At 36.3% G+C, this 137,423-nt stretch overlaps 22 protein-coding genes across 42 annotated transcripts; 12 read left to right on the forward strand and 10 right to left on the reverse strand.

Annotated features, from left to right (window-relative positions):
- Positions 1,606-4,234, forward strand: LOC18590632 (transcriptional regulator TAC1). Its single transcript, XM_018127126.1, has 3 exons — positions 1,606-1,859; positions 1,923-2,232; positions 3,918-4,234. The coding sequence occupies exons 1-2, from the start codon at positions 1,621-1,623 to the stop codon at positions 2,212-2,214; spliced, it is 531 nt and encodes a 176-aa protein (XP_017982615.1). The 5' UTR covers positions 1,606-1,620; the 3' UTR covers positions 2,215-2,232; positions 3,918-4,234.
- On the reverse strand, positions 4,976-7,865 carry LOC18590633 (protein plastid transcriptionally active 16, chloroplastic). The gene is made up of 5 exons (XM_007016269.2): positions 7,318-7,865; positions 6,329-6,781; positions 6,145-6,213; positions 5,796-5,854; positions 4,976-5,688 (listed from the first exon to the last, which is right to left on the reverse strand). The coding sequence occupies exons 1-5, from the start codon at positions 7,741-7,743 to the stop codon at positions 5,151-5,153; spliced, it is 1,545 nt and encodes a 514-aa protein (XP_007016331.2). The 5' UTR covers positions 7,744-7,865; the 3' UTR covers positions 4,976-5,150.
- On the reverse strand, positions 9,169-15,095 carry LOC18590634 (serine/arginine repetitive matrix protein 1). 2 transcript variants are annotated; one of them, XM_007016271.2, is made up of 15 exons: positions 14,800-15,095; positions 14,620-14,709; positions 14,379-14,501; positions 13,920-14,087; positions 13,745-13,831; positions 13,472-13,605; positions 12,879-12,923; positions 12,734-12,790; positions 11,714-12,562; positions 11,445-11,621; positions 11,188-11,337; positions 10,959-11,099; positions 9,999-10,873; positions 9,661-9,733; positions 9,169-9,533 (listed from the first exon to the last, which is right to left on the reverse strand). In XM_007016271.2, the coding sequence occupies exons 1-13, from the start codon at positions 14,818-14,820 to the stop codon at positions 10,225-10,227; spliced, it is 2,691 nt and encodes an 896-aa protein (XP_007016333.2). In that variant the 5' UTR covers positions 14,821-15,095; the 3' UTR covers positions 9,169-9,533; positions 9,661-9,733; positions 9,999-10,224. The 2 variants fall into 2 exon arrangements, with proteins under 2 accessions (XP_007016333.2, XP_017982807.1); XM_018127318.1 differs by having other exon boundaries at positions 9,843-10,873.
- LOC18590635 (transcription initiation factor IIA large subunit) lies at positions 17,779-22,944 on the forward strand. Of its 2 annotated transcripts, XM_007016272.2 has the most exons (11): positions 17,779-18,353; positions 18,566-18,739; positions 18,840-18,992; positions 19,146-19,203; positions 19,279-19,337; positions 19,555-19,683; positions 21,108-21,260; positions 21,908-21,971; positions 22,100-22,260; positions 22,398-22,481; positions 22,580-22,944. In XM_007016272.2, exons 1-11 carry the CDS (start codon positions 18,231-18,233, stop codon positions 22,601-22,603), a joined length of 1,182 nt encoding a protein of 393 aa, XP_007016334.2. In that variant the 5' UTR covers positions 17,779-18,230; the 3' UTR covers positions 22,604-22,944. The 2 variants fall into 2 exon arrangements, with proteins under 2 accessions (XP_007016334.2, XP_017983002.1); XM_018127513.1 differs by having other exon boundaries at positions 19,146-19,337.
- Positions 24,885-28,850, forward strand: LOC18590637 (D-xylose-proton symporter-like 3, chloroplastic). Of its 2 annotated transcripts, none has more exons than XR_001929479.1 (14): positions 24,885-25,309; positions 25,389-25,489; positions 25,743-25,821; positions 25,953-26,012; positions 26,136-26,202; positions 26,289-26,413; positions 26,504-26,605; positions 26,687-27,064; positions 27,209-27,256; positions 27,359-27,421; positions 27,526-27,653; positions 27,720-27,818; positions 28,104-28,241; positions 28,352-28,850. XR_001929479.1 is itself a non-coding variant. In XM_007016274.2 (14 exons), exons 1-14 carry the CDS (start codon positions 25,100-25,102, stop codon positions 28,484-28,486), a joined length of 1,686 nt encoding a protein of 561 aa, XP_007016336.2. In that variant the 5' UTR covers positions 24,980-25,099; the 3' UTR covers positions 28,487-28,850. The 2 variants fall into 2 exon arrangements, 1 of the variants encoding a protein (XP_007016336.2); XM_007016274.2 differs by having other exon boundaries at positions 24,980-25,309; positions 27,526-27,606.
- Positions 31,148-33,565, reverse strand: LOC18590638 (L-type lectin-domain containing receptor kinase I.8). Its single transcript, XM_018126670.1, has one exon. The coding sequence runs from the start codon at positions 33,407-33,409 to the stop codon at positions 31,382-31,384; it is 2,028 nt and encodes a 675-aa protein (XP_017982159.1). The 5' UTR covers positions 33,410-33,565; the 3' UTR covers positions 31,148-31,381.
- LOC18590639 (L-type lectin-domain containing receptor kinase I.8) lies at positions 35,091-37,157 on the reverse strand. Its single transcript, XM_018127110.1, has one exon. It carries the CDS (start codon positions 37,155-37,157, stop codon positions 35,091-35,093), a length of 2,067 nt encoding a protein of 688 aa, XP_017982599.1.
- On the reverse strand, positions 41,577-43,994 carry LOC18590640 (L-type lectin-domain containing receptor kinase I.8). Its single transcript, XM_007016280.2, has one exon. The coding sequence runs from the start codon at positions 43,940-43,942 to the stop codon at positions 42,029-42,031; it is 1,914 nt and encodes a 637-aa protein (XP_007016342.2). The 5' UTR covers positions 43,943-43,994; the 3' UTR covers positions 41,577-42,028.
- LOC18590641 (pentatricopeptide repeat-containing protein At3g24000, mitochondrial) lies at positions 48,615-54,190 on the reverse strand. Of its 7 annotated transcripts, none has more exons than XM_007016282.2 (5): positions 51,664-51,905; positions 50,551-51,033; positions 50,042-50,314; positions 49,181-49,836; positions 48,615-48,817 (listed from the first exon to the last, which is right to left on the reverse strand). In XM_007016282.2, the coding sequence occupies exons 2-5, from the start codon at positions 50,630-50,632 to the stop codon at positions 48,812-48,814; spliced, it is 1,017 nt and encodes a 338-aa protein (XP_007016344.2). In that variant the 5' UTR covers positions 50,633-51,033; positions 51,664-51,905; the 3' UTR covers positions 48,615-48,811. The 7 variants fall into 7 exon arrangements, 6 of the variants coding, with proteins under 6 accessions (XP_007016344.2, XP_007016343.2, XP_017982684.1 ...); XM_007016281.2 differs by having other exon boundaries at positions 49,177-49,836; XR_001929419.1 differs by lacking the exons at positions 48,615-48,817; positions 49,181-49,836; positions 50,042-50,314 and having other exon boundaries at positions 50,637-50,825; positions 50,930-51,033; positions 51,664-53,967.
- LOC18590643 (protein TOC75-3, chloroplastic) lies at positions 54,311-58,661 on the forward strand. Its single transcript, XM_007016284.2, has 7 exons — positions 54,311-55,585; positions 56,156-56,377; positions 56,502-56,609; positions 56,731-56,922; positions 57,011-57,259; positions 57,698-57,952; positions 58,177-58,661. Exons 1-7 carry the CDS (start codon positions 54,410-54,412, stop codon positions 58,414-58,416), a joined length of 2,442 nt encoding a protein of 813 aa, XP_007016346.2. The 5' UTR covers positions 54,311-54,409; the 3' UTR covers positions 58,417-58,661.
- Positions 58,804-62,067, reverse strand: LOC18590644 (chaperone protein DnaJ). 2 transcript variants are annotated; one of them, XM_007016285.2, is made up of 5 exons: positions 61,595-62,067; positions 60,378-60,543; positions 59,842-59,874; positions 59,598-59,692; positions 58,804-59,442 (listed from the first exon to the last, which is right to left on the reverse strand). In XM_007016285.2, the coding sequence occupies exons 1-5, from the start codon at positions 61,946-61,948 to the stop codon at positions 59,233-59,235; spliced, it is 858 nt and encodes a 285-aa protein (XP_007016347.2). In that variant the 5' UTR covers positions 61,949-62,067; the 3' UTR covers positions 58,804-59,232. The 2 variants fall into 2 exon arrangements, with proteins under 2 accessions (XP_007016347.2, XP_007016348.2); XM_007016286.2 differs by lacking the exon at positions 59,842-59,874 and having other exon boundaries at positions 61,595-62,066.
- LOC18590645 (pentatricopeptide repeat-containing protein At2g03880, mitochondrial) lies at positions 62,174-64,502 on the forward strand. The gene has a single exon (XM_018127193.1). The coding sequence runs from the start codon at positions 62,238-62,240 to the stop codon at positions 64,491-64,493; it is 2,256 nt and encodes a 751-aa protein (XP_017982682.1). The 5' UTR covers positions 62,174-62,237; the 3' UTR covers positions 64,494-64,502.
- LOC18590646 (pentatricopeptide repeat-containing protein At5g59600) lies at positions 64,828-67,823 on the forward strand. Its single transcript, XM_018127198.1, has one exon. It carries the CDS (start codon positions 64,850-64,852, stop codon positions 66,431-66,433), a length of 1,584 nt encoding a protein of 527 aa, XP_017982687.1. The 5' UTR covers positions 64,828-64,849; the 3' UTR covers positions 66,434-67,823.
- Positions 67,826-71,279, reverse strand: LOC18590647 (transcription factor LUX). 3 transcript variants are annotated; one of them, XM_007016290.2, is made up of 2 exons: positions 69,339-71,279; positions 67,826-68,255 (listed from the first exon to the last, which is right to left on the reverse strand). In XM_007016290.2, the coding sequence occupies exon 1, from the start codon at positions 70,449-70,451 to the stop codon at positions 69,357-69,359; it is 1,095 nt and encodes a 364-aa protein (XP_007016352.2). In that variant the 5' UTR covers positions 70,452-71,279; the 3' UTR covers positions 67,826-68,255; positions 69,339-69,356. The 3 variants fall into 3 exon arrangements, with proteins under 3 accessions (XP_007016352.2, XP_017982689.1, XP_017982688.1); XM_018127200.1 differs by having other exon boundaries at positions 67,826-68,332; XM_018127199.1 differs by having other exon boundaries at positions 67,826-68,259; positions 69,339-71,276.
- On the forward strand, positions 72,455-73,544 carry LOC18590648. Its single transcript, XM_007016291.2, has 2 exons — positions 72,455-72,982; positions 73,107-73,544. Exons 1-2 carry the CDS (start codon positions 72,632-72,634, stop codon positions 73,272-73,274), a joined length of 519 nt encoding a protein of 172 aa, XP_007016353.2. The 5' UTR covers positions 72,455-72,631; the 3' UTR covers positions 73,275-73,544.
- LOC18590649 (pumilio homolog 2) lies at positions 74,363-81,906 on the reverse strand. The gene is made up of 9 exons (XM_007016292.2): positions 80,613-81,906; positions 77,902-79,457; positions 77,692-77,833; positions 77,493-77,600; positions 76,823-77,035; positions 76,611-76,721; positions 76,159-76,353; positions 75,503-75,677; positions 74,363-74,887 (listed from the first exon to the last, which is right to left on the reverse strand). The coding sequence occupies exons 1-9, from the start codon at positions 81,276-81,278 to the stop codon at positions 74,850-74,852; spliced, it is 3,204 nt and encodes a 1,067-aa protein (XP_007016354.2). The 5' UTR covers positions 81,279-81,906; the 3' UTR covers positions 74,363-74,849.
- Positions 85,802-91,709, forward strand: LOC18590651 (E3 ubiquitin-protein ligase RDUF2). Its single transcript, XM_018126940.1, has 2 exons — positions 85,802-85,811; positions 90,241-91,709. Exons 1-2 carry the CDS (start codon positions 85,802-85,804, stop codon positions 91,410-91,412), a joined length of 1,182 nt encoding a protein of 393 aa, XP_017982429.1. The 3' UTR covers positions 91,413-91,709.
- Positions 92,721-97,214, forward strand: LOC18590652 (E3 ubiquitin-protein ligase SDIR1). Of its 7 annotated transcripts, none has more exons than XM_018127232.1 (11): positions 92,721-92,923; positions 93,821-93,918; positions 94,061-94,150; positions 94,253-94,400; positions 94,501-94,555; positions 94,673-94,728; positions 94,812-95,040; positions 95,178-95,292; positions 95,440-95,488; positions 95,820-95,945; positions 96,772-97,214. In XM_018127232.1, the coding sequence occupies exons 4-11, from the start codon at positions 94,323-94,325 to the stop codon at positions 96,895-96,897; spliced, it is 834 nt and encodes a 277-aa protein (XP_017982721.1). In that variant the 5' UTR covers positions 92,721-92,923; positions 93,821-93,918; positions 94,061-94,150; positions 94,253-94,322; the 3' UTR covers positions 96,898-97,214. The 7 variants fall into 7 exon arrangements, with proteins under 7 accessions (XP_017982721.1, XP_017982718.1, XP_017982719.1 ...); XM_018127233.1 differs by having other exon boundaries at positions 92,724-92,923; positions 94,676-94,728; XM_018127229.1 differs by lacking the exon at positions 94,061-94,150 and having other exon boundaries at positions 92,722-92,923; positions 93,774-93,918.
- LOC18590653 (zinc transporter 2) lies at positions 97,967-99,343 on the forward strand. 3 transcript variants are annotated; one of them, XM_018127227.1, is made up of 3 exons: positions 97,967-98,374; positions 98,459-98,662; positions 98,852-99,343. In XM_018127227.1, exons 1-3 carry the CDS (start codon positions 98,050-98,052, stop codon positions 99,241-99,243), a joined length of 921 nt encoding a protein of 306 aa, XP_017982716.1. In that variant the 5' UTR covers positions 97,967-98,049; the 3' UTR covers positions 99,244-99,343. The 3 variants fall into 3 exon arrangements, with proteins under 3 accessions (XP_017982716.1, XP_017982717.1, XP_017982715.1); XM_018127228.1 differs by having other exon boundaries at positions 97,967-98,314; XM_018127226.1 differs by having other exon boundaries at positions 98,050-98,662.
- Positions 101,003-103,681, forward strand: LOC18590654 (laccase-2). Its single transcript, XM_018127224.1, has 6 exons — positions 101,003-101,210; positions 101,322-101,473; positions 101,580-101,824; positions 101,920-102,048; positions 102,162-103,130; positions 103,226-103,681. The coding sequence occupies exons 1-6, from the start codon at positions 101,079-101,081 to the stop codon at positions 103,354-103,356; spliced, it is 1,758 nt and encodes a 585-aa protein (XP_017982713.1). The 5' UTR covers positions 101,003-101,078; the 3' UTR covers positions 103,357-103,681.
- On the reverse strand, positions 106,578-107,436 carry LOC18590655 (uncharacterized serine-rich protein C1E8.05). Its single transcript, XM_007016303.2, has one exon. It carries the CDS (start codon positions 107,304-107,306, stop codon positions 106,980-106,982), a length of 327 nt encoding a protein of 108 aa, XP_007016365.2. The 5' UTR covers positions 107,307-107,436; the 3' UTR covers positions 106,578-106,979.
- LOC18590658 (abscisic acid 8'-hydroxylase 2) lies at positions 129,351-134,337 on the forward strand. The gene is made up of 8 exons (XM_007016306.2): positions 129,351-129,861; positions 130,141-130,459; positions 130,568-130,717; positions 130,835-131,083; positions 131,235-131,324; positions 131,480-131,665; positions 132,292-132,410; positions 133,901-134,337. Exons 1-8 carry the CDS (start codon positions 129,584-129,586, stop codon positions 134,004-134,006), a joined length of 1,497 nt encoding a protein of 498 aa, XP_007016368.2. The 5' UTR covers positions 129,351-129,583; the 3' UTR covers positions 134,007-134,337.

Raw genomic sequence — 137,423 nt, forward strand, 5'->3', positions numbered from 1 at the left:
TGTACCACAGGATTGACTAATGATTCGGACAATCCTGACAGGTTCGACATGCCTTTAGTTTTCACTTGTAGAACACAAAACTCTGATATGACTCTTTTAAGAGAAATGATTATTCGAATATACAAAACGTGGAAAATTTTATATACATTATCATTACTTTCGTCTCTCTTTTATTTATTTACTAATATCTTACAAATTTAGCAGTCGGAAATTGGATATATGTATAGGTAATCTCTGAGTATTCCACATGGCAAGCGAGAATGGATGGTTTAAGTTTATACAGGAGGTGGCAGCTGGCACATGTCATCTTAAAGCTCTAGAGCCAGCTTCCATCTATGTTGAACTATCCCACAAGGGTAAGCACATACGTATGGACTGGCGGCCAAATTTATGCAGCGAAAAAATGTTTGAATTGTTCAAATATCAGGTAGCCCCAACGATGTTTTGGTGCCGAGATGAAGGCATTTTTTTTTATGGAAAATAGCTTTATAATTGGGCATTAATGCATTGTCAATGCCAATTGGTCTAAAATAAATTGGAAATTTCAAAATAATTACATTGGATTGAGAATTTGATAATGATCATTGTCACTTTTACTGAGAACTTACAAAATATGGTATTCATCATCGTGAATATCTTAGTTCGATTTAATAATAACAATCATAGTTTCTATAAGAGGTTTAAAAACAAATCATCTGTTTAATTATAGTACTTTTGTTTTTTTTACTTTCCTATCCATAGATTTATCCGTTTAGCAAATACTTAATTAATAGTACAACATTTGTCTGCAAACATACTATGTGTGAGACGTTGGAGAATTAATAATTCGTTAATTATAAGAAGCTTTGATTGGGGTTGATGAGCTCTTGCCATGGAGTTTCTATTTCTAGGTTATGTCTTTCACTTGGTAGGTAGATTAACCTTAAATTTGAAGAACAAATTCCATCTTAAAACAAAGAAAACAAATATTTATCAAGTTATCATGGCATCAGATTACGGTAATCAAAATTATAGATGGTGAGTTACATCATCTTTTTTTAAAAGCTAGAACTTCATCGAAAAATATATTTAGCAAAAATTGTAACACAATCATAGTTTCACTCGTTATCATGTCGCAACGAAATCGAAAGAAAACAAGCACATATCACTACAACATATATAGCATTGGTTTTTAAGTCTAACTTTGATACCATTTATAATAAAGAAGTAACATATATAGATTCTTTACCATAAACACTAGTCAACTATTGGTTTTTTAAATTTATTGGACGAAACTTATGTGTAGAGGATTTCTCCGGCTTATCGACCAATAAATCATAGAAGTTCAAGATATATAACTTGAAAATAATCTGACAAAGGAAATAGAATTTCTAAACAAGTTTATTGTATTAAAGAAAAATAAACACCGCCCAATCTTTCCTTCCATGACCAAATATATAAAATTTTGGATTTGTCCTTTGGTGGAATTGGAAATTGTCCAAATCTAGGAAGTTACAGATCATTTCATGTTGTAGTCTAGAAGATAGCAGGCCCCTGAATATGAAAACACCTTCACTATCTTCCAGTTGACCACGTCTCTCTCTCTCTCTCTCCTCTCTCTCTCTCTCTCTCAGTGCTTGAATGGAGACTGATCAGTCTGCACCAGAAAACCCAGACCAGGGATCCTCGGATGAACAGCGAACAAGCCCTGCAAGGTCCTACGAGTGCACTTTTTGCAAGAGAGGTTTCTCCAATGCGCAGGCCCTGGGTGGCCACATGAATATTCACCGTAGAGACAAAGCCAAGCTCAAGCAAGCTTCTTCACCAGGTGAAACTACTCAACAATCTCTGGACATCGTCCCAAAGATCATCCCATCCTCGTATTCTCCGAACCATCCGAGCTGCACAACAGTACTACTGCCTATAGCGGATGCCAAGTCTAGTCAAGAAATTAGAAGCAGCCCTGGAAAGTGGCCTTGGGTTATTCCAGAGGAGGATGATGCTAACAAAAGAGACAAAACCCATGTTGGGGAAATCAGACAACTGCCTTTGTTTGATGAAAAACCATCAACAACAGATCAAAATTATCCAAGCAGTCAAGCTCAAGGGGGCATTGGAAAGGGTATGTCATCAAGCCAGGGGTCATCAGGGTTGGATCAGTTGGACCTTGAACTTAGACTGGGGCCTGAGCCTCCAGATTCGTCGCCAACAATGACTACCAAAAAGTTCTTTTAAATTCGAAACAATATCATGGTACGTATATTTGTTCCCCCTCTCCCTTTGTTATTTTTTCAATTGTTGGATGATTAATATTATGTTTACCTCTATGTAGCCACAAACCTTTTTTGAGGGGGCTATAATATTTGGCTATAAACATTTCATGATTGCGTATTTGTCGTTTTGCCAATTTCTTCATGTATTTAGTATTGAACCTGTTCAGACTTAACATATCAAGTTTTATTGATATGTTTATGATTATGTTCTTTGCAATGCCGTCTTCTACTTCTCATGTTTTATGCCCAATAACATGAATTTACGTGCAACAAATAGCATCGGAGATAAAGGTGAATGGTTTTTCATTTTTAAGATAAGAGAATTCCAGGTTTTCCCTGTCCAGCATTCAATCTGCTTCAAAACTCAATTCAAAGGCGAGGGAGGGAGATATAAATATTGCAATAGTATTAACTTGTACAGGTGTCTGCAAATGCTTCACAAGATAGAGTACCAGTACCTACAGTTTGTCTATCCTGTATGGCCATATAGTAACAAAGGATTCATGGTTAATTTCTTTCGAACTGCCCTTTTTTTTTTGCTTGATAATTAATGAACAAGAATAGTAGTACAGAGAGAAGTGTAAAGAAACAGATATAATGTGACGTTCTAGGGGATTAGATGTATGTTAATCTCAGTACTGTCCGGTGACATTTGCAAATATGCATTCATGGTTCTGTTCTAGGGTTGGTTCTTTGGAGTAAGAAATTGAAATGAGTAAAGGAACCATTGTTTCCGACATTAATCCAAACAGAAGATCATAAACAAGTGATCCTTGTCAAAAGCTGACAGCCCAAACGACAGGTTTTGTCCACTAAACTACTCATTTCTGGTTTCTCATACCTTCTCTCACCGACAGAAAGTTTACTAAAGAAGTACTTGAAAACTTCGAACCAATCGTTTTATGGCTTAAAATTTGTCATCTTTTATACAGTCAGCTTCTGAAGTTAAAACTTGAAAGTAACTATAAGTTCAGGGAGCCATGGCTTTTACTGGGTGTTCGAACTCAGTAGATTTTAAATCTACAAGCATTTAATTCCAAGTACAGCATGTAAATGCACGTTATCATAAAGATTGTGGCTGACATCTCCTTAAAAGAATTCAACTATTTTTATGTTTCACTAATTACCTGGAAATTAGAACATGTCAGTACACACTCGTTTAATTTTGTTCTGTCAATTTTAACGGTTCATTAATGTATTGACAATGATTCATACGTTTCTATAACTATACAACTACTGGAAAAAATACATTTATTGAAATTCTATTTAATTAGATGATATTTTTATTATGTCAAATTCTTCAATCCCAGACCATTTGTCTTGTCTCTTTTAATTATTTGTATTAAACACGTTTGTAAATATCTTTTACTTGCTTTCGCAGAACCCTTACTGAGGGAACTAATCAGTGGTGCCTTGCATTATGAAACAAAGACAAGAACAATTTAGATTTGTAATTTTTCAATTCCAGGGTGAGCATAAAAAGCATGGAGTGCATAGTATTATCCCAATCCCCATCTGCATGTCTTCATTTCTTCCCAAACCTGAAGAGTACGACTTGCCTAGACTTTAGTAATGTAACTGACAAAAAGCATATTATTGCATAGTACTACTTTAGCTCAGATTCAGAATAAATGTATATGCATCTAACAGGACTATTGATCATAGCTGAGTGATGATGACTGCTGAAATCGTGAAGAAATCCAGTTTCTCCAGTCTCTTTCACAGATGCAGAACACATCCCGAGGCCATTTAATATATAGTATGTAGTGCTTGCTGCTTCTATTTGTTATCAGATGCTGGCCCTTACAACTGTAAACGGTTGGGAAGCCTCCAGGTACTTCCATCGTGAAACTAGAAACTAGCTGCACTATACTTACCATATCTGCTGGGTAACTAGACCAAACTTCAGGACTTATGTTCAATGATCAATCCTGTATAAATGAGCTGTCAGGTAGCTTGTTGTAAATTTATTCTTTCAGTATTGAGATTATAACCACTGTAATATTTTGTCTCACATGTAAAAAATTACAAACTTATCACGTGATATGAATCAACGAACAAAAAATTCATAAAAGAGTTAACGAATTCGAACACCTGTTTTTTTAAATCATATTAAATTTTTTTAAATGAATATCCTAATTAAAATCAATTGATAATAGGTAAAAAAATCTTATTATATTTATATGTGAAGGATATTCTGAATTTAACAATGTAAGACTATCATCACTTTAGTAATTTCAAATTGATTTTTCAATTTTATTTTTTATTTTTTGATATTAAAAACCATGATCCATCAATATTATAAAAAGTTTTGCATCTGCTTTGACTGGTTGGTTGTAAGAGGATTAATTTACCATATAAACTACTGACTAATCAGAGTTAATCCTTGCAAATAACTATTGACTCATTGCCAGTTAATCCTTGCAAATACTTTCCCGACATGACATAAATAGTTTGTCATAATTGTCGTCGTTGTTGTCAACATCTTTCACTGTCCAGTATGGCAATGCCAATGCATGACACATTCATCGTCTGATCAAAACAATTTTCGTTAGGGAAAATGCTGCCCTCCCTTTTAAACAATGACAAGAAAAGGAAATAATGCAACAAAATTTACCTTCAATAGATTGAAATATGGAACATCAAGGTCGAGTTTCAAGCCACTGGAGACCCCGACGGGTAATCAGGCAATCATTTGGTTAGGTATTACTTAGTCTTTACTGTAACTATGAAAATTGCTTCACATTTCGACAGAATAAATAACATAGCCTTAAGCCAGTGCATGTTTCTTAGACTCATAACGCCTCCAACAATAATTACACACGATGTTATTGAACCACATTTGCACAAAAATCATCTGACAGACTGGGGAAAGATATTGGCTACAAATCTTTCGTCTCAGTCATCATCAACATATATGGTTTCTTGCTGAAACAGGCCACCGAAGACCTTCCTCACTTCAGTCTTCTCTGTCTCTTTAGCCTTTGTCTTCGGTGTCTCCTTCGGCTTTGGGAAAAAAGATTTAGGAGCAGGTTGCTTGACAACAGCTTTCTTGGAAGGTAACGTTCTAGCCTTAGCTTGTCCCCTGACAGTGGCAATCTGCACTTTAGGCTTCTCCTCATCAGAAGGTTTTTGAACTGCAGTTGCCATCTGGGAACTGAATTTTTCCCAAGAGAGTCCCGAGCTGAAGCCCCTAGCTTTACTCAAGAGGCCTTCTACCGACGCCCCCGCAGCCTCTGCTTTCTCTTGGGCTTCTTCAGCTAGGCTAGTAGCCCTGGCTTCTTGCTTCGAAAGCTTTTTCACTTCCTCTTCCAGCTTCTTTGTTGCTTCAGCCGCTTCACGAGCTTTCTCAGCAGCTACTGTTGCCTCTTCTTCAGCTTTAGCCTTTGCAAGAGCTTCTGCATAGGCCTTCCTTCTTCCATCCTCCGGAATAGCACTGAAAAAGCAAGTATCAAAAGCACAAATTAGGACATATTTCTTTCCCAAGCAATCTATAATCTCTTATAACTATATAATCGATAAGCTAACATCCAAGCAGTTTACCTGAAAAGCTCATTTACACCCTTCAATGGAGCTGATGGGCTTGTAAAAACTTCAACAACCTGTCTCACTTAGCAACCGTTAAGATATAGGAGTAACAGAAGCAAAACAGAAAGATAAAAATTACTATCCAACTTTAAGCAAACTTCAAATATTGCATTATGCAAGACACAAGTGTTTACATATAAATGATCACTTGTACATGGAATCAAATCCATGGTCACATTTGGATTTATATCTCATCCTAAATTGATCCTCTTACCACCTAAATAAACCTATACAGCTTAGTTATACCCAATAATGAACCCTTGAAAATGAAGGTTTTAGAAGCACAAGGGAAAACAAAGTTTACCTTGTTTTCTGCCACAGCTGTGTTGGAGAAAACATCTGCAACCAGAGATGCTATCTGAGATTTTGCAACCTAACAACAATTTCCAAAAATATTGAGCAATAAGACAAACAAAAATTATGATCCAGAAAGAAAATTTTTACAGTGAAACAGATAAAACTGCATACATTACATTATTTTACATTACTTTGTAGGCGTTTGCACCAATGCTGCCTTCAGCTGACACCACAATATTGTAAGGGCTCTCTGCTGAATAATCTTCTATGAGGGTTGTCTTTAATAACGTGTAGCTAACGTCAGTTTGGATTAGTTTTTGCAAGAATTCGGGTAGACTCAACGGTTGAGATTGAGAGAAGAGGTTGCTAAAGAAAGATGTGATACCATCAAGCACATTATAAGTTGAAGCACCCGCTTGGTTCCCATCATAGACAATTGCCACATGGCCTACGCCAGCCAGTTGAGCAGCTTCAATAACTTGTAAGGCATCTGCTGTGGAGACCTCGGAAGTGGGACCATTTTCACCACGGCCAATTGTGACTACCACTTTGCTGGCATTGCCAATTGCTTTGGCTATTGATTCTGCATCTTCGAAGGTAGATTCTACTGCATTGAGGCGCTTTGATTCTTCATTGGATATGATCTATGGTGAGAAAGGATTAGTGTTGAGCAACACAAAGAATTAGCAGAATTGACTTTCCTATGTATACATTGCATAAAATATGAGACTTATTTACACAGAATCGAGACATCTGATCTTATGGTGCAATACAGTTCCAAACTTGTCCCCAGTTGATCCTCAAGACTTCTGATTTGGTTAATAACAGTATCATTTTTCTTCTAATTTGGCAGATTGAGATAGACAATATCAAGATGAATTGGATATGTCATCTTGTCTAAGTGACATTTGATCTTCAAAAGATGAATCACTAAGTTATTCTGACTCCGGGAAAAACGAAATGCAACCTATTTAATATCACAGGCCCTGGTTTACTGGAAGATGTTGTTTGACTCTCTCATGCATTCAAAGTTCATTACTCTTTCAACAATTCAATCCATGGAAACTATTTCCCGGTTTTAAGTATTCAAGCTATTTCATTCTCTTATCAAAGATCTTTCAGATTACCAAACTAAGCTTATGATCCACGATTATTGTGGCTTTGGTTTAAGATCGCTAACCTTGTATTGGGCAGCAAGACGAGCCAGTTCCTGGGCAGCAGCAAGCTCTGGCACACCAGCCCGAACAGTGAAACCCTGACGCAGCAATGTCTGTGCAATGCGAATGCCAGCCTGTCCGGTTGCACCCGCAACAAATACAGTGGCTGGATCTTTTCTCCTTGCGTTCCCAAACGATATACCCGTAGAAGGTTTACTCACGAGCGGGACCAAAGTTTTCACGTCAGGTACCTTGCCGAAATTGAAACGGAAAGAAGTAGAATTGCCTGAATCTTCAGTTTGGCCTTCTTCAGGACTGTCTTTAGCTTTTCCAAGCTGGAACGGACCGGCCCTTTTGGCAAACACTGTGAACCTTGGGTTCGTTAGGGTTTGCCTTGACCGGGGCGTGGTGGTTAAGAGAAATGAATTGGAGGTGAGAGTTGGAGCCATGGATATGTAATGAAAAGGATAAAAAAGAGGATGTCAAATGGTGACCCTCTCCTTCAATTCAACCAGTCTTCTCCGTATGTTACTATTATTTAGGCCCATTTAGTTCTTAGTACTCGGATGCCTGTGGCTGTGGCAATTGAGCTGCGTTTTATCCAGATGAGAGGAGTGATGGGCAACTACCAAATAGAAATGAGCCACGTAGTCACAATTTTATCCACTAAAGGAAATCGGTCACCAGTCGTTGAGAAGCACGTCACATTGTGCATATGTTTGAACCACCAGAAAATGACGGATGCATCCGCGTTTTATTTGTTGCAAGCTTAATCCACTGACTTACAAAGTCGGATAAGCATGGTCCACACAACGCAGAGCACTGGCTTTATGCGAACAGAAAATCTTGAGCAATTAATTTAAAGACTAGATCACAGATAATTCGGGTTTAAGTCAGGTCGGTATTGAGACTTCAACACAAGGGATATTGTATTCCCATCGAGGAGATCAGAAGCAGCAGCAGCTGAAGCTTTTGACCATCACTGAGTTAACTACAGCCCCAAGTGTAGTGATAATCGACTGACAACAATTGGCAAAGCAGCAAAATAGAACCTACTAACATTATAAACGAAACCGCTTGTAGTAGAGCAAATAATTACAACTTCAGCCGGGGATATAACACTATGCGATATCGAAAACCATACTAAAAACATTTGCTCATCCATTGAAGGTCCTAGATGGCTTCCTAGAACGAGATGGTTGGTCATAATTTACGGGCTGGTCCTCTTCCACCTTTCTCTAGAAATGAAAATGAAGAACTTGGCGAAATAGAGAAGAGAAGAAGGCTTTTTATAAGTGGTAAATATTCAGACACTAGAGTAACATGGAAAAATGCCATCATCAACCTATGATCAGAATACTGAAAAACCTACTTCGCATCAGAAACTAGACAATCAAATCCATTTCACCATCTCATGCTCTTTGTAGCTTCATAAAAGTGAAAAAAGATTTCCTCCTCCTCAACGATTTAAAAATGATCTACAATCCCAGAAAAATAGGTCATACTCAAAATTTAAAGGGTAGGAGAAGCCTACTCTATTCTCAACTACCAAGCCATACATCTCATGAGATTTGATAAATCAACTCCGATAAATTAAGCTTTCAAGGAGCTACATCCTGCTCAAGCTCAACTTGCACCATTTCCAACTTTATGTACAGCTTATTCCTTTGTCCCAAAGCCACCAATACGGATACAGGACATGTGAAAATGTTTAGAACTCGCACGATTGGGACATTATCAAGAGGATAAATGGCAAATAAACCCTCACAAACGCTATTTATTTTAGAGAGAAACTAGACACCTAACAGGTATGGGAAACGTGCACTTGCAAAAGACTCAACCAATGAAGAACAAGGAGAAAAAGCACCATCACATGGGAGACAGAAGGATTGCCTAATTCATCTTACATAAGCAATGTTTTTATCCTTGCCATACTTCAAATATACACTACATTGCCATCCATCCTAACATCCTAGAGCCCACAGGCTCAGATTTGGTTATAATGACATTTCCCAAACCAATAGCTGATTAGGAATTGCAATAGATCAGTGCATAATCAGTGCAAATATACCTTTAGGACTTTTAAGAAATATTCTCATACAGATTTAATCAGTGCAAATACATACATGACGATGTCATCTGCAGAAACTTTTCAGTGCATAATCAGGCCAGGATAAGTCCGATAACCGTAGCACCAGCAATAATTTTAGAAAACAAAGTCCCCGGAACAACTATCAAGCTGCCAACCATAGAGGTTAAACCAAAACAAAGTGAGAAAGTAGGTAGTATAAATATACAAAGAGGATTAACCTCCAAACACTGATTTCTTCTCCTACAGAGCCCATAAAAGAATGAAAACTCCGCACCTGAATTGAGGTTCAAATTGGAGATCTGCACATGGCCTGCTCAACCAAGTCATCTAGTTGAAAATAAATTTATCTACCAATTGACCACAAAGGTGATTTAGAAATCTCATATTAATGCATCAGAAAAGACTTTTATGTAATGTTTTATCTAAATAAACAACAAAGAATTTGATACCACAAACCTGGTTAATTCCATCCCTCAGGCATACATCAAACTCACATTTCACATCGAGTGCATCAAATTAAGTCAACCACAAAAATCAACCAAGGCAACAGCATGCCTTCACACCCATGTGACTAAAAAAACAAATTCCCAACTGAGGGAAGACAGTTATTACCAGAAATCTAGCAGCAAGGTCTGCATAAAGTTGCACTCAAGAGAAAAGCTCAGGAAATCCTCATTTATCCATTCCAGCTGCCAGCAGTAAACACAAACTACATTAAGCAAGTAACCAATATATAAAGACACTCCAATTCGAAACATAAAAACTCCTATCAAACTTTAAATATATCTGCTCAACAAAAAGAAAATAACATATTAATGTTCAAAAGACACAAAAAGATTCAGCGACTAATGCCCTTCTTCGCTTTGAGTGATTCAATCGCCTTCTTCCTTAACTCAATTTCAAGCTTCTTCTGCTCAGTCTCTGCATCTTCATCATCACTTGGTTGAGATTTCCTCTTAGCCACATGTTCACCATCTGAACTAGAGCCATCATCTTGACCTTTCATTTTCAGCTTCTCCGCACGACGTTCTTCCCTTCTGCGACGCCTCTCCTCACGACGTCTCCGCTTCTCCTCCTTTCGCAATCTCTTTTCTTCCTTCCTCCTCCTCTTAGCCTCTTTTCTGCCCTCTATTTCAGAATCATAACTAGAGTCATCATCTGAAGTAACTTCACGCCTCTCAGACCTTTTATGCTTTCTCTTTTCCTTATGCTTAGTTCTGTGCTTATCACTTCCTTCAGAACCTGAATCCAAACCATGATTATACTGATCAAGTTTTTCAAGCAACATTGGTGAAGTTTCTGCTTTGTGGCGTTGATCACTGTCCTTTATATCATTTTGACGGGAACGGCCCCTCTCACTAGATCTTTTTCCTTCTCTCAGGTGCAATGAACTTTGCTTCTCACCTTGAAATGTGTCCTCGGATATTGCAGGCGATCTCTGTCGATCAGGAGTTCCCAAATCAACCCCTTTTCCAGAACACTTCTCACTGTGAGGAATAAGATACAATAGTCAGACCTCTATACCGGTGATCAAACAAGAAAAATAATATTATGGTTGAGACGGAATAATACCTCTTGATTTCAAGGTCTTTCTTTCTCGATTCCATGTTATCAAGCCGACTCAAAGATTCTGTAGACCGACCACCTGCTAATTGATCAGAAGTATGAACCTTCCTAGGAGAAACCCTCTGCTTACTGACTAGCGGTGAATGCCTAAAGGAAAAAATAGTTGAACATTCATAATGTCAAAGCCAACATAAGCACTAAAATAGTATGAAAAATGATAAATTTGAAACCTAACCTGCTTCTGCTGGCTTCATTTTTTCTGCCAGTCCCTTTACTGTCCCGTTGACCTTTCAATTCTCTTGGTTTCCGCTCAGGACTAGAGCCGTCATGACTAGCAATTCGCTCCCGCCTTTGCCTCATAGGACTCTCATACGGACTTGATGACCTTCAAAATCAACAATATGAAAATAAATAAGTTGCAAAGCATGGATAACAAAATATAATGGATTATGATACAAGTTAGATATCTCAAAGAAAAGTTTAATAATTTACCTTCTATCTTCACTGGCAGATCGATTCCTCACATGAGATGGAGATTTGGATACAGAAAACTTATTTGGGGACAGTGACAAAGCTGGCACTTTATAACCTGCATCCCTCTGATCCATACGATCTCTATCTGGGGAACTAGAGAGCCTACGTCCCACAGGAGACAACTTTCCACGCACTCTGCACCATAAAATTTTCTGATATACTTAAAACTGCTCCATGTATTCCACCTAAAAATTTTCAAATATAGTTGGAACAGGATTTCAACATACCCTTGTCTTTCTCCAGGAGAAAGCAAAGGTGATCTTTGTTTCTCTGGAGACCTCATAACTGGTGAAGAAGATCTACGTTGCACAGGAGACAAAGAACTTGATTGATACGGTGAACGAGACCTACCATGGGAAGGAGTTATTGACCTATGGCTGGAAGCTGGTGATCTATGTCCTACAAGAGATGATGACCTGTATCGTGGTGGTGTCGATGAAGATCTACGACGCTCTTGTCGCATAGGAGAAGGTGATTTACGTTGCATAGGGGGCGGTGATCTACGTCGCAAGGGTGATGGAGATTTACGGCGCACAGGAAACAGAGATCTACGACGTATAGGTGATGGAGATCTACGGCGCCCAGGCGAAGGAGATCTACGATGCACAGGTGATGGAGATCTTCGACGCACAAGTGATGGAGATCTACGACGTCGAACAAGGGATGGTGATCTGTGACGTCGATTTGATAATGGTGATCTATGACGTCGGATTGGTGATGGTGATCTATGACGTCGGATTGGTGATGGTGATCTATGACGTCGGATAGGTGATGGTGATCTATGACGCCGGATGGGTGACCGTGATCTACGACGCACGGGTGTAGGTGATCTGCGCCGATATGGGGAACGTAATCTACGTCTTATAGGAGATCGTGATCTGCGAGGTGAGCGAGATCGAGATCTTCGCCTAGAATAAGACAATCTTCGTCTTGCAGGGGAACGTGGTGACCGAGGTGAATGTCTAGATCGAGGAGTTAGAGATCGCCTTCTTGGCGAATGATACATCCTATCAGAAGAAATGGAACGCTGTCGTTGTTGAGGTGATCTGGATACACTCCTAGACTTCTGTTTGTCACTGCACGCAAATTGAGATGCTAAAATCTCAAAAAACTTACACTAATGGAACGTTTATGAAACAAACAGAAACTTCTAAATGTCAAGTAAGAATGGTTAACACCAAAACTTTCTCCCAGCCCGGTGATCACAATGTATTTATGCTATTTAATTGTACAGTGAGAAAACATACTCTGAATAGCTTCTTGAATTAGAAAGTGATCTGCTGATTGATTGAGAACGCGGTCCCCTGCATATGAAACCCAAGATATTTAATAAACATGTTTCTTATATGCAATCCTAGCAATACAATCAAACTTTAGCAGTGATTGAATTACCGAGGGGATGCAGAACGGTCAGTTGAACATGGAGATCTAGAAACTCTGCAGAAGATTAATACATAATTAAGTGTCCTAAAATATAAAAATTCTCGTTTTAAAGATATTGCAATCATTTACTTCAATACATACACCATTTTATATTCAAAAACAACTTTCCACTAATCCCCCAACTTACTGAACTTACCCATTTGGAAAGAAAAAGGCTACTAATTCAAACCAATTTAATGCACAATCTCAAACTTCAACAAATACTAAAGTCCTCAAGAGGACACCCTTATGGTTTACGAATTAGGACTTCCAACTTGGGCTTGGGTACAAGTCTTAGAAATGGGGGAGCAGGCCTATAGGATGAAAGAAGACTACCACAAGTTGCATAGCCCAAAACTCAATGGGCTTCTACAACAACTATAAAAGAAAACAAAAATTAAATTCTTAATCCACCCACCCCTGGAAAATATTGAGCATAAGCCCCAAACCAACAACAGCAGCAAATTTTCAGGTGATATTTGTACTATATGATAAGTTCAAAACTTATTATAACCTATAGACAGAAAAAAAGAAAGCTGATATGAAGGCAATTAAAACCTCACCTCTTCCTTCCAACACCATTCCTTTGGTCGGCATCTCTTTCACCCTCAGGACGTGCACTTGAACTCTTTGGCAGCTTATTCTTTGAGGATGGCTCCAACTCCAGGTCGCCAGCCTTCCTTTCATCCCCATTGTCCTACAGTAGTTTGAGGTAAAGGACATGAACCCAAATAATTGCAGAAGCTAGCTGATTGCCATAAGAAACACAAAGTAAAGTTAAAACCAAAAACCCAACTCTTTGCATTGCAACTCCAGCATGAAAAAGTTAGTATTACCATCTTCCTCAATCTCTCCTGTTCAAGTTCTCCACTCTCCTTATCTTTCTTCTTCTGAATCTCATTTGCTATCCGATCTGACTCCGCCTGCAACCACCCATAATAACATGGTTTAAAAGAGAAACAACAAGAGTACTACAAGAAATGTAAACCACAATCCTAGAAATATTTAAACCTTTTTCTTCCTAGTTTCTTCTTCTTTAGCATCCAAAAACTGTTGAGGAACACCACTTGCATTTCTCTGCGCGCTAAGCAGAAGGATCCAGAGCTCTTTCATAAACTTTCCAGTATTCTTCTCCATGAATCCAGTGAGGGATATCTGAACTTGCTTGCCATTGACTTCCTGCATCAGAGCCGACAACAAGATGAACTATAAACAACATTGCACCATTATCTAAATCCCATATCAACAAACATTTAGCAGGAAGCCACAAGAATAAAGAGACAGCCCCACAGCTCAAGAAAAGATTTAATGAGACAGCATCCTGCTCGGTTCAATCATCTAGCTAACAAGAAGTATGTCTTGAAGTTTTGATCCCCAAGCTGGCAATACACTTTTGAGCCACGTCAAATTATTACAATACACACTCATTACCGGAGAAACAAAAGAGATAGGGGGAAAAAATACTATTACCTTCCCATCCAGAAGACCATAGATGAAGTTAATAAGAACTTCATCTTCAAAACCGAGAAGCTCAGTTACCCGAGTAGCAATCCAAGGTCTAATAACATCCATCTCAACCTTCGTCATATCAACCTAAAAGAAAAACACAACAATTTTTTTCTTTTGATTTAATAAAATTAAATAACAGTGAACATTAAAGCCATTAATTGCATCAAAATTCGAACAAAAAATAATGTATTTAAAAACCAACCAGATGGTCCAATTCAGGAGCAAATTTCTGCGATTTCAGTAGCTTCGCTTGCTTATTGGAGAACCGAGTGTCTTGATCAGCCGAAGTACCCTAAATTTAAAAAAAATAAAAGAAAATTAATCGACAAATTGCTAAGATCTGAACAATACACAAGACTGAAAATAAATTTTAAAAAATTACCCGGAAAAATCCGCCCGACATTTTCTAGGGTTTGAAGAGCGATCCTTTTGCTTTGAGATGGTGTGTGAGTGAGAGAAATGCTTGTTAGAGAGAGCGAGAGATTCGAACTTATAATTTACGCCATGAAATTCTAGGGTTTGGGGCTTAATCGAAGGGGAAGCTTAAGAAACTCTCAGGCGACGCGAGAGAGAGAAATAGAAAATATCTTGTACCGTTTAGGCTTGGGCTTTAGGGAATAGGTACCCTAAATCGGTGAAATCGATAGTTATTTGATTCCGAATTCAGGCCTCGGTTTCAGTGGAATTACTACTTTGCCTTGTTTCTGTTAAGCGTTGGGTCAAATGGTGCTTTGAATGTTGGTTGGGTCGGGTTGAAATGGCCAGACTTGGATTTACTATTGGCCCAAAAAATGCACAACGCTTTAAATCTAGTAAAATCTCCATAAATTAAGATCTTAAAATTATACATTTTTATTAATTAATTAAAATATTATTTAATTAATAAATTAATAAATTATTAATTTATACATTAATTAATACAAATTTAATTTATCAATATATTTTATATTTTTATTCAAAAAATTAAACTTAATACATGTATTGTGTATTGTAATTATACGAATATTACCTAATTATTGAATTACAAATTAACATTTATTTAGTCAAAATAAATTCACAAATGTAATTAATCTTTTTAAATAGAGATCATGAATCTATCCATTTTTACAACAAATTAAAATTACATTTACTGTATACTTAATTAATATACTTCATGAACATTGAGTCAAGTAAAAACATCTATAAAAAGGATATATAATATCACAAACGATAAAACTAAACATAGTAACTTCTCATCTTAAAAGTATAAAAAAACAATAATGACGGATAAAATGCATAAAGCATTATGTGAATACAATATACAAAATCCAAATTGCACCCAAAAGCAATGGCAACATTGAATATAAAAAAAGTTTAACTTACAAATGAGACAAGAAATAATATCAAATACGATAAGTAAGTAAAGTATTTATCAGTCAATATCAATTTTCTCTTACAATACAAGAACAATACATCAGAAATTTTTAATGCACTGAGAAAAGTTAGAGATAAAGTATAAGGAAATATCAATTTCAAGAAAAAACAAGTTTCATTTGAGTTATATTTTACAAAATCCTCTTAATTAAGTCATGTATATATATATAATTTTAATGTATAAAGAGATTATTAATTTATACATCAATAGAGACTACTATGTTTTTTTATAAATGTATTATCTTATAAATTTAACAAATTACTAATTTACCATATTGATCTCAAGTCTGGATCGATTAAAAATATTATTTAATCAATGTTATTAATTTATCGAGATTTTATTGTAATAAAAAATATGCACCAATCATTTAGTCACATGTCCGAATACAAACACACTATATTTAAAACTTAGCTAATAAAAATTTAGTGGTCCGATAAACCAAATTAGTGAAGAAATAAGAGTGATTATTTGACTTTCTTTTTGGTCTTTTTCACTTAAAAAAAAAAAAAAGGCAAACATTCAACATCAATTACATAATCACCGATCAGCATTAGTGCATTAAAAGTGGTTGCCATTTGCTCACCTATAAAATAATAAACCATATTACAAGGTTTATATGTCATTGGATCGAAAATTTTTCATCTAAGTCTAAATCCCATTCCCACAAATGATAATTCTCACCTACAACAAATATTTTGTCACTAGTGACAATAAGTGTTGCTTAATTGTCATTACTTGTCACTCGTATGTAATGATGGTTCAACAAATATTGTAAGAAATGAATAAGGACTGAATTCAATTATATTTGCTTCTTTGACAAACCTTTCTATTTTGGGCATTAAATAATAGAAGTAGTACATCTTTGTCTATGTCTTTTTTTGATTGTGTGAAAATTTATTTATTAAATGGGGAAGTAAACCTTTGGCTCAAGACTAATGACAAGTTTAGACTTAATTTGCTCCTATGTAGTGTCGATTAGCATTTCGATTTTGGAAAATTACTTAGTTGAAGATTTCCGATGACAAATATTTTAAGTAATTTTGAACTATTTAATACACAATAAATTTTTTATAAATTAATACTCGATAAATTAATAATTTCGATTAAATAATATTTTCTATCAATCCTGATTTGAGATCAACATGGTAAATTAATAATTAGTTAAATTTATAAAATAATACGTTTAAAAAAATACGTAAGTCTACTTAATATATAAATTAATGATCTCTTTATACGTTAAAATTATATATATATATATATATATATGACTCATTTAGGAGGTATATGTAAAATATAATTCTAATATTACTTGTTTTTCTTGAAATTAATATCTATTCTCAATGCATTAAAAAGCTTTAGAGTATTGTTCTCGAGTTGTAAGAGAAAATTATGGAATGTAATTGTTTCTTTTAATGCATCAATAAATTATAATATAAAACTATCGTTTTTAATTTCATCTTTTTTGTTATTTTTATGATGTTATCAATAATTTGCTTGTAACAAATAATGATAATTCGTAATTCGATAATTAAGTAATATTTGTATAATCATAATACACACTATATATACTAAATTGAATTTTTGAGAAAAAATAAAATTTTTTGATAAATTAATTTTTTATTAATTAATGCATAAATTAATAAACTATTAATTTATCAATTAAATAATATCTTCATTAATTAATAAAATTTTTTATCAAAAAATATTAATTTATGAAAATTTTACTCTATTAAGTCAATTTTATTTTAAAAAATTATTATATATAGTCATTCTCCCTAAAATTTGAAGAAAAGATGACGGCAGATTCCAATTTGGGAGGATCTGTACCGTTTATTTTAAATGGGACCCACAATCAAGCACACGCTGACGTGGACATGATCAAACTCGACTGTCCTCTCCTCCCCCCTCTGTATATATACGACCAAAACAAAATTTAGTGACAAAAAAAAAAAAAAAGGAGTTGTACAGAGCATTTAGCTCATCACTTCTCTCTCTTTCTCTGCCTACAGGCTACAGCCTTTCCTAGGAAGAAACTGATACAAGAAAAAAGAAAAAAAAAATCTGAAAGAGCTCTTCAGATTATGCCACGTGGCCCCACTCCTTATAATCGGATGCAAACCTATTTATATTCCACTCTTTATTCTCGATTTCTCGTCCGCCCTCTCTGTCTATCTTCTCTCTCTCTCTCTCCAGCTCCGATTCGCCAAACCCTAGTCTCCTTTCTCTAATTGTACCCGATCGATCGGTTTTTCAAAGTTCGCTTCCCATGCTCCGCTACTTTTTCTCCTAAAATTTCACCGAGAGGAAAAAGAATCCGAGAATTCTTTCTTGTCTGTAAAAAGAAAATAAAGAAGAATCGAAGGAGGAGGAGCTAGATAGAAGATTCGAGGAAAAACGAAATGGCCTCGTCGACAACGAGCGCGGTGTACATCCACGTCATCGAAGACGTCATCAACAAGGTTCGCGATGAGTTCATCAACAACGGTGGACCCGGGGAAACTGTCCTCAACGAACTTCAAGGAGTAAAAAAAAATCCTTCTCTCATTTCCTTTTTATTCGGTTCTTTTTAATTTTAGGGTTCGATTTTTTTAATTATTTTTAGAAAATGATTTGTGGTTTTGGGGATTATCGGTGTGTCTCGATTTGATCTGATTGGAACGCTAGGGTTTTTGATTAATTTTATCGAAATGAAACTGATCTAGTGAATTGATTGTGCGAAATATTGGATTTTTAGATTTGGGAAATGAAGATGATGCAAGCGGGAGTAGTCTGTGGTCCAATTGAGAGGTCTTCGGGTCAGAAACAGCCCACACCTGGTGGCCCAATTACTCCGGTGCACGATCTTAATGTTCCCTACGAAGGGCCCGAGGAGTATGAAACTCCTACAGCTGATATGCTTTTCCCTCCGGTTATGGCCCAATTACTCTGCTTTGAGTGCCTTTATTTGCTTAAATTGTGGTGGATATTTTTGTTTTGTGATTTTTTGATTAATGGTTTTAATTATGTAGACTCCATTGCAAACACCTGTTCCTACACCGTTGCCTGGAAGTGCAGATGGTTCTATGTATAACATCCCTACTGGAAGTAGTGACTATCCTACTCCTGTGAATGATGGTGGCGGCAATACTGATGCGAAAGGTGCAAGGCCGAGCCCGTATATGGTAAGCATGCTCTGTTAGTGCCATTTTCATTTGGGAAACATTGTGTAACAGTAGTTGTACTTTTGCACTTGCCAAAGAAAGGAAAAAGAAGTGGCTTTGTTGGCTCATTGAAGCTTTATTGGTGATCTATACTTTTTATTTTTTTTTCCACAGCAATCTCCTTCTCCTTGGCCGAATCAAAGGACCCCACTCAGTGTTGATGTTAATGTCGGTGAGTATGTCATTAAAAGAGCAATTAGTTCTAACCCACTACGGTTTGTTAATAATAAGTGCTATTTTCTTGTAGCTTATGTGGAAGGGCGGGATGAGGTGGATAGAGGACCTTCTCATCAACCCCTGACACAGGTAACTCCTGTTACGAGTAAAATTACAACTGCATAATGATGTCTGGGTTTTTCTGGTTTGAGGAGCACTCATGGGTCATGCAAAAGGGTTTCACATCCCAAAGGGTTTGAATTGACTCTTTTTGGAAATATTTCGTTCAATAATCCTTGTTCCTATGTCAAGACGAACTATTATTACTTAAGTTGGTGATTAATTTTAATATTGGAGAAAATTCCAGGACTTCTTTATGATGTCTTCTGGAAAGCGAAAACGTGAGGATTTTACCACTCAATATCACAATGGTGGTGGATATATACCCCAACAAGATGGAGCTGGAGATGCCATATATGAAGTTGCAAAGGCAGAGGTTAGTTATCCTCTTATTTAGTGACAGTCTGTCATGTGCGTGTTCATTTGAAATTTTTGTTCAATCGCAAATCATGGTTTGATATCTTCTGTGGATGTGTGTGGCTCTGGTAGACATCTACTTTATCTCCTTCTGTATGTAAATCATGGATTTGCCTTTCTTCTCCAGAAAGTTGTAGAATCTTTTTTTTTTTTAATCTTCTTTGGGGAAAACAGGATTCTTAAATCTGTGTTGTTGCAGCCTAATATGAGAATATCACAGTGATTCAAGCCATTGATTTGATATGGCAAACTAGCAATTACTGTAATTACACGCATTATAAGACCCAACATCCATTGGCTATTCTTCTTTTCCAAGGGTCTTATGCTGGTGAAGATCTTTCCTGCTTATCAAAATAACATCACTGATAAACTGCTTAAAAAGTAATATTGAAATGAGTAATGTTTCTTGTGGTCAAATACTGATTAGTCGGTATTTGGTAGGAGCAGGACTAGTTTATTCTATGTAAATGGAGAATAAAGGAGTGATAAGTTGATTAGTGTCCATTCTGGTAGTGCTTGACATGGATCAAGGTCTTCCTGGAAGTTCTGTTTCTGTACTGTTGTAGAGTTATTGTGGTCTCCTCTGAAGTTACAGGTTTTAGGTTAGTAGTCATTAAGTGTTTTGTGAATTAGGAAAGAATATTCTTAAAAGTTACAAGTATGTGTTGATGAGTGTATTTTGAGCTGACAGAGAATGTTCTCAAAGGGTAAAGCAGTTGGCAGACAGTATATGACAGTTCTTTTAGATCAGTGTGATAAGAAGAGGTTTCTTAAGTCCCCTTACTAGTGAAATTGCTGGTGCAATTTAGTGAATTGTTGCGTGTCTGCTTATTCATTTCTCTGTCAACTTCATTGACTGAATTATTCATTATTGAAGTCTTGCAAGTTGTCCATTTTGGGGTACTCTTTCTTTTAGAGAGGGACTGCCAGTATGAACATTTGTAAATTTGTTATATGAAGGAAAACGGCAGACATACCTGTTAGCCTAAGTTCTTTTATTCATTATTGTTGGATCTGCTTCAGACAAGATGTTTTTTTGTACCCACATTCTTTTCTCTTTTATTTACTTTTTATCTTAATAATAACGCAAAAGCAAACATAGTTGAAGCTCTGAGCTATAATGTGATGATTGTTTGTGAGGAAAGTTATTTAGTCTAGTTGAAGCCAGAGGGGTGCTTGTAAACCAGAAATATTGTTGGAATGTTTGAGTTTGTAGTTATTTCAACTATGAGCTATAATGTGATGAATATTTTTGAGGAAACTTATTTATGCTAGTTGAAACCAGAAGGGTGCTTGTAAACCAGAAATATTGTTGGAATATTTGAGTTTGTAGTTGTCATGTGTTTTACACCCTTCTTTAATGTATTATATCTAAACTTTCAGGGAAGTAAGGGTAGTGATTTCCTTGATAGACGTGATTCTACAACCACTGCAAAAAGCGAGATCTTAGCACACTTGGCTAGGTCATCTTCAAAGATCCCTCAACTGGATGGACCAATTCCTGATCCATATGATGATATGCTTTCAACTCCTAATGTAAGTATCATATTGTGATATTCCAATGACATTCATCTGTTCTATTTTCTCTGATGTGAGATGCATTGTGCAATTATCTATGTTGATGTTGGCATGCAACCTATCTTTTAATATGACTGCGTTGTTTAATTGCAGTTCAATTTCGATGTTGCATTATATATAGTGTATAACTACTGTACAATGCTTAGCCAACTTGGTATCTGCAGTTGCACTTGGCTGACCCCAAAAACCGGTGATAGTAATCTTTTGAGGGTAAAGTTGAATTGGCATATGGGAAATGCCACAATAAATCTAGATTTTGGCTGCATTGCTTATATTGTAAGTGGGGGGAATAGAAAATTTTCAAATTTAGAAACCAGTGACCAGTTCAATGGTAGTTTTGCTCCTTAACTGAGTGATAGAATGGTTCTTGATTTTTCTTTGGTCAATTCCTAACCTTATTTTGTGACATTCTTCAACATAGTGATAGAATGGTTCTTGGTTTTTCTTTGGTCGGTTCCTAATCTTATTTTGTGACATTTTGCAACAGTGTTACTTTGTGCATGTGGTTTAGAATGGGCCTTTTCTCTTTGTTGCTCATGTATATCATTGGAGATTTCACTAACTTACAGGCTGTTGCTTTTTGATTTTCTTCTCTTACCTTGAAGATATACAATTATCAAGGAGTTGTCAATGAAGACTACAATGTAGTGAACACACCGGCTCCTAATGGTAACTTTAGCAATGATTGAATTGAGGATTGCATCTTATTGTACTTTGATTATATGCCTGTTCCTCCCTCTCTCTCCCTTATTTGTTGGTTTTTTTTGGTTTACCTGCTTTTCTTGTTTACCTCCCAGACCTTCAAGCTGCAACTCCTGCTCCTGTTGCCCAAAATGATACTGGAGATGACGACGACGATGAGCCATTGAATGAAGATGATGATGATGATGAATTGGATGATGTGGACCAGGGAGAGGAGCTGAACACACAGCATTTAGTTTTGGCTCAATTTGACAAGGTGATTTTGCTATTTCTGCAGCATGCGTCATTGCTGCCCATGACGTACTTCATAATTTGTATTTATATAAGTTTTGGTAGTCTCATTACTCTTCTATGTAGACAATAACTGATGATATTGTATGTTTGTGTTTGTAGGTGACTCGTACCAAGAGCAGATGGAAATGCACACTGAAGGATGGCATCATGCATATAAACAACAAGGACATTCTCTTTAATAAGGTGTGCTTGTCACTGGGTAATATATGGCATTTATTTTTACTCGTCTGTCACTGTTATTGAATCGAAGTTTTTGGCTGAATGAGTATAATCTTTTGCAGGCAACAGGTGAATTTGACTTCTGATTTTGTTAGAGAAATGTCTATTCACCATCAAATTGCAAATTGCTTTAAAAGATCAAGTGAAGGGTCTTATTGGGTGTTTGGTAGTTTTTCTTCGATTAATATTAGAGTGAAATCTTGAAGGAAGGGCATGACATGTTTTATTTTAATACCTTCCGTGAGACTTGGGTTGGATGGTTGTCCTATTGTACATAAAGGAAGAGCTTTTTCGGCCTTAGAATGGATGGCTACTTGAGATGCTTCATGAAGTTTTAACATTTCTGCGATGGAATATGTAATTTTATTTTTACTACATACTTAAGACGTTTTGGTTCATTGACGGGTCTCAATTGTTTGTTTACTTATATTTGTTGCACTTTGGTTTCAAAATCAAACCTCGCTTTCATTCCTGCTTTTAGCTGAAACATCATTCTTCCTTGTAGTGAAAGACATGAAACAATACACTGATTTGCCTGTGGTGGTAGCATTTAGCAACAGCTAAAATGCAAGGCACAATTAAGTTAAAAATAGCCTGTATTTGAGTGTTCTGCTTTACATCTTGAAATTTCCAAAGGCAACGATTTGTTATTGTAAAGCAACAACAAAGAGGAATAGACAGAATCCCATATTCAAAACATGCTCCTCTTCCAAACGGGGAATCAACAACGGTAACTCTGGGAGACAAATCGCGTTATCATCTTTCTTGCAAGCAAAATGATAGGCAACGTCAAATCACCCAAGAAGCTTCCCATCATGGGAAATGCATTATACAACAAGATGAAAGACACCGGTATCGACTATGGAGAAAGATCCCCATCGATCAAGACACCATCAATTTTATATGAACTAACTACACTGGCAAATCTACCTTATGGTCGAAAAACACAAAGTGAACCAACCACATTTGATGTACAGATGCAGAACAAAAGCATCACTGTGCATCATTGACAAGAAGGCATTTGGTTTGAAACAAAGTGAACATAGTTGAAGCCTCCACATATGCTGGAACAGCTGGATGTTTCCAACCAATTGGTGTTGGCATTGCAGCTTTCTTGTCACCAGTGCCTTGGTTACCGTTTTTCCATGTTGGCATCACGAATTCTTCAATCTCTGAAAATGAATTCTGTGATGGAATGAGCGGCGATAGTAAGGGAATTGCAGCTGGAGAAGTCCCACTAGAGGACCCAAAAGGGCTGGTACCGGCAGCGGCAGCATTCATCTGATCAAGCTTAAGAGATGCTGGGGCACGCTTTTGTAGCCTGGTGGGTGGTTTCCCTGCTATGGCTTTGGTCACGCCGATATGTTGTTGCTCAAATAAGTTCCCACCGTCCTCCATTCTTGAAATGAAACGCCGCGTGTTGTCATCAGTGCCTTGGTCACCATTTTTCCATGTTGGAACCACGAATTCTTCTGTATCTGGAAATGGATACGGTGATAAAGTGACAGGCGACAGTAAGGGAATTGCAGCCGGAGAAGTCCCACCAGAGGTCCCAAAAAGGCAGGTCCCGGCAGCGGCAGTGTTTATCCGATCAAGCTTAAGAGACGCCGGAGCATGCTTTTGTAGCCTGGTGGGTGGCTTCCCTACTTTGGTTTTGGTCATGCCAATAAATTGCTTCTCGAATATGTTCCCACCGTCCTCCATTCTTGATATGAAACCCCCTGGAAACTTCCAACAGAAACGACTCTCCCTTTCTCTTTTCTATCTCTCTCAACACCCCAAACCATCAATGGTTTAAACATGAGCATGGCAACTCAAGGACAGATATAAAAAGGTCAAATATAGAGAATAGAGGAAGGGAAAATGTGAAGTGGGAATGGGGGGGGGGAGGGGGAATGGTCAATCAAGACCTTGTCTTGGGAACCGGGAAATATGGGGTCAGTTAACAGGGGTGATGAAAGGAGAGTGCTGGAAAGGCATTGTCGAAAGACAGTTATAAAGGTGTGGGCAACGATCATTTCCTGAATCACTCAGGGGCATTATTTATTTTGAGTGGCTAATATTTTTTTCCCACGAGACTTTCTCAATCCCCCAAGTCAAACCCATCATTATTCTACCATTTTTGGGAGGCTGACAAGATGTTTTTCTCTGAACAGCATCTGATATCTTCGCTGCAAAACCACGGTTTCATTTGATTTTGTAATGTTGGAAGTCCAATAAGTTGCAGTTTCCATATGCCTTCGACTGTCTTGAATTATGGGTCAAAACCCAAAACGAAAGACAAGTTACAGTTAGAACCCAAAAACCGTTTTTCTTATTTTGTTTTTAAGTTTTTTTTTTTTTAACTTTTTTAGCTGATGTTGAACAAAACAAAGTTGAATTATTGCATATAGCTGACATGAAAATACCCGAATAAATCCAAAGCCTCACCATCAAGAATAGAATCCATCACATGTGTCGTATGGTAACAAATAAAATAAAAGGACAGAAACAAGATAAAAGCGGGAAAATCACCTACCAACCGACAGATTTTTGTGTGTTTTTTTCTTTATTTTTTGTGTGTTCTCTGATCATTTCTTTCAATGGCTTGCAGTGCCACTACTAAGCCTCTACTGAACCTCGAAATCTCACACTCACACCGGCCAAAGAAACCACTCCCTCTCTTTTTCTGTTCCTTCACTAATAGGCCAAGACTTTCTCCAAAGACTTTGTGCTCTCAAGCAAAAGATTACAGCAAGATTGACATCTTTTCAAGTCCATCACTGTTTTGTAGTCGGAAACCCAGATTCCAGGTAAAGTATCAATGACTATGATTTCTTTTTGAACTTTGGGTTGTTTAAATCATGGGATTTTTTTGTTTGCTTTTTGTAGGTTGCTGCACAGAGGGATTATTCTTCAGGGGAAGAAGCAGAGTCACTTGGACCTGACTCAGCTTACCAAGAGCGTTTTTCTTGGTCTTCAGTGATTTTGCCGTACGTTTTTATCTTTTTTTTTTTTTAATTTTATGTTTTCCTTCACTGGGTAGTTTTGGTTTTTTCTTCCTTTTTTTTTTTGTCCAATTATCTTCTTGGTAGGGAGAAGGGTTAGCTTCTTAGTATAGTTGGTGATAATGGAAATTTGAAGAAAGGAATAATTAGGGATAGATTGTAGATCATTTTAATGAACAGTCTCCTCTAACCTTCTGTCAATTTAGTGACTTGACTTAATTTTGATTCTTGCGATCAGATTTTTGTTCCCAGCTCTGGGAGGGTTGTTATTTGGGTATGACATTGGTGCCACCTCTGGTGCTACCATCTCTTTGCAGGTACTTCAACAGCCTACTGTTTTTCTCATAATTTTATCCAATTAATTTACCATTTCTTGTTTAGTTCAGCAGCATTAACTACATTAAAAGATCATATTTTTTCATCTAATATATTATGTTGATAATGTCAGTCACCTGAGCTTAGTGGCATTACTTGGTTCAACCTTTCAGCTGTTCAGCTTGGTCTAGTGGTATGATTCCTTGCTTTTACCTACACAACTGGTGCATCTTTTGTGGACATTTGCGATCTTTTTCTGTCAATAATTAATGACAATGTATTCTTTTTCTTTCTAACTATATTGGCTTGAGTGCAGGTCAGTGGCTCCCTTTATGGGGCGCTTCTTGGTTCCCTCCTTGTCTATCCAATTGCAGATTTCCTTGGTAGTCCTTTGTTCAACTTCTTCGTCATAGTTGGAGCTTATATGTATCGATTTCTCTTAACCAATATTTTTGATTTGTGCATGAAGGAAGGAGGAGGGAACTCATCATTGCTGCTCTATTATATGTGCTTGGTGGTTCGTTGACTGCTTATGCTCCAGACCTTAGTGTTCTCTTAGTAGGACGGCTACTTTATGGCCTGGGTATTGGACTGGTGAGCTTCACAAAACTAAATGCTGGTATTTCTGGTAGATTTATTATGATGTGCTTACTTATAACATCCTGCAACAATGCCATTGCACAGGCCATGCATGGGGCTCCCCTCTACATAGCAGAAACTTGCCCATCTCAGATACGTGGTACACTAATATCTCTAAAGGAACTATTCATAGTTCTGGGAATTTTGGTAAGTTCTTAAACATGTTGTTTGACTACCTACTTTATTTCTTTGTAAGCAAGCTGAGCTCAAGTATGGATTCCTCTGTAGTTGGGATATTTTGTGGGAAGCTTCCAAATTAATGCTGTTGGGGGGTGGCGATTCATGTATGGGTGTAGTGCTCCAATTGCAGTACTTATGGGAATAGGCATGTGGAGTCTCCCACCATCACCACGCTGGTTACTTCTCAGAGCGGTTCAAGGTAAAGGATATTTACAAGAATACAAAGAGAAGGCCATCCTTGCCCTAAGCAAACTACGGGGTCGGGCTCCAGGTGATGAAGCATCTGAGAAGCAAATAGAAGATAGCCTATTGTCAGTGAAGTCTACATATGTGGAACAGGAATCTGAAGGAAATATCTTGGAGGCATTTCAGGGGCCAAGTTTGAAAGCCTTCATAATCGCTGGAGGTTTAGTCCTTTTTCAACAGGTACTACTCCTCCTTGCTCATCCGTTCTATTATTTATTTATAAATTATATTCCTATGTTTTTTGCTAATAAACATATGAGGAGGGAACACTAAGAATTCAGAATTTTATGTTAAAGAGCTTATTTAGTACCTTTATTATGACAGATAACTGGCCAACCGAGTGTTCTGTATTATGCTGGTCCAATTCTACAGGTACTGATAATTGAATCGTTTCTCTATTATCCCAGTGTTTTTAAAATGGAAATGTCAATTATCCAAACTCATATAATAGTTTTTGTAATTTTGTTTCTGAAGAGTGCTGGATTTTCTGCGGCTGCTGATGCTACCCGCCTTTCCGTTCTAGTAGGTTTGTTCAAGGTAACTCTTAATAGATCTTGTTATTTAACTTTTGAATCAGGGTTTATCATGTCACCTTCTTTCCTATGCTGATTAATTACTGTTTTAAATATACCTTCCTGTAGTTACTAATGACTTGGATAGCTGTTGTAAAAGTTGATGATCTTGGCAGAAGACCTTTGCTGATTGGAGGTGTTGGTGGGATTGTATGTAAACTATTCCCCTCATTTCTGTTGAACTGTCATGCCCTTAGGTATGTTAGTTTGCAAAGATGATTATGGAAGTTTTTATTTGTCTTTCTGAACTCATTGCACTGCAGGCTCTTTCCTTGTTTCTTCTTTCTGCTTATTACAAATTTCTTGGAGGTTTCCCTTTCGTTGCTGTAGCTGCTCTACTTCTCTATGTCGGTTGCTATCAGGCCAGTATTTTCTCTTTTTGGCACTGGGACACCTTCTAGGATCAGAAATTTTATTTTATTTCTTTTCCCTCCTAGAGTTTTACATATGAAAAGAACTAATAAAGCTTCAACATGGTTGGAAAAAGGAAAGCTGTTCCAAATGGAAAAAAAAAAAAGCTGGAAATCAAAGAAAGAGAATTATGTGGAAAAAGTAGAAAAAAAGAAAAGGCTGTTCACGTGCTTTCCTTGTCCATGAGACCAAGGTGTACTCTAATCTGACACTTTCCCTTGTAAATGATGTTTCAGATATCATTTGGGCCTATCAGTTGGCTAATGGTGTCTGAAATTTTCCCACTACGCACAAGAGGGAAAGGGATTAGTCTTGCAGTTCTCACTAACTTTGGTTCAAATGCTATTGTTACCTTTGCATTCTCACCATTGAAGGTATTGATTCAATTCTGAACAGAGTACTTCTTTTAAAGTTGCTTTCTTGTAGTTTTTAGTGCTTTGAATTTGACTGTTGCGATCAGAATTAATATCTGCTGATTCTGCAGGAGTTGCTAGGAGCAGAAAATCTTTTCCTTGTTTTTGGTGCTATTGCTCTGTCATCACTTTTGTTTGTTGTACTCTACGTCCCTGAGACTAAAGGTTTGAGCTTAGAAGAAATAGAATCCAAGATCCTGAAGTGAAAGCTCAGCAATTCCCGCTATCATCATGATTTCAGGGCAAAGATATTTCTCAGGATTGCACTGGATTGTTTTCTATTTATAATCTCATGGGATTTGTTGGACTACTATTTTAGCTGAACGTTTCTTATGACATGTAAATGGAGTTGTATGAATGATAATCAATGCCCTTCTTAAACGAATGCCATGATGGAGATTTTTGTGTATTCAATTGAAAAGCTCGCGAAGAAGGGTTATGACATGCTCCTGAAAGAATTCTATGTGTATCCCAATATCCCAAAAACACCCAGCAAAAACTATTTCCTGTTATTTGACTTATTTCTTGCATTAAATACAATCATTTGAGTGCTTTTGATTGCTGATTGAATTTCAAGTGCTTGTATTGTTGCCAAGAAGCTTGCTGCACAGGAGAAAGATCTCCAGGTTGGTGAATGTGGGCATTTTGAAATGTTTTCATATTTTGGTTAACCATAAGATCCTGAATCTACTTTCACAGTTTTACAGCCATTGACAGATCTATGTAAGATAGTTTTATTTCTTCATATTTCTTCTCCTGAAAAAGTAAGCAATTCCAGGGATTGTTATCAGCACAACAACAGCTGTTATGAATATAATAAAGATAATCAATCGACCTGGCTTTCTCCTTCCTCAATTATCAGTGACAGTTGTGGAAGCTTTGAAATTTCAAGGCTTTGTGCTTGTCCACTTCTGCTGAAATCCAATAATATAGTGTTCACTTTGCAAGTGCTCCAATTGATGATAAGATTTTTCTAAAAGAACATACAGATAGTGGTCACTTGCGGATGCTTACTTTGAATTAGACTTGGGGGTGGAAAACGTTTAAATTGGTCATTTTGTTATATGTTATCAAAGTCCATGTTTTTGTACTTACTATGGAATTCTTAGTTTGGTGTGTCTGGTGTTATTGTAAGAAGAAAGATCAATTGATGTGCCTTCTCGTTGGCATATCAGAAACCATCTGATATCTTGCCAGTCCTTACACTAACGATTCTTTTTGTTTTTTGTAAGCCACAGCGGCTAAACTTCTGTCTCCCAAGTGAGACTATTAATAATATCATCACTTTTCCAAAAAAAAAAAAACTTGCAAGTCCATTGATCTTTCTGAAAATTTCCTGGAAAATATATGTTTGTTTTCCTTCTACATAGGAAAAATAAGCAGCTTGGGCAGATACATTAGATTTCAGGCTGTTCACATCTATTTCTAGTGTCAAACTCAACTGCACCAAGATGAAATTTGTAGAAATGCTATTGTTTGAAGAATTGAAAACTTCTTAAAATTGGCTTGTTGCAGCTGCTTATTGGCTGAAGTCCATCTGGATATCGTTCCTAAACACCTGACAGTTTTCCCACTTGGGACACGGTAATCAGTTCATTTTTTTAGTTATGTATCGTTGTCTCGTGACTCTCATCGCCGGTACCTTGCAAATAGGGAAACCACCTTACCTGAAAGAATCAACTAAAACAAGCAGTATTAACTTCGCAATTCAATGTTCACATCTGACTCGTTTATGTCATTTTCCAGGAAACGTGGAAGCTGACATTGACCAAAAACGTATGCAACATGACTAATTAATGTTGATTAGCTTGCGTGGAAATACGACCCGCCGCTACATCTTTCCTTGCAAACGAGACGAGGAAAGATTTATCTATTGGAAAATATTTGTGACCATGTAAATTATCAGCTCAAATGCAAAGGAGTTTCATGCAGTGTCTATTGCTTTCTTCCTTCTACGGACGATACAAACAAAAAAGGATATATTATTGATATGTTGGTATGAATCACGCTTCTGCTATTCATTTTATGGCCCTTTGCCAATAACCCTTTATTTGTCAAGTAGCTTTAGTCAACCAGTTTTATGGCTTAAGCACTGTGCCAAAGTCTTGATTCCATAGACATTGCTAGTTATCAGCCATCGAATTCAAAGATGAAGTCATTGGATATTCTTCCTCATAATTGATGAAAAAAGAAAAACTATTGGTCGGTTCTAAAAATTTCAACTCTTTCATATGACACAATCAACCCGTGTGCTCAAAGTTTCAAAGAAGAATGTTTTGTCAAAGTTTCAAACAAGAATATTTTGTCATGTACAAAATATCATGTCACCTCCCATTGCTTTGAATGCCCCTTAATGACTAAAGGGTGACGTTAAATCAAATACTAAATGGGAGATTATTGATCTTGTTTGGTTTCTGATTCTTTTGCCTACTTTGTTTAAGTTGAGGTAGTCTGATTATTAAAGCTGGATGATCCTAACATTTGTTCTGTTCCAACATGATCCTAGCCTCTAGGCTTTCAAGCAGAAGAATCTGTACTAAGTCTGCATTTTTCCTGTTGTTTTCATACAATAATTACTATATATTATGACTGTTTGGACGTTGGGGTTATGGACCTTGTTGCCTATGGCAGATTAAGGTTTCTCCTATGTTTCCTGAAAAATGGAAACCTGGAAATGAAATCTGGAAGTGGATTTTTCATTTTCATAATCTGTGAGCTGAACTGATCATAGGTGAGGCAACCATAAAATTATTGGTAGATAGATTTTACAGATTAGCTGCAGTACGCAGTTTAACTAAATTAATAACATGGTAATGTTAACACAAGAATGCTCATAAGCTGTAGCAAAATGGATGTAACTCCTGGACTTCAAATTTCTCAACCTCCTCTCACCATAACTGCTCCTTCATTTATCTATTTTTTGGTACAATAAGAGAGCTTTACGATTGGAACGTGAGATATCTTTCTACACCACCCCGATTACATCAGCTAAGCCAAATAGGCCTCTCCGTTACTACTCTCTGCTTGACGTTTGTTGCAGTTAAACAGACATAAGCTTGCTGTATTTTCACCATACTGAGCCTTGAAAAATACTAACAAATTCAGCGACCACAGCTGAGAATGGAATCAGTTGTACTAGACAAGGAATTGGCAGAAAAGTTGTCACATGATGCAGGAAATGACATATCATTGACAGATGTTTGATGAGGAACTGTAATCACACAATCACTGGCACCATCAAGTAGCAACTCTGGCAAGGAGGCACTCCCATTTAAGTATTGTACCACTGTGCTCATGCTAGGCCTACTTGCTGGTGCAGGATGTGCACACAGCAAACCCAGCTTCAGTACCAATTCCATTTCTGTCACCACATAGTTACCTTCCAATCTTGGGTCATTTGTCTGAAGAATCAGATCAGTTTTCCAGAATTGAAGAACCCAATCAACCAAAATTATCTCTTCTGGCGGTCTTTCTGGTTCTAAAGTTCTCCTTCCACAAGCTATTTCCAGCATTAAGTTCCCAAAAGCAAACACATCAGAGCTGGTTGTGGCCTGACCAGTTCTAGCGAGCTCTGGTGCAATGTATCCCACAGTACCGACCACATGAGTGGTTTGAGGAGTGGCCCCATGCTCATGGAATTTAGCTAGCCCAAAATCTCCTAGTCTTCCATTAAGAAGGGCATCTAGTAGAATATTGCTAGCTTTTATATCTCTGTGAATCACAACTTGATCCCATTGTTCGTGAAGGTAAAGAAGTGCTGATGCTACTCCTTTAAGGATTTGAAATCTTTGAACCCAATTTAGGTTCGGTTTTACATTGCTAAATAAGAACTTGTCAAGACTTCCATTGGGCATGAAATCATAGACCAAGAGAAGCTCTCCCTTTCTCCTGCAATAGCCTAGGAGCTGCACCAAGTTCCTATGCCTTAGCCTTCCCATGCTAGCAATTTCAGCTACGAATTCCTTCATCCCTTGTTTTGAATTGTGGGAGACCCTTTTGATTGCAACTTGTTCATGGGAAGAAGGTAAAGCTCCCTTGTAAACCTCTCCGAAACCACCAACTCCTAGGAGTTCTCTTTCTTTGAAACCATTTGTTGCTTTGTAAAGATCCCTGTAACAGAATCTCTGAGGACCATATTCCTGTTCCCAGTCTTCTCTTATTTCTTCATATTTCTTCCTCCATGTCTTGTAAGCAGCTCCAATGAAAAATATAACCAGAAGACTCATAATTAGCAATGGAACCATGATCCTGAAATCTACTTTCTTCGCGGGATATCTACGATGGGGTGGAGAAGGAAGCTTGGAGTAGTCAAGGCTTTGTGCTTGCCCACTTTTATTGAAGCTCCATCCAAGAATGTACTGATTACTTGACATTGCCCCGGTCGATGCAGAGAAACCAACATACATGTATTTCAAGAATACTTGAGAAAGATCAAGCTTTGCTGACAAAAGAGGGCGCCTTGGCTTCTTGGTTCTAAGAGGAGCTAGTGTTACTTGAAGTAGCATCTCTCTTTCATCATAATCTATCCACACCTGAATTGGCTTTCCACTTATGAGCTCCAGGGTCTTATTTTTCCCTTCCGTCTCTGAATAATAAGTTGCTGGAGCTGATGCGTTGGACAGCAAGTTGTTGACATCAATTCCTACATGGTTGGCATCGATATCTTCAAACTCAGGGCTTTTGATAGTATCCAGCTCTATTGCAAACACATGGTTGGTTGAGCGGCCATTGGTTCTAGTGTTGAAAAGTCCAAAATACTGGCTAGCTACAGCTCCCGTGAGCTCCATAGATGGTGAGATAGTGAAGGCAAGGCCATGGCCGCCGAGTTTGGGAAACTCAGGGACCATGGCAAAGACAAAGATGGAAGAGAATGACAGAGAACCAGAGTTATTGGACGATGATGTATTAAACTTGATAGGCAAAGGAAAGAAAGCACGACCAATCTGTTGATATGAACTGTTTGTTAACTCCAATAGGCCATTTGGGTGGATTTTGGCAATTCCATTAAGATGAAGATTGGCTTCATGAAAGCCTTCGTGGATAAACTGGTTTTGGTCCTTAGCTAAGGCAATGGAACAAACTGTAGCCAGAGTAACTAGAATATGGAGAAATCTACAAATTCCAGCCATTGAAAACAAATCAGGGAGAGGAAGATGGCAATTTTGGATTATCCAGTTCTTGGGCTGAAAATATCAGTTAAAACCTGTTACTCCTAGAGTCATCGGGACGAAGAAGTAAGGAAGGTTTCAAAGATGGAAGTTCACAGAGTCTAGAATTCTGACAATGTTTACCAGGTCTTAATATCATTTTCAGACCGTGACCATAAATATCATATCAGAAATTAAGAAAGAACATGCAAATGACTCACAACATGACAAAAAGAAGTATGTACTTTTTGGCTTCTTGCTCCAACCCTGGAAAACCTTCTTAGCTGTCAGTAATTGATAGAGTTGCCGTATGCAACACCTAACTCTCCAAACTTCAAATATAACAGCCGCTAAAATTGTTTACCATAAATGCTTTTATTATCGAGATCATGATGATTACAACGAATGGGGATGCTTTAGAATTTATGTGGCAGGATTTTGTTCAAGAAGACATTCATTAAGATAATTATATAAAATATTTAATTTTTTTTAATATGATATCAAAATTTTAAATCTGATAAATTAAAATTTTCTTTTTTCGTAATACGATACTGTTAAGTTGGATAGATCAAATTCTAACAACCTTCGTCGAACTTCATAGATCCTGACCACCTAATCAATGAAACCTGAAAGTATTGATAGTATACAAGATCATAACGGGACAGCAACTCTTTAAAGAATAAGCTTTTACAGTTAATATAATACCATAACTTTTTCCAACCCAACTAACTCAGATCAGATTGGTAGCAATTTAATTATTAAATCTTGATCAAGGAATCTCCTTAGTTTAGCCAATAGTAACTAAGCTAGTCAACTACATAAGACCTAAAAGTCATTACATGCAGTAAATTAACTTAGAAAAGTATATACACCTGTCCTATCACGGTATCATTAACTTACTGAAATAAATTATTTTAAAGTAAAAGTAATTGTCCTAGGGTAATATTCCTTTTCAATTAAAAAAAATATGCTTATAAAGGTTTCTTTGATAAATAAAACAAGAAATGATGATGAGAGCATTAGGTTGGAATTTTTTTCTGTTAAATTTCAAGATAAAATCTTTAAAGTTAAGTCAATCATTAAAAGTAAAGTCATATTTTATAAATAAATAAATAAAGGATTAATAAATTCTTTTATTCTAAAATATATAATTTTACTTATTGGAGTAAGTATAGTATTTTGAGAGACACGCCATTAGTGTAGTAATGGAGGAAGTTGGGAAGTCCAAGGTCTGTAATATTGTTTACCAGGTGTGGAATGCGGTGCTGTACAATGAAACCTTCCTATCAATTTAACTGAAGGGGTTTGGATACAAAGCATCAAACTCTTGGATTACAAACAATTAAAGGGCAATTATTCTCCCATCTTCTGTTCATTTGCACTGCTTCAAGGCATGAAAGTAGGAGTTCCAGCAAGGTAATAACATACGTGGGGAGCTTCTAATTGATAAAAAGTCGGTGTAAGTTCTAAATGTAGCAACAAAATTAACGTTATGTGTATTAAACCAGAAAGATCAGATTGACTTGCAGAGTTACAGAATGCTTGAAAAAAAAGGAAAGGTAAAAATCCAAAATGCAGGAACAAGTTCTATCTATGTACAACATTTGCAATTCTTCATTCAGCTCTCCACCCCTGTTTAAAGCTTGACAAGAAAAGGGCTGCTTCAGCGACCTACACGGAGAACTGTGTCCGTACTCGAGAAGGAATTCAGAGAACCCCTCCCAAGTGATGAGGAAAACGAAATTATACAATCAGATGCCAGGTTGTTTGCCACGGATAGGTTAGTTTCAGTACTGTCAAGTGGGAGAGTTTCAAGAATAGAAGATGGTTTATTTTCGGCACGGTCCAGTGGTATATCAGGCAAACTGGCATTGCCATCAAGATACTGCACCACTTCCTTGATGGTAGGTCTTCTATCGGGCCTGGGGTCCGAACAAAGCAAGCCTAGTTTCAAAACTTTCACCATCTCCTCCACCACATAATTACCTTGTAATCTAGGATCACTAGCATCAAGAATAATACCTCTTTTCCAGCACCTATTGACCAACTCAACTAGAAAAATCTCTTCAGGGGGTAGGTGAGGATCTATAGGTTTCCTCCCGCAAGCCACCTCAAGCAGAAAAGCCCCGAAAGCAAACACATCAGAACTTTTAGTAGCCTTCCCTGTTCTGGTAATTTCGGGATCCAGATATCCTAAAGTCCCTACAAGGCAGGTGGTTTGTGGACCAGCATCATGATCATAAAATCTGGCAAGGCCAAAATCTCCTAGCCGTCCATTTAGATTGGAATCTAAAAGAACATTGCCAGCTTTGATATCTCTGTGCAGAACAACTTGTTCCCATTCTTCATGGAGATAACGAAGAGCAGATGCCACCCCTCTGATGATTTGAAATCTTTGAGGCCAATTAAGGTTTGGATGGTCATCGTCGAAGAGGAATTGGTCAAGGCTTCCATTTGGCATATAATCATAGACCAAAAGGAGTTCTTTCTTTCGCCTGCAATAGCCAAGAAGCGGCACCAAGTTCTTATGCTTTAGCCTTCCCATGCTAACAATCTCAGAGACAAATTCCTTCATCCCTTGATTTGATTCATGGGATACTTTCTTGACCGCAATTTGTTCATTGGAAGAAGGAAGTGTACCTTTATATACCTTCCCGAAACCTCCGGCTCCAACAAGCTGTTTGTCTCTAAAACCTTGGGTTGCTTTGTAGAGAGTCTTGTAGGAGAACCTTTGAGGTCCATACTCCTGTTCCCAGTCTTCATATACTTCTTCATATTTCTTCCTCCTGTAAAAATATGTTGCTCCAGTGATTATTACCAGCAAAAGCCCTGCTGCTATGATCAAAATCAATCGATCCGGTTTTATTCTTCTGCCAACTTTGGGAAGTTTTGGAAGCTCTGATATCTCAAGGCTTCGTGCTTGTCCACTTCTGTTGAAGCTCCATCCCAGAATATAATGGTTACTTGCAATTGAACCTGTTGCTGCAGAGAAACCAACATACATAGTGTCTAGTAGAATATCAGAGAGATCGACTGATGTTGACAGCAGAGGCTGGTCTGGTTTTGGGCTTCTCATTGGTGCCAATGTGACATTGAGTAGTTTTTCTCCATCATTGTAGTCCACCCAAACCTGTATTGGATGTCCACTGATGAGCTTCAAGCTTCTATTCTTCCTTTCTTCATTGGAAAAATATGCTGCTGGCTCGGATTGGATGGACTTCAAGCCATTAACATCAATTCCTACATGATTATCATTTCTATCCTCAAATTCAGGACTGAGGATAGTATCAAACTCAACTGCAAAGATGTGATTTGAAGAATTGCCGTTGTTTGTAGTATTAAAGAGTCCTAGATATTGGCTTTCAACAGCATGGCTGAAATCCATAGATGGGGAGATGACAAAGACAATGCCATGGCCACTAGTATCTTTCCATTCAGGAACCATGGCAATGACAAAATTCGTGGAGAAGGAAAGAGATCGAACTGTACTTGGGGAAGAAGTGTTGAATTTTATTGGAGATGGGTAGAAAGCATGGGCAGCAAGTTGTTTTGAAGTATTGGTGAGCTGCAGTATACCATTGTGGCGGATTTTGGCATTCCCATCAAGGTGCAAATTAGCACCAACGAAGCCATTGTAGATGAACTGGTCAGTATCTTCAGCCCTGGCCAGCGAAATCAGAGCCAGGCAGGAACACAACAAAAAATAAAATGATGTAAAAGCAACAGCCATTGTGAAAAGAACGAACGGTCTTGGTGCCAAGAGAACCTACTTTAAGTTTATCTCTCCGGGCAACACCTTGTAGCAATATATTATATGACCTCCTGCAGAAATGGTCAAGTTCTAGGACGAGGAGAATAATCATTCAATGATTTTAATTTCAACAGTCAATAAATGGAATTACTGAAATAACGTGGAAACTGATAATTGACCTCTACTTTGGTTGTTAGGCCGCATGATAATAGGATGAGGCAGCGAGGCACCATCTTCCCTTTATCCCTCTCATTCCTTTGCCATTGGGATATGACCTTGGGGGAAGGTTATACTCAGCCAAACCCAAGGTCAATAATGATGAACTGGTTTTAATCATGCCTATGGTTAAATTCCTGGTTAAAAAGTAAACGGTTTATGTGATTTTAAAATTATTTTTTGAATTTTATTGTGCAGCAAGTCAACTTGTTTATGCAATGATATGCTTACTTGGGCTCAAAGTTTCATATTAGGACAACTAGCATAAAGTTTTTGTCAGTTGCATCCCTGAGGATCAAGGTGACATAAACATAGAGCTTATTCAAGATTATCATTTCTTTAATATCGGTAACAAAATTTCAATGATCTACCAAAACAAATGGCATATCCTCAACGTTTGCTATATTCCAGGAGAAAAAGTCCAACAAATTGGCAAGTAACATACATGCAATTTCCTCCAGTGTGACTGTTATATTATTCTTCTGGAGACTACAACAGGTTGCTACTTTTACAAGCACGGAATGGACTTGGCCTGGTATTGACTCTCAGAAGTCTTCTCATCTGCGCATGGGGACTTCTTTACTTAAAAATTTACATTTTTGGGCTTAGAAAAGAAAACTTCACAGGAAAAATTTTTGAGACTAAAACTTATGTGGGAATTTGGTTCTTCAAAGGAGCAGACTAACACCTTTTTACTTCTTTGATCCACTAGAGATAAATCCCAATTTCCTTCATTTCTTGGTGCTTGAGCTCACCTGGATCATCCATGCTTCATCAGTTTACTACCAGCATACGGAATCCTATGCTAGAAAAAGTCTATACAACATGAATGCTTCTCCATAACGTTTTGATTTAGAGATATTAATTTGTCTGTTTAAGGAAGTCGACTTGGATGATCTAGCTACCCTTTTTCATTATGTAGAAGATGATAATCCTTTTGCAGCTGTTTACTATGGTTTCTTAGTCAAAGCACGAAGCATGAAATAATTTTTTTTTACCAAGTCAGAACTTGTTTTACACGAAATACTACGAGTTCTAAATTCTAATTAATTTGATAACATTTCAAATACAATGCAATTGAGAATAAGCATATCTTCCCAATGCAGCCAAAAGAACACACACTACATGATCTACATTATTATAGAAAGCTGATATCATCACATGGTCTATTCTTATTCAAAGATAATCAACATTTATTAAATATAATCTATTAAATCATTGAAAAAGTTTGTCAAAAACAGAAGGGTATAGTCAGAGAGTAATGCCCTATGCATATATTGAAGAGCTAATATTGCATATAGGGGCGGCTTGTCTTCACTTCGTTTGTTTTTCTGCTTTCTTTTCTAAATAAAGCTTGGTGTATATTAATATCAAGCATTAGCCAGTAACTAATACATGCCAGCAAATTATGTGCCTCAACATAACTTTTAAAAAAAAATGCCTCACTCTTTGTCTTAAATCTACATTGCTTTTCACATGCATGGTTTGATAAAGGAAAGGGAGCTTTAACTTATGCCATATGGAATTGTCCAGGAACCGGGGAAAGAAATTTCATGGCCAGGAGTACATGTTCTTTGAATCAAAGGACTTTTTATTATTGTAATTAATTAAGTAATAGATTGAGAACCAAAACTTTGACTTATCAGTTAGGGGGAAGAAATAGAGCAGTAGGCTGGTTTTCTGGCATTGACAAAATTTAGCCACTGTTTACATACCTTTTCTTATATATCACAAAACACTCTCAAAATATTACTTTAAGTAGGTACTTTGCAACCTTGATTGGTAGAAGGTTGCATAGGCAGAATTGTTTTGTTGAATTTGGATTTAACCTTCCAAAATTCCAATGCACATGCATAACTTGCAGAGGCATGCATAACAGCTGCTTTGACATGTTGGAAATGGATGGTAACCCTCAGGGTGCATCCTCATCATTTCTGAAAGAACAATAAAACAGAGAAAATTGACTTCTCGTGGTGGACTTAACCTAACAAGCCTCTAAACCTTATCCAATACTTAAAACAATGCAACAAAAAAAAAAAACTGAGGTACACTGTGAAATAAAATAAGATTGTAGGAATATTGGGTTCCCGTTGCCACACAATTTCCATAATTAGTTTGCAAGAAATCATTCAAAATTTAGATAGAAATTGTCTATCTTGGACTTGGATACCATGCAACAATAAACAACACCATTTTTTTTCCATCCTTAGTATCAAACGAGGTTATAATCAGTTGTAGCTTAGCCAAATAGATTATATAAAATTTCGACCGACCAAAACCAGGGTATGTTACTCGATTGGCTGGAGATAATCTTCAATAAGATATGTGGAAACAGGAAGGATTTAGCAGTAACTGTTCATTGCAAGTCAATCTGTTTATGCTTTCATACTTTTCATATTTTTTCAGATATCTTCTTCTGTAGAACTCATTACAACATCTCACTTTTGCATCAGTAATTAGACTCAGCGTGTTGTTGATAAATTGAATTCCAACAACAAAGTCCAATTAGAAGAAAAATATACATGCATTGTCCTCGTGCAGTGTATGTCACTCCTGTTGGTAATAAATAATAATGCCTTGTCATCCTTAGATCATGATCATGGACTTTGTCTCCATTGACTCTCATTTAAAACAGAAAAGCCATCATTTATTCTTTCATTAAGTACAGCATGCGTACAGGGAAAGGAGCAACATGTTTAGTTCTACCTGAAAGCTTTGGAGGCACCTTCAAACTGGGCTGAAACCTCTTCGGAGCTTATTGTAGACCTTAAAGTGTGAACTTAGGAGGAAGAAATGCATTGTGCAAGTGGAAAGCCTAGTGACCTGTGAGACATGGCCAAAAGAGAATTGTACATAAATCCAAAAAGATGGTATGTTTTAGGTGGGGAAAGAAGAAAGCATGTGCAGAAAATCTTGCACTAATAAAGTACTGTGATATAAGACAACAAAATACATGACTCACGTGGAAGTGGAAGACTTCTTGGGATCAAAATGGAAACAGAGGAAAAAGGGCAATGAGGAAAACGAGGGAGGTTCCCTTAAGCATGAATAAAAACATGGTTATCTTTACTTTATTTGGATAGAAAGGAACATCAGTATGTACAACAAGAAAACCAGTTCTCTTCTTGCTATTCTTAGTCGCATAAAAGAGGAGGTTTGATGAGCATATTGCAGTGGATAACTTCTTATTAAAGTGTGATATCCAACATCCTATATCTGATTTGATGTAAATGTGATTGTTAAGACCTATATAATAATCCAAGTCCACCACTTGATTTAGACCCAAAAAGCTGCTGAGCCAATAGTTGGGTTTGAGTTGTTACAAATGGTATCAGAGCCAATACCAGTCCGATACGAGCTTTCACATTGCCCTGGTGAGATCTTAGTCCTGTGGATGTGATGTGTGGCCTTGATGAGGATATCAAGGATTTGAGTGGGTGGGATTGTGATACCCAACATTCCACATCTGATCTGATGTGAATGTGATTGTTAAGATTTATATAACAATCCAAGTCCACCACTACTAGCAACTTGAGCTTAAGCTTTTGAGAGTCACGTGATTTAGACCCAAAAAGCTACTGAGCCAGTGGTTGGACTTGGGTCGTTATATAAAGAACATTACGACAAACCGGGGCTAAGATGATATACTTGATTAATTTATGCTGTTGTTTTTGGTGCTCTTCATCGATGTAACAACTGGTGTTGCCTCTGTAGCACTGTGTTCCTTCTGTACTTAGCAGGTTTTCCTGCTTCTTTGGATGAATAAAATCTCAGTTATCCCCAAAAAGAAAAAAAAAAAAAAAGAAGACTAAGTGTGAAGAAAATTTAGTAGGCTAAGAGATGGTTGAATGAAGGTGTTGGTGGAATGAAAACCAGGATGTCGACAAGAGGGGAACTTTCCATCCTTAGCAGTACTGCAGGTCCTTAAGGCAGTTGTATATGTTCTTCGAACTAGTGCAGCTTACGCACGGTTATGATTGACTGGCGGATGCAGATAAGTCTGCCCCTCATGCGAAAAATTTGACCCAAAAGCTAGGAAAGAATGATGGCTGTCAATATTGAATCTCTTCTGTTTCATAACCTTCTAGTATAGTAACTACCAAAGAACATTTGGAGAAGGGTGGAATTAATGATACTGAGGTGCAAATCAGATTTTCCTATATGTTTTCACAATGACAGTAATCTGTAAACTTCTCCGTATTCTATTGGCTTGTTTCCATATACTAGCATTTAATTACAATATGCAAACTACTCAAGCTCAATCAAAGGTTTAAGTTACACGATTAGCTATTGCATTGCGTTAATAATTAACTTGACTTGGAGCAAATTATTTTTTATGTGCAGCCAAAGAGTGTAAGATGTAGTACATGGATAGGTTGGCATTGAGCTCACATATTTTTACCAGAACTAGAAGATACAGCATAATATTTGGCGGAAAGAAGCTTATAGCCCGTGGCAAATTCTACGCATCAATCTCAAACTTATTCCGCATCCTTTGTCCATTGCTGATGTTCAGCTTGCTTTCTCACATTTAAGGGTTCTGATGAGAGATATTTTCTGATTCAACGACCAGTGCTGAGGATAGACGAGGAAAAGGAGTTGGCAGAAACAGAATTATTAAAATTATGTTCAATTCACATCATTTCAATTCTAGCACCATCCAAAGGTATCTCAGGCAAGGTAACATTCCCATCCAAATATTGCACCAGCTGCCTCATGCTAGGCCTGTTTGATGCCCTGGGGTTTGTACAAAGAAGACCTAGTCTCAAAACCAACTCCATTTCCTCTGCCACATATTCGCCTTCCAATCTATGGTCGCTTGCATCAAGAATAGCTCCTGCTTTCCATAATTGAAGAACCCAATCAGCCAAAATCGTCCCTTCAGGATCTAGTTGTAGCTCTAGAGGCTTCCTTCCACATGCTATTTCAAGCATGAAAGTTCCAAAGGCAAAAACATCGGTGCTGGTAGTGGCCTTCCCGGTTCTAGCCAGCTCTGGTGCCATGTATCCCAGAGTCCCAACCACGCAAGTAGTTTGGGGATTTGTGCCATGATCATATAATTTGGCAAGACCAAAGTCTCCTAACCTTCCATTAAAGTTAGCATCTAACAGAATATTGCTAGCTTTTACATCTCTGTGAAGCACAAGTTGCTCCCACTCTTCATGAAGGTAAAGCAGTGCAGATGCTATGTCTTTAAGAATTCGAAATCGTTGAACCCAACTAAGGTTTGGCTTTGAATTGCTAAATAGGAACTTGTCTAGACTTCCATTGGGCATACAGTCATAGACCAATAGAAGTTCTCCTTTACGCCGGCAGTAGCCTAGGAGCTGCACCAAGTTCCTGTGCCTTAGCCTTCCCATGCTAATAATTTCACTAACAAACTGCTTCATCCCTTGTTTTGAATCATGGGAGATCTTCTTGACGGCTATATGCTCATTTGAAGAAGGTAATACTCCTCTGTAAACACTTCCAAAACCCCCACGACCAAGTAGTTCTCTTTCTTTAAAGCCTTTTGTTGCTTTATAGAGATCCTTATAAGAAAACCTTTGAGGACCATATTCTTTTTCCCAATCTTCACGTATTTCTTCATATTTTTTCCTTCGTATAACATATGCACCACCAGAGATTGCTACAAGCATAGCAATCACCGCTAATGAAGGAAGAATAATTATCAAATCTGCTTTTGACTTTGGTTTTCTCCGTGGAGGAAGTGAAGGAAGCTTTGAGTAGTCAAGGCTTTGTGCTTTCCCAAACTTTCTGAAGCTCCAGCCGAGAATATAGTGATCACTAGCCAATTCACCAGTTGATGAAGAGAAACCAACATACATGGAATCCAAAAGAACAGTAGAAAGATCAATGCTTGTTGATAAAAGAGGTTGGCTAGGCTTATTGCTTCCCACAGGAGCTAATGTTACATTGAGCAGCTTCTCTACTTCATCATAATCTATCCACAGCTGCATTGGACTTCCACTCAAGAAATCCAAGCTTTTAGTTATCCCTTCTGTAAAGTATGTTGCTGGAGCTGATTTCAAGGATCTCAAGTTGTTTACATCGATTCCAACATGGCTGCCTTCCATATCTCCAAATTCAGGGCTTTGAATTGTGTCTAGCTCTATAGCAAACACATGGTTTGCAGAAAGGCCAGTGCTTGAAGAATTAAACAGCCCAAAATACTGGCTTGCTACAGCCCCTGCCAGCTCCATTGTAGGTGAGATAGTGAATGCAATACCATGGCCACCAGGATTGGCCAATTCTGGGACCATGGCAAACACAAAGTTGGTTGAAAATGATAGCGAATCAGAGCTGTTAGATGAAGATTTGTTGAACTTGAGAGGAAAGGGGAAGAAAGCACGGCCGACTTGTATATTTGAAGTGTTGGTTAGCTCCAATAGACCATTGGGTAGGATCTTAGCAATCCCATTTAGATGCAGATTGGCTCCCTTAAAGCCATTGAAGATGAACTGGTTTTGTTCTTGGGGTAAGGCAAACCGGTTTAAAAACATAAAGAATGTTACCAGAATAAGGAGTGATTTAAGATCTGCAGCCATTGAGAGAAGAAAGAAAACAGAGAAATGGTGACTGCTTGTTTATCTATATCAAACCATGGCCGTGAGTTCCCTTTTTCCTCAATTATCTATCTTTAAAAGAGAAAATTATAGAAAATGACATTTTTTGATAAAAATATTTTAAAAGTAATTATTAAAATAAATTTAATTATTTTTAATCATATTTAATCATGACTTGACAAAAATTCTCTTGAAACTATTTTAAATAAATTAAACTATTCATTACAATTTCTTTTCATTTCTCTCCATTTGTGCTTCGGATTTCTTTCTCACCATCCTAGTCTCTCAAATTTTATCGATTTATCTGTTCGACATTTGTCTGCTATGATTTCGATTTATCTCTCTCATGTTTTCAGATTTTTCTTTCTTACGCTTTCAAGACATCAAGCAATGGTTTTGATGTGTTTAGGTGGGTAGCTGTTTGGAAAATTCAATTTTTAGGTATTTTGAATAAAACTAAAACGGTAAAAATAATTACAAATGCATGAAATAGCTTTTAATTGAATCAATTCGAAACCTAAATATCAATAAACTCAAAATTTTGAAATTTATAAATTTAGGTTTTCAAAGAATTTTTTATTTATTTTTAGTCAAAGTAAGTGTTTTAGATAAAAAAAATTGTATTTTGATTTATGAAAACATATTAGAAACACTTTAATCTGTGCCAAATTGTCAAAAAAAATAAAAAAAAAGAAAAAAATTGATAAGATTTGAAGTTTCACAGGTTTTTGTATATGGCGTGTCACAAGTTGTTGTACATGACGTGTAACACCCTAACCATAACTTGTCACAGGCTTTTGTACAAAGCGTGTCACATGCTAATCATGGCTTATCATAAGCTTTTGTACATGACGTGTCACATGCTAATCATGGCTTGTCACAGGTTTTTGTACATGACGTGTCACATGTTTTTATATATGGCGTGTAACACGCTAACCATGACTTGTCACAGGTTTTTGTACATGGCGTGTCACACGCTAACCATGGCTTGTCACAGGTTTTTGTACATGACGTGTCACAGATTTTTGTACATGGCGTGTAACATCATAGTGTGTAACTTCGTTAAGGGTAATTTTGTCCAACTTGACTAAAAATGGTTAAAACTATAAAGAAGATTATTTTTAAAAAAATCTTATCTTTAAGGACTATTTTTTAAAATGCCTCTATTTAAAAAGGGGATACAACTAGTCAATCACTCTGCCTTAGTGTCTAATTGGATAGATTTATTTTTAACTTATTTATTTTTTTATAAAAAAGTTTGAGCAAAACAATATTTTATAAGAAACTCCTAAAAAAATAAAAATTAAAAAGAAAAATTTTAAAAAAACTTTAAATAAAAATTTTCTTTTATTTTTTTTAAAAGCACGTCTAACTTCTTAAGAGAGTTTTTTTTTTCAAAAAGATCTTCTCTTAAAAAATACCCCTCCGTCTCTACCTATCGATCTCCCTCTCCTCTCTCGTTTATTGCAAATTATTTTTCTAAGATTTTTCTGTTCTTACAAAAATTAAAAAAAAATCCAAAATTTAAAATTGTATTTAGGTATTATTTCTTTTTTTTCTTTTTATTTTGTTTTGTTTTTCATTTTATTTTCTATCTTTTTTTTTTTTGCTTTGAAAACTCTCTTTGTTGTTTGATATGGTAATTATGTAATGTTTATTTGTTCTTAACTTCTTTCTTTTTTTTTTTTTTATAATTAAGGGAGGGGAGATTCGAACCCTATTTTTTAGACAGAGAGATTCGAACCCTATTCTTTAGGTAGGGAAATTATGCACTAGCCAATGAGACAAATTCTCGGGTGCAATTTCTTTATGATATATATAACATTTGTTGATTATAATTGAAAAATTAGTCAAATAAGTCAATCATAGTTTAGATAAATTAGATGAAAATTGAAAATCAATATTTGTATTCGTTTGTAGTAACTCAGATTTAAAATTTTTTTTCTTTTAGATATAATAATAAGCTACACTACAAGAAAATTTAAATAGACTTATAGCAATTACAGAATCCCTGAACTTCTCATCAATGAATTTCACATTTAAGTTAATAGTGCCCATTAGATGATTGACACTTCTCGACAAAATAAATAACCCATTAAAAAATAAAAATAAAAACCAAAACATTTTTGTTCATGGATGGGAACTTTATTGATGAGGACATTAAGACCTTGATAGATTTATATGGAATTAGTGTTTATGATTTCAATAGGAAAATGAATTACCAAATCAGTGGCTAAACGTGATTTTTCTAACTCAGTTAGATTTATTATTAATACTATTTTGGGTTCTCATTTTTGCATGTAACATTAGTTTCGTTCAATTTCAAATGTCATAAATTTCAAGTCATTATTTAAAAAATAACAACAAATATTTTTTTTATATTCTTCTTTTATCTTTCAACAATTCACAATATTATAGGAGAAATTATATTTTTTTCACACTCATCTTTTTTAATTTGATTCAATTTTTTCTCTTGATTTGTTAAATACCATTTCTAGTAATTTTAATCAAAATTAAAGTTTATATAAGTTGTTTTATCAAATAGCGTATCTAAAAAAAAGAGCTTATAAAAAGTAAATTTATCAAACAACTTTAGCTTAATTTTTAAAATTATTATTTATTAAAAAATGACCCTAAAAGATAAAAATATTTTCAAAAATAATTTTTTTTATAATTTTAACTATTTTTAGTCAAATTGGACAAAATTACCCTTAATGAAACCTCTTTATATCAAATACACATAATTTTATATGACATATACATGATGTTATACGTCATATACAAAAATATATTATACGCTATGTATTAAACCTCCTTATATCAAGTACATATGATGTTACACGCCATACACATGATGCTATACGTCATGTTGAAAAATTTTATTGTTACACGATATGTACAAAAACATATTACACGACATGATTAAAAAAGATTGTTACATGCCTTGTTAAAAAAATATATTATTGTTACACACCATATACAAAAACATGTTTTACGTCATGTTGAAAAAAATATTATTGTTATATGCCATATTGAAAAAAATATTATTATTACACGTCATATTGAAAAAATATTATTGTTACACTTTGATGTCTGAAATATTGTTGTTACTTGCGAACTAAAATTTCAAATCCTTTCAGCTCTCTTAATTTTTTTTTATTTTTTACGATTTGGCACTAATTAAAATATTTTTAACATATTTTCATAAATCAAAACATAATTTTGAATTTTCCTTATCTAAAACACCTATTTCAACTAAAAATCGAAATTTTTTTTTTTTAAAACCCTAGGTTTATAAATTTCAAATTCTTGAGTTTATTTGTATCTAGGCTTCGAATCGATTCAATTAAAAACTATTTCAAACATCTATAATCATTTTTACTATTTTAGTTTCATCCAAAATATCTAAAAATCAAATTCTCTAAATAATCACCCACCCTAAGCACATCAAAATCATTTATCGGTGTCCTAAAAGCTCGAGAGAGAGAAATCGAGAGCACAGCAAACAGATGTTGAAGAGAGAAATCGATAAAATTAAAGAAAGATAAATGGTGTGAGAGAGAAATCGGGAGTAGAGATGAAAATATGGAGAAATTGTGATGGATAATTTAATTTATTTGAAATAATTTAAAAGTTATTTTTATCAAGTTATGATTAAATATAGTTAAAAATAATTAACTTTATTTTTATGGTTACTTTTGAAACTAAATTATGAAAGATGATTGTTTTTCACAAATTTTTTTATAAAATTTTATAATAATTATTAAATTAAAAAAAAATCAAGTCAAATATGCTCGTAGTCTCTCGGAAGGTTCCTTACGTGGTCCAGATTTTGCCGTCAAATGGAAATATTATATACGTGGGAGAGTAAGTGGGGCTCAGCGACCTACATGATCATATCACTGCTTTGAAAAGTCGAAATTGTGGAATCAAAGCAGGAAAGGGAATCCCAGAAAAGGATCATCATGGATAGAAAGAACAATATCCTTTTGTTTCGTTGTTTTTCTAAATAACTCTTGAACAATACCTTAAAATGAATGTAAACAGAGAATTTTTTTTACTTGTGTTGTTCATTTCTGAACCATGTGATTCAGTTACTTGTATCAACTTATCGAATTAGTCCACATTTAACGCTACAGGAGAAGTTGGGATACTGTAACCCACATAGAAAGTGCTGCTCTCCATGGACGGTGGACAGTTTCCTCTGCTTTGCAAATACTGATGGAAACAAATGACAATTTTTATCTCGATAGGTGACCAGAGAACAAGACTTTGGATAAGTAGAATATGGTGCCAAACTTTCCAATTTCTTTTGCCTTTATTATGAACGAAGTTTCAGCAAAGGAGGCCTCATTTATGTAAGCATGAAATGGACTGGCTTTGATGTGGAATCTATTCAGATTCAGGACCCCAACGAAAGTTCAGAGCATTTTGTGAAGGAATAACAGCTAAACATTGGGCTAGATTTTGTCGTGGTGGTTGATGTTCAATTCAGTTTATAGTTGGTAGACTGGTAGTATTTTCTTCAGACAGGCTGCCTGGAATTTTTTTTTTCTTTCTATTTCAGGACCTAATTAATAATATTTTTCAACACATTATTATGTCATATGCTCCTTAACACGGTTACACCACGTACCAAAAGTTAGACCAGTAGTTCTGAAGGTGAGAATTCTTGGATACAAACTTTGAACAGTTGTAAGGTGGATTACAGTTAATGATGATGATGCTTCATATTGAATACAAAACATAAAATTAGATTTCTTGAAACTATTTATTAGAAAAGGCTGTCCAGAAAACCATGTCGCAATCAGGGTAAAATTTATCTTTCAGTTGGCTTGGAGTACTCTTCCTTCATAACTGCAAAAAGGCAAAAAGAAAAATGAGAGGAGTCATTGGTATCCTGAACAAGGATCAGTTTGAGTTACCAGGTGACAATGATGAAGACTACTGAACCTCCATAGTAGGACTGAACAGAAAGAGTTATAACTGATGTACATTTGACTCTGTGACTTACCATGATATCAACTGATCATTTTTGAAATAGTATCCAGACTCTAGAAAGAAATTTTGGCAATAGATATGATATAATTTGGATTTTAGAATCCTCACGCAGTCACGATTCAGCATCCATTTGTTAAATAATTTAATCCTCTAATACTAAAATCAAGTATGCAAGTGGATGCCAAATTTGCAATTACGAGGAAAAAGGAAGGTACCAACTTGAGCATTGTTAGAAATGGGAATGTGTGGAGATGAGTTTCTAGCTGAATGATCGATTGTAGATTGGGGTGGCTCCTCTCTCCACAGCAAAGAGTTTACAGCCCCTTTCACTTTTTCGATCACACCCACATCACCAGGAGTTCTACTTGGACTCATTGCATCAGATATTGCCTGAGAAAGTGCTTTCTCATCTTCCCCTGGCTCAAATTTGTTCTTTATATACTCCTTCACTGAAACACCTTTATCCCAATTGTTCTCTCTGGGGCTGATTGGGTTATCAGCTTTTACGGCATGCTTGTCAGTTTCTTGAGTAGCATACTTGTCAGCTTCATGAGTACCATCCTTGCTGGTTTTTTGAGCAGCATGCTCATTATTTTCATAAGTAGCATGCTTCTCAGTTTTGGAAGCTGTTGGCGCTGAAACAGAGAGGCCTTGAATCTTTGAAGCAATCTTCTGGGTTGCATCTGTTCCTGTGGCATTAGCTGGTGCCTGCTTCTTGGCCTTGGCTTCCGCCAACGTGTGCTCTTTTTTTCCTTGTTCAGCAACAGGTTTGACACTGCTTGGCAAAACATGCTTCTCTGAGATTACAGGAACTGCCCTTGGATGCTGCCTTGCATTCTCCTTGTACCCTTCAGGTGCCAGCTCCGATTCATACACTGTGAATAATATGTCACAAGCAAGAGAATTTCACTAAATATAAGACGAAAGCAGCTAGAAAGGGCATCAACAAAATTGAGTCAAAGTTTTTGAGGCTGAAAATTTTAGCACTGATGAGATTCATACATATGAGCCTAAAAATAGTGGTTTGATGTGATTACAGAATGCTCATTGTTAAGCTTGTAAGAAGATTTATGATATTACTTGGAGCACCAAGATACTCAGGATCTCCTACATCTTCATCTCCGTCGTCCTCATCTTCCAACCTAACACCCCAAGAGGGCGTGGTGTTATCTCCTTCACTATGCTTCCTTTTGATGAAACTCTGTCTCCATCTTCGAGCTTTCTCCTTGACTTTTGCAAGAACGGTTAACTTTTTGGGATGGTAATGGACGTCTTCAGGATCATTGACCTCCTGGCTCCTTGCAGATGTGGGTGAAGAGTGTGACTGTGGCGACCAGGTTTGAGGATCCTCAGCTATACAAGAAAGTTATTTAAGACAAAAACTATGAAAGATAACAAAATCTTTACTTGCTTTGAGCCAAAAAAACACATTTTTTTTTCCTTTAGAAATGATTCATGACTCCAATTTTGGCTCTAAGCAAAATGCTAAAGAAATCAGTTGTTGAACAGAAATAGTATCCTGAAGATCTCTGGCCCTTGAATATACCTGATTAACCTGTTGTGTTCTTAGTATGGAATTCTGGGATTACCTCGAAGAAGTTGTTCAATAGTTGGAGTGGTAGGATTTCGATGATTATCGGGATATCGATGCAAGGGATCAAGTTGAGCCATGTTTTCTCCAATTGCTGACTGATTGAATTTCGTGTTCTTTCCCGTCTTGAAAGTCTTCCACAATCAGTTTTGCGTTCTAGATGTCAACCCAAAGAGAGACATATAAGAGACAACATTACTGGAGCATGACTCTCCGGTGTTTTTGCATGGACGGTAAACAATTGCCACATAATTCGATGAAGTACTGAGATGCCTGTGGGCACAAGTTTTACACATGGTAACAAAATAAGGATAACATGGAATTGTTTTCCTTTTCCTTAAAATAGCAATTTGACTAGGTCTGGATCAACTTTCAACCTCTTCTTTGGCCTCTTGTCCAATGGGGCAGGAATTTGACAATAACCTTTGCAAACATATGGTGCTTCCACTAGCTGAAATGATGATGCAGTTCCATGCACATTCTGATAAATACAGGAAACACGACCTTTCAGATTAGACAGAGTACCATTCTTTCCAAGTGCATGTATTTTGTGCTAATGAATTGTAATTGTTTAGAGAAGATCCTTATTTAGAATCAAATCAATACAAATCCTTACAAAACATTAAATTAATAAAACCACCTTTCACATGTCCTTACAATCCTTTAGCTAGAACAAAACATTGAAATTAAGAAAATGAAAATGTTGTTCCAATTTGTTCCAAAGGTTCTGAATAGCAAACTGACAATACATAAAATTTAATTATTCCATTGATTCATCAGCAAAATGCTTCCTCTTTCTTGTCGATCACATGGCATCTGAGGACCATAATTCCATGCCCTCAAGCAAACAGATTCACATGTAAGTCTTAAAATTTTCTATTACACATGGCAATGAAGCTCTTTTATTAAGGAGCACACCAACCCTTTGCATTGAACATCAATTATACCACGGCAAAGGATAGATTTCCAGAATTGAGTCAGCAAACGTTATTACTCAGAACAAGGCATGTTTATTTACTTAACATGTGATGGAAGGATATACAGAAAACTAAATGTCCCAGATAATTCTTCACAAAATTTAAGAAGATTACTTCCTCTAAACAGGCTTTACCTCAGCATAATACAACTAAGCTGGCTGCAAAATTTAGGTCTTGTTATCCTTTCATAAATATATGGCTATGCATCACCAAAAACAGTTACAAGTGATTTGAAAATCCAGACTTGGGAAAAGAGTGTCTTCAATGAAAGGATAGTCTAAATTCTCTCTTCCATCCTTTTGAGAGAACACCAAGATAAAGCTGATTTTCTTCTATCTCGATGATGGTTGACAGTTTCACATTGCAATAGAGACTGAGTCATTCGATAACTCAAATCCAACTACAGCCTGGATTCTTCCTCACTCCTCTATCCGACATTAGCTTACACACACCTGCTGCATCATCCCAGTCATTCCCCATTTTCAGTACTTTTGATAGCAGCACATATGTTGCAGGATCATTAGGCCACAGCTCTAGAAGCCTATTTGCTGAACGTGTAGCAATTTCTATATTTCCATAAACCTCACAAGCACTTAGAAGAGCTTTGTAAACAGATGGTCCTGGCTCGATTGGCATGCTATTAATAAAGGCTTCTGCTTCATTCAGATACGCTGCCCTACCAAAAAGATTAATAACAGCAGCATAGTGCTCCACTCCAGGCAGTTCAAGCAAGGCATCATTTTTCATCAACTCAAAGTATTCAAGTCCTTTGTCAAGAAATCCAACATGGCTGCAAGCAGATAGTACTGCAAGGAACGTGGTGCTATCGGGTGTAATCTCTGTCTTTCTCATCTGTTCAAACAACTCCAGAGCCTCTCTACCATATCCGTGATGAGCGCATCCTGATAGCAGCGAGTTCCATGAGATCACGTCATGTTCTTCCATCAATGAGAACACCATTTTTGAATCATTGATCACACCACATCTAGCATACATAGAAACAAGCCCATTTTGCACATAGGGATTCAAAGCATTCCCAGTTTTCAAAATAAGAGCATGCATTTGCTTTCCCCCTTCAAGGGCTGAACTATTCCCTATTGCTCCTAACATGCTTGTAAATGTAAAAAAGTCTATATTAATCCCTGCCTGCCTCATTTCCACAAAACATTTCATAGCTTTGTCATCATAACTTAAGTTACAGAAACCAGCAATGACTGCATTCCATGAGACTTGATCCCACCAAGATACACCTTCACACAACTTTTGAAAATCCTCCAAACTACAACTACATTTCGAATACACAGTCAAAAGGGTAACTGCAATATACACATTACTTTCCAAACCATCCTGAATTATCCGACAATGAACTTGTCTACAACAATCCAAATAATCTGGACTCAAAAACGAACTCAATAAGCTATTATACGTCACATGGTTCAACCTGAGCCCCAAACCCAACATCTCCTTTACTAAAGCCATTGCCTCATTAGGCAATCCATTCTGTGCGCACCCTGATACCATAGCTGTCCAAGTAATTACATTTTTGTCAATCATTTTATCAAAAACCCGCCTCGAATTCTCAATATTCCAACACTTCGAGTACATATCAAGCAACCCTGTTCCTATAACAACATTATAAAAAAACCCAACTTTCAGACAGAAGCAATGAACTTGAGCCCCAAGCTCTTCTTTTTCCAACAGCGAGCAACCAACTAAAACATCTGAAATAGTAAAAGGGGTAACCTTTATTCCAGTTCTTAACATTTTTATAAAATGTTTAACAGCAATTTCCGGGGAATTAACATGAATATAACCAGAAATTAAAGAGTTCCAACAAACCGCATTTCTTTCAGGCAATTCATCAAACAGGTTTTGAGCACTAAAAATTTCACCATTTTTACCATACATGAAAATAAGCCCGCTGCAAATATAGAGATTTGAAGTGAAACCCATTTTGATAACCGTTGAATGAAGTTGAATGCCGGTACTAAGAGAAGCTGATTTGGCACAAACAGATATGATTTTGTTGAAAGTGAAAGGGCTTGAGAAAGACCCATCTTGTTGAAACTGAGAAAAGAACTCCAAATGAAGTGAATTTGATTGGTTTTCTTTGTAATTGAAGATTTGGGTCTGGCAAGAGAGTGGATTGTTTCGTGGGTTATGAGCATTTTGGGTAGTTAGCGAGCGGGAAAGGTGATGGATGGTTGGTTTTGAGAATTTAAGAAAGGAGCAGAGCTGGCGAGAAGAGGAAGTTAACTTCATCGTGACACTGAGACACCATCTCCGGCTTTATAAGAATTGTTCGTGTTCCGTACATGTTACTTATCCGAGGTAAATTTGCAGTAAATCTATGAAAGGTTTTGGTCTAATAACATTGAGATTCCCATTTTGTGTTTTTCTAATGGGGAAATCCCCATATTTTTGTCCTTGATAATACTTTTTTCATTACAATTTTCTCATAAATAAAAAATTCAAGAACCCTTCAAATTTAATTTAATAATTAATACTACTATTAGAGTCAATATACAGGAATTTACCATTGAGCTCACCTCTTTCATGGGTAACTTGCTGCGTGGTAACTTGCTCCATGCAGCAAATGACCAAGTAAAATTAATAGGGGGAAAACAAAATTCCCTGGCATGTTCCTGACAACTGGAAACATTGAAGATCTCGCCAAATCTCAATGACCGAAGGGCTCAACTATGGCTCATAATGGCTACACCACGCTTGGGCACGCTCTAGCCACTTAGGTCCACTGTGATAAACCCTCTTCAGCCCGTCCACAAAACCCAGCAGTCCCTATTTCTCAAAACATATAGTCAAAACTACACTGTCTTCTTATCCCCTCCTCAAACCCACCAAAGACCTGAAACACAAACAATGCCTTCTTTCGCTGCCCCATCCCACCTCCTCTCCCCATCTGCCAACCTCTCCTCTTCCACTCGCCGGCAACTGCCCCCTACTTCCTCCTCTTCCTCACGCGCTTCCCCGCGGTCCTCCTCCATCAAATGCCACCTCCCTTTTCAAAACCCTAAACCCCAGAAGCGAACCTCCCTCCTCCGCTCCCTCTCCAAACCCCTCACGCTAGCCTCCGCTTCTGCTGCCACTCTCCTCATCCGCATCACTCCCATTCCTACCCTTCTCGCTGGAGGCGGCGGAGAAAACTTTGGCGGCAGTGGAGGCTTATCTGGTGGCGGCGGCGGAGGCGGTGGTTCTGGTGGCGGTGATGGAAGCAGTGGCAACTTCTGGGAAAAGCTCTTTTCGCCTTCGCCGGCAATTGCGGACGATAACAATCAGACCCAAGAATGGGATTCTCATGGATTACCTGCCAACATAGTAGTTCAACTCAACAAGCTAAGTGGGTTCAAAAAATACAAGCTTTCAGACATTTTATTCTTCGACCGACGGCGATGGACTACGGTAGGAACTGAAGATTCATTCTTTGAAATGGTTTCGTTAAGACCCGGAGGGATCTACACTAAAACGCAGTTACAAAAAGAGCTCGAAACTTTAGCCACTTGTGGAATGTTTGAGAAGGTTGACATGGAAGGCAAAACTAACCCAGATGGAACTTTGGGATTGACCATCTCTTTTACAGAAAGTACTTGGCAATCAGCTGATAGGTTTAGGTGTATAAATGTGGGGCTAATGGCTCAATCCAAGCCCATCGAAATGGACTCTGATATGACAGATAAGGAGAAATTGGAGTATTATAAAAATCAAGAGAAGGATTATAAGAGGAGGATTGAGAGAGCCAGGCCATGCTTGTTGCCAGTGCAAGTGCATAGGGAAGTGTTGCAAATGTTGAGGGATCAAGGGAAAGTGAGTGCTAGGTTGTTGCAGAAGATAAGGGATAGAGTTCAGAAATGGTACCATGATGAAGGGTATGCTTGTGCTCAGGTTGTGAATTTTGGGAACTTGAATACTAAGGAAGTGGTTTGTGAGGTTGTGGAAGGGGATATTACACAGCTTGTGATTCAATTCCAGGATAAGCTTGGGAATGTTGTTGAAGGGAATACCCAGCTTCCTGTTGTCAGGAGAGAGTTGCCCAAACAGGTAGACTAATTACGGCTGTTTCTTGGTTTTAATTTTTTATTTTTCTTGAGCTACTGAGAAACTAACCAAGAATCACATTGTGGATAGTGATATGTTATAAGTTATTTACTTTAAATGCTAGTTAGGTAATATTTGATCGATTGTTCACTTTTAAGTCTTGAAATGCATTTGATCATTTTCTACATTCAGAAATAGCTGTAAACAATTGAAGTAGTTAACTTGATAGTTAGCAGGACAAGTAAATCAGTTGAGGTCTAGAAGAGAGAAAAAACTATTGTGACGATTTCAAGTAAGGCACTGACTTTGGGTGTTTTCTAATAAGCTCTTATAAACTATAGATTTGCAGATAAAATATGTCTTCATTTCAACCAGTGATGAGTAATTTTTTGTTGATTCGAATGTTTGGCTTCTCACTGTAATGGTGACTGATTGTTAGTTCATACCTTTAGTTATAGAGTTGCTAATTATGCCTATGCCTATATACCGTGTTTTTTATTTCTGATTTAAGTAACTAGTTGCAGTTGTGATGGTGTTTAATTGTTGATTAATGTCTCTGCTTTTGATTTACAGCTTCGACAAGGCAATGTTTTTAACATTGAGGCTGGGAAACAAGCCCTGAGAAACATAAACTCATTGGCTTTGTTTTCAAATATCGAAGTGAACCCACGTCCTGATGAGAAAAATGAGGGAGGCATCATTGTTGAGATAAAGCTTAAAGAGCTGGATCAAAAATCAGCTGAAGTCAGTACGGAGTGGAGCATTGTCCCTGGACGTGGGGGGCGTCCCGCATTGGTATGTAAATCTTGTTATATATTTGTACTCTGCAATTTGCATGTAGATGATTAGAGATTATGGTTTACACTTAGAAATTCTGATTGAATTTTGTTTGCGTATTGCACATATATTTTCTGTTCAGGCTTCATTTCAACCTGGTGGAACTGTCTCTTTTGAGCACCGAAATCTCAAAGGGCTTAACAGATCAATTCTTGGTTCATTGACCACCAGTAACTTTTTTAATCCTCAGGTAAGTTATCCTGAATATGCATGTTGCTCTCTCTCTCTCTCTCTCTCTCTCAATGACTATTTACACCAGTGATTAGTGTAAATTTTTCATCCTAAGATGTTCCTGTCATTCTTTTCTTCAGGATGATCTTGCTTTCAAATTAGAATATGTGCACCCATATTTAGATGGTGTTTATAATCCACGCAACCGTACTTTTCGAGCAAGCTGCTTTAACAGCCGGAAACTAAGTCCAGTTTTCACTGGTGGGCCAGGAGTTGATGAAGTCCCCCCAATATGGGTTGATCGAGCTGGTGTCAAAGCTAACATTACAGAGGTAATCTGCTATGTCTAAAAAAGTCCTTAAAGTGATTGTTGGATTTTATGTATACTGGAATCAATTGTGATCAATATGCTTCTGGCAGAATTTCACCCGTCAAAGTAAATTCACTTACGGACTTGTGATGGAAGAGATAACAACACGTGATGAAAGCAGTCATATCTCTCCCAATGGTCAAAGAGTGCTGCCAAGTGGAGGCATCAGCGCAGATGGACCTCCAACCACTCTAAGTGGTACTGGTGTTGATCGAATGGCATTTCTACAGGCAAATATCACACGTGATAATACCAAGTTTGTAAATGGAGCTATAGTTGGTGAGAGGAATGTATTCCAGGTTAGTTCATCACATTGTGAATACTATGACTGGACCAGGATAATCTTTCTTTGCTGATACTGTTCCATATCTGGCATGAGTTCAAAGCATTAATAGCATACAATTGCTTGATACATGCTTGTAAATGAACCGTTATGTGTTCGATTTATTCTAAGATTGATAACAAAGCCATTCTCCTAATCTTTCTAGCATTTCTGCATTTCTTATGTAATAAACAGGAATAATAGCTCCTTATTCTGGCCGCTGGATTGACATACGCATTTTTTTGCGTTTTTGAAATAGTTAAATGGATAAGCTTAAGCTTACTTACAAGTGCTCCTGTTCCTGTAAACCGCTGCCTACCTTTAGCTTCATTATGGTTTATTAATAAATCTGCATTTGAGTTTCCTGTAAAATTCTGTTCCTAGCTCATTGCTGGTTTTTATTTACATAATGCAGGTGGACCAAGGACTTGGCATTGGCAGCAAGTTTCCGTTCTTTAACCGCCACCAACTAACATTTACACGATTTCTCCAACTAAAGCAAGTGGAAGAAGGAGCCAATAAACCACCACCACCTGTTCTAGTCCTTCATGGCCATTATGGAGGTTGTGTGGGTGACCTACCAAGTTATGATGCTTTTACTCTTGGGGGCCCCTATTCTGTGAGAGGTTATAACATGGGTGAGTTAGGCGCAGCTAGAAACATTATCGAGGTAAGAATGATTGGTGATACCTGTTTTCTTTACTAATCTTTGGTTTTTCTTTTAATGTCATGATTTTTGTTGTATTTCATGTTAAAATGGAGGCTAAGAATGAGGATTCTGGTGATAAAAAGGCCATAGGAGAGTTAACTAACTATAAATTGAATACGGGAGTGTGCTTGTGTTTACATAAAATGACAATTAATCTGAAATCCTTTTTCTGATGTTACGTGCAGCTTGGAGCCGAGCTTAGAATACCTGTGAGAAATACACATGTATATGCATTTGCAGAGCATGGCAATGATCTAGGAAGTTCAAAGGATGTAAAGGGTAACCCAACAGAGGTCTACAGGCGAATGGGTCATGGTTCATCATATGGTGTTGGTGTCAAGCTAGGTCTAGTGAGAGCCGAGTATGCTGTTGACCATAACACTGGAACCGGTGCAGTCTTCTTCCGATTTGGGGAAAGATATTAAAATGTGATTTAGGTCTAATTTTGCTTAATACAGGGTGGCCATTTGGGTTTTCTAGTTACTGTTAGAGCTGTTCTTGATCTTACAGATCTTTTGAGATACATGGAACTAGGTACAATAATACTTAAGCGGCTTTCTTGTTTCAAATAATTATTTTATTGAAAATCTTGTGCGTTATATTTTTATCCTATTCTGTACAAACTGAGGGATTGCAAGGAAATTGTTGGTGCTTGATTATGCTTTCTGTACTTCTCAAAGCCCCTTTTGCTTAGTAGATCTTCTTGGCACTTGAATTAAACATGGTAGTATTTGTCCTGCTCTGGCGTTGAAGGTTTTTGCAGCAATTAAACAACGGCAGTTACTGATTGAATAGCAAACAGAGAAAGAATATGGAAGAGAATCGAGGCAACTCCAAAGGCCTTCCTTTCAGAATTATTAATCAATAAAAAAATGCCTTTGCTTTCAAATTACAAATAATTACCACTTAACTTGTGGCGAGGTACAAAGCCAGGTATACAAGGGTCAACCACTATGCCAGTAGCTGCTACGAATTAATGGAATGAAAGAAAAAGGGAAAGGTAAAAGTCAGAGAAAAGGCCTATTTTACAATAACTGCAATTGGCAAATAGCAATCTTTCAGTTGTGACTATGATCGGGAAGTACCTTCCCCCTTCTCTGAGCTTCTAAATTGGTGTAGATGGATCTTACATTTGAACTTCGGATATGTTAACATGAGATGCTACATTATATTCACCATAATTCACTTCCCTGCATGGTAAGCTCGGCCTGCTCAGGGCAATACAAAGTTGCACTTCCTTGCTATAAACCTAGTTCCTTTTTCAACTTCGCAAGAGTAGCTTCTATCTCATCAATGTTCTCCTCAATGTTGCTACCCTTTTTGGCTTCATTTTGAAAACTGCTTCCTGTTTTCTCAGAATTACTATAGTCATCTCTGTTGTTAGCTTCAACTTCTTCATCAGTTATGTTGAGCTCTTTCTCTAGAAATTCCACAAATTCCTCTCCTATGGCCTGCCAAGAGAGAATTCAACTAGCATGAATTGGTATTAATAAGAGGATATCATTAGTATGGATTGGTAATCCACATGATTTATTATGCACAGTTTGAATCAGTGTGATTATGCACTTCATAGATATTGGAACTAGCAAAGACAATAACATCATACTGCTAATTCCTCCCACAAGCTTTTTGGCTTTTCTTGTGAAGACACACTTGCTTCCCAATTCCGAAATTCCTCTTGAAGGTCTTTAAAGAAGTCCTCTGCAACACAAATCAAGACATGAGCTATAAAGAGAACTGGGATTTACTTGCCATTTAGAGGAAAAAGACAACAGATGCTAGACAAGATTTTGAAATGATGCAAGTTTATCTTATCGTCCTTATAATCTCAATAGAGAGTACAAATCTACCTAGCGAAATTTGAGCATCCCTCAAAAAATTACCTGCAGCATAAAGTGTTAAGTATAAGAATAACAAAAATAAACCTACCTCCTACAAAATTATAAGAAAACATATAACTTTTAAGTATCCTTATGTGGTAGTTAGATTGTTTGCCCAAAGAGAGATGGTAGGAAGAGACAGTTTAAAAGAGTTGAAAGGATGAGATGTGCAATTATAATAATGCAACATTGCATGGCATGGACCACAAACATCTGTCAAACAACCAAGAACATATTGCTATAGTAGATCAGGCACAGGGATTGTCAGGGGGAAAAAAACCTTGACTCCTGATAGATTGTTCCAAGTCAACCTTTGGCCAAACCCCCACCATTTTCGGGTGATCTTTTAACTAAAAGAAATGGAAAACCTTTTCTAACGAAATACAAACACTTCAGTGGCTCTAAGAGAAGCAGCGATGCGTAAACACTGGACATTTACAAAATGAATACAACTCTTTATGGCCGAAAATAATTAATTTGCTTTTGGTAGGCTTTGAGGCTGTTACCAAATCCATAGAATTCTTCTTCTTGGGCATTTGTGCTCTGTCCTCGTTGAGTCCCAGAGTATGAAAAATCAGATGTGCGGTCAGGGTTGTATCTTCTCCTAGATTCGGAGTTCAGCAAGGTATTGTATGCATGCTTAATCCTCATAAATTTCTCCTGTGCATTTGCCTGTATACGAGAATTACTTAATATACAAAGCCACAAACATAAAATGAAAGCACTAAAGATTAGAAAGGCAAACAAGAAAAGGAGCAGATGCGGCAATCCAACTATGAAGGGAGAATGATGGAAAAGCATAAGCAACCCAACTTGACACTGTCATAGAGTAAACAAAGTGCACAGATGCTCTGCATTTTCTTAAACTCAAACTATGAAAACAAGTAGCAAAACACTTGCCACATTGCTCTCAAGCACTTAAAAAGCCTTAATCAAGAGAGATGATGTCTGACAAAGCCAATATCTTCTCAAAGCTCAGGATTTACTCTTTCCTGGAGACAGCCATTGTTTTATGTGTTAAACCTAAAACCCTGCACTGGAACGCCTCATTTGCTGATTTCATGTGTTCTAAATTACAATAACATGTGAACAATAGCAATGCATCTGATTTGTTAAGAAAAGTATTAACTAACTGAGATGAGAATATTGAAGCTTGAGAAACATAATACGGGACATGAAGAGTTGCTACCTATCAAATTGATGACGTTATTTTTTAATTTTAGGAGATCTTTTACACCAAAGCAAGAAGAGAGGATAGCAATCATAAGATGGCAGAAGATCCGATTTTTGCACTCAAGACATATCTAAGAGTCTAAGCATTACAGAACCAGCCTAAAACTCCAATGACTTATTCAGACAAGTAAATAACTCAATACACCTTCCGCTCCAAAATTCCTTTCATCCCTCCCTCTCCACCAGCTAACACTAGCCAGGACATGCACTGTTCACGAGTGCGTGCAAGTCAGAACAAGACCAAGCCCTTCACCCGATTATTGCAAAGTTAAAACTCATTAAAAACCATTTGCTAATTGGAACTCAGTGCACAAAACAAGAATAATAACAAATCCGATCAGTCTAAAATTCAATAATAATACGTAATAGCCCTTCATTCTATTGTTGAAAACTATATGACCCTCCAAAACTTATTTCTAATATAGAAATGAACAAAAACGAAGCCAAAACAGAGGATGATGAAAATTTTAATGTCTAGTCACCGAATTACCTCTTTGTTGACATCAGGGTGATACTTCAAAGCAAGTTTCCTATAAGCCCTTTTAATTTCATTTGGAGTTGCAGAAGGAGAAACACCCAAAACTTCATAAGGAGACTCTCTCCAACTCGCTCTCAAAAGGGTACAACCATTTCTTTTTCGGTGATACCTGACAAGAGATGGTGCAAATGGTCTTGGTCCTCTTGGAGCAAAGCCGAAGCCAAAGCGACCTCTTTGGCAATATCTGAAACTGGGTATTGCCAAATTTGCTTGCTTTTGAAGAACAAGGAACGATCTTGCAGAAAAGTGAGGGATAAAGAGAAGGGGATCTGGTGTTAAAGAACGAACCAATCCATGCGTATTCATGAATTAACCCTCTTCTATGGTATCTCTAATATTCATAAAAGTTGGATTTTGGATGCAAAAACTCTCGCTTTGGCTTTGAAATTGGGTTGCAGCAGAAGTTGTGGGTGGTGTGAAGGTGGGCCTTGGCTTGTGATGATAACTATATCAACGGTTCAAAGAGGTTGTCACCTTAGACAGCAACAAATACAAACCAAAATACCAAAATACCCCATTTATCCATATTTTTTTGTCTTAAAAAGAAAGCTCGGTTCTTGTATATACTACTTACTAGACACCAAAAATACCGGCCATGACTTCAGTTTCTAAGATGTATGTAAACAAGAGCTTCCCTTCGTCCTTTCCTTGGTCTGTGAAAGATCAAACCGTGCTCCAAATATGTAGTTTTCCAGTAACATCTGTGTCAAGTGAACAAAATTTGGTCAAGAATGAATGTTTGGTATTTGCACAAATGCCTAAAAGAATTAGCGTGTCAACACACTATCATGAAACTGGAATGGGAGAAAAAGGTGATTTACAAAGAAATGTGTTAGACAGTAGTCATTTGATTAGTGTTTTAAAATTTTGTGTTGCTGAAGGATGTTTTGAACTTGGAAGAAGTTACCATGCTTTGATTGCAAAGATTGGACTTGATGAGGATGAGTTTGTGGGTACTAGCCTTATTGATATGTATGCTAAATGTGGAGATATGGATAGTGCGGTTGTGCTATTTAATCAGATGCCTCGCTTAGATGTTGCTTCATGTAATTGTTTGATTTCTGGTTACGCTAGTTGTGGATTGTTTGATGAAGCTTTTAGTTTCTTCATGAAGTTTGATAGCTTCGGTAACAAGCCTAATCCTTATACATACTCGACCATGCTATCAATTTGTGGAACCCTTTCAGTTATTGAAGAAGGAAAACAGCTTCATGCCCAAGTTGTGAAGATGCAACATTTATCAGAAACAGCTGTGAGTAATGTGCTTTTGACAATGTATAGCAAGTGTGGGGCAATGGAGGAAGCTGAATCACTGTTTAACCGTCTTCCACAAAGGAACCTCATTTCATGGACTGCAATTATTAATGGATTATATAAGCATGAGGATTTTGAGAAAGCTATGATGCTGTTCTGCTTGATGAGAGAGAATGGGATTGAACCAAATGAGTACACATTTACAATTGCTCTTGCATCTTGTAGAAGTGTGAAGAATCTTGATAATGGTCGTTTGCTTCATGCTTTAGTTATTAAAAGGGGGATGGCTTTGGGTGAATTTGTTGGGACTGCAATTATAGATATGTACTCTGAGCTTGGACAAATGGATGATGCAGAAAAGCATTTCAAGGGAATGGGAACTTTGGCCTCTAAAGTATCATGGAATGCCCTAACCAAGGGTTTAGTTCACAATGAGAAAGCCCATGACGCTTTGGATGCTTTTAGTGAAATGGTAAGAAAAGATACTGCATGTGATGAGTTTACCTTTTCCATCATTCTGAAAGCTTGTGCTTCCTTACCATCATTCACAAGTTGCCAGCAGATACATGCTCGGGTAGTGAAAGCTAACTTTGACACAAACATGCATGTGGGAAGCTCATTGATAGAAGCTTATACTAAATGTGGGAGCGTAGAAGATGCAGAGCGGGTTTTCAGTCAGATTTCAGTACCAGATGTCATATCATGGAACTCAGTCATCAAAGCGTATTCGCAGAACAGCAATCCAAGAAGGGCTATATCACTGTTTAGGGGGATGATTGACAAAGGATTTAGACCAACAGGTTCCACTTTCCTCGCTGTTCTTTCTGCATATAGCCACTCTGGCAAAATCCAAGATGGCCAAGAAATATTTCAATCAATGGTAAGAGAATTTGGTATCTTACCAGAAGAAGCACATTATAGTTGCATGGTGGACTTACTAGGAAGATCTGGACAACTGGAAAAGGCACTTGATTTCATAAACAACTTGCCCATCAAACCTACAGCTTCAATATGGACACCTCTACTTGCAGCTTGCCGGTGCCACAACAATCTCCAAATGGCAGAATTTGTTGCAAAGCACATACTAGCTTTGGACCAGAATGCTGCAACAGTTTATGTTACCCTCTCAAATATGTATGCCGAAGCAAGGCAATTGGTCGATGCAGAAAACCAGAGAAAGCTGATGAAACTAAAGGAGGTTACAAAGGAACCAGGATGTAGTTGGATAGAAGTAAAAAACAAGATACACAAATTCTTTTCTCTCGATAGAACACACCCCGAATCTGCAAAAATATACAATAAGTTGAACCAAGTAATGATACAAATAAAAGACAATGCATCCACAAATGCAAATCCCTTGTATCCAGAGGAAGATTCTTGCCTATACCACAGTGAGAAACTTGCAGTTTGCTTCGGCCTAATAAGCTTGCCAGCGGGAAAGCCGGTCAGAGTTTTCAAGAACCTCAGAGTTTGCACTGATTGTCATATGTTTATGAAGTTTGCATCGATGATTACAGAACGAGTTATAGTGTTAAGTGATAATTATAGGTTTCATCACTTCAACAAAGGTTGCTGCTCCTGTCGAGATTATTGGTAATGTAATGCTTTGGAGAACATGAACAATACATAAGCTTCATTCCCAGCTCCTACATCAGTTCATCGAAGTCAAAGTGCTATTATCACGATCAAACGGCTCATAACAATCAGATTTTGCAAACCCCACAATGGGTCCCTTTTAGTGTCAAAGTAAGCATGATCAATGTCTAACATTGTGAGGTTATAAATGTTATATTTTCTTTTCAGATACTACCCAAGTGGGCCCCTACTGAAACTATATATTTACAAGTTATAATGTTATAACTTATAACTGAAACGCATCTGCCCTTTTCCCGCCTTTAAAGGTTATCAACGGCAAAGCAATTCTTGGGGACCCACAAAACAAAAATCACCATCATGCACCGTTTATCTCCCTCATTTACTGATGCCTACGCCAATCTTTTAGAAATCTACGCTCGTGATCGAGCGCTGAAATCGGGAAGACTACTCCACGCGCACCTGATCATCAATGGGTTGGCTCGTTTGACTGATTTAGCCTCCAAGTTCAAAGCTTTTTACACTGAGTGTGGCCAAATATCAGATGCTCGTAAACTGTTCGATAAAATTCCCAAAACAAATGTCAGTCGTTGGACTTCCATCATAGGGGCATATTGTCAACGTGGGTATTATCAGGAGGCAATAAATGTTTTCTCTGAAATGCAAGCAGAAGGTTTGGGAGTTAACATATATGTTATCCCCAGGATTTTGAAGGCTTGTGGGCACGTTTTGGATCAAGAAACAGGAGAGAAAATACATTGCTCGTGCCTCAAGAAATCCTTTGAAACTGATGCTTTTGTTACTAGTTCTCTTATTTTTATGTACTCGAAATGTGGGCAAGTTGAAAAGGCGAAAAAAGTGTTTGATGGGATGTTTGAGAAAGATTTGGTAGCTTTGAATGCTGTTGTTTCAGGATATGCTCAAAAGGGGCTTGTAGAAGAAGGGTTACGTTTGGTATTGGAGATGAAATTGATGGGAATGAGGCCTGATGTGGTTACTTGGAACACTTTGATAGCTGGTTTTTCAAAGAAGGATGAACATTGGATGGTGTCTAAAGTTCTTGAATTGATGTTGGCTTATGGGATTGAGACTGATGTGGTATCCTGGACTTCTGTCATATCGGGGCTTGTGCAGAATTTTCGATATGATGAGGCTTTTGGTAGTTTTAAGAAGATGATTAAGCAAGGGCTCTATCCAAGTTCAGCCACAATTAGTAGTCTTTTGCCTGCTTGCATGAGTGCAGTGAATTTGAAGCTTGGGAAGGAGGTCCATGGATATGCGTTGGTGATTGGCGCTGAAAATGATATTTATGTGAAGAGTGCTCTTGTTGATATGTATGCTAAGTGTGGCTTTATATCTGAAGCAAGAACTTTGTTTTATAAAATGTCTGAAAGGAACACTGTTACTTGGAATTCAATGATCTTTGGGTATGCAAATCATGGATTCTGTGAGGAAGCAATTGACCTTTTCAGACAGATGGAGGAGGAGGGGAAGAAGCCAGATCACTTGACTTTCACAGCAGTCCTCACTGCTTGTAGTCATGCTGGATTGGTTGAGCTTGGACAGAGTTTATTCAACTTGATGCCCGAGAAGTACAAGATTACCCCAAGATCAGAGCATTATGCTTGCCTAGTAGATCTTTTTGGTCGAGCAGGAAAAGTTAATGAGGCTTATGATGTTATTAAGACCATGCCTATAGAACCAGATTTATTTGTATGGGGGGCACTATTAGGAGCATGTAGGACCCATGGGAATATTCATCTTGCTGAGCTAGCAGCTAAACATTTGCGAGAGCTCGAGCCTGGTAGCACAGGAAACAATTTGCTGTTGGCAAATTTATATGCTGATGTTGGCAGTTGGGGAAATGTTTTAAGGTTAAAGAAGGTGATAAAGAAAAGGAAGCTGAGAAAATTTCTGGGATGCAGTTGGTTAGAAGGTTCCTAATGCTTAAGCATGATTTCTTAAAACGTCACGTATTGTCCCCGAGGATGATTGATATTCCTCGTGCTTTATATTATGATTTTCTCAAGCTCACTTGTGCAGTTCCCTCATCAATGGTTTGGCTTCGGGATTACAGCTCCTTCATGCCTTGCATTCTCATGAAAGGATGATTGGAAGCTATAGCAGAGCCCTAAGGTAAGGCTTCTACTGCTTTCCCTAGAGTATCTTTCTTTTCTGCTGGAAAAGTTCAAACTGCCTTGTACATATTGCATCCATCCGCTACATTTAGTTGAAAGAACTCAAAACTTCCACAAGCTAAGAAGTTGTGGATGAAGTTTGGGGATGCTCAGATCCAAAAAGACAAAAAGATGGGGCATAAAGTTATTCGGGTTAATGAATCCTTCTTGAGGGGACCATGTAAAAAGGCTTGAAACGGTTGGACTGCAGCGCAGGAATGTTGTTCAGAGGCGGCTGCGAAGGCATTCCGGTGGAACTTTTCAGAGAGGCACCAGTAGAAAAGATAAAAAGAAAAGACCAAGAATATTCGAACTGGTGGTAGCCTGCTATATAGTTTTGATTTCAAATGGAGATATTGTTAGCTCCTCTGTCATGTCGACATTTACATTCCACATGAAATTGCTTGAGCTTCAAAACGAATCCAGACCCTCCAACATTCACCTTTACATGCACCTTTTCTTTCTTTCTTTCTTTTTTTTTTTTTTTTTTTCCATTTGTTCTCTTTTCCAGTCAAATTTTCATTCTTTTTGGTTTGCTTTGAAAGACTACAACCAGCACAATGTGAGGCCAGAAACAAAATTCCCCATAATTCCTTGTTGTTGGGTTAACTATGCTGACGTTCAATAATCTTCCAAATATCTGGTTAAGTACAAAGATGCCCATACAAAGGAATAAAGTACTTTAAAATCTCAAACCTGCAAAAGTATATAAAACAATAGAATAAAGAATCCGATATTGATTTGATAATTTCTTCCCTAATAACCCAAAAATTTGCCAATATTTGGGTAGTGACATGTTGGAACAACCATTGCCCTTGCCGAAAGGTCAATTCTCGGGTATCAGCATGTGCTTCTTTGTTATCCTTGATTGGCAACAAGTTGCAGAACTAGTGACAAACAAGCTCCTGCCAGAAACAGAAGAGAATTGCTCCAAAATAGAAGTTCTGACAAATAGTAAACTTGGCCAAATCAATCAATGTGTCCCACGCCCAACCCAACTCATAGTTTTGTATGCATTCATAATTACGAGCACTCACTCACTTAAAATACTGAAAGAAAATAATCAAACAAGCAAAATAAAGTTTGTTTTGGAATTTGTATAATTTGAGGATGTAGAGAAATTGCAGGATTGGCTGCTAATTACTTCAAGCCAAAGGGAAAAAGGATGAAAAGTTTTCAATAAATAAAGAGGCCAAAAGTTCATAAAGTCATTGATCCAATAACAAGCAAGATGGGTGATGGACTTTTGCTTAGCTTTTTTATTGGCTTTTTGTTTCTTGGCCAAAAAGAAAGTTTAATATATTCAATAATACACAGGTTAATGGCCAAGGTAAGAATGTAGTTTTCCGACTTGCTCTAGTTAAGGTAGAGGCTGAGTAAACAGCCGGGGTACGTCCATGCTGCTATCAGGTAATAAGCTAGGTAGAAGATGTAATATATGCAGAGAACTTCTGTCTGCCATCAAGTAAATCAAGGAAGCAATTCACTGAGAGATTTTATCTCTTTGCCAGGTTCAAATTCAAGTCTCATTCATAGCTTGAAAACTCCACTCAAATATCTCCAAATGCTTCATCAGGATTGGAATCCATCTGTCTGTCAAGAAACCATGAGAACACAGCCATTTCAGAGAGTCAAGTGAACACCAAGTTGCTCAAAATTTCTGAATCTACAACAGAAATTAATGATCCATGATGAATTTGTAACGCAACGATTTAATTTGAAATTTCAAAAACACGAGAAAGAAATCAACAAGCAGCAAACATGAGAAACATCAAATTAAGCAACGGTCTTTCTGAAAAACAGGCAAAATTATGTTTTATCACTAACTAATCAAGAGCAACCTGAAACAAAACCACTTAAACTAAGGTCATTGAACCAGTCTAGCTACATCAACTACTACCGTGAATGCAAGGAATGGGGAGAAAAGAAAAGGAAGATGGAAATAGGATAAAATTTGCGATGCAAAAGGTAAATGAAGCAGACAGTTCTGTTCAAAAGAACATATAAAAATATAAATACACATAGAAACAACAGCTAAAAAAAAAAAATAAGCACTACCGCAGAGCTGCATAAAGTTAGAAGCCAATAGCTCAAAGATAGCGCCGAGGCATGTACGAGCTCCCATATACAGAAGAAGAGAGGGTAAACTGCCTAGAAATGCGTCTATTCATCTTGTGAACTAAGTCACAGTCTAGACAATCAACTAGATACTAAATCATAGAGTGACTCTGTATGCAGAAAAGGCATCAATCATAATCAAGTAAAACTAATACAGGAACCTCAAAGCCAAAAAGGATTCCTTTTCTTGTAGATGAGTATGAATACAAAATTATTGCCTCTTAATCCTGTTTAAACCATGTCGTCACATCCATTCCCCATAACAACAAAATAATCTAAACTAAATCGCTTTCCATTCCATTCAAAACTCCAAGCAAGTTCCAGAACCAACAGTTTATATAGCACTGTACATCTCGAAATTACTTTTAACTTCAAAAAACCGTAATTTTCAAGCAAATTAACGCTTTCTAAAATTCAATTTTCAGCAAAAGGAAGTTACTTTGAAAATAAAAATTCAGACTTTTCAACAAAACCCATATACATCTACCAGTCAACCAATCAATGAAGCTAAAAATTCATATTATAAGAACGGTAAAAGAAAGAAAAGAACTGACCTTCGTACAAAAATACAACTAATTTAACTTATCATTGGGAGCCATATGATGGGGATACGACACTACAGAACCATATTTATTCCCACCAGAGCAATCACTCCGCTGGATAATCCCATACGGATTCGCTTCATACCCATTTTGATGATGATGCTGTTGCTGATGGTGATGATGATACCCTGCTTGATGCATCCCCACATGTCCATACATCGGCATCGGCATTGGCATCATTGGTGCCCCATAAGGCATCGGTATAGCCATCCCCATATGCCCATTCCCATTCGCACTACCACCACCACCACTTCCGTCGCCGCCGCCGCCGCCGCTTCCACCCTGATGAAGACTCTGCGGCACCGGCGTTGATGCAAACAGCTGATCGGAAGACGATGGGCCTTCGTTGCTTAACCCTTGCATTCTTCTCAAGTAAAGCCGATATTTTTGCAAATGACTGGCGACGTTCTCGCGGGTCAAGCCTTCGACGTTCATTAACTGCATGATCGTTTTGGGAACCGCGTTTTTGATCCCCAAATGGGCCACCACATCAACGAATCTCTTATGCAGTTGCGGCGTCCACACTAAACGCGGTCGTTTCAACGTCCTCGCCGACGGATCCTCCGAATTCTCCGTCGTCCTAACCGCTGAATCCGCTTCCTCGGCAATATCCATCTTCCTCATCTTCTTCGGGTCTGATCCGGATCCCGAACCCGACCCGTCCCCCACTGGTTCAACTACCATCGGGTCATTGAAAGAACGAAAATTGTTATTATTATTATTATTATTATTATTATTGTTGTTATTGGTAGTGGAGGAGTGGGACCCGGTGGAACGGAGAGAGGAGAGGGTACTGTGAGAAGCGCGGTTGACGTCGAGAGTGGTCCGACGAGGCTCCGGCGAGATGCTGAAAGCGGAGGCGAGTTCCGGTGGGATTAAGGATTGTGATAACGGAGTTAAATCATCGGTGTTAGGTAATCCCATCTCCCATTCGAGAACTCTTTCTTCATCGTCGTCGTCGTCAACGACGGCAGCTGTGGCGGTTGCGGTGGCTGCAGCGGCGGTGACCTCTTCATCCTCTCCGCCATTAGCTTCGTATTCACTCATATTCACTTCTTCCCCCATATAAATTTCTCCTTTTCCGGCCCTCAAATTAGAGATTTTCTTGAAATTCTTATTACGGTTTTTCGGACCGTGTTGTTTGGACCGGGAAGAAGGAGTAAAAATTGAAGAGATTTTTCAGATATTTGCGTGAAAATCGGGGGGCTGTTTGGGAGGAAAGAAAAAATGAAATTCGCTTTTTTAAGGGAAAAAGAAAGGAAAAGGAAGAGAAAAAAAAAAGTGCAATATCTGATTCCAGATCGGTCTAGCGGTACTGCCAACGTGGACGACTTAGCCAGATATTTTTGATCCGCTAAATATCTCTCTCCTTCCTTAACATCAAAATCAGGGCTTCTCCAATTACGTTTTGCCACGTAATCCATTTGTGGGTCGTACGGATGGAACCGGTCGTGCTGGATCGTCGGTGGTGGGGGGATTTTATTACGGAAACGCCCGTGCTCGGATTGGAAGATAGGCGGCCAAGTAAGCAAAGTAGGTGCACTTTTGAGGGTGTTTCGGGGAATGTGGTGGCTAGAATTTTTCTGGACGGTTTTGCGCTTGCCCGTCTTTTTCAAAGCGGACCGACCAATGGGAGAAGAGGATGTTGGTGAACAGCTGGAAGGAGAGACGTGGACAAATTTAGGACTGACAGCGTGGAACGTCTCAACCGTTAGATGGAAAACTGCGCACGATGAATGGGCGGACGATCTTAGGATGGATTTGAGTATAACAAGGTTTACAATAAGATGAGATGCGGATGAGTAAACCCTTGGCTTATCCACTTTCAGACCAATAGTTGTTTATGTTATGTAAGAATATAAAATTGACCCAAAAAGAGCTAAATCTGACGACTAGGGTACTCCGTGCCAAAAGTGGATGCTTACTACATGTTATCTTACATTATTTCCAAGGAATTGCTAAAGAATTCCAAGAAAAAATAATAAATTAAAAAAAAACATTAATCATTTTTTATTTGAAAAATACGTCCACCGTCATTATTTATATCTATTCATTTTCGAACCTAAACTATAAGTGATGACAATTAATATCTTGAAATCGATTGGAGATACCATACTATTTAATCAAAGATTAGGTCATGTTGAAATAAAATTGTAAGGCTACTTGTGATCAAATACCATAAATAGTTTTTAGTTAGGTACCATCAAGACTTAGGTAATGTTTGGTACGAGAGAAGTGAGAGTACATTCTCTACAATATATCCAATTAAATTATATTATAGTGTTTGTTTTGCAACAGATCACTGCAATATAAAATTGCAATGCAATTTCATTACAGTCAAATGATGTAATGTGATTATAGTCTAAAACTAATACAATCACATTACATTGCACTCTATAATATTCTTAAAGACACTTTTACCCTTCAACTTTATTATCTTATTAAAAATATTATGTAACATTATAATTTAAAAAAGAATATATTAAAATAAAATATATAATATAAAAATTAAAATAAAATAAAATAAAATATAAGAAATTAAAATTGATATAATATAGGTAAAAGATATTAAAATAAAATATATAATATAAAATTTTATATTAAAAAATAAAATATATAATATATAATATTATTATAAGAAATAAAAATAACATATATGACATTAAAAAAATATTAAAGAGATGATATTACATAAAAATTAACAATAAAAAATATAAGTATATTAAACTTGTATTTAATAAATAGAGGTAATTTTAAAAATTAACATTACATCCTCAACAAAATACTTATAAATCAAACGATGCAATTTTTTCTTTCCTACATTTTAATCATTATTTTACTTGCATATCAAATACTGTAATATTATTTTCTCTACAATCACATTACTTATAATTACATTATTTATAATCATATTATATTGTAAAGTATGAAATATCACCTTATATCAAAGTGTGTCAACTAACTTAGTTGAAAAAATGGATGGATACCCAAAAGAAAGTCCAAGTGGGCTTGTTACTTGTTAGGATCCAACTGCGGACCAGTCTTGAACTCTGCTGCCCAATTAAGCACAGCCCAAAAATCAAGGAACATGGTGAGCCAAGGTTATGTAAGAAATTTCTCTCTTGGACCATAACTACAACACTGCCATTTATCTGTAACGCTGTGGCAGCTTCTGCCACGAAGGCAGACAGCGAGCTTGGCAGAAGAGACTGGTGGCTGGGCTGTTAACTAGTTGCTCATGAACTATGGCCATCACCGCACCTATGTCTCTACCTAGGCCACCACCTTTCACTTCCATTTTCAAGCCAAGATCTCATCATTCGTCTCGACTGTTGGCTTCTCATCTCACCTTATCAACAACTTTCTCATCAAGGTACGCCATCCATTTTCAGGATCCGGTTGGGAGAAATCATCAGAAAAAGAGCAACACACTTTGGATAACTTTTGCTACTCCTGAAGAGGTTCTGCCTTCCGATGCCACCCCACTTGACAATTCCCAGCAGATAGTGTCCACTACGGGTGATGAGGGCGTGGCAACTGTTATACAAGCTCTTCTCTTTGTTGCCTTTGTTGCTCTAACTATTCTCACTATTGGGGTAACTTCACTTTCTCAAATAATTGCTGCTTTTCTCCCTTTTTTTTATTCCTAAATTCACTTGAAGTTTTGATTTTGAACCGTGGGTTGTTGCTGAATTGGAGTGCTTTTGAATTGGGTTCCAGGTTATATACATAGCAGTGCAAGATTTCTTGGGAAAGAGGGAGAGAGACAAGTTTGAAAAAGAAGAGGCTGCCAAGGAGAAGAATGGAAAGAAGAAGAAGGTGAGAGCCAGCGCTAGGCCAAGGGGATTTGGTCAGAAGATTGATGAAGATGATGATGATGATATTTAGAGCGCAGATTTTTCTTGCAAGCTTTTCATTTTCTTTGTGACTTCAAAACTTTTCTTTTATTTCATGGAAGACTTTGTTGAGGCAAAAGATTTTCTTGTCACGTAATCAACTGAAAACGTTGTCCACTGCTTGTAAACGTAATGACTCTGGTTTCCAATCTAAAAATTGTAGCCTCCACAGCTTTCTGAGGTAATTCTATTGAAGGATTTATATTATATAAGCATCGGGGAATGACAGATCTAATCTTAACATTCCCAAATGATTTCTTAATTCCTTTTTAGAGTCTCGCTTTTTTTTTGAAATTATCAGGAAAACCTCAAATGACTTCCTATTGGCAGTCGAACGCTGAACCACACAAAAGCTGATTGTATGTTCTCGTCATGTGCGTAGTCTCCTTAAGCATTTCCGGAACCAGACAACTACTAGCGCCCCAATTCCACTATGATCAATCTTCTTTCTTGAGCTTGAAATATTTTCACATTGTTTTGCATACTACCGGATATTGCAGTTTGCTTCAAAGGCCAATATTTTTTGCCAACAATCCATCAGTAAACAACTTGTAGAAGCAATGGCAGCAGCTTCTCTACGGAACAGAAGCAAACTGATGTCGTTGCCCCTTCATCCTCAGTCTATAGTCATCAATAGTGGTCATGTCATTGCTTAATGCATCCCTATGGTCTTTTCCACCAACGTCCAATGCTTTTACCGCTACCACTTCTGTGTTTAAACATGACAAAATTGTCCAGGGTGGACCCTCAATGATAGTAGTACTTCAGTGGGAACTTCATATTTCCAAGAAACATGCAAGAAAAACAGGACCAAGTGACCAACCTATACCTGGTAGAATATTCTTTGTGCAATTCACAAAAGCACAAATTTTAAAAAAAATTTCCTCTAAAGATCTTTTGATTTTATATCCAAATGTTACTTTCTACTTCATGGTTTCAAAAACAATGAATGAAGACGGTTAAAATTTCTTAAATTACATAATACTTTTAAGGCTAAACACAAAATTTAACCATCTTTATCACGTACATGATAAAGGGGGTCCTGACCTTTGTCATCTTTGATCATTTGGAAAGAAGGCATCAAATAAACCAACAAGTATTATAAACATAAACAGGTTGATAGCAAAAAGAAAATTACGCATTTAGGGTGGAAAAGAAAAAGAGGAAAAATGCCGTCATTAAGCATACATCGAGGGGGAAAAACTCTGGCCTCACCTAAACATCAACAGCTCTCCACATGCCAACATTTTGTACAGTCGCCTTATCATATAAACTACCTCACCATTTTAAATTTTTACACCCTTAAAAACTTGTATAATCATTTATCTCCTCTGCAGGGGCATCAGTTGTATTCAACAGCTGAACCTCAGCTTTGCTCGATTCTATGTATAAACCTTAAGCTACACAATGTACAGTTTCCAGTACAAGCAACAACTTTATTTCCATTCAGCTCTTACCTGTCTAAAAAGATAGGTAGAACCATAGGCTCTAGATACGGGGATGAAAGGAAGAGGGGAAGCCCACAGAGCTTCTGTTAGCTGTACAAACACATTCTTTCCTACACCAATTAAGCAGGGTGTGGAGACTGAGCAGCAATTCTCCTTTCTGAAAAGAATGCAAATCACATGTTAAAGAGGGTTGCAACATACAGCAGCTGTAAGATGATAACAGGGATCAAATTTAAATCAATAAAAAAGAATGGTTAATTTTGGTACTATAGTTCAACATCCACTAATAGGGGAGCCATATGCATTCCATGACTTCAACAGAGCCATGTGCCTCCTCAGCTCAAACCCTAAGGTTTCATGATAATTACGACTAATTAACAGCACATTCCCAGAGTATCAAATGTCCATGAAAGGGTTTCTAAATACAAAACTGAATGTTTGAGCAAAAAACATTATAAGCAATTAAAATTTAACTCTGTCAATAATTACTTGTCAGAGTTTCAGGATATCTAGTTTCATCAATTTTTTTATCAGCAGGTATCATTATATCAATAGATACGTGGTTATGAGCCAGTTAGTTCACTTTCTAAAAATCACACAATCAAATGTAGAAACAAAATTCAGGGAAACTACAAAAACCTTGCCTAGATAAGTGAACCAATTACTAATGTAGTAGTGAATGCTATACTAAGAAACTCATTTACATAATACATGGACATATATATATATATAAACTAATAAGCAACCATTGATGACAAGGAAGAATCAGTACCCCCAGCAGCAACAAGTTTCTCTACACGTGCAACAATATGCTTTCCATAAGTGTACTTCTTCAATGCATTTAAATGGACCTTAATTCGAGAAAGGATCAGCTCACGTTGCTGGTCATCACAAGTCTCTAGTACTTTCTGTACAACGTAGTTCGCAAACTGATCTTTCATCATTGCCTGTGGTGGACAAACAGCTGTCAGTAGAAATGACATGGATGATATGAAATTCTACAGAGACTAATTCTAGAGACAATTAAACAGAGAGCTAAATCCTGAACACCATGCAATCAATTTTAAAAAGAATATTCTAGACATATTCTTTACGTCATAACATCCTGAGACATCAGTGTAATATGCAGAATTTTAGAGTTTCTTTTAGCTATAGCAGCAGCATTCCTCGCTATACATGAAAGTTGATACCTTGCAACATACACACCCAGATTACAAATATGAATAAAAGTATCATTCTCGCCAACAAGGAAGATCACCATACTCGGCCAAACCAAGCACAAATAAAGGCAGTCATGGTTCATGGCTCTTCTTCAATGATTTACAAACCAGTGAAGTTATTTGGACATTTTCTTTCAAAGACAAGGAATTAAAAGCAGAAAGTATTTCTATTCAAAGTTAAAAGACTCAGAATAAAAAATGGACAAACCTGAAGAGGCTCATTCTCATCGGTAGAACCAAGCATTTCATTCACCAACAATTGACGTTCAGAAGGACCACCAAAAGTTAAGCACTTCTCAACAACATTAGAGGCAAACTTCTGCTGACTCATCTGGACTATCTTTCCAGCTAACTCTTTAATTATAATTGAGCGCTCATGAGGCTTTCCATGCTCCAGTACATGCTGTTAAGTGAATGAAAGAGATCAGTTAATGCTTCGAAAAAGAAATACTATTGAGACATTTAACTAATGACAAAAATAAACACATTTTAAAGATACACTGCGAAAAATAAACAATAAATGCCAAAAAATTTTGGACAGCATATTAATAGAAAATAAAGGCAAAAGAGAAAAGACCCTCAAGCAGATTTGGTTGATTACTTCTGCCCCAACAAATCCTATGCCATACAAACTATAAGCTTCCAGCAAAGAGAGACAACCTGGACAACATAATTGCCATACTGGTCTTGGGCCAACATGCTAACAGATCCTAAAATCTCATCCATGACTTTACTCTGTGTTTTTGGGTCCTTGCAGTGCTCCAGTATTCTCTGCAGTGTTAAAAAAAATTAATACAGACCACACATAGCTCATTCTTAGCATAGAACAGTTTCAAAAGTTCAAAAGTTAAGCAAAAAAACAAGTTCTAAACCTGTATCACTCGGCACCCATATGGATGAGTGGAAAGGGTCACAACTTGGTCAAAAAATGTTGTAACTATAAATTGGATGTTTTCCTCAGGAACACATTCAATACACTTCTGGATGACATGGTTGCCATTCTGATCTCGTACACAGCGCATGACACTACCATCAAGCTCTTGAACCATTTTAATCTTCTGATCCAGATCAACAACTTCTATGGCCTTAAAATGTTAAACAAAGCATACATAATTATCAGAATGCTGGGCAGTATTCTTCGTGTAACCATTCAGAATCTGATCAATTAGCATGAGCACTTTTATGATATCTATATAAAGCAAGATACGGAAATGACAAAATTAAGCTCTATTACATTGATTGAAGCTTACCATAGCACATATTAACAATTAAACATAAACACAGACTTATATGGATTTTAAATGAAATGGAAAGTAAAATCCAACCACAGTAATTTTCAAATTATCAATCATTGTGCTGATCTCATTTAGAGAGAAACTCATAATTGTCAAGAAACTGCAGAATAATTATGAGGAACAGTATGATGAATGAAAAGAATCAACAGGAGAAGTTGTTCAACATGCAACTTGATGATTATGAGTAAATGGAATGGAAGAAGAACAAGAACTAAAGTCTAGCAGAATTGCAACCATATACCAATACCTTTTGGATCACTCGACAACCATACATTTGAAGACTAAGTGTTAGAACATGACCAAAAAGCTTGCCAGCGAGCTCTCTTCTCTGAGCTGGAAGTCCATGCTCAAAAAACTGTACACAGATATAGATTTTATTTGGTAAATATAATAAACCATAAAAATATACAACTAAGCAGATATGCAACAGATTAAGCAGCAGATACCTTTTGAATGACATAATTACCAAACACATCAGTCATCAAAGCAAGAGCTTGAGGCATGATTTCCTCGTAAACCATATTTTTCTCTTCAGTTGTAGCCGTTTCAAGTTTTTGCTGTATAAATCGGCTGCCATACTGATCCGCACTGGTCAAAAAAAAATATTAGCATGACTGTGTGAATAAATAAAACATGATTTTAAGACAAGAGCATACCTGAACTCAACAACATGACCAGCAATTTCTGAAAGTTCAAAGCACTTTGTTTTATTGCTCTTAAACTCTTCAAGTAGCGAGGAGGCAAAGCTTTCATCCATGTTACATCCTGCATCCAAATGCCAGGGTCCGATGACACCCCCAGCTAGATTCCTCATCCCAGAAGGAAAACGCATATTCAGGTCAGTGTGTCTGATAGGACTTCCGGGTCCAACTGGTGAGTTTGGAATAACAGGACTTGCTAAGGGGCTTCCAGGATATGACATACCAGCACCAAAGGTGGGATTTCCATAAAAACCATGAAGATTAGAACTACCAGATTTAGCACCCAATGGAACACCATATTGAGATTTCTGAGGTGATAGCAGAGCTCCAAGATAAGCTTTTTGAAGCTCAAGCAAGTTCATGTATGAATTACCTAGGAAGTTCCTATCCATAGAGGGATCATTAAGAGCTGCAAGCTGTGCTGCAGCATAATCAGATGTCCTCAGATACTGAAGATACATAGGATCAACAAAAGGTGCCTGCAGAGCATTCCCAGCTATTTGGCTTCCAACTCTACCAAGATTATGGGACTCAGATGCAGCATTTGAAATGTTCTGTCCAGAACCCAAACCTCCTCCAAGCACTCTAGAGTCCATTCCAGGGACTGCCATAGGTGATGCAGCAGCAACATTTTCAAACAATGGTGGCAGATTACCAGTTCCAAGTTGGCTAGCCATCATAGAGGCCACAGCAGGGTTTAAAGAGTAACCACTTAACCCATAGTTTGGAAATGATGAATTCATACCATCACCATGCTGATACTGAGCAGGTAAGCTGCCTCCGCCATTGAGAGTGGAAGTAGGTGATCCTTTCATATATGAATTGTTAGAGGGGACAGCAGATTTCTGGAGTTCAGCTTGCCTATCAGCAAGCAAGGATGGGTTTTTCAGGTCTGATCTGCCCCCATTACTCTTAGCTGAAGGCATATGTAAATGGCCAGATTCAGATTTCTTCAAGTATGCCTGCTGCTTGATATGATTCTGACCATCTTGCAGACCAAACAAATAATTCTGGTGATTTTCAACATCTTGTTCAATTTGTGAGGGTAACTGATTATCTTCATCTATGATACCATTTGATGACAGGCTCATGCCTGATAAAGCTGCTACCAGATCTGCAGACTCATTGACACCAGATGTGACACCACCAAAGGTGCTTGGATTATTTATGCTTCTTTTCTCTGAGTTACCAACTCTGCCTCCTCCAATTGGTGTCAGGCAAGGACTAGGAGCTCTAGCTACAAGTTGGGGATCAGGAGTGGTACTTCTAGACAAGGAAGCACCTACAGCAGCAGCATAAGAGTATGAAGAAGGTGGCCCAATGGAATGGACTGCAGACGAGCCTTGACCACTCGCACTTGACCGTAAAGTATCTCCAGAAGTCAGTTCACGGCGCAAATGAGCCAGCTCAGATTCAGCAGAACCTACATTCTCAAAGTTCTCATCAAAAGCATTACGACTAGCAGGACGAGATGGAATCCTTGTGACAGGAGCGGAGTGTCCCAAGTCATCCTGCAAAAATACTAAATATTAAATAACTGCAACAAAAAAAAAGGGCCAAGTTCTAGAAGTTTTTGATATATGAACAAGAATAACTAAGTGTGATGGTTACATAGAAAGTTAAGGAAAGAGCAAAAATATGAAAATTTAAATGAGAAAGAATTTTGAAACCTATGATATACTGTAAACAGCCTAGCTATTTATGAAGCAGAACACAAATTCATCACAAATAGGCCCAATAAGCTTTACACATAGTACTATCAATACCTTGGGAATCACAAGAATGGTAATTAATTGTATCGGTCATACATATAATCATTTTGTGAGTAGACACAAAGTGCAATCTCGAGACAACTAAAAGATGAAAGCTAACCATAGGCTTCCAAAGAAATGACCCATGAAACTATAAGAGCAGTCACATTGAGTACTATAAAGCCTAAACAATTGAAATTTAAACATGTGTAAAGAAGGCATGCTAATGAGAATGCAACTGCCTCTGTTGCAGGCCTTAGAGAGTACACAAAAGTAAAAGGGATGCAGTTATTATGGTTTCTGCGACCCAATTTACATGCTTATAGAATTGGCTTGACTGACTGATTACTTTCCTTCTCTATTCTTGTTCAAGCAGAAGACAAACTATCATTAATTAAACATGCCTTGAAGTCAATTACAACCAAATCACATTTCCAATGAAATTAATCAAGCCCACAATCGCTTAAATGGGCATATCAGTTATCAAAAAAATAAACAACCTAAATTTCAACAGCATTTAAAATTAGTGAAATGGTAGTAAGGCTACAAACTGTCTGACTCAGAGACATGTGGCAAACTGCTAGATTTTTTACCAGTAACAGAATTTTCTTTGAGCATATGCCATTTATTACACGCCAAAGACAAGCCAGAAAACTGCATTTGTAACTCTCCAAGACAAGCGTCACTAAGTAGAATATCAATCCAATGACCGCATGTACCAAAGGATATGCAACATGCTACATGTCAAAACATATAATGATGAGATAAAAGCCTCTACAAATAATCCATATTGCGAGAATCCTTGGATAAGCAAACTGTTATCACCAAGCAACAAGTGGCAGATACTGTACAAAATCAAAAACCTCAGAACAAGTGGAATTGATGACCAAACGTTAAAGTACAGTTGGTGATCACCTGAAAAATTTCAGCGAGGCTTTTTTGTTTGCTCCCAAGTCCTATACCAGACAAACCAATCAGTCCATCACCACCCCAGTCCGCTGAGCTATGCACTTGCTCTGCCTCTACTTCGTTCTCTTGTTTCCTGGAATCAAACCCTGGTGGCATCGAAAACAATGACCTACTGCCACCATTATCAGCCCTATTCGCTTTCCTCCTATCTCCAATCCCACCTATCACTGAACCCCCTCCCTTCAACCTCTGTGCAAACTTCCAATCCTCCTTGGAAAGCAAAGGAGGTGGGAGCCTCGGGTTGAGATTCACATTCGAGTAATAGTAAGAATGATAAGCTGGATCAGACCTAAGCTCTTCCTCAGATGCAAACCCATTTCCATTTTTAGCTCCAGCAAAAGCTGAAAAGGCGATAGCCCCACTACCGCCACCAGCACCGGTAGCAGCAGCAGCAGCTCCACCCCCAAACAACCCGCCAACAGCACTCAGTGAACCCTCCACGGTAGGAGGTGCAGAGCCACTTCTATACAAGTTTAGCTCCCGTTCGAGATCATCGGCGTCTTGCCTACTACGCTGCTCACGAAGCAATAACCCTATCTCCTTCTCCAAATCATCCCCAAATGATCCTTCACTACTTCCTATCATTGGTCTCCTACCCAATTCAGATAGCATTCTTTAAAACCCTAATTGATCATTACCCTCTATCAAAACTCCCAAAAATGATCACTAACCAAAACCAATAATAAGACTCTAAACCCAAAACTAACGCCAAAAAAACCAAAACTTTTCTACACTAATACACCTAAAAAACATATTCACAAACTTCAAGATGCTAACTTTAAGCTACCAAATGAGTCAAAGATCAAAACTTTAATCACCCTGAGCTCATAAACAGCAAAAACCCATCTCCCCAAGCTTATCAAAACTAAGAAAACAAAATAAAACGATACCCAAATTTATATATTCTTCAAATTTTGATATCATAAAATTAGCCAACAAAAACCAGAAAAGAGCACCATGTTTTCCAAGTAAAACCAGCAACAAAAACAAAATAAAAAAATAGAGCTAAAAATTAAGAAAGAATAGCTCGGAAAGGAGAAAACTTTAATTTTTGAAGCTGAGATCAAAGAAGAGAGTGAAAAGAAGTTTAGCGATATATAGAGAGAGAGTTGACGGCTGAGATCAAATCCGGCGGCGATTTTTTCTTACAAGAACCCTTTTAGGGTTTTGTTACAATTCAGGGAGGCTGGGATTAAATACAGTGAGTGAGTTAAAAAAAATCTTTTTTTTTTCATTTTTCTTTTGCTTTGGGTTTTCTTTTTTTTTAATTTTATTTTTGTGGGGAATTAATGAGATTATTGAATTTATTTCCTAAAAATCAGGGGTAATTGACCAAGTGATAACCGACTGATGTACTGAAAAGAAAAGAAAATTTGTTTTGGCAAAAGATAATGATGTTTGTTCACCTCGTGTTCCAGAAACAGGAATCTGTGACTGACACGTCGTCACATTAGATTCGCTGCTGCCTTAAGGCTTTCCCTCTGTAAAACGCCCCAAGTACGGGTAGTAAATCTAGTTAAATATCTGAACTACCCTTTTGGTCTCATTAGATTTTTGACCCCCCACCCTGGGCCTTGCCCCTGGATCTTCTACCAATTCTTGCCTACTTAAGGAAATCTTTCTAGTTCAACCACTTCTTCAGAGTTCAGTTCCACTTCTTCTCTTTTTGTTTGTTCCAACTCCATTCCCCCATTCCCCTTTGATTGACTTTCAACTCTTTCAAGTCCATTTCAATTGACAAAATCATACTTTGAAAAATTAGCAGAAAAAACTTACCAGGAGAGAGAGCTTATCTAATACTGAAGTGTTTGAAGATCTTTTCCATGATCCCAGGTAACATTTTGGTGAACCCTATGCATAATCAGCCCCTACTATTTTTACCATATTGAGAATTAAAACAAGCTGTTGTGTTTGTTCTATTCTTGCATGTTTCTGGCTGGCTTGATTATTTGGTTCATAGACTGATTGCTTGATACTTTTCTATATATATGTAGTTAAGCAGGTCAAGATGCATGCCATTAGGGCAGTTGGCACCAAGGAGTTTTTTGCCTTGAAAATTGGGAATTTTCATACTACTACCATTGAATTCCCTCCAACCCTAAAGCTAACTTACCTGCCCTCTAGGACAAGGCAACTCAAACCCAAGAAAAGTAAAAAATTGTCACCAATCTAATGTCCAATTTGCTTACACATTAACTTGAAACATGCTACCATGTTGAAAAGAAAGTCTTACAAAGCTCTCATTCTTATTCTTTTGGTAGGCAACAAGAAGTATGGCTGTTTAAGGAGACGGGTCATGACTGTTAACCCAAAAGTATGATTATTATTATTATTATTCAGATTAAACTAACCTATTTTCTATCAAAATATATACAATGAAATGAAGTTATGGATATGAAATAGAAAGATCTCCTTATTTTTGGCATAAATAAACTAGATGGAGATCAGCATCTAGCAAAGGTATCAAAAAGCTGCCAGCCATAAAGGTTTCGGGGCACAGTTGCTTGTGAAGAGTTAGCTTAGAACTTAAGTCTGTTGATCAGAAAGCAGGTTAAGCTCATAAATGAAAAGTGAGAGCATGTTATGCAACAACAAACCTCTCAAGGGAGGAAATATAATTGGGAAGGAGAGTTTTTTTCATGTGCCCATCCATCCACCACCCTCTGCTTTTAATGGAATGGTTTAGCACGTGAAAGGGTGGTACACTCTAATTTAGATAATCTCTTTCTCACACTTATATGACAAAACCCTAATAACAAAGTTTGAACACATGTTCGGTGGTGATCTCAGTAGATAAATTTCTAAAAATAAAAATTCGAGTCTCAATTTTTTAAGAGAGAAATCATGTATCAACCATTACCTTAAATTTTAAATTATAATCAATTGAGTTATTTGGTATAGTCTTATAGATGTCAATGAGTACCTTATAATAGAATATTTTGTATTAACTGACTTGATTAAGTAAGATTAAGATATTCTATGATAGTGTTTAGGTAGTGGTATTAGAGTCTACCCACTGTTCAATCCGATTATAAATAATAACTTTTTAATATTTTGTTTATAAATTTTTTAATTAGTGTAATATATACCAAAATTCATAAATTTGTTACAAATATGATGTTAGACTCTAATTTTATTTCTTATGAATTAATTATAATTTATTATTTTTATTTTTATTAATAATATAATTTAATTTAAATTTATTTTACTTGAATATTTAACTAGTACAAGTATTTAACAAGTATTATTTAAAATATTCAAATACGAGTTCGGATGACAATTTAAAAATTTAATCTAGTATTGATAGTATTCCACTTTCAATACCCTATTGAGTTTGAGTTAAGATATTTCAAAAAAATTAACAGGTGGGGTACCCATTCGTTAACATCCCTAATTACAAACCTCCTCCATATAAAATTATATAAATAAAAAAAAATCATTTCTTGGTGAATGAGAAGATATATGAAGGATCATTGATAAACCATTAATGTGGTTAATCAATGCTATTATGAATTAAAAAAGTGTGTAGTTTTAGATTTGCAAAGTTTTTATGTAAATGCACGGTATTTTTCTAAAACTAAAACATATATTCAAACCTTATATCATATAAAGTAGCATGTGACCCCTTCATAATTATTAATTAAACTGGTTAGCCGAAACTTTTGAGTCTTCACATCAGGCTTTGTTTTCAAAACAAGAGCCCCACATAAACTAATCATACTTGACTAAATCTTTGAATTGATCTTCCTTGATTTCTTTGCATAAAGTACCCCTATTTTTTTTGGATATACTATGCTTATTTGATCATTTAAGGAAAATATTTTGGTATTTTATACTAATTAAGATATGTATTTGAATGAAATAATCCTCTTATTTCATTCATTTTTATCCTCGAATAAAAATAAAAATACTTATTCCAGAGATTTAACATGCCCAATGCTTAAAATTTTAATTGAAATATATATAGAATTTCATATCTTGGTATAAAAAGAGTTACTCAGATAAAAGAGAAAAAGAGAATTATCTATTATAATATAAAAGCCTATCTATCAAAAATAAAATATTTATGGTAATTCTTTTATGAGATTTTTATCTTTAATTTTTAAAAAATGATAACGATATACTTTAAGAGTTAAAATTTGTTATTAATATTATCAAACTTGAATAAATTATCACTTTTCAGTAATTATAAAGCAAAACAATTACGTGATTAATTATGTGATTAAGAAACTTATACGAATTAGGACAACCAATCATAATTAACACAACCTTTCTTTTAGCAAAATTAGATGTGGGTCATCTTGAAATTAGGGTTGTGATTTAATTGCATTAAAACATCAACTTGTGTCCTTGTTATCATAAGAAATACGTGTTGAGTTGAAGCAACCATTAAAGCTGAAAGGGAAAGCATTGTATGTCCAGGGATACTAACAAGATTTTACTTAAAAAGTGATTAAAGAATGATTATAAAAATAATCATATTATATATATTAAATTTTATTATTATAATAATAAAAAAATTAAAAATTAAAGATCACCATCCTCTGTTACTCCTTTGACTCTTTCGCCACCTGCCAGTCATTCGACTCTAACCCTGTCTCCAATTCGTTTGACTCCGCCCTTATCTCCAACGGTTCTAACTTTCAGCTTTCGGGTTAGTTACCAACAAAGAACGAAACCCAGAAGAGAAAATGGGAAATTTTAGGTACGGGTACTTGTCTTCGGGGGTTTGATCCCATTGCTCTGCTGTTCTGTTGCCACGTTAGTACATGCAATTTGTCCGAAACAATGTTCCATCAGACACGTAATGGATGATAGGATTCGATACTAGCCTAAGCTTTTTAAGGAATCGAAGGGCCATTTTGCAATTTTGATGAAATATCAGCTCCTGTTTTCCATCTTCCATGGAAAAATATTCTATTTGGGAGGTATTGAAGCGTCGTAAGTTCGGGAATCCGATTGTTCGAGAAAAATAAATATTTTATAAATTATTATTATTATTATTATTATTATTTAATATTATCTCGGTTCCTAGTAATTTAATATTTAAAATGTTGTACAAAATAGTATTTTATTATTTTTATGATATTTGTAAGGTGAAATGTTACAATTAAAATTAGAGCATAAAAGATAAAATGATTGTTGGTAAGTAATTATAGTTGTGATTTCGCAATAGAAATTATAAATTTTTTCAGAAATTCCCTTTTTTTAACTATTTTGATATTTGAATAAAGCAATACAAGAATTTAGAATGGGCCACGTCATAGTTACATATCAGTTAGGCCCAACCCGATGTTTTTCCGGTCCAAGAAATCAAACCTTTTATTGGACCCAATATCAAAAAATTCAAGGGAAAAGTAACAAGAAAAATAGAAAAAAAAAGAACAAAAACCAACAAAATATAAATTAAAGTCCGAAACTCATTCTAGATACATACTTCAAATATATAAAAACTTTATGTGTTTATAAAAACATGTTAATTTCACCATTTTATTAAAAAACAATAAATTATTCAATATCATGAGTAAAACTTTTAACTCATGGAATTGCCAATAGTGACAATATTTACACATTTGTTAATTTGGAAAAATGTTGAGGATAATATATCACAAATATCACTCTAGTTATTGTCAATTGATTTTACATTTGATACATATCTTAAAAATTCAACATGATGTTATAGTAGACGTTATTCTCATTTGTTCTTTTTGTGATTCATGTTATGTAATAGGTTTGCAGTCTCTATACATAAAAGAGAGTATTAAAGTGATGATGAAATAAATTCCACATATGCTAAATTAGAGATGTTAGCGGGTACCTGCTAATTTTAAAGTACAAAATCCGAACTCAATTAACAGATGGGGTACCTAAACCCTACAACTATCTGGATATTTTTTAAATTTACTACTCTAACTTGAATTTTAATACATACCCACTATCCAATAATTATCCAACTCAATACAAATAGTAAAATTACTATCCGAACCCTTTCTAAACCGATATAAAATATCATAACTCTATATAATCGAGGTCAATTATCCGTGGGTATCTTGTAACAAGACCATCCCTATGCTAAATTTAAAATATCTTAAGTATATAAATATAATAAAAATCTATTCACTTTTTATCAATTAATTTTAAGTTAGATGTCCGTTTAAGAAATTCATCATGGTATCGAAACAAACACTAACTCCATTGATTGACCTTTATGTGATTCAGTCACATGATAGGTCTATAATCCTTACACATGAAGAGAAAAGTATTGAAATTTTGATAAAATAAATCGCACATCTATTAAGTTAGAGATATCATGAATATATAAATATAATAAAAAAGCTCTCAATCTATAATAATTAAATTTTTGATCAAATGTCCATTCTAAATTCTAAATAATTCTAACAGTAACCTTGGTTTAAGAAGAAAGGCGCGGATTGTCCCCACTCTTCTCAATTGCTGAAAGGAAAAAGAAGGAAACTTTTTTTTTTTTGGGATTTTTGTTAATACAAGGTTACATTTTATGTGGTCATATGCAGAAAATGACACCAAAAAAAGAAAAAAGTATATGAATTATATCTTTGCTATGATTGTTAATCAGCAGATATGACACCATAAAACACCCAACCCTTTTTTTCTTTCCCATCATTTGTAGCAACTCATTATTTACTTCTCGTTTATTGTTCATTTCACAAGAATATACTTAGCTTTTTCTTTTTTATCTTTTTATCTTTTTTGTGAAATTTGTAAAGCAACTTTCACTTTGGAACCCAAAAAAAAAAAAGTGAAAGGAGCGGAGGGCACCAAAGAAAGGATTGAGATTCTATTTTGAACCAACTTTTCGAAGCTTTTGTCCCAAAGTCAAATTTTCCATTAATCAAAACGCTCCATTGTTCCTCCTTATTTATGTGCCATCAAATTCTCTGGGTAAACGTCAATATTTGTTAGTTACTTAGTGTGAGCATAATTAATGACACACTTAGGTATCAATAATTATTATTATTATTATTTGACGAGTAAATCAATTTTCAAAGTGAAGAAATTTCGTTCAAAAGTAAATTCGTTATACTTTATTATAATATGACATATAAAATCAAATTATCAAAGTACCCGAGAAAAGTTCAAAACTCGAAAATATATATATGTCATGTATCTTAATAAAAAAATTCCTTAGTGTCAGACTTGGGATAATAAATAGTGAATTTTACTTAAACGTTTTAAATTAAGATTATGTTAATTAAAATGATGAGATTATGTTATAATCTTCACATGTACATACTCTAATGTTGATTTGTAGTGGATTATGATGTGGTTGAAGTTAACAACTAAGATCTCCCAAAAAAGAAAACCTCAAAGCGAAGTCTCTAATCATGAATCATATAGGAACTGCATGCAAACAAAAGAATGTTTCATGTCACTTTTAAGGCGTGCACTAGAACGAAAACTTAGGCACTGTCTGCTTTTAGGAAAATGGGATTGGGGGAAGGAGAGAGATGAAACACAAATGAGTGGCACCCAAAGGGTTTTTTCTCCTTTTATCTTTTGATCTGTCACCCAAATTCAGAGTGGAAATAACAGTTGCTATACTACTTTTTATAGCATCTTCTTCCCCTTTGGTGGAGTTCTTCCATACGCCTTTTCTTCTTTGTGTGTGTCTCTTTCCCCTTCTCTCTTTAAACCCCCTTCTTCATTTCCTTTTGATGCTTGCCTTTGAACAAGTGGCAGCTATTTCATTCAGATGATTAAAAGTATATTAAAAAGTAATATCGTAAAGGTGGATATTCTTGCAAATAAACATTCACCGATCGAAATTATCTCAATTTAAGAATCTTAATATTTTTTATTTGATTTATTCATCTCTTTTGGAAAAAAATTGATAAACTATTCTTGATTCCGGACCAAGTACTAAATTTGCAAAAAGAAGTTAGATGCAATACAAACAAGCATCTTTGTATAAAATATTTGGAAAAGATTGAGCCAGAGAAATACTATTGTGTATAAGTTTTGATTAGGAGCTAAATTTTATTCTTTTTATCAATTAACATATGTTGAAAACTACATCGGACCGTATTAGAAAGAAGGGAGACTGAAGGTGCGTTCGATAAAAATTTTAATAAATTTTTTTCAAAATGTTTTAAAAATTTTAATTTTGGAAATTTTCAGTTTATCAAACAAGGTCTTCTTCCCAACAACAATTGACCTAATTAACAATTATTAATATTATGGTTTGGCCATTAAACTTTGACGAAGACATACCCTTTTTTTGCTTTAGAGTCAACCTTGCATCATTGTATGCTTATTACGATTATTATAGTACACAAAGAAATTAAGCAATGGGAGTGGATTTATGATCACAAAAAAGAAATGTCATCATGATAACATTGTGATGCATAATTTTTTTTTTTAGAATTAAATGAACCAAATTATGGGTTCAAATTAATATTCCTTTGAATGAGTAATTTGAACTTTCTACTTATATATATATATATATATATATATATATATATATATATCNTTATATATATATATATATATATATATATATATATATTATGCAAAATAATATGTTGTGCTTGAATAAATACTCTCTTATTTATTTTTTTATCACCTAATTTTTTAAAGAACTTCGACTCTATAATATTTTTTATGTGAAAAAGTTTTATTTACCTTTTCCTCTTTGAAGAAATATTATTGAATAATGATTTTATGAATCCGACTTGCCCAGAATTTCACTGTAACTATATATTACCTAAACTTAATACTACAAGTTATTAAATAAATTTTTTATCAGGAAAATTTAAAGTTTTACATTTAATTAATTTATGATTATTTACGTGACTTTTTACTTACTGCAGTAAATTTTATATCAATAATTTTTATTTATTATTAATACTAATTTAATTAATAACAAATATTTTAATCGTTTTATTATTGACCATGTGAAGAAAATTCTGACTAAAGAAAACACAAGGTAATTAAGTGTAAATTTAGTCTCAAATTATTGTATTATTATCCAATTTTTTAATTTGGCACTGACAAAAGAATTAAAAAAAATGGAATTTTGATAACCTTTTAGGTTAAGTTTTGGTCCACAAATTTTATTTTAAATGTAAATTGCAATTTGAGCATGCCAATCATGCCAAATTTTAGAGTTGAAAATAAAATCACATGTCAATAAGACAGTGACGTGGGACCAGAGTTTACTGGCATTGAACGGGTGTGGGTCCATTTCACGCGCCAACACAGAACAAGACACTCTTTGCCTCGTTTTGAAGAATCTTCGTAGTTCCTGCCAGTTGCCAACACACGCACCAACACGTCACACGCGCCTCTCATTACTCGGCGACTGTTTGAATTTCAAACTCGGCGTCTCGACATTTTAACAGTTTCACTCTTTTACCTCTCGTCTCATTTTCAGTCAACCTCAATTTAACTCCAACCTTAATCCCCACTGGACCGGTCAATCTCTTCAACGTCGTTAATTATTTTCTCATTTTCTCCACTCCTAAGCTGCCACGTGGGCTCGATCATCTTACGGCGTCTAAACTTTAAGGTGGCCTCGTATCCCTTTAAAAGCCAGTAAAGCTCTCTTCAGACCTGAAAATTTTTTTCTTTCCTTCTTTGCCTTTTTTCTGGATCTGGAATTCTCGTCGGGCAAGCATGTCTTCAACGTCGTCGTATTGGTGTTACAGCTGCACCCGTCTGGTTCGCGTCCTGGCTGTAGACAACGGAACCAACGGCAACGTTGCATGCCCGTACTGCGACGGAGGTTTCATCGAGGAGATCGAATCATCGGATAATCACAATCGTCGATTTCCAGCCATGTACATGATCACCAGCAACGATAATAGTCGTCAAAACTCGAATCGGACACGAAACCTCGTCTTTCGTCGAAATCGTCGAAGTTCCGTTGACCGGTCAAACATCAATCCAATCATCGTCCTACGTGGTGCCGCCGACGCCACCGACGACGAGAATAACAACACCCATGGGAGCAACAACAGCGGCTTCGAATTCTTCTATGACGACGGATCCGGGTCGGGCTTAAGGCCCATACCGACTTCGATGTCCGAATCATTAATGGGCTTGGGTTTCGATCGGTTACTAGAACAACTTTCCCAGATCGAAATAACCGGATTGGGGCAACCAGAGAACCCGCCAGCTTCGAAATCGGCGATCGAATCAATGCCGACGATTCAAATATCTTCGACCCATGTTTGTTCAGAAACTCACTGTGCCGTTTGTAAAGAGCCTTTCGAGCTTGGGACCGAAGCTAGGGAGATGCCATGTAAGCATATTTACCATGAAGATTGTATCATCCCATGGCTTTCCCTTCGAAACTCGTGCCCCGTTTGCCGCCACGAAATGCCGTCGGACCGAATCGAGTCAAACGATGACGCTTCGGAGACAGTGGGATTGAGTATATGGAGGTTACCGGGTGGGGTTTTTGCGGTGGGGAGGTTTAGAGGAGAAAGGGAAGTGCCCGTGGTTTACACGGAGATGGACGGAGCGTTTGGGGAATCGGGTTCGGGTCATGGAGCTCCGAGGAGGGTCTCGTGGGTTGGGGTTAGAAGAAGAGAGAGTGGGTTAAGGAGAGTTGTCAGAAACGTGACGTCGTTTTTGAGGGGTTTAAGGTCTCAGTCTCGTCGTGGAAGTGAAGAGTCTGGTGGTTTAACCAGAAGTGGTTCCACTTCTATGCTCAGTAGCTTTACAAGAAGTAGAAGCAGAAGCTCAAGCTCGGTGCTGGAATGAGAAAAATTTTGGGGGTAATTATAAAAAAAGAAAGAAAAATTATTTTTACTTCTTTTTTGGTCTTGAATTTATGAAAAAATATGTGTTCTTTGATTGTTGTAAATAGCATTTAATTGGCAAGAATTTGAATTTTTCATGTAGCAATATATCAGCTGCAATTTCATCTTTAATATCTGTGATTCAATTTGTTTCTAATCGGATAGCAAAAAACAGAGGAGTGGAGCTAAAAGAATGTAGAAACCTTGTGTCTTGTTTGATCGAAAACAGAAACCTTGTTGTGTTACCCACCCAGGTTTTGGGGTCTTAGGGGAATGGGGGATCCTGCCTTTTCTGGTGGGGATTTTTGGCAGCAAAGGTTTTAAAGCTTTTGTGATTATCTGATAGCAGCAAATTTACCTTGTCAGCATCCTCCCTTACACATGTTGAAAGCAGAAAGTCGAAACGCGAACATCCTTTCCAATTCCCAAGTTACCCAAAACATAAAAAAAAGTCGTGGGCTAGTAAGCAGGCGAGATATAAATCCAGAGTATGCCGATTTGGCAAAGATTTGGTCTAATCTTCTATCCAGGGGAAAATGAAGTAGTCTAGATACCGTACCAAACACCCTCACTTTCCCGCGGCATCCGCGGGCCGAGCCGGATGTGATGTATGCAAGACATGGCCTGGCCTGGAGCCATGACCAAATGGAGCTCATATGGGACAGCTGGACTTGGGGGGCCAAGTCGCGCCTTCCTTTTAAACTGGTGACGTGTTCAAAGCTTAAGCTTTGGAGAAAACGAACATAGGAAGGAAGATAGTGAGAAAGGAAAAGGAGATTCCACTGACCAAACATGGCAAAATCCGCACTCACTCCGCTCTCCTGTCTGGTTAACCATTAATGTCGCCAAACTACTACTTCCAAACTAATACTAATTTATTGAACAACTGTTAACATCTAATTAATGCCTTAATCGTTGTCATTTGTCAACAATCATTATCATCTATTTATCTTTATGGTGAATAAAAGTAATTTTAATTTTAATATATTTATGGAATTTTCTGAGATAAAAAAAGTAATTTTGAGAAATTATTTATTTTGAATTTCATTGCCAGAAAAGAATTGAGATATTAGCAAGTTTTGGATTTCTGATTTGGTGGTGGATGCTCACACACTAGAAATCTGATGGGCCATAAAATGCTAGATCTAGCGGTTGATATGAAGTCATCCACGTTGTCAAAAGTACATGGCAGCGCTTAGATCCGAAGCAAGTCCACGTGTCACTCTCTAGAGTTCTCTTCGAACTAGAAAAATAACATTAAAAACCAAAGAAATAAAAAAATTAATTGCTATCAACTGTTTAGTTTCGGACCAAGAAAGAGAGCGCAATCGCAACAGCAAGAAAGAAAAGAGAGAGAGAGAGAGAGAGTTTGTAGAATTTTCTTCTTATTTTCCTTTTGATTTTTCTCTCAGCTTGTTCATGTTATGCAATTAAAGGACGGCCGTTTGATTGATAGATCTTCGTTTTTCTTGTGTAAGTATTGTTCTTTGTTTCTTTGCATTGAATTCTGTTTGTTTTCCGAGAAAATGGAGGAAAACTGAGACTTTTCTTTTGCCGTTTCCTCGCATTTTCTCATCAGCCAAACAAACCTGGAAAGTTGACTTCTTGTCTTTTTTTTTTTGGTTTCGTTAGATTTTGATTCATACAGGGCAATGCAGGCTACTGTGCTAATATCTTTATTTATGTCTTTCAAAATATTATTAATTTTGCTTGATTTTGCGGTTGATTCTGTCTATGCGTGTTGTTTTTTTTATAATAATGCTCAAATTCAATAAAAGGAAGAAATTTAATTCATACACTTTGAATCTTTTGCTTCTGAGTTTGTGTAAAGTATGGCTTCATTAGCACAATATAGTATTAACTATGCTTTAAAGGGTGGGGCTTTATATACAATATTAAATTACTAAAATAATGACTATTGACAAGGTAAATGGCATTCCAATTCATAAACAATTAGTTCAATTGGTTTCTTAAGTTATTTTAAATTGGAACTGAGAGATAGAGATGTAGTCGTATTAACCTTTTAATAAATTATCTATTGGATTTCATTAGTGGGTCAAATTTGATAAGCTTTAATGGCTTTTGAATGGGTCATGCTTTGAATCAGTAAATTAGGTGGTTAAGTCTCGATTTGTTTCATGTATGAAGGGGTTACTATGACCGTTTCCACTGAAAAAAATTTATGATCTTTTTTTGTTTTCCTTGTTGGATTCCAATTCCTTTTACTATGCTTCCCCTTTGGAGTTTGGAGGAGTTTAATATGTTTGTAGTCATGGTTTTATCAACAAGATTGAAATCTGTGGTTTTGTAATTACCATTTCAGAGCTTAGAGCATGTTGACAGATAGGTACATTTCGTAATCATATGTAGAAAAACTGATTTCTATTTGAGACTCAAGAGAAAGCATTGGCTCAGACATCGCAAACATGTGACTGTAGAATGACATATTTGTGAATAACCATTAACAGGCAAGTGTACTACTCTTTTTCTCTCCATAGCTTGACTTCTTATGCCGCTAGAAGTCTTTTATCTACAAGATTCAAAACTTGTTATGGCATGCAATCTTTTGGGATTAATAAAATTTCTACTTTTCAAAAAAAAAAAAAACAGGCCACAGATGGGACTGGTGGATAAGATATTGAGAATGTGAGGGGAATTGTTTTTAGCTTAATATAGACCTCAGCGATCCTTAAATTTTGAGTATAATTTCAATTTAATAAAGCATGATTTCCAGGCTATCCATGCTTTGTTTGATTGAAATTGACTTGTAATATTGATTTACATACAATTGAAATATCATAGGATTTGAAAGTTTCAAGAGAAGAAGCTGTTTGCATACCATCTGCTAGTGGAATATCTGCATTTTGCAACAATGAGTTTTGTTTTCCGAGGGACTAGAGGAGATATAGAAAGCGGGTTTTCGGGACTTATTCCTGAACGTCCTGCTGTGGTATGTTCACTTATCCGCATCTGTACTTACCTGTTGGACGGCCAGATTGTCTTATACTACACAATGGGACTTGATCTTCTCACTGTGCCTTTTTTTTCAGCGTATACATGCAGCCCGACCAGTTAATTCCAATTCACTGGCCTTTCTTGTTACAGGTAATGTTTCTAGTTCCATATGTTTTCTCCCATTGCATCTATTAACATTTGTCCCTAGTCATTCCTTATTGTAACTTCAACTTGCATTCTAATCTGTTCTTACCTGTTTGTTTTTAGCAGTTCTTTTGCTGTTTATGATTTTAAACTCTCACCAAATGTCACCAAACTTTCTGGTATGTACTTACTACACATTCAATGGGAGCATGCTGGTAATACATGGCAATTATGAAGGTATCCTTTGTGTCTGTGCATGCAGCTTTGGGTAGTAGTGGGTGTCTTTTTAATGGCTACGAGCCTGAGGATGTATGCAACTTGTCAGCAACTTCAAGCTCGGGCCCGAGCTCATGCTGCAGCAGCTAGTGGTTTGCTAGGCCATACCGAGTTGCGTTTGCACATGCCACCATCAATCGCTTTTGCTACAAGAGGACGCTTACAAGGACTAAGACTCCAACTTGCACTTCTTGACCGTGAATTTGATGACCTGGGTATGGTGCTTTTTCAAAATTCAGTCATAAGATTCTATGGTTTGGATTTAACATGCATTGACAGATATTCAAAGGGAGTGTTGGCTGTAATTTAGGTGGTTTTGTGGAGATTAATACTTTCTTTCTGTCTGCTCCAGATTATGAAACCCTGAGAGCATTAGATTCTGATAATACTTCCACAACTCCTTCAATGAGTGAGGAAGAGATAAATGCCTTACCCGTGCACAAGTACAAGGTCCCCGGCCCAGAGAGGTACGCATCAGTGCTTCTGTTTAAGTAGCAGGAATTTTACCACTTACAGCTAGGCTCTAGTTGTGAACTAGCATGTGGGGCTTGCTTAATTTTCTTTTGACCATGTTCATAGTCGCATTGATTTTTCTTCCTTGTTATTTTTTACAGTGCTGGATCATCACTGCAGCAGGCATCATCTTCATCAGCCTCTGTTGAGGTATCATTAAATAATTTAAAGTTTAATTTTTTTAATAAACTAGAAAATATTGTTGATTAGAAACCACTTTTAAGTAATTCCTTCTGCAGTTGAATACTCTGTTTTCAAGTTGTAATAATTTTTCATGAAGCTTTTATAATTTTCAAAGAAGATCTTGGGTAACATAACAAATCATTGAGTACATCTCATAATCAAAGTTGGCATAATCATAGAGGGCATTAAAGTGTTCAACACAAATTTGTCTGTGTCTGTGCATCATTATAAATCATTTTATACATACTGTTTTTTCATGGATGGTTTTTGTAATCTAAGTCACAAATATCTGTTGCAGCCAAAGCAAGATTCTAGGAAAGCTGATGGGAGTATGAAGGCTTCAGAAGATGAACTAACTTGTACTATTTGCTTGGATCAAGTTAACAGGGGGGAGCTTGTTCGTAGCTTGCCATGTCTGCATCAGGTTCTAGCTCAACAGTCTACTTGATTTCTGTTGTTATCTAATGATGTTAAGGTGCACAGTTCATTTGTCAAAACTGTGGTCTGTTTTCCCCTATTTGTTCTATCATCATCTCCTAGTCAAATGAATTGCACATACGAACATCTCACATCTATACTGCAATGGTGATTTTTAAGTGAGTTAGACCTAATGACCTAACAACAACATTAGCTAGTGCTTTTTTGGAAGTAATCTCAAGGTTTTGCAAGCTTCTGAATTTGAATTTTAATTATAATGTATGTTGTTGACCAGTTAATGCTAGAAATTTTGTATCACGTGCAATTTTTCCATCTCTTAGTAGTGTAATGTATTAGTGTTTTTTCCAACCTTTCCATTTCCTGACTGTTGTTTCGTAGTAGTTTCCCATGTTATCCTCATAAACATTGTAAACTGAAAAATTATTACCAAATTTCATGGGAAATCTCTTTTTCATGGATGTGACTGAGAGAAAATATTCTTTTTCTTAAACCTTTCAGAGTTAAATGCATCTGTGAACTCCTGACTTGTTGAAACTGTAAATGTCCGTCTTTCTATCTTAAATGCATGACCTTTTACCATTATCGTTCTAAAGTCTGTTCTTGACTTTTTCTTTTAATTATTTGGCCAAACATTTCTGATTTCTTGATGATTCTTGTTCTTGTGCTAGCATCCTTGTGCTTTTTATGCATAGTGCTAATAGTTAAATCCTAAAGTCTAAATCCTTCCTATAATACCGAGTTGTAATAGATGTTATCTTGATGTCATATCTATTATATGGTATTTGATATAGTAACAATGTCTCTTCTTACAGTTCCATGCCAGCTGTATTGATCCGTGGCTGCGGCAACAAGGCACATGTCCTGTATGTAAGTTTAAAATGGGGTCAGTGTGGCAGGAAAACAGGGAGAGTGAGTCAGATGATTCAGACATGGTGTAACTTGACTCCCCTAGAAACACAATCTGTATATGCAGTAAAGTATATCTATTATGTTTGCAGTTACATAAAAAGTAATGTTTTTTGGATTGTGTCTGTAAATATCCTCGTCTGTATGTTATCTATCATGGACTTCATGAAAGAAAAGGAGGGTATAGGTTCATCATGCTTAGCCTTGTACCTTTAACTGAAAAAAATTCCATATGATCTCATATAATATACTTTGTGTGAGGTCATTGGTTCCTTTTGGATAGATTTGTAGCTTTTTTTCCATCCAACACATATCTTTATTCTACTTTTCTATGAATTCCCTTCTCCTATCTAAGTGCTGGAATTTTGCTGGTGCTTGTGGAAGATCTAGGACTTCATCTTACCACGTCACATATTCTAATGGCATATATTGTTTATATTAGACATGATGAAATGCTTGGTATTTGGTTTGTGATTCAATCATTATTTCTAAGAAGAAGAAGCCGGCAATACTGAAATGCATCATTGAACCATTCTCTGGGGAGGGCTTTGCATTAGCTTGCATCACTGTTGTTATCTTCTAATTAGACATTAGCATCACTGATTATGTCATAGTCTTCATCATCTTTCTCACAATATGGAATATTAGTATATTATCTCTGACCTTAAGGTGATCTTGTTCCTTACCGTGTGAACCGACAAGTCACACCAGATAGATCCAGATTTGGCTTCGGTTTAATATGTAGCTGAGCCTGGATATTGGGGCTGCATCGCAGGTCATGGTTTGGTGCTGATAACGCATGTCATGGGTAATGATAGCTGAGGTAAAAGGAAAATTTGATAACGCATTTTTTATGAACACCTCTTTTGGTAAGAAAAATATATATGTAAAATTGTTTGAACGTGATCAGCCCGTGGGAAAAGCGTCGAGGGTCCCCAAAGTGATGCCTGGCCCAATCCTTTGCCGCCATTGACAGGCTGATCTGAGGCTGACATCAAACGAAATAAACAAATTAACCGCGTGTAGTACAATACTACTACAAACTTTGCAAAGTCAAAGCTGTACTGCAAACTAAGAAGCGGCGAGCAAATCCAGGTATTTATATATCCACGCTCAGAAGTTAGATAATAACTAAAGTCAACTAATCCACGAAAGAGGGAAGAAGTATCCATCCGCTCTTATCTATGGCCATAATTTCTTCTTCGGCAAAACTTAAGTCCAAGTCCCTGTTCATTTTTCTCCTTCTCTTGCAATTCTCCGTAACCAAAGGTCATGGAGGGGACGATCACGAGGACGAAGGTGATCATGCAAACTTGCATGAGAAGGGCATAATCTTGGTGAAGATATGGTGCTTGATAATTCTTCTAGTCAGCACTTTTGCAGGTGGTGTCTCCCCCTACTTTTACCGATGGAACGAAAGTTTTCTCCTCTTAGGCACCCAGTTTGCGGGTGGGGTTTTTCTAGCCACCTCTTTGATTCATTTCTTGAGCGATGCTAACGAAACTTTTGGTAAGCTCACGACCAAAACTTACCCTTTTGCATTCATGCTGGCATCGGCGGGCTATCTTCTAACCATGCTTGGTGATTGCATAGTTATCTATGTTACATCAAGTGGTGAAAGAGAAGCTAGAGTTGAAATGGAAGAAGGGAGAACTGCTAATGAGGAGCACTCTAAAGATGTAGGAATGGATGCCAACCCAGTTTTCCTGAGGACGACGTCTCTCGGGGATACTGTGCTTCTTATTCTCGCCCTGTGTTTTCATTCAGTTTTCGAGGGCATTGCTGTTGGCGTTGCGGGTAAGTTTCTAGAGCTTTCATTTATCCAGTTATGCGTAAACAAGCTTAGAGATAGAGGAAAGCACCATAGCTGGAACCTGACAGCTTTTCTTTAGATGAATCCGAGTTGAATATTGCACAAACTTATTGAAGTTGCTTCAGGTTTCAGCCCTTAGATTTATCAACGATAAGCCTGTTTCCATGCTTCAGATACCAAGGCAGATGCGTGGAGGAATCTTTGGACAATATCACTGCACAAAATTTTTGCGGCCATTGCGATGGGCATTGCACTGCTCAGGATGATACCAAAGAGGCCATTTCTATTGACCTGTGGTTACTCTTTTGCCTTTGCTGTTTCTAGCCCCATCGGAGTAGGGATCGGCATTGCCATTGATGCAACAACTCAAGGACATGTAGCTGATTGGATTTACGCAATCTCGATGGGACTTGCTTGTGGGGTTTTCATTTACGTTGCCATCAATCATCTTATCGCCAAGGGCTTCAAACCACAAGCAAAATGTTACTTCGACACTCCCTACTTCAAGTTTCTTGCTGTGCTTCTTGGAGTAGCAGTTATAGCAGTTGTTATGATCTGGGACTAATGTAACTCTTTGCATACTAATTTGTAAGTTTCTTCAATTATAATGAACGCAACATCAATAATCAAATACCAGGCATTGAAATTACTCCATGTTCAAATAATATTCATCTCGATTGTGCCTATTGAGAAAATATATTTGGGGACCTTAATCACATGCTCCAAATGACAGAGGAAACATATCCCCTTCTTTCGGCACAGAAATATAGTTCTCTTCAAATTATGCCTGAATTTTGTACATTGAATTCTGTCCCTGAACTTTGTCAATGGAATTTCCTTCAACTGATATTTACCAGGAATGGCTTCAAATGAACATGAAATATACCATTTAGGGAGACTGTCCTAATATATTGGATTAGAGTTCTCAATGATTCCAGCCGCATTGAGTGTAAGAACAGAACTTTATAGTGTGAAGAATTGGAAACTCTCCTTCTTCCCATCTCTGTTCTTTTGTCCGATCACCTCATTCTAATACAAGTATGTGCTTGCACATTAACTTCTGTTTGGGCTACTGGAAAAAGGAACATAAACATGAAGAAATCTCCATGATTGTTCGTATACGCAGACTCTGGAGCAAGTAAAGTAGAGCTACAAATAGTAGCCTAGAAGATTTGTAGTTGGTGCAACCAAAAATTTGTTTAGTCTAAACTAAAGTCTGATTAAAACCTATTTTCACAAAACCCTTTTAGCCATAGACTCAATAGACTCTAGCTAAATCTGCTTTATCTTTAACTTGATGATAAAGCTTCAGTGATTGGTTTTTGTTATGTACAGTAAGAAATAGCAAGGCAGACACCCTAATCATTTCCATTGTTGCTTAAAAGAAAGGTGGGTCAAAAGTCCTTCTCTTCCCCTAGCCACCGGGGACTAGCCCAGGGGTTCTATTTGGTTGAAAAGAGCTGCCATCACCAACCAAAAATGTGCATGTCCCAGTGAACTCTTTCATGAAAATGATCATCATGATGAACGTAAATCTGAATTCACTGGTTGATTTTTGGTAAGGTGTGGGAAGATGGTAACTCCTTTGATTTGTCTTGATCACCAAGAATATTTAACGGTTAGACTTGACCTTCACATATAGCAGTCGCATAATAACTGAGGGTATATATGTGATCATAGAATACATTGGGTCAAAAGACACAAGATCTAAATGCACATTGGTTGGGATGTTTGTTTCACTGTTTACTTCAGTGGAAATAAAACAGATGAAGTAAACATGGTTATCCTTGAATATCTCTTTCAATGGCTCCATTAATCTTAATAAAGAATTTTCTTTTATTATCCCTAAAGCAAATTGTGGGAGTTCGGAATCAAGTGAGAAAAGGTAGAGGATGCACACTTACTAACTAGACTGATCCTTGTAGATAAATTTTTATTTTTATGAAAATATTTCTTGTAGTTTTAGTTGGTTTAATTTCTTTATATGCATGTAATTATGTTGGTTTTTTGAGAAAGTGATCTCAAGAAAGATTTTTTTTTTTTAATTTCTTCCCACCCAAACAATGTAATATCTCTAGAAAAGGGTATCATCAGTTAGCTGTGTTAAGGTTAGGAATGGTGAAATTTTGTGTTTCAAGATATGTTTGAGGGGCATAACAAGGACAAAACATTGATTAATTGACTTTAATGATACTCAACAGTAAAGATTGGGCCACGGTTGGTAATTCCTGCTTTCTCAAACTTGTAACATCTTATTACCTAATCAACCAAACGTCTCTATATAAACTGACATCCCTACAGGTTTCCATCAATCACTCCAAAAGAGCTAAACTTCATAGACTTAGACCAATAGTTTGTTTCCTGCTTGTTTTAGCTAAGTAATCTGTTGTCCCAACCAACATGGGTGCTTCTTCAGCTCTTCTGTCACCAGCAGTTCTCATGACCTTCCTTGTTGCTGTTGGCAGTCTCATGGCCTATCCTGAGGTTGTCACTGCAAAGCATGCAGGCATCACCAGGCACTACCACTTCGACGTATGAAATTATTGCATTTCTTACTTTAGATAGAATGTTGTAGCTTGTGAAGTGAAAGTATAACATAGGCCTGAAAATTTCATCTACACTATGTTTCTTTTTCCATTGCAGATAAAGCTGAAAAATATCACCCGCTTGTGCCGCACTAAGAGCATTGTCGCAGTTAATGGGAAGTTCCCTGGACCTCGTCTAATTGCCAGAGAGGGTGACCGCTTAGTCGTTGAAGTGGTTAACCATGTTCCTAACAATATCAGCATTCATTGGTATGAAGCCATTGAAATATTTGTTCATTAATGTTCTGTAAAATTTTGTTCTGTTTTATTTGCTATGGTATAACCCTTTTGAGAATGACAAAAATGGTGTCCGTAGGCACGGAGTTAGACAGCTTCGGAGTGGATGGGCAGATGGGCCTTCATATATCACACAGTGTCCTATTCAAACTGGCCAGTCTTATGTGTACAACTTTACCATTTCTGGCCAAAGAGGAACTCTCTTCTGGCATGCACACATTTCATGGCTTAGAGCAACTGTTTATGGACCCCTTATCATCCTCCCAAAGCGCAATGAATCTTACCCATTTGTCAAACCCTACAAAGAAGTCCCAATCTTGTTTGGTAATGTTATGCAAATCACCAGGTTTTCTTTCATGGGGCTAATGAAGAGTTCTTTGATGGCATTTGTCTTATTGAGTTTATTTGTCACACCACAGGAGAATGGTTTAATGCTGACCCTGAGGCAGTTATCAATCAATCTCTTCAGACAGGAGCTGGCCCGAATGTTTCTGATGCCTACACCCTTAACGGGCTTCCAGGCCCATTGTACAACTGTTCTTCCAAAGGTATATAGCCTTGGGGGGCACCAAGCCACCAATTTGGTCACCCAAGTCCTGGGGCCCATTAAATTCACAGCAAAATTCTTATTCTTCCTTTTGATTGTGCTTGTACTTTACAGATACATATAAGCTGAAGGTAAAGCCTGGAAAAACATATCTTCTGCGGCTGATCAATGCTGCACTCAATGATGAGCTATTCTTCAGCATTGCAAATCACAGTTTCACTGTTGTGGAGGCTGATGCAGTATATGTCAAGCCTTTTGTAACCAATACATTGGTGATCGCACCTGGACAAACCACCAATGTTCTACTGAAAACCAAACCTCAAGCTCCCAATGCCACTTTCTTCATGTTAGCCAGGCCATATTTCACTGGTATGGGTGCCTTTGACAATACCACTGTAGCAGGTATCCTTGAATATGAAACACCTTCAAGTTCCTCATCTTCCATTAGTTCGAAAAACCATCCACTTCTTAAACCAGGCTTGCCTGCTATCAATGCTACAAATTTTGTTGCCAAATTTTCCAGCAAATTCCGAAGTTTAGCCACTACCAAGTTCCCTGCCAACGTCCCACAAAAAGTAGACAAAAAGTTTTTCTTCACAGTTGGTCTAGGAAGCAGTCCCTGCCCCAAAAACCAAACCTGCCAGGGGCCTAACGGCACAAAATTTGCAGCGTCTATGAACAATATCTCTTTTGCTCTCCCAAGAACTGCACTTCTCCAATCCTACTTCTTTGCCCAATCTAATAGGGGTTACACCACTGATTTCCCAGCCTTCCCTCTTCATCCATTCAATTACACTGGCACTCCACCTAACAACACACTTGTAACTAATGGCACCAAAGTTGTGGTGATACCATTCAATACAAGTGTGGAAGTAGTCCTGCAGGACACGAGTATCCTGGGTGCTGAGAGTCATCCTCTCCATCTCCATGGCTATAACTTCTATGTTGTTGGCCAGGGTTTTGGCAACTTTGATCCTAACAAGGACCCTGCCAAGTTCAACGTAGTTGATCCTGCTGAAAGGAACACTGTTGGTGTGCCCTCTGGAGGTTGGGTGGCAATCCGTTTTCAAGCAGACAATCCTGGTGACAATTGAGAATATTATACAATTTATTTTCAAAATACATATGAATGATTCATTTACTGATACCGTATACATTTTCTTTAATTAATGATGCAGGAGTTTGGCTGATGCACTGTCACTTGGATGTTCATCTGAGTTGGGGCTTAAGAATGGCATGGATAGTCTTGGATGGAGAGCTCCCTAACCAGAAGCTGCCTCCTCCACCATCTGATCTTCCCAAGTGTTGACCTTTGTCTCTCCCTGGGACTTGAAGCATCAGCATCGGCATGCATAACCTTATTTTCTCTCTTTTTTTACTTTTTGTGCCCTTTAATTCGTTTTTGGGAGGGTTTTCTTGTAATTTAAAATGGTTCTGTTGTGCGGTAAAGGGTAGCCTAAGCCAACGTAGGCATTGAACTGTAGGCTCTTTCCTTGTTTACTCTGCCTGTCCCGGAGATATTCTTAATAAGAGTCCTTTACCAAGAAAATGGTGGAGGAGGTTTGTACTTGTTACCGTCCAGAGTTTCAATGCTGTTGTTTGAAGCAATAATAATACAAATTTGATCTAATCCATATCTTCAAATTCAATATCCATACACTTCATACATTTTAATTTGCAATGCTATCAAGATATATAGTATTCTTTAGAATTCTGTCATTCCCTTTACAAAGGAAAGGTGACCCTAGGCTCCCTCAAACACTTTCAAGAAAATTTAAGATTCTGCTACTCAAATCTTAACCTATGCATGCAGGTGGGGTTGGTAAAATACACTAAGAAATTATCTTCAATTAGACTATATGTCATACTGTTAACTCTACTAAACTGAAAAGAATTCGAAATTTCTTAAATTACTCGATTTGGAAGTGCAATAATAAGAAAATTGCACCGTCCTCTGATTAAAATTCTATAATTTAGGAACTATTGAAAGATATTTACTTTATTCACTATATCAGGTTGAGCTGCAGAAGTGAATAGTAACAAATAAATTTAAAGTCATCTTAAAAGTAAGTAGACAAATTATTAATGACATGAAAACTAGTGTACATACGCCCTTGTATCAAATCATGGTGGTAAGCTTAAGGCATCTGAACTTCAAATGATCATATCGTAATTTGTAAGCTTTTTGTACCAGGGAAAAGGTTGCCGTTGGCCACAAGAATGGGACAGATCAATCGACCAACATCTAACAAGTGGCCTAGGATGTTGGTTTGGTGCTTCTTTGGCTGACCATTGAGCAGTGACCTGATATTTAGGAAGGTCATCTTCTTTCATAACTAAGAATGATGGAACTTTGAAAAACTTGGACCGTCTTAATAGTTAAATTGACAGTAACATATGATTCTGTATCTGACGAGACATATGCATTCTTTTGTTAACTGATGATGGTGATCACAATGTTTGAATCCAGCCTTTAGGCAAAAGTTGCTGTGTTGCCAACTGGCTATCTAAAGCGAGCAGTGATGGAAATATTAGTCCTTCCATCAAGTACCAGTTCTTTCTTTTTTCTTTTTTTCTTTTCTTTTAGTGAACAAACGCTGCCAATTTTCACACCTCTTGTTCTTAATCAATAAGGTGAACTGTTTCCCTAGACTGCATTCATCTTTTATTCCAATCACCTTGCTATCTTGAGAATGCTGCCACAAGATTTCTTGGTGTGTTCCTGCAAGTGGGAAAAATTGAGCTGGTATAAGAAAAAAACTTAGTACTGATTTCTTGATCCCATCGATGCTATAACTCTTGTGTGTTTCTTCCTGTAGAAATCCCTTTCTAATTCCTTACATTTTCTTAGATATCTTTTAATAAGGATTCCATGCAAATTCCATTGCGAGATGAATGTTGATCCTGCTGTAGCCTTATCTTTTTTTAGGAAACACATAAATCAAGCAGTTTGGAAGGGCCTTGGTCTATAAGGTATGCAGCACGCAATTTCTTACTTTCTTTCTCATATCTAAATACCTAGATTGCTCTGCTAGAGAAGGTTAATATTTGGCTTTAGATAGAGAGGTTTAAATTCATTTCTTAAGTTATGTTGTTTTGGTAAAATGATACCCCATAATTGTGTTTTCCAACTATGTTATTTCTATATTTGGAAAGTTACCAATCATAGTTAAGATCTTAAGTTTATTGAAAGAATATGAGCATTTTACTGGTTTTAAAGTGGTTGAAATCTTGCTGATCATCAGATTTACTTATACTAGCCCTCTGCTCATAGTCTAATAGATGTAAGGCTCACCAGTCAAATGCACTGAAGTTAAATGATATTTATTGTCAGTCGCTTCCAACTCTGTCTATGGAGGTTCATATGTATATTAGCTTTTGTTTTGAGCCAAGGTAGTTGGACAGTAAAGAACCTTATTAATCAAAGGGTTGACTTTTTATGTAAATCCTTAGTTCTCTGATGAAGATGAACAGCAAAAAACTTTTAAGTTTTACATAATACCAAACACTGGTGCTAATTGCTAACAATCAGTGTGCTAGTATTAATCAAGATAAAGTTGCTGTAACAGTGGCAGGGAAGTTGAAAATAGAAGGAAAAACATATTGGCCTATGTTATCAGACAAACATGGCCCTTGACAATGTGGAATGATGAAAGAGGTAGCATATTTTCCATGTCAAATTAAGCTTTTGAGGAGCTTCATCCATTCATCTTGCTTTTTCCTTACTAACAATCAGAATCTAAAAACAACATAACAAAAATTTTTTGATGTGTCAATGATTGTAGTGAGATCCCCTTCTTTTGAAGCAATCAGACCATTTAGTAAAGTATAGACTGTCACACATGCTACATCTGGGGAAGGATGGAACTGGCTTGATACTAGATGGAGCAGCACGATGAATGACTGTAGTACATGTATCTCAGACACAAGTCTTGGTTTAAGTTTAAAAGCGTTTTTCTTGAATTTTGTTGCCTCACTACTCTTTCCAATAAAGTGTTGAAGAAATGTTTTTCACTGATTCTCAAGCTTATCTTTTAGTATCATTTACTGCTACCCAAATAGAGGTTCTTAGCACTAGCTTAAACTGGAAAACGAAAAAAGGAAAAGATCTTAACTAAGAGTAAGAACCTAGAAAGCATAAAGCATTGGAAAGTTTTTAGCACATCAAAAAACAGTTTCAGGGGCTGACTTGGTGAGATGAAAGTTGAAAGATGAAATCTCTTAAAGTGGGGAAAGAAGTGAAAGGAAAAGAGGCAGATCCTTATTTAAGGATCAATCCAAGATTTGCCATTCACTTTTAACCGAAAACTCAAAATTCCTACCTCTTTTTCTAAAAGAGGCAAAAAGATGGCTTTCATTCCCAATGCAGATCCAATAGCCAATGATGTCCTATTATTATAATGGCTGCTGCAACAGCTGATGAAAGGAATCTCTCTGTCATCAAGGCACAAAAATGAAGAAAATGGAAACAAAAAAAGAAAACCAACCCAAAAGCCACTCCAAAAGGAAAATGAGGTTAAGAAGACGTCCTGATATTGAGATCTGTTTTTGATTAATGTCTCAAGGGGAAAACAAAAAGAAACCACTGGGAGAAAAAGGAGGAAGAAAAGATTAGAAAAAAGTCTTGCTAGTTTAAAGATTTGACAGAAAATCTATTTGTCCATATAGTCTTTTCTTACAGCTATAAAACTTGTAGCCCTCTCTCATTTATAATTACAAACAGAACTGAACTAAAAATTGGAGGTAAGCAAGGAAAACTCTGTGACATTTTTATCTGTTCCTGATCCAATGGATGGAAATCCATGAGTTTCCAGACAAACACGACCAAGAACCATCCTGCAGAAACAAGTGGAGAAGAGGGAAAGGAACCTGGAGGATCCTTCCCTGCCGATCTATATATATATATATATGATCATCTCCATCTCTTGTCCTTCAAGAATCTCCATGCTTATGCCAGCAAACAAGCATGGCAACACAGCGCCTCATAATGTAAAATCTTGCCTTCTGTTCCTTGGCCAAGCTACTACATTTACGCGAAATAGATGAGCTCTTCTGCGAAAAACTTCGGGGTAGTGGATATTTAGATGAGGAGGAAGAAGAAGAACATGAGCTCTTCTGTGAAGAACTCCTAAGGAGAGGAGACTTGGAAGAAATGCTCTTCGTTGAAAAACTCCTCGTGAGAGAGGAAAACTTTGAAGAACTTGATGAACAATGGATACCCGAAGCTTCCTTCTTTGATATTTTCCACTTCTCATCCATGTAATAAGCTTGGAAGCTGCAAAACCTGATAACCTCTTGATCTCTTGAACCTAACCTGATAACCTCTTTGTCTGCGCGTGGGAAAGATGAGCAGAGAAAAAGAGAAGGTGAGACGGAGATGTGACTGAGAAGGATTCTCAGGGCTGTAGACACTAGTGGGGCTGTATGTTCTTATATATATAGTGAAGTAGGGCCTTGCAATTTGAGCTTGTTACTTTGATTTCATCAGTGTTTATTTCAAGTCTCAATTCTCTACTCTCTTACTTAGCACTGATTTTTGTATGCTTATCATCTGAGTTTTGCATGTTATACGTACCGTTGTTGCTGTCGTGGCACGATACCATTGGTCGGTTGTCTGAGGATTTTGGAGGTCCTCATTCTTGCTGATATAAGATTTTGCCTGATTTTTGAATCTCCTCACTCTTGGAGATCCATCATTTATTTTTCTAGACACCATTGTCGTACGGGTCTCCATAATAATGTCAGTATTTTAAGTTCGTATCACCAAAAAGACACACATGAGAGAGAGAAGAAAAAGGGAAAGGAGGAGGGGGGAGGGGTCAGAGTGTTGTTAGCTGGTTCTTGTGATAAGGATTTTGTGTCTATTGCTCTACAAAGAGACAGGGTTAGGTTTAAAAATTCAAATACTTTTGCAGTTTGGTGAATGGAAAACACACTTATTACAGTGCCATTCTGCTTCTTGATGGAGCCCCACAAGCTATAAATGGGGCCTCTTTGGTCTTCTCCCACAACTTCATGTTGAGGGTTACAGCTCTAGCTAGATACCGTCTTTCCCTTCTTGTAGCTGTAGCACAACCTTCCAAGCTTAGAATGATCACATGTAAGGAAAGCCTTCATCCCTTACAATGACTTCATTGTAGTGATCATCGCCAGAAAATTACTTTCTTCAACAAGCTTTCCATTGCCATCAAATTGTTGCTGTGTCTGTCACAAGCAAATAGCAACTTTTACCCTCTAACATATTATTTTTCTTGTAGCAATTGATCATGTTCATGCTGGTTTTATAGTTCACTGCCTATGAATTATACATGAATTCTAACTTTACAGATTCCTCAGTTTAATCGAATTATGTAAGCCTAACCATCCCTAGAGTGAAGCAGAGAGAGAATCTCTTGCAACCCAAAATTTCTGTTCTGGTTTCATAGAGTAATTTAGTAGATATGGTCACTCTCCTTCCTCAATGTTTGGTAAAGGAAAGATGCTTTTATCCATTATCCCTCCACTTTTATTTCTCTCAGAGTGGTGTGTAGGGCATGATTACAAGAGGTTGCCATGTACTTTTTGCTTCATTTTCCCTCTCATGAGTTCAAAGCAAAATTTTCTTTTCAACTGTCCTCCAATTTTTTGTTTCCCCTTAACATAGGATTCTTTTATGAGTTCGTATCAGTAGAGTATTTTCATGTAAAATGGTCCTGTATTAAGTCTGATAAACGTGTCCTACCATCAGTCATAAAAACTTTGTACTTTTTCCAACTTAAAAATCTCCATCAGAAGCACTTATTTACAGCTCTGGAATGCTGCTACTATAGGATTATAAACAGCTGAATTTAAAGCATAAAATTATCTGTTGGAATTAGGATTCACATGCACATGCAACCCCTTTGGATCAGCAAACAGAAGCTTGAAATTTTGAAATAAAAGCATCATTCAATTCAGTATATATTTATATATACAGCCCCATATTAAAATATTCCACCAGGGGTACCCTGCTGAACTCACCATGTGATGAAATCGATTTGTGCAATAATGCTTCTTCTGGTATGGGACAACCTACAAGATTGTTCAACTTACGAGATGGCTATATTCTTAAAAACTTCCATGACAGAACTCACTTTGCTATTTATGTTAATCATAAGTATAGTTTGAGATTAAAAGGGATTCAGATCATTCCTGCTTGCTTCAGGTTCATTCTTCCAAGGATTAACTTGAAACCGGCTTTCTCATTTTGGGTTCTTGTTTCCAGTCTAATTACAGAGTATTACACACTGCATGGAGATCCTGCTGCAAATTGCATTAAACTTTGATTATTTCTCTAACAATTTTCATTGACTGTCGTGAAGACTAGAAACCAAAAACAAGAAAGAAAAAAAAATTGGGGAATCTGGAAAAAACCAATATATTTTTGTTAAATGAGACAATTTGACTGGTCAATGTTTTTCCATTGCCAAAATTATGTACCACAGAGTTTGCTTTCACATGTTTTCAGACCAATGGTGGGTTTATTGAAAGGTATCCTAACTTGATTTCTTACTCTTGAAGATAGGAAAATAAGGCATTTTACTGCAAAACTTAGGTGTTTAAAGGGGAAAGAATGAAAGAGAATGCTTTCTTCTGTCATGTTCTAAACCTCACCACAGCCATTAGAGTAAGATCAGAGTAGAATATTTGAGGTCCATGTGCCAGGGGAAACAAATTAGGCCACCAGGCTTGGTGGTTATGTAGCCCTTAAAGGTGGATGAATTGCCCTCTTATTTCCTTCAACCTATGTCAATAGTGACCTATATAATACCAACATAAGAAAAGTAAAAATTCCTCAATTCTTGAATTTCTCTAACCACAAATTTACTTTTCGTCCCCTTATATGATCAATTTAAATAAAAAATAAAAGGAGCAAACTATAGATTTGATTGGTCAAATATATTGTAAGGATGGGTCAAAATCAAATCACATGGTGTGTTGTGGCTGCAATACAATGCACCTTTTAAACTTTTTTTTTAGGGTTTAGCAAAGTTTTTAATTTTTTTTTCCCTCTTAATCATGTGGGCTTGAGAATATCAGCATTTGGGAGTCCCACATGGAAACATGTGAGCTGCACAAGCATGGGCAGAAGAAGAAAGTGCTACCCCTTCAATTTTTATTTATATTTTTAAAATTAAAAAAAAAAAGGAAGCAAAAGAAGAGAAGAAAAACCCAAAGTGGGACCTTTTGTACAACACATGAATTAAAAACAGGTCAAATGTCACATACATTCATGTCCACAGCCACCATTAATATGAATCCATTAAATCCAGAGAAAGAGACTTTCACAATTTCACATTTTGTTTGTTCAGTGTCGATATATCTATTACCTAATATATTTAAACACCATGATCTTGCTGACGTTAGGGTTTTGTCCAATGTCTTGTGTTTGGTTGACTGCACACTTTGCATGCAGTTAAGTCATGAATAGCCTATAAAATAACAGGGGGAAAATCCAGGTCTGAGAATGTCATTCATTTTTCTTTGAAGTGGGATGCAGTCTTCTACTTTCCAAGCTACATGTAACGTTATTTACATCAGAATCCAGCTCAGGTCTGGGTGCAGAGAGTTAGGCTCCACAAATAATTGTTTGGGTGTTTAGGTCCACAATGTTATAACAGTACTCTACTCGTTTTTGGGCCCAACCTAGATCCATTATATTGCCTGACAAACTAGTCAGAAAAAAGCTTGTGGTAATTATACTCTGAAAATAATTTTCTTAAACAGTAAAAAAAAAAAAAAACTCAAGCTGTATATCATCATAACTGTTAAAACACAAACAGAGAAGTAAAAAATTTGCATGGGAATGATCAACCCTCAGTCTTCAAAAGTTACTAGTAACAGGCAGCTACAGAAATGCTGAGTAAAAGTAGACTGATATGAGCACAGAGACTTTTAAGATAAAAAGCATGTCTTCTCCATTATTGATTTGATGAAAATGTACAACTCCCTGATAAGGAACATGAAGATCTTGATGGAAAAAGCCTATTCACAAGCTTAATATCATGCAACACCAATTTCTCACACATAAAGGTTAATAGTATAATTTTTTTCCTACCTACCTTTAATTTAACATGTCTTGGTAGTAGCTGCCAACTGAGTTTTTTGCATTCCTGCAATCCCCTGGTTGGCCTCTTGTCAGACTTGGTTCTTATTTGTACCACTTGGTTTGCCTTTATTTTAAAAGAAAAACATGGAGTTTTCTGTGCGCATGCAATAAGTATCTGTGTGCTTGTACTAGCTAGGTGGTGAAAAATCTAAAAAGGAATGGGTGAAATCTGTTCATAAGCATATTGATTCTTATTAATTCACCTCTGCAAATTTCCTCACTGTTAATTTGACAAAAGCTAAAGAATGAAGTAGAACTACTGTATTATGAGGAAAGCCTTCTGTTCTAGCAGGCCAGTACAATGTACTATTCTTAAACCTTCATTTTCCTACAAATTCTGAAATCTGAGCTTTCCAAACAAGATGATTACATTTCAGGTTGCTCCATGACTGATCATCAGCTCCGAGGTTTAACATGCATGCTGAAAATTCACAATTATATAAGCACTTACATATGCATGTGCACATGCACAAGCATATATAATGCATGCATGTCACATGAAAATGATGAAGATACATACATCAAGTAATGCAATGGTGTCATTTATTAGGAATGGAATTAATTAAATAAAACTAATAAAGACTGTATTGTGATCTCATCTTTAATTTGTTTTTAGATTTGTTTATGATGATTAAATATCACAACCCATTGTTTTCTTGAGTGGTAAAAGGGAAATTATATATATTTATATGCAAAATTTTGCTCTTTTTTCTCATGTATAATGTGGCATGTTCCTATGTAGAAGTTAGCTATCAGCAATATTATTTGACTGTCAACATGACCAAGATACCAGTTGCCTCTTGGTTATACCTACACATTCTGCAAATCGGGTCAGCTTTCTCCATCAATAAGGCTCGTGAATGAAAACAATTGCTACATTGCATCTTCAAAGTGGCCCCTTCTGTCACAAATCGAAACACATACTTAGAAACTTTCGACCAATGCTAACTTACATCCACACACTCACCTGTCGTACAATGAGGACTGGGTAACCACCAGTTACCTGCTGCCACCATGCTAGAAACAATGTTTATAGATGATGCCAATGAATATTCAAGCATTAAAAAATAAGAAAAAGAAAAAAGGATAGCAAATTGATGACAGAATATAAAATCTTAACGAGGAAACCAAACAACATGCAGAAAACTAAAAGCAAGAAACACCAAATGGGGTAATGCCAAAACACACATAGCGTTGAATTAATGGGAGCTTTCCATAACATACATATATAACAAGCATGCATGTTATGATTTCAAATTAACCATATCCAAGTACTTTGTTCGTAAATACTACTTGTTCATTCTCACCTTATTCACAGTAACTTTTCATGCTACAATAGAGATAACCTTCAAAATCTTTCCTTCTTTGGTGTTTAAACTTAAACAATACTAGCCTTCTTCCTCTTAGGACGACTATAAGCTGAAAATATTTCCAGGCTCCAGCTACAAATCTTCTTTCTGTTGTGTTTATGAGTTTATATGCATTAGCATGCAGTGATTTAGATAATAGCATTTTCAACTACAGTTCATTTCAGCTTCTTGCTAGGAATTTTCAACTACAATTCATTCCAGCTTCTTGCTATGGTTACAGAAATCGTAATGAATATCTTTATTGATTGTTTATTTGCACAAAGATATACATAATTAGGCAGTAATATATATAGGTATTTCAGATGACAGATACCGCAACCTTCCAAGGGAAATATGACTAGAGGTGCTAGGATGGACATTCCATCCTCTTTGTGAAATAATTTTTCTTTTATGAAAAAGTAGATACCATAAATAGTAGCATATATCCCAGAGAATTACAGCTAAAATAAGTTTTCATTTTCAACATATAATTCTTGAATTTGTTCATAGAAGAGTAGAATTCCCAAGCTTTCAATATTAGAATAAATGTATGAAGTAAAATTAGAATCATCTTAATTACACAATATACACACCACCCTGAGAAAGGATGTTCTTTAGAAAGAACCATAAGATAAACAAATTAAAACATGTTACCAATACCTGAAGAGAAAAGCTGCCATAGATTGCAGCTGGCTAAAAGCGCAAAAGGGTATATAAAGATCCTCAAGTTGGATACATTCCTGGCTCTTCATAAATTAAAAAACCTCTCCATCCTGCTCAGAGTCTTCACTAGTGGAATGTCCTGAACGTTTCAGCTGTCTAAGAGTCGGGGATATATATCTATATATGTTTTACATTAAAATATAAGCGTTTCTCATTTTCTTGTATACAGTAAATATATAGTTTAATTAAGTTGTTAACTTTTCCTTAAAACATAAAAAGGAAAAACATAAAATAAAAACCAAACCTGATTAGCATAAGAGGGTAGCTTCAGTCGACTACTGATCACTCTTCCAGCCAAGACCAGCTAGCTTTGAAATTATTACCTGTTTAACAACCTTTGTAACGCACAAGCAAGCCAGAATATTGAAGAGAATCAGTCAAAAAAATGATAAATATTAAAGAGAAATTATGTATTAACCTTCGTGCATATATATATATAGCTAGATTTTATCCGAATGGTACCTTCAACAGGACTTTCACCTTGATCAAACTGGGAATCTCTTCTTTTATTTGAAATAGAAAAGTGAGAAATAGCCAATATGTTTGCTGATGCAGCATCATCAAGATTCCCATTTGAAAGGTAACTTTCGAGTAAAGGAGGTGATTGGTTACCACTCCCCGGCCTCCAAAAGAAGCCCTTACTAAAGTTTGTGAATCTTGATGATGCCGCATCTGCAAACACTGACAGATTGTCTTGATGAGGTGATGAGATCTCCCCATGCAAGTGAAAATATATGGATAAAGCCCTAACCCTTTAAAGAGAAAACATTAATCAAACATGGTGAAAGTAGTACTACCGGAGAAAAGCAACCAAGGAAACTTGTTAAAGCGAACAAACCCACCCCAGTAAATCCTTACGCAACTCCACACGAAATACCCACCTAGGGTCAAATTAAGTATAAGAACATGGGGAGAAAAAAAGGGAAAGAAGAAGGGAAAAAGAAAGAATAACCTAGCTATCGAGGCTAGGTTGACTATCAAATCTACGCACATAATCCTTCGAGTTACACTGAGCAAAAGAAACTAGCTAGTTAGGAAGGAAATGACGCTGATCTAGAGTAATAACAGTAAGAAGGAATGGTATTATGACAGATGAAAAGAACAGAAGTGGATATAGGACCATCAAAGTAAAGCAAAGGGAAAAGAATAATATCCTAGCTAGGATACTTCCTTAATCTATCAAAAGAGTGACAATAATAAGAATCAATATGTGTAAAAAGGATGAGTTAACAAACACCCTGAAGAGAGTTGTTGTGAGAAACTAATGGGAGGAAGAAGGTATATATAGAGTGGAGAGGGAGGGACGATAGGTTCAATTCTACTAACTGATCAGATACCTGGCAGGAATAGAGTTCTCTGAAATCAGGGTGCTTATCCACTGTAATCTTCTGTACCAGAATAACAATCCTTCAGGGAGTCCATACCTAGCCCACTTACAAATACAGGTGTCCAATAGAGAACTGTTTTTAGTAAGATCTAATACCAAAAGATAATGACAAACTAATTAATTATCTAGTGCTGGCTTTGGTAAGGAGATAGTAATAAAATAATGATGATTCTACTTACACAAACTAAAGCCCAACATTCTGGCCTTTATGCACCCCAGGATTATATATATGGGAGTAATTAAATTGTCAGGGATCCAATCCCAGATTTCAAGCGCTGCCAGCTTCCCTGGGGATTCTTGCACACACCAACCAGTACCTAGCTAGCTAGCTAGCTTTCTGTACTGCATCCCCACAGGCTCCAAATTTAAAGTTTTGGCGGACCTAGAATTTGATTACAAACTACAAAAATTATTCATCCCTTTGTGCCATTCTCAAATTTATTGAGTGAATTTTATTTATGATTAGAATCTATAGAAGAAGTTTAAAAAAAAATTATCATGTACTTATTATGATATATTTAGAAAGAATAGTCTTTTTATATATTTACTCTTACTCGATTCGTGGGTTATCTGATAGAAGCTAACTATCTTTTCCTGTTCTTTTCATAACACTGTTCACATGTCTAAACTTGGAGATGGAATTCTGGGGAGCGACTTGGACTCTTTCTCTCCACACGTTTAGAGAATTTTCAAATGGATCATAATTCAACGTAATGATAAAAATTGAAAGTAAAGCGTACGGATTCAAATAAGGAAAGATATTTTAGGCAAAGAAATATGTACTAGAAGTTAAAGAATGGATGAGGAGGACCACCTGCATTAATCTCACTTTAGTGGAACCATAATAAACGGATAAAAAGGATAATGATCGTTGCCACCTTTTGTTTTTCTTTTGCTTGAGAGATGATCCTTAATTGTCAACTTTCGGTTGCCAAGTGAGTTCAAAACTTATTCATGTAACTCAAGGAATCCATCGTTTGGCAAGGGCATTATTAGGCTTTGAGGAGGGCCATGTAACTCTTAACATCATTAATGTGTAGTACAATTTACATATCTATTTTTGCCTTAAATTGTAGGTGCATATGGTTTTATATTAAACTTAACAAATTAATTAACTTTGATATATATATTTATAGTATCAGTTAATTTATAGGCTAATCATTTGTAGTATAGATATAAAAAGAAAGAAGAAGAAAAAACTAGAAAAACCATTGGGTAGTGTATTCTTTTCTAGACTTCTGATCGCCCATTATTGCTTAGTGAGCAGGGACATTTCACCTTTTCTGCCTGAAATAGGAGTGTATAACAAAAACCTAATTCATTGTTGCTTAGATTTAACTCAAATAATAAAGATGGGTTACATTTAAATAAAAAGTGATGGTTCAAGTCTTAATACTTTCTCGTGTAAATAAGAAGATTTATTTAAGACGTTTGAAGTCTAAACTTCACCTGTGGCCATTATCTTCTTTAGCATAATCTTGTTTAAAGAAAGAGATATCATGCATCCAATTACAATAATGTTGATGAAAACTGAGTGGTAGAGTAAGATTTTGCGTTTAGAGAGCAAAGATAATATCTATAAAATAGTTATATTAAAAACTCACTGTTTATAGAAGTAAAATTATAAAAAAATTTTAAAAAAAAGTATATTATAAAAATTTAAAATTTTTGGAAGAGCCCCTATTAGACTGCTTCACTCCTCCATTATGAGGACTTTCTCTTTTTCATATCTTCTTAGGTCTCTTTTCACTATCTTATGGTGAAAGTCGACTCCTACGATATTATTATTTAGATTATAAATTACCTTTACGTATCTTGAAAGCTTAAAAAATATCTCCAACAAAATCGAGAGTATACAAAACTAATTCTATGACAAACGAATTTGCAAAAGTGAACTTAACCGTGAGATTTGTAATCTTTTTATATCTATACAAATAATTATATCTTTTTTGACAAAACATCATACCTACTCGATTTTATCGTATATGTATATAGAGAGAGCGGATCTATACCTAAGACTAGAAATCATTCTTTTTGCAGCTGGCATCTGGCAAAGTTCAAAACCTTTAAAAAGAGTTAAAGAATTTTCATATGTCATATGAAATCTAGTATCAATATTACCACTCATGTTTAACTGTCTTCCAAAACGCCTCGGTTGGTTTTGTAGGTTGCTAGTTCGCAAAGAGAGAAAAGGGTATGCATCCAAGTTGGAGAAAAAGCGAAAAACTCATTATAGTGGCGTTTAAGATATGTTTAGTAGTAATCATGATTTGTAATTAATTAGCAGAGTTAAGTTCGGGCAGCACGACGCGTTGTTCTACCTGTAAAGGCAATGGAGGGGCGCAGTAATGAAAGTGAGATCACTTGGCTTTATTTAAGTATTACAAGGAATCAGTTTAGACGGCGTAATGTAAGGGAATCAAAGCTCTACTATGTGTATAAAAGATCACTTGCTCTAACTCTGGTTTTGAGGGTCTGGTGGCGGCATAGTTATATATATTAATGGTTAGAACAAGTACTCAAAAGTGGGAAGGAAGAAAGAAAGAAAACTAATGACGCACTTGATTCTGTTGGTGTGCTTAAATAATAATAATAACAATAAAGGTGGCTCCGCCGCCTAGGGGAATCATAAACAAACTTGGAGGTTTCAAATAATGATCGACACCTAGTCTCACACTTACTAATTAAAAACCAACAGGACGGCAGTCTGACCCTATGAAATTAAAGACCAATCATCTAACTTTATTTCATTTTTACGTCCAATTGAGTAAGTAAATGATTTTATCCAAATTTATCAAATCATTATTTTCTTTTTCTTTTTGATATAAATAACATTATAAAAAATCGTTGAATTATTGGAGAAAATTCAAACAAGTTGTTTAATTAAATGCTTTGAATTTTTATTTTTAATCAAATAGTTTTTATAATTAAGAATTGATTGTCATTAGTCAAATCATGATTTGTCATTTTTTATACACATGATATTAATGTGGAACGAAAATATATGACTATGATATTTCGTCATTATTTGTTATAACATATTAATATATCATGTCAACATTACTTGATATAAAAAATATATAACGTTTTGATTAATAACAATTAATAAAAAAATTATATTGATTAAAATAAAAATAAAAAACTTGAACGATAATAACAAAAGAAAATTTATTTAAAATTTTTAAATAATGTAGAAACCTTTTTCAAGGTAAAATGTCTTTTTTTTAATTAATTTAATGAATTGATAAGTACAATTAAACTGATTTTGACCCGATTCAATTTATGTTCAAATAATTATATTAAAGTAAAATTACTTAAATAGTTTTGCATTAATTCAATATTGACTCGTACAATTAAATTGATTTTGATCCGGTTTGAGTCGTATTCAAATAATTATATTAAATTAAAAGTCACTTGAATATCATTATTAAGATTGAATCTTGATCCGAAAGAATATATAAGCCTTCATAATGATCAAGTCAATTAAGTCAAGCACTATGATACGAAAAGCATTAAGTCCAAGTATTATATTTGTATATATTCAACAAACATGTATAATTTAAATATATAATTACATATTATATATTTAACAATTGATATGGATTGGGTCAAGGAGTACTAGATTGGCCCATTCCAAGGGAAAAAAATAGATAACAAATTGGGTTAGAAACGGGCTTGCGTGGTTCAAATCAATCCATAAACAAAGGTCCATTTAAATTTCCAATTATTAATTGAAAAATAAAATCAAGCAAATAAATTTATTTTTTCGACAAAGAAAAAAAAATTGCCACACGAAGAACATCATGGTAGATTTTACAAATAGATGTTACATAGATTACATCAAAGAAGTAGTTACAGAGGTTACGATATCAATATATATTTGTTTTTGCTGACCCAACAAAAAGAAAAGACCAAAGTCAGTCAACAAAAACTCCCTCGCAAAATAAAAGCTTACTAATTTTTAAGCGTAAGCTTGCCTTTTAGGTTCCATTGCAAAAAGCATCTCAAGATCAGGCGGTTGGAAGTACCCATTCTTCGGTGGCTCCCTTTTCCTCCCAAACAAAAAGGGCCTCTTCTTAGGAGGCGGCGGCGGACACACTTTCACCGCCGGTATCCGACACTCCCCGCGTGTCGGCGTCGACCAAGCTTCTTGCTCTTCTTGCATCATCGTCACCAGGGACATCACGTCCTCGTACGACCCCATTTCACCCTCCATCTTCATAAAGGAAACGCTGTTTTAAACTGGGTTTATGGATTCGACGAGAATTTAAAGATTGTGGGTGGTTCTGGAAGTTGCTGGTGGTTGGTAGAGGGGAAGAGAGTGGGATTTTGTGGATACGATAGTCACAGATAAGCATGTGGGAGCATCTACGTGTCACGTAATGGTTGAGCTTGGTCTACGTGGAAGGGCAGGTGGCGAGCTCTCGAGATGGTTCTTTTTCCTGCAGTTCTAAAATGGCGCCAAACCTAGGGTGGGTGCAAGCGCGGGAATTCCTATGTGCCACTAGTTTGAATGTAGGTCACAATTTTGTTTTTTGTTTTTTCTTTTTAATTGAGTTTTGAAGTTTGAATATGGGCCACGAGTTCTTTTAATAAGGTTTTAATTTGAATTTTTTTGGTTGAAGTCGGTCGAAAAGACTTGATATACAGAAAAAGGACACTGGATGTTTCCAGAACGAGAAAATGGAATGTTTTTTTGGAAATAATTTGTACAAAGTGTAATAGAAAACCAACAAAAACAATTCCTTGGCAAGTGAAAATTAGTGGACTCTTTTTGTCAATTTAGTATTTTAAGACATTTGAGTTTCGGGTTTTTATAATAAATGTACATGTCACATCAAATGTTTTGAAATAAATAAATAAAAATTCAATTTCCTAATAAACGGATAAAGAAATTTTAAAAAATTTATAAACATAATGGTTCCACACTCTATGAAGGTAATTTTTTAAAAAATATAATAATTTCATGATAAATAATATTAAAGTAAATTCAATTTACACTAAGCATGTCTAAAGAGATAATTAAGGTGATAGTCAATGATGAGCGCATTGTCAATAAAGTGCTTCACATATCATGCAAGTAAGAGGATATTGGACACTTTATAAATGTAAACATTTCATATCTTATCAGATTAATTTTTTTAAAAAAAATAATGGTTACAGGACATACATAATTTAAATATTATTTAAAAAAGTTAAATCCGAATACATTTTTCTTCTAAGAAATTGCCACAATTTTCATCCCAAGGTTTTGTTACCGGCCGAATGAGATTCAAGCTGTTAAGTAAGGCCCATCGTTAAAACCTACTCCAACTTCGGCCCAGTCTCTAAAACCATTTGACTGTTGACCAATGGCCATGCTTCACCATCATCGAACCAACCCCTTCCGTTCCCATCGTCCTTACTTGGATGCAAGTCCTGGTCTGATCGAGACTTGACAATAAAAAAGATTTAAATGATATGGTTAAAAGGAAGAGATGTTGATGATCATATCATTGAGATTTCAACGATGGGTTATTTTCATTTAACTCTAAAAATATCTAAAATGGTATGATTGATGTTTGCATGCATGCAAGCACTGATAAGAATGGGTAGTGCGGTTAGGTTTACGTCCACTCCCTTTCATCCAAAAGAGAACGAAGAGAGGGATTGTTTGAACTTTGCAGAGATGTTTATTTTTATGTGTTGGCTACATCAATAAAAGGGAAGAAAGGGTTTAAAAGATGATAGATAATGATACCAGTGACATCGTAATCTACTTTTTGTTTTGGGAAAATTTTATGAAAAACAAAACATTTATTTGTTGAAATAAGAGAAAATAGAATTTTAGATCATGGCTTTATTTTTAGGGCTCATTTGATAGGGGAAGAAGAAAAATTTTAATCTTTGTTATCTATATTGTGCTCATGCTAATGAAGAGGGTTTTTTTTTTAATAATAAAATTTTATATTTTGAAATTTTTACATTATGTTGGGTTTACGGAATAAAATAAAAAATGAAATGGTTATTTTGTAGAAATATAATTGTAGAGGAAAAAAATAAAATAGTTGTTATAAAGTTTGATTCATTAATTAGATTATATTAGAATAGAATATTTTAGGAATAGTATTTGATTAGTTAAAAGAATATGATTGGAATAAATTTAAAATTTAATTTTTGTGAAAAATAATCATAATTTGTAATAAAAAATATTTTATTGTAATTAATTAAAATTTTAATATTAATTTTATTTTTTTCCTTTCCTTTTTTTTTCCTTTTCCTTATTTCCTTCTACGTACCTTTCCAATTGACAGGCGACGGAATCTGGTCTTCGACCAAGCACCTTGGTGATGCCAGTGATTGGCTCGGACCACCACCAAGCATCGTAAGCTTAGACTTGAGCCTCAAGGGTTTCCATGGTCAAGTAACATCTCCAAAAAGCGTGTTTTGTGCGGCAAAACTTGGCCGGTGAAGCACCATTCAATGGCTTCTAGTAGCTAGATCTAGTTGTTTGACTCTTTTTATTGGTCTTTTTCGGCCGGACTTGGCCATTGAAAGTCCAATTCTTCACTCTTTGGACGACCATAGCTTTTTGTTGACATAATTTGATAATTTTCCGACAATCGACGATGCTCATAATCTTGTCATTTGCTCTATTCTCTTAGCCTACTCTTGAGACAAAGTTGAGAATTATTTAGAATTTCTATTTTGATAGCGTATTTTTATTCTTTATCTTAAAGAATGATTAACACTACAATGAAAAGAAAAATTACAATTCCGGTCAAATTACTAGAAATAAACTTTTTAATGAAAACGGTAATTTTTTTTTTCAAAAATTCAAACTATATTACGGAAATAAGCTGATATCTGGAATAGATCTAGAATGAAATGACCATTTCATTTCATTGAGCCAAACGTGAGGTCATTTCTTTGCATGTGGAATGTATGGATATGGAAAAAAAAAAAAGTCTTTGTATTTATCAAATGCGGAAGAAAGTTTTGCATATACAAACAAGACAAAGGCCTAGTTGTTCCCTATAATCAAATTAAGGGGCGAACTTCACAAGAAGAAACGTATACACACATTCATATTCCACAAACGTATATATTAAATAAATAGTTTGTCATTGTATGGAAAAGTACAACTTGGCTAACAGACAGAACTCGAAACAATACAAAAAACTATATCAGTAGCTTTCATCAAACGGAAAGAACGGAAAATGTTCACGGTTAACCTTGGTTTGAATGGAAGGCGTGTTGGCGCACATGGTCGTCAATGGACCTTCACACCATCAACTTATCCAATCATTTGTTTATCAGTTTCAAGTCTTAATCCTTTTTTCAATCGGAAAGTTCCCCGGTTTCGTGACTGTGATCCAACCATTGGCCTCCACAGCTTTGAATCGACCCCATGAAGGTGATAATACGAAGGATCTCATCCACGCAAGAGATATGTAGGGTTTTCAACATTAAATAAAACTAGGGCTAACGTACGACGTTGGAAGAGCTATGAAGGAATTGCGACGTCGGGGGGTGGTTTGATCAAGTTATATGGAGGGGAAATGTTCACACATTTTTATCAATGGGACATGGCTTTGCTGGTTGGAAAAATGTACCATTCATATCAGGAGAAGTCAATTATCTATTATCAGTTTCACCCTGCAGGGCCATCTCGAATGAGCCATAAAACGAAAGAAGGATCCCAAAATTAATTATTTCGACTTCAAAACTCAATGTATTGCATTGAATGGTCAATTTTGCAGTACAGGATAATTGATACTGCCAAAGCGATAACGTGGAAAACCGGCAATGGTCCCATTGGCTGATCTCCCATCCATTGCCACAGTCATTACTTAGATATTTGTAAAATATCTACACTGTTTTGAGAAGTGTATTTGCAAAAAAATATCTTTCCCCCTTAACACCATTTACAAATGGGAACTAGAAATTTCTCATTCTAAAAGAATCAATATTTCACTTGCCTTTTTGGGTTTTTGAAGCTTTATATTAATTACCAAAAAATGGTCAAAAGACCCTTCCAGTTTCTATACTCTTCACTTTTGCTCAATTTAATCTCTGTACTCAAAATCGAAATAATTTAATCTCTTGATTTTGAGAATTATGTCAATTTAGTGCCTCTCTTTAATGGCTCTCAATTTTGCCCTTAAAAAATTGGTAGCTTTTAGTATGAGGGAAGTGAGAGCACATTTCTTGCAATGTACTCAATTAAATTATATTACGGTATTTGTTTTACAACAGATCACTACAATGTAAGATTGCAATGCAATCACACTACAGCCAAAGGATGTAATGTGATTACAATCAAAAACCAATGCAATCACATTACATTGCACTCTGCAATATTCTTAAAGACACTTTTATCCTTCAACTTTATTACCTTGTTAAAAATATTTTGTAACATTATAATTAAAATAAAATATATAATATAAAAATTAAAAATTAAAATAAAATAAAATATAAGAAATTAAAATTTATATAATATAGGTAAAAGAAATTAAAATAAAATATATAATATAAAAATTATATTAAAAATAAAAATATAAGATTATAATAAAAAATAAAAATAAAATATATGACATTAAAAATATATTTAAGAGATGATATTATATAAAAATTAATAATAAAAAATACAAGTATATTAAACTTACATTTTAATAAATACGAGTAATTTTGAAAATTAACATTACATTCATAGCAAAATACTTGTAAACCAAACGCTGCAATATTATCTTTCTTACATTTTAATCATTATTTCTCTTGTATACCAAACACTGTAATGTTATTTTCTCTGCAATCACATTGTTTGCAATCACATTACTTGTAATTACATTATCTGTAATCACATTGCATTGTAAATTACCAAACGCCACCATTACGTCAGCGATGACATCAAAGCTGACATATCACATTTTGATGACGTGACATATCACGTGACACACGAGTAATGACGTGATAAGGCCACATGGTACTAAATGATGACGTGGTAGTGCTGATGTGGCATTTACATGCTAACATAGCAATGCTGATGTCGCATTGACATGCTGACATGGTAATACCACGTGGTAAATCGAAAAAATTACAAAAAAAAATTCTCTCACTTCATAAGGACTAAATTTAATAAAAATATATAATACATGGACTAAATTGAACAAACCTGAGATGTTAAGGAACTAAATTGAAAAAAATTTAAAAATATAAATATTTAAGTAGATTATTGATATACTTATTAATAAGTTAAATATGTAAGTATAAAAGATTTATGATGTTAATATATATATAAATATTTTCTTACTTGATTATTTGGTTCTAGAATATGTAAATTAATTTATATTTTTTACAAAAATTAAGTTTGAATAGTCCTTCTATAAAAAAAAAAATCTGAAAAAAAATTATACTTGAAGTCAAATTTAGATGAATAACTTATATTACATTAGCATAAAATAATATAAAATGATTAAATAAATTCTTTTTTCTTCTATTTATAATAGTATAAAAGTTTAAAATTTATTTAAATTTATTTTTAACTTGAGCTAAAGTCAAANGTTATAATATGAAAAGATAACTTTTCATATCACGTTATAAAAAGACAACCACCCATTCTATAAGACATACTTTTTGAACTACAATATTAAAAAATAACTTTTCATATCCAAACTTTTGATTTGTGTTGTTTTTTGAGCTAAGATAGCTTTTCATATTAAGAGATAATTCTTTTATTTTGAAAATACACCAACAAATGACTCATGAGACATCATACATCAGCAACAAATTTTTTCATTTCCTTCAACTTGTATTTAATCACAACATTGCAACTAGAACCAACACTCTTACTTTCATAACTAAAAAAGGTTTTGTATTTTCCAAGTCCGACTCTACCAGTCAAGCTTTTATCCTTATTCCTTTTTACATCCACTCTCATGTCCCCTAGTTCAAAACTCCTAACACTACCTGGAGAAAATCCAAGACTTACACCCCACAACCCCACCCTTGGATCACAAAGACTCTCAAAGATAGAGGTGAGCAAAATCAAACCAAACTAATTATCCATCCAAATCAAATGTGATTGGGATAAAACAGTTTGGTCTAATTGGTCTATTAGATCAATTGGTCCAAAATGTTTTGTCCAATTGGTTTTTTGGTCGATTCTCAGTTTTAAAATTTTTAGACCAATTCACTCAAAAAACCAAACTAATTTATATATATATATTATATATATATATTAACACACTATAAATCTTTTAAACTTAATATTTGACTTATTGATAAGCATATCAATAATCTACTTAAAAATTTATACTTTTCAAAATTTTTTTCAATTTAACCCCTCAACGTCTCAATTTTATTCAATTTAGTCCATATATTATATATTTTTGTTCAATTTAGTCTCTACGACGTGACAGATTTTTTTTCGAAATTCTTTTGATCTGCCACTTGCCACTGGCAAGTCAGCATGTCAGTACCACGTCAGTACTATTACATCATCATATAGTGCCACGTGACACGCACATCATCAAAATATGACACGTCATCGCTGACATCAGCACTGATGTCATTTTTTAATGGTAAAATTGGATGTCGTTAAGAATAAAGATTAAATTGACGCAATTCTCAAAATGAATGGATTAAATTATTTCAATTTTGAGTACAGAAATTAAATTGAATAAAATTGAAGAGTACAGGGACCAGAAAAGTCTTTTGACTTAAAAAAAACATACAAATAGGATTGACATAAAATCGACAAAATTTAACAAAAATATACACACAATGCTTTTTACTTTTATATCCAATCCCATAAAAGAAGTATTGTAATAAGTAAAATGAAAAATCTACTAGTAACGACAAAGGAGAAAATTGAAACAGTTTTTGAAATTTTTTGTATATAATACATCATACAAATTATTATTACAATACGTGTAATATTAATTAATAACCAATTTCACGTACCACGTAATTACATTGCGATTGATTGCACTACAAATATTTTGATCCGATATCCATATTAATGATTTACTGTCGCAATATGTGGAGACTTCTCCTCCATAGAAGCGAGCATATACATGAATTGATGGGTCAAAGTGCATAAATTATAGTAGTTTCTTTGGAATAATATTTAATTGTTATATTTATGCGAAATGTCAACATCTGTTAAATGAGATATGGATTTGCTTTAGAATATTTATATTTCTGGGCATGCCAAAATTAAATTGTTGTTCCTGGTGCATTGCACTCAATTTTCTTGGAGCAGCTTCCTCCGACGGTCCTTTTGCAGAGATTTTGCACCAGCCCGAGGATGATCACGAAGATCCTCCGTATGATATCCTCTCCCGTGGTCAGGGTGGCTATATGATATGACCAGTGGGCCCCACCTTCATATTCCTCAGTTATCTGTCGCCACCTGTGCATTCCCTACCGATCAAAAACCAAACGCTCATCCCTAGGGCTGTCGATACGTGGTCCAATGTCTACCGCCCGCGTGGCATTTTGCCGTTTGGAAAAGTCCACCTTCGAGGGCATGATGTGTCGGGATTTCGCTGAGGCGGCTCCCATTAAATTCCTGCCCATTACCCACCTCAGTCTTTTCTGGTTTTTTGTTCATCTTTTCATTTCTTTTATAGACAGCATTTTTAGATCACACGTGCGGACTTGTGAAGTACAAAGTGCTCGGTACGGAAGGGGCCACGTGGTGGGGTTGAGTGACACGCGCCGATGGTGGAGGTGGTGGAAGGGTCAGGCAGAAAGGAGAGAAAGCGTTACCAATTTTAGGTGGATTGAGCTAAGGTGGCGGTAGAGGGGGCACTTGGTTTGAGGAAGCTGAGCAAGGGCAGTGCACCCACGTAAAGTCGTTGGACAGGTACCACGAGCGTCTGGGCTCCCCTCCCCTTTGCCCTCACGTGCATTTCATTTCTTGATTGATAGCATTTTCCTTTTTTTTTTTTTTTTTTTATTGATAGCTTAGTTATGCAATGTTTAAAATTGTTCTTTGAGGCAGTGAAATTGATTATAAACAAAGAGGAATTCGTAATTTTATATAGGAAATGATTGAAGGATAATTATATTATATGTATTATTATATATATCAAATTTTATATAATAATAAAAAATTAAAAATTAAGAAGTTATTATCATCACCATTGTCACTCCTTTAACTTCATCTTTGTACCAGCCGTCCAACCCTTATAATATTATTATAAAAGAAGTGTTGCAGTAAAATGCACCATAACAAATTGCTGTAATACACAAGATTATAAAAACTTATTCTTTATTAAATTCAATTGTCAAAAAGACATTTAAGGGTCAAAAATCTACTGAAATATCTTAATTTATGCTTAATATTATAGATTGATGTCTATGATGATCCTTAGTGTTAGTACCGATCTTATTCTTGGTATGAAAGTCGGCTTGGGACAAATCAAACGAGGAATCGATATCGAGTAGGTTCTGCTTTGTTGTCATGTCGACAGAAGATGGTGATACTCCAAACTTAAAAAAGTGATAGAAAAAGAGAATACTGTTCGGAAGAAATCCACTAAAAGGAAAGCCTCCAAACTCATCCAATGAGTGATGGCAACCTTGGAAACAAACTTGCTTCCCATGCCAACACGTAAAAAGTGTTTGATAATTTACAGATTGAAGTTTGGGGCGGCGGCGGGGGGAAGAGTCTCAAGGCACCTGAAAAACATCGCTAGATCAGCCATTTTCAATAAAAAGCGTAAAACCAAATTTCCCACAGCAGGGAGAGCCTGCCACCCATTTGTTGCCACCGAAGCCTTTTCCACCACCGCCAATCATGTGAATGGTGTTTGTGAGGGAATTCTTGTGATAAGGAGAGAAGGTATTGTAAATAAATAAAATAATGCATTAGAGGCGATAAAAAAAAAATTAGAACAGTTCTTTAAGTATTGAATATTGTAATAGGTGAAAGACGACAATAAAAAAATTAGAAAGATAATTTAAAGAAAAAAGCTCTCCAGTTGAAAATATGTTAACTCAGAAGGAGAGAGAAAAACCCTTACTAAATGAATTATGAGGTTTTATATATAGTGCTACAAGTAACGGTTACTCAATAATAAGCTTTAATGCACCTAATGAATGATATTATTATGAGGAATATTAATGTGAGTAACCGTTACTGTAATTTGATGTAATAAGATTTATTCTTAAGTAAAAGGTACTAGAAAATAGGTATACGTAAAAAAATACAAAAGAAGAAGTTGTACGAGAACAGGTATAAGAGAAGAAGCTGTACATGAATAGGCATACGATAACAAAATATGAGGGTGAAACACTTGTATTTCAGAAAAATGTTAAAATGAAGACCTTTTAACTACCTTCATATTTGAGTCACCAAATCAAATTCTCCGGAACATTCTAAGATTAAAGTAACTTATGAACCCTGTCACTTATTTCGAATTGCTTTCACTATCATCCAAATGAAGTAATTATTCTATTCGAAGTGTTTGTTCTACTTGTATTAGTTGTTTCATATGAAATAATGTTTTATTTATTCTAATTATTTTATGTTAAGTAGTGTTTCACTTGTTCTAGTTATTCTACGTGAAGTAGCGCTTCATTTATTATAGTTATTTTACGTAAAATAGCACTTTACTTGTTCTAATTATTTTACATGAAATAGTGTTTCACTTGTTATAGTAATTCTGTATGAAATAACACTTCACTTGATCTAGTTATTTTTTATATAATATTATATTATAACATAATTTTTAAAAAATATATATTAATTAAAATTAAGTATCTACAATGTCACACCACTCATTGAAAAGTTTTAGTGACAGAGACTGAAAACCATAACCTTTCTTTCGTTGGCTTTGGGTTTTAGTCGGTTTTCCATTTTCTTCTCTCTTTTGTAGTCTACTTTTTGCTATTTTTTTTGACTAAAATAGCAAAATTGAAGAAGATAAAGTTTAACAAGTGGGGTCTTAAAGAAAGGTACGGAATTGGAGAGAGAGAGTACAGGCAGCACGTACAGAGCTGGGATGATGACACGTGTGAGGCCCAAGTCCCGACGGCAACTGGCCTCAGCTGCTCTGGTTTACCCGAAGCCCTGAGCCATTTATGAAAGGGTTGGGCTAGATGTTTCGGGTTTGGGTTTCTCTTCTAAAGTTTTCAATCACCACGCTCTATGTAAGAGCATTATTTTAAATATTTTTTAAGAAGTAAAATTATTATTTTAATATTTTAAATTATACTTGTAAATTATCTTTATGGAAAACAGATAAATGAATATTTTCTGTTTTGTATAACTTTTATGCAATGCAAGATTAAATAATTCTTTTTTAAAATTAAATTTTATCGAAAAAGACTTAGTTTGATTTCGATAAATTAAAATAATCACTTTTTATTTTAACCCTTTAACTAAACGAATTTTTAGAGCTAATTTTGTATTGTTTTAGACATTTCATTTAAAAATTTAAAGTTTGTTCGATTTTAGTATGATGATTGATTGGTTGAAAATATTGAAATTAATTTTATAAAAAAGAAGTATTTTTTTAACCTAAATAATGAAGTTTAGGACAAAGAATTACTTGGGAAGGAAATCTACTTATCCTAATTTTTATTTCTATAAAGTCGAATTGGGGTTAAAAAAGGTGAATTGTACATGAAAATAAGGTTACCCAATGAATAAACTGACAATAGTGGAGGGGTCATAATCAGGAAAAACACAGTAGAAGGTAGGACAGCCCCTGAGAAAAGAAAAAAGAAAACAAAAGAAAAATGACAGTGCTAAAAGCAAGGTGTTCCCAGAATTGTGGTGACGTCTGTCAAACAACCTCCACCTAGGCATGAGCCCTCCCCCCTCACCCTCACCCTTCAACTCTATATAAATCCCACCAGCTCTCCCCCTACTATAACCCCCACTATTCACAGTCAAGTAAGCCTCTGCCACCTCTCTCTCTCTCTTTCAGATTCCCTCTTATACTCTTCTGTCACCATGCAACTTTTCTTCTCATGGCCAGCCTCACCACCCCAAACTTTTCTTGCAACCTTTACAACTTTCCGTCATTGTCCCTTTCTGATTACACCAATTCTATTGTTTTCTTTGTTCCTCTTGTTGTTGGTGGTGATGCTGCTGTTGTTGTCTATTCATCAATGGCGGCACTCCAAGGACAGACGTCTGCCACCTGGTTCCATGGGTTGGCCTTATATTGGAGAGACTCTCAAGATTTACACTGAGAATCCCAATTCTTTCTTTGCCAACCGGCAAAAAAGGTATATATATAACAACAAAAGATGGAACAGCTGGCCTGTTTGATGATAAACTCTCCAGCTCAGGTGCTAAAAGGCTAGAGGTTGAGACAAAGCTAATGATAGAAATTGTAACTAAAATTCTCTCAGTGCACGAAGAAAACAAATAAGAAAAAGAATTTCAATTTCCTTGTTGATCATTTTGTTTTAATTTTTTTTTCTCTGTAGTGTTATTGGGCCTATATCGTTTCTTTTATCAATTTATCCAATTTGGTTATTCTTAATTTTTTATACTTGTTTCAGGTATGGAGATATATTCAAAACTCACATATTGGGATGCCCCTGTGTGATGATTTCAAGCCCTGAGGCAGCGAGGATTGTTCTAGTGACACAGGCTCATCTTTTTAAGCCAACTTATCCACCAAGCAAAGAGAAGATGATAGGACCTGAGGCTTTATTCTTTCATCAAGGTGCCTATCATTCAAGGCTGAAGAAGTTGGTCCAGGCCTCTTTTTTACCCTCTGCAATTAGAGGGTCAGTTTCAGAGATTGAGCAGATTGTTTTGAAATTTCTACCAACTTGGGAAAATACCACTATTAACACTTTGCAAGAAATGAAGAGAGTATGTCGGTTGTTACAACTATTTTTATCTTTTACTGCATGACTACTCCCTCTGCACATCATCAGGAATCTTAAAGAAAGTTTTTGTTTTTATTTTGGCATGTTTTAGTATGCTTTTGATGTGGCAATGATTTCTGCCCTTGGCCACAAACAAGACTCGGAAATTAAAGGAATCAAGCATCTGTATCAATGCCTGGAGAAGGGTTACAATTCTATGCCTTTAGATCTTCCAGGAACTCCTTTCCATAAAGCAATGAAGGTAAATATATATATATATATATATATACACAATTAGTTTTCACTCTGCTTCTCTGAGAGTCTTTCATGTTGGACTCTTAATCCCCATTAACGAGTTCATCTTGTCCGTTTGAGAAAGGCAAGGAAGCTTCTGAACGAGACCCTGACAAGACTGATACAAGGTAGAAGAAAAAATGAGAAACAAGGAGGAGGACTGTTGGGAGTTCTGTTGGGGTCCAAAAACCAGAAGGTCGATCAACTGAGTGATTCTCAGATTGCTGATAACGTGATTGGAGTGATCTTTGCTGCTCATGACACCACTGCAAGCGTCCTAACATGGGTTTTAAAGTATTTGCATGACAACAGAGATTTACTAGAAGCTGTCACAGTAAATTTTCTTCTCTCACTTCTGATGATCTTGGTTGATGAGCTTTTACCTTCATTTCACTTTGCTTTTCGGGCAATCATTAGAATTAAAAAAAAAAAACCAAATCTTGTTTGCTATCCTATATTTATTCATTCTCAATCATATCTTGCAGAGAGAACAGGAAGGCATTCAGCAGGAAATAATTGAAGCAAATCGCAGGCTTACGTGGGATGATACAAGGCACATGCCATTGACTACCAGGGTACATTACTTTCATTCTCTTTTACTATTAATATATCAACATTTACAGGACTAGACATGTGTTTTTTTATTTATTACTAAATTGAGTAAACATTTTTTTTCTAATAAAAAACACACAGCAGATTTCACAGATCATAAACTAACGTGGATTTTCAGGTGATTCAAGAGACACTAAGAACAGCAAGCATACTATCATTCACGTTCAGAGAAGCAGTGCAAGATGTTGAATTTGAGGGCTATTATATCCCCAAAGGTTGGAAGGTTCTGCCTCTCTTCAGAAGCATCCATCATTGCGCAGATTTCTTCCCTCACCCCGAAAAATTTGACCCTTCAAGGTTCGAGGTGAGGCCTCAGACAGAAAAAGCTTTACCATGTGAATATACATAAACATAGACTCACAGATGTAGGCTATTATATATGTAATTACCCTTTTTGTTTTACAAAAAGGTTACCATAAAAAAAAGAAATATATAGTAAAAAGTTAAATAATAATTGATTAAAAATGAAGAAAAAAGAGCTCTTGACATTTGCAAAGGGTTTATTCATATTGGCTCACCAATTTGTTTGACTTTTTGGATCTTGGCGAATCATAAGAGTAATATTACAAGTTCCATATACTATTCTGTAACATATTGGGAGACCCTGACCAAGATTCGTGAAGTGGGTCATGCACTATCCAGTTTTGGCAGAAATATAAGGTTATCAATGGTTTATCAGATGCTGGTGTCCTTTTCATTTGTTTTCTGTGAAACTTCCTCTACTCAAACGATCTGTTGATGAAAGCTTTCAAGCATCAAAGAGCACGTGAGCTGATTTTGTAGGGTAGTAACAGTGCAGTTTGAGTCTGAACTTTCTTTGGAACTAATGACTAAGATTTCAGCTAAAAGCTTAGGCATTATTTCAATTAGCAGAAAGCAGAAAAGAATATTACTATATTTTGCTAAATTTTTTTTTTTGTGATGTTGCAGGTGCCACCGAGACCAAACACGTTCATGCCGTTTGGCAATGGAGTTCACTCTTGTCCTGGCAGTGAGCTGGCTAAGCTTGAGATGCTGGTGCTCCTCCACCATCTCACCATCAGCTACAGGTTAATTCCCTTTCTCCTCTCTCTCTCTCTCTCTCTCTCCTTGTACAAATGATTTGAGATGATCCCCCAACTAGAGAACATAATTATTTTGTTTTTGAAAACGTAAGATAAAAATAAAGCCACGTAGATTGGTATAAAAGATTTCGTTTAAGAGTTCCTTTGTCTGCTCGTAGTTGACTTAAAAATTAGGGTACTGAAATGTGGTCCTCTGGGTGTTCCTTAGGCTGTGGAAGTGGTCCTACGATGCCATTCATGGCGAGTTGGCTCTGCCCTTTTGTGGAATAACTATAAGGGTTTTAATTTCCTTCAATTTTTTCAGCATGGGGTGCAGATTGGAATCAAGGGTCGGTAGTGGGTATTTTGGGGGGAGGGTGGTTGCATTCTGCATTGCATCTATCCTTACACGTGGCTTCCATGCTCAACATTTGCTGACCCTTTGCATAAGAGACAAAACCAAGCCTTTCAAAAAACCATATCTCCTTTGAGGAAAAAAATGGTTTAAAGCCTTTTAAAGACATCGTGATTATCCAATTTTAGCTATGTCTCATTGTTTTCATACGTAAAACATCTGCCAGTTTTAGATTTGTAGGAGGGTTTAATGCAGATACTGGGAACTAGAATGACAAAGCAAGTTTGCTTTGTCGACAATCTGGTGTACAAGAGTGGGACCCTGCATTGAATCATGAACTATTTACAAGGTGAATGGACTCGTCCATGTCTCTGAGACATAGATTTTGAACATTGTGGACCATCCAAAAAACCACTACATTTGCAGTCCACATCATGATTCAAAAATCAGCGAATCCTGTTCTTCCTTCCTCGTATCTGTAATCTGATCAACGAATGAAAACAGGCCTCTTGAATTACTTCATGTTCTGATCTTGACCGCCTGACCCTTCCGTGCAACCAAATCACAACCCCCCCAGACCCTCCCCTTTCTCCTCCTAGCAAGCTGACGGATTTAGCCAGCTGTGAAGTCTCGATCAAATGGGTATAAGACATGTAGGTTTTCCAGCTGTAGGAACACACAGGCAGAATGTGATGATGTGTCATATTGCTGAAGGGGTGCAGTCTCTCATTTGAAACCACAGCTTTGCTCTGCAAGTTTTACGCCACATCATTGCTTAGTTTGTCATCTTTTAAGAATACTTTAACAGCATTTTGACCTGGTCCACATTATCTATAGGCTGATGTCTCAGCTGCTCATCACTTTGTTTTGAAAATGCAAAAATTTCAGAGATGTGAGTGACTAATCAAAGTTGCATCCATGACATGTCCATTTACCTTGTGTGTATCAGTTTTCAAAAAGATTATCAGCTAAAAATGAATTATGAATCAGTTTTTTCACTGAAAGCTGCAACAGGATAGATAAGTGTCAATCGTCAGAAGTTTTGTTTTCAATCTCTTTCTTTTGACAAAAACTGAGATCTTAATGCCATTTTCATTGAAAATTTTGCTCTTCTTGTAACCTTCCAATTGTTTGGCTGCAGGTGGCAAGTTATAGGAGATAAGGATGGAATCCAGTATGGTCCTTTCCCAGTGCCCAAACGGGGCTTACCTGTAAAGGTCACCCCCAGAAAAATAAAGGCCGCATGAATAATAGGATTCTCAATGAAGATTGAAACTTTGTTCACTGGGGCCAAAAGCAAGTTAACCCCATTGAGCTTTTCCTTTTTTCCCCCTTTCTTCTTTCCTTCTTAGTTGCTAATTTTGTCTTTGGGAATCTTTTGTAATTGCTGGGTTTTTGTCTTGGGTTGGTCGTGGTGAAGTAAATGTATTGTGTGAAAAAACAAGAAGAATAAGCAAAGGGCAAAAAAAAAAAAAGAGAAGTGTATTTGCAGTAGTGCGTTTGAAAGCAAGTTTGTTTGTTTTGTTGGATCAAATTTGTGTGGTCTTTAACGTGGATGAAGTAGCTATCAGATTCCCAGATTTTTTTCTCCTTTCTCTTCTTTTCCTGGTGCATAAAGAGCCTAGAGATAACCTTTACCAAGGAAGGTTTTGGCCCATAGAAAGCTACCCCCAACAGTCAGGCTGCCTAGCACGTGTCAGGAGTGGGTAGTGCACGCCAAGAACCCACGTCAGGCAGCGTTCCAGCACGAGTTTGTGCAGTCTACGTGGGTCACTGAACCTGTTAATCTGAACGTTTTGTGTGCTGAGGAGAATTGTAAGCTGAAAGGGTACTTCAATACGGTCCAATTCTTCCTTATCAGGTTGCGTGATCTTTCATTACAAGGCATTGAACTAACCATGACTTTTAACAAATTTCTTCATCTGCAACATGTTTATGTATTATGTATCTAGTGTAAAAACCAAACCGCCCAACATTGTCCCATCAAAACGTGAAAAGAAAACAGCAGCTGATACCCTAAATCTTTCGCGGTCGATATCATCTGTTTTGACTGCCCTGCCCTTGACTTCTAACTAGTGATTCATCTCTCAACTTTGTTTAATCTGCCCCCGCAAACATGGATATGTTAGCCTTCTCTCAATTGCTGGTTCACGGCATTCATTTTTGGTTCGATCTCATATACAGGAATGATGAAAAAGTATTTGTAGCCGGTCCCCACTTAGGTTAGGATTCTTAAAGTACTTAAGAGGACCAGGATTGGTGTCCATCACCATCAGGGCAAATTGCAATAGATATGAGCAGATCTGACGGCTCACTAGCTGAGCACAACTTGAGGACGGGTTCTTGAAACAATGGAAATACACATACAGCAACAATTGCAGATTGGAACACATTTCAAACCCCACACATGGAACCGATCCTAATCTATCTGTGGATTTGGCTACTATATAAGCAGAGTATTCAGCTCAAACAACATTTTGAAATTTGAACTACCTCTAAAAGCTTTGAAATAAAAGACAAATGCAGAGGGATGCCCTCGAAAATGTTTGATCATTTCCCTTCCCTACTTTTGGCAAATGTTACTCATCATGTGGAACTTCGCATATGCATATAGGTAGGGATATGGAACAAAGTCTTCTTCCTACAATAACTGGAATGGTGGTCAACCTGTGCATCCTAAAATGACATCCATATATAGGAACGTTTAAAAATCACATCAATATCTCAATCCCCATAGAATTGGCTCTTACACTTAAATCAGAATGTGTAAAATGCATGCTAATGAATTTTAAGATCCAAATGAAAGCGAACTACAACAAAAACATTTTACAAGATGCTACAACAGAAAAAGCAAGAAGAAATCAAGCTGTACACTCTAAGGATGTATTTAAGATTTTGAAATTGACAACATAAAATGACAAGTACAACCTTGATGACATCTAGAAGCCCCTCTCGATTTCAAGAAATGGGTAATGCATGGTGACATATTACTTAAGTTACAAAGATATTACAGATAACAAAAAAATTAGCTTTTAAGCATCACATGTAAAATATGGGAAGAATCAGTCATGCCAGCCTGCAATTTAGGAACTCTCAAAAGATATTAAAGACAAGACAACCAAGAAGAAAGAGAACCTGGGAATCCCTACCTAGAAAATTTGACAGAGATAAGAAGCCAAAAGAAGACCAATTACTGTTGTCTTCAAGTGCATGAAATGCAAAATCATGAATGAACACAAAAGAAAGTGAGTTGGCTTGATTATTTGCAGAAGAAAGAACCTCTGAGTATCTTTAAAGTAGAAATTATTGCAACGGAGCTTGTTTTTGCCGATGTATCTGTGCAAATATGTGGTGCAAAACAAGGATAAGCTGATGTGTTCCTACATCTTGATGTGTTGGCCAGCATGCTAGTATTAGGTGGCTTCCACATGCCCTGAGCTTTTTCTCAGTCTGGAAACTCAGTCCCACCGTGTCAGTCTGTAGACCTCACCAATCATTGGAAGGTTGGTCACCAGTCACTAACATAGAGGGGGATCTAAGCAAGTTGGTTCACACTGCAATTCTGTGCCTTTAGTAGATTCTGTTTGCCAAAACGCAACCACATCTTACTCTGATGCAAAAATGGTTTTGTTAGGTCATTTGGAGGATTACAAAATGATAGTTTTCACCATTTTTGTTTACCTTGTATAGATTAACATGGTTATTTCTATGAAAAGATAAAGATGGGTTAAGATTAAAGCTCTTATTTGACTTCCAACATGATCTGAAAACAATATTCTTGTGAGGCAAGAAGAGTAAACCTATGCCCAACTAGTCAACAAACATAAATAGGGAGTATCATTGGCCATTGTCAAACATAAAGGGATTAAAGTTATTTCAACCCACTGCGGTTAGAATAAATCTTTTTCCTCATGTTCATAAACTGGATAGTAAAAGAGGGATCTAATTTAATGATATGTGGGAATGAGTTTGTATTAGTTGAACTAGGACTTGTAGAATGTAGTTTTCCATTTTTGTTATTAGTGCCCTAATTCCCAACACTGATACAAAGCCACATGCTAGATGCAGGCATTAAAAGTACACATCTAATCATTCCAGAAACCACAGTGTTGCATGTGTATAGTTGGTTATTACAGTTTGATTTCATATCTCATTATGATTACTTTTAAGATCTTTATGGCAATAAGAAGCAGAGAGAAAATTAGTAACAGATATGAATTGGCTGTGATAGACATAATTAATTTAAAGTCATACAAAAGCTTGATCCAAACGAATGACCTAAAAGGAACGTATTGGCACCTTGCCTCACCAGAGTGTCATCATTCTTATTTTATCTTTTCTTGTGTTTCCAGTTGCCACTTATCTATGCCTGAATCATTATTCCAATTGTGTTCATTGTTCAAAATTATTTCTTCTTCACAATCAAAATTATGGTAGGCTGGTAGCTTAGAGAAAGTAGATCTTATCTGTCAATACTTCAGTGCTTATTTTAAAATTATAACTTAGTTGTTAGGAAAGTAGATCATGTCCTGTAATTTTAAAGCTGTAAAATTTATCTCCTCTAGTTCTATGCATAAATGGACAGTAAGTTTAGATATCCTCCAACGATCATTCTCTGCTCTTCCTTCATCCAAATATGAATAAGCCCAATCAGACATGGGCAT

This window comes from Theobroma cacao, chromosome 9 (genome assembly GCF_000208745.1).
Source record: "Theobroma cacao cultivar B97-61/B2 chromosome 9, Criollo_cocoa_genome_V2, whole genome shotgun sequence".
Lineage (NCBI taxonomy): Eukaryota > Viridiplantae > Streptophyta > Magnoliopsida > Malvales > Malvaceae > Theobroma > Theobroma cacao.

Bases quoted from the DNA above. Each gene is read 5' to 3' on its own strand.
- LOC18590632 (XM_018127126.1), top strand. From the start codon at position 1,621: ATGGAGACTGATCAGTCTGCACCAGAAAACCCAGACCAGGGATCCTCG. The intron at 1,860-1,922 runs GTATTCTCCGAA...TGCCAAGTCTAG, and splicing joins CCAAAGATCATCCCATCCTC to TCAAGAAATTAGAAGCAGCC.
- LOC18590633 (XM_007016269.2), bottom strand. From the start codon at position 7,743: ATGGCTCCAACTCTCACCTCCAATTCATTTCTCTTAACCACCACGCCC. The intron at 6,782-7,317 runs GTTAGCGATCTT...TTCTCACCATAG, and splicing joins GTCTTGCTGCCCAATACAAG to ATCATATCCAATGAAGAATC. The intron at 5,855-6,144 runs GTAAACTTTGTT...TAAGTGAGACAG, and splicing joins CAGCTGTGGCAGAAAACAAG to GTTGTTGAAGTTTTTACAAG.
- LOC18590634 (XM_007016271.2), bottom strand. From the start codon at position 14,820: ATGTCGGGCGGATTTTTCCGG. The intron at 13,832-13,919 runs GTTTAAATATTT...GGGTGGTTGCAG, and splicing joins AAGAAACTAGGAAGAAAAAG to GCGGAGTCAGATCGGATAGC. The intron at 12,924-13,471 runs GTGAGGTTTTAA...AATCTTCTGCAG, and splicing joins AATGGTGTTGGAAGGAAGAG to AGTTTCTAGATCTCCATGTT.
- LOC18590635 (XM_018127513.1), top strand. From the start codon at position 18,231: ATGGCCTCGTCGACAACGAGCGCGGTGTACATCCACGTCATCGAAGAC. The intron at 21,261-21,907 runs GTAAGTATCATA...CTTACCTTGAAG, and splicing joins ATATGCTTTCAACTCCTAAT to ATATACAATTATCAAGGAGT. The intron at 22,261-22,397 runs GTGATTTTGCTA...TTGTGTTTGTAG, and splicing joins TTTTGGCTCAATTTGACAAG to GTGACTCGTACCAAGAGCAG.
- LOC18590637 (XM_007016274.2), top strand. From the start codon at position 25,100: ATGGCTTGCAGTGCCACTACTAAGCCTCTACTGAACCTCGAAATCTCA. The intron at 25,310-25,388 runs GTAAAGTATCAA...TGCTTTTTGTAG, and splicing joins GTCGGAAACCCAGATTCCAG to GTTGCTGCACAGAGGGATTA. The intron at 25,490-25,742 runs GTACGTTTTTAT...TCTTGCGATCAG, and splicing joins TGGTCTTCAGTGATTTTGCC to ATTTTTGTTCCCAGCTCTGG.
- LOC18590638 (XM_018126670.1), bottom strand. From the start codon at position 33,409: ATGGCTGGAATTTGTAGATTTCTCCATATTCTAGTTACTCTGGCTACA.
- LOC18590639 (XM_018127110.1), bottom strand. From the start codon at position 37,157: ATGGCTGTTGCTTTTACATCATTTTATTTTTTGTTGTGTTCCTGCCTG.
- LOC18590640 (XM_007016280.2), bottom strand. From the start codon at position 43,942: ATGGCTGCAGATCTTAAATCACTCCTTATTCTGGTAACATTCTTTATG.
- LOC18590641 (XM_018127194.1), bottom strand. From the start codon at position 54,118: ATGGAGCAAGTTACCACGCAGCAAGTTACCCATGAAAGAG. The intron at 53,251-54,078 runs GTGAGCTCAATG...TTACTATTTCAG, and splicing joins GCAAGTTACCCATGAAAGAG to ATGTTTTAGTTGGTTGCTCG.
- LOC18590643 (XM_007016284.2), top strand. From the start codon at position 54,410: ATGCCTTCTTTCGCTGCCCCATCCCACCTCCTCTCCCCATCTGCCAAC. The intron at 56,378-56,501 runs GTATGTAAATCT...TTTTCTGTTCAG, and splicing joins GTGGGGGGCGTCCCGCATTG to GCTTCATTTCAACCTGGTGG. The intron at 57,953-58,176 runs GTAAGAATGATT...TGTTACGTGCAG, and splicing joins CAGCTAGAAACATTATCGAG to CTTGGAGCCGAGCTTAGAAT.
- LOC18590644 (XM_007016285.2), bottom strand. From the start codon at position 61,948: ATGAATACGCATGGATTGGTTCGTTCTTTAACACCAGATCCCCTTCTC. The intron at 59,875-60,377 runs GTAACAGCCTCA...TTTATGCTGCAG, and splicing joins AGAAGAATTCTATGGATTTG to GTAATTTTTTGAGGGATGCT. The intron at 59,693-59,841 runs GTAGATTTGTAC...TTTGTGTTGCAG, and splicing joins GGATGCTCAAATTTCGCTAG to AGGACTTCTTTAAAGACCTT.
- LOC18590645 (XM_018127193.1), top strand. From the start codon at position 62,238: ATGACTTCAGTTTCTAAGATGTATGTAAACAAGAGCTTCCCTTCGTCC.
- LOC18590646 (XM_018127198.1), top strand. From the start codon at position 64,850: ATGCACCGTTTATCTCCCTCATTTACTGATGCCTACGCCAATCTTTTA.
- LOC18590647 (XM_007016290.2), bottom strand. From the start codon at position 70,451: ATGGGGGAAGAAGTGAATATGAGTGAATACGAAGCTAATGGCGGAGAG.
- LOC18590648 (XM_007016291.2), top strand. From the start codon at position 72,632: ATGGCCATCACCGCACCTATGTCTCTACCTAGGCCACCACCTTTCACT. The intron at 72,983-73,106 runs GTAACTTCACTT...ATTGGGTTCCAG, and splicing joins TAACTATTCTCACTATTGGG to GTTATATACATAGCAGTGCA.
- LOC18590649 (XM_007016292.2), bottom strand. From the start codon at position 81,278: ATGCTATCTGAATTGGGTAGGAGACCAATGATAGGAAGTAGTGAAGGA. The intron at 77,834-77,901 runs GTATGCTCTTGT...TTTTTTGACCAG, and splicing joins GGTCATGTTGTTGAGTTCAG to TGCGGATCAGTATGGCAGCC. The intron at 74,888-75,502 runs GTACTGATTCTT...CATTCTTTTCAG, and splicing joins GAAACTTGTTGCTGCTGGGG to AAAGGAGAATTGCTGCTCAG.
- LOC18590652 (XM_018127232.1), top strand. From the start codon at position 94,323: ATGAGTTTTGTTTTCCGAGGGACTAGAGGAGATATAGAAAGCGGGTTT. The intron at 95,293-95,439 runs GTACGCATCAGT...TATTTTTTACAG, and splicing joins AAGGTCCCCGGCCCAGAGAG to TGCTGGATCATCACTGCAGC. The intron at 95,946-96,771 runs GTTCTAGCTCAA...CTCTTCTTACAG, and splicing joins GCTTGCCATGTCTGCATCAG to TTCCATGCCAGCTGTATTGA.
- LOC18590653 (XM_018127226.1), top strand. From the start codon at position 98,050: ATGGCCATAATTTCTTCTTCGGCAAAACTTAAGTCCAAGTCCCTGTTC. The intron at 98,663-98,851 runs GTAAGTTTCTAG...TCCATGCTTCAG, and splicing joins CATTGCTGTTGGCGTTGCGG to ATACCAAGGCAGATGCGTGG.
- LOC18590654 (XM_018127224.1), top strand. From the start codon at position 101,079: ATGGGTGCTTCTTCAGCTCTTCTGTCACCAGCAGTTCTCATGACCTTC. The intron at 101,211-101,321 runs GTATGAAATTAT...TTTCCATTGCAG, and splicing joins CCAGGCACTACCACTTCGAC to ATAAAGCTGAAAAATATCAC. The intron at 101,825-101,919 runs GTAATGTTATGC...GTCACACCACAG, and splicing joins AGAAGTCCCAATCTTGTTTG to GAGAATGGTTTAATGCTGAC.
- LOC18590655 (XM_007016303.2), bottom strand. From the start codon at position 107,306: ATGGATGAGAAGTGGAAAATATCAAAGAAGGAAGCTTCGGGTATCCAT.
- LOC18590658 (XM_007016306.2), top strand. From the start codon at position 129,584: ATGCAACTTTTCTTCTCATGGCCAGCCTCACCACCCCAAACTTTTCTT. The intron at 130,718-130,834 runs GTAAATATATAT...CGTTTGAGAAAG, and splicing joins CTTTCCATAAAGCAATGAAG to GCAAGGAAGCTTCTGAACGA. The intron at 131,084-131,234 runs GTAAATTTTCTT...CATATCTTGCAG, and splicing joins ATTTACTAGAAGCTGTCACA to AGAGAACAGGAAGGCATTCA.